General features: G+C 50.6%; 10 protein-coding genes and 1 pseudogene across 22 annotated transcripts; 2 read left to right on the top strand and 9 right to left on the bottom strand.

The window, feature by feature from the left end:
- Window positions 1-31,674: 31,674 nt before the first annotated feature.
- On the bottom strand, window positions 31,675-32,448 carry LOC101599715 (keratin-associated protein 10-9-like). The gene is made up of 2 exons (XM_045150920.1): window positions 32,418-32,448; window positions 31,675-32,381 (listed from the first exon to the last, which is right to left on the bottom strand). The coding sequence occupies exons 1-2, from the start codon at window positions 32,446-32,448 to the stop codon at window positions 31,675-31,677; spliced, it is 738 nt and encodes a 245-aa protein (XP_045006855.1).
- An 8,412-nt stretch (window positions 32,449-40,860) lies between these two features.
- On the bottom strand, window positions 40,861-44,655 carry LOC105944836 (keratin-associated protein 10-3-like). Its single transcript, XM_045149216.1, has 3 exons — window positions 44,567-44,655; window positions 41,360-41,707; window positions 40,861-41,173 (listed from the first exon to the last, which is right to left on the bottom strand). The coding sequence occupies exons 1-3, from the start codon at window positions 44,653-44,655 to the stop codon at window positions 40,861-40,863; spliced, it is 750 nt and encodes a 249-aa protein (XP_045005151.1).
- A 1,496-nt stretch (window positions 44,656-46,151) lies between these two features.
- LOC101599422 (keratin-associated protein 12-1-like) lies at window positions 46,152-49,122 on the top strand. 3 transcript variants are annotated; one of them, XM_045150929.1, is made up of 2 exons: window positions 46,152-46,236; window positions 48,833-49,122. In XM_045150929.1, exons 1-2 carry the CDS (start codon window positions 46,152-46,154, stop codon window positions 49,120-49,122), a joined length of 375 nt encoding a protein of 124 aa, XP_045006864.1. The 3 variants fall into 3 exon arrangements, with proteins under 3 accessions (XP_045006864.1, XP_045006865.1, XP_012806875.2); XM_045150930.1 differs by lacking the exon at window positions 48,833-49,122 and adding an exon at window positions 46,359-46,514 and having other exon boundaries at window positions 46,152-46,307; XM_012951421.2 differs by lacking the exon at window positions 48,833-49,122 and adding an exon at window positions 46,329-46,514 and having other exon boundaries at window positions 46,152-46,274.
- A 5,333-nt stretch (window positions 49,123-54,455) lies between these two features.
- LOC105944838 (keratin-associated protein 12-3-like) lies at window positions 54,456-54,767 on the top strand. The gene has a single exon (XM_012951420.2). The coding sequence runs from the start codon at window positions 54,456-54,458 to the stop codon at window positions 54,765-54,767; it is 312 nt and encodes a 103-aa protein (XP_012806874.2).
- A 9,400-nt stretch (window positions 54,768-64,167) lies between these two features.
- LOC123460869 lies at window positions 64,168-64,403 on the bottom strand (annotated as a pseudogene).
- Window positions 64,404-65,439: 1,036 nt separating this feature from the next.
- LOC101599127 (keratin-associated protein 12-1-like) lies at window positions 65,440-65,751 on the bottom strand. Its single transcript, XM_012951418.2, has one exon. It carries the CDS (start codon window positions 65,749-65,751, stop codon window positions 65,440-65,442), a length of 312 nt encoding a protein of 103 aa, XP_012806872.2.
- Window positions 65,752-71,560: 5,809 nt separating this feature from the next.
- On the bottom strand, window positions 71,561-72,427 carry LOC123460864 (keratin-associated protein 10-12-like). 3 transcript variants are annotated; one of them, XM_045150902.1, is made up of 2 exons: window positions 72,010-72,427; window positions 71,561-71,901 (listed from the first exon to the last, which is right to left on the bottom strand). In XM_045150902.1, the coding sequence occupies exons 1-2, from the start codon at window positions 72,425-72,427 to the stop codon at window positions 71,561-71,563; spliced, it is 759 nt and encodes a 252-aa protein (XP_045006837.1). The 3 variants fall into 3 exon arrangements, with proteins under 3 accessions (XP_045006837.1, XP_045006835.1, XP_045006836.1); XM_045150900.1 differs by having other exon boundaries at window positions 71,561-71,878; window positions 71,960-72,427; XM_045150901.1 differs by having other exon boundaries at window positions 71,561-71,665; window positions 71,768-72,427.
- Window positions 72,428-80,475: 8,048 nt separating this feature from the next.
- Window positions 80,476-81,297, bottom strand: LOC123460865 (keratin-associated protein 10-3-like). 5 transcript variants are annotated; one of them, XM_045150906.1, is made up of 2 exons: window positions 81,151-81,297; window positions 80,476-81,066 (listed from the first exon to the last, which is right to left on the bottom strand). In XM_045150906.1, exons 1-2 carry the CDS (start codon window positions 81,295-81,297, stop codon window positions 80,476-80,478), a joined length of 738 nt encoding a protein of 245 aa, XP_045006841.1. The 5 variants fall into 5 exon arrangements, with proteins under 5 accessions (XP_045006841.1, XP_045006845.1, XP_045006844.1 ...); XM_045150910.1 differs by having other exon boundaries at window positions 80,476-80,793; window positions 80,965-81,297; XM_045150909.1 differs by having other exon boundaries at window positions 80,476-80,782; window positions 80,888-81,297.
- An 8,661-nt stretch (window positions 81,298-89,958) lies between these two features.
- LOC123460720 (keratin-associated protein 10-1-like) lies at window positions 89,959-97,218 on the bottom strand. Its single transcript, XM_045149217.1, has 2 exons — window positions 96,432-97,218; window positions 89,959-90,692 (listed from the first exon to the last, which is right to left on the bottom strand). Exons 1-2 carry the CDS (start codon window positions 97,216-97,218, stop codon window positions 89,959-89,961), a joined length of 1,521 nt encoding a protein of 506 aa, XP_045005152.1.
- Window positions 97,219-102,447: 5,229 nt separating this feature from the next.
- On the bottom strand, window positions 102,448-109,130 carry LOC123460721 (keratin-associated protein 10-2-like). The gene is made up of 2 exons (XM_045149218.1): window positions 108,415-109,130; window positions 102,448-103,186 (listed from the first exon to the last, which is right to left on the bottom strand). The coding sequence occupies exons 1-2, from the start codon at window positions 109,128-109,130 to the stop codon at window positions 102,448-102,450; spliced, it is 1,455 nt and encodes a 484-aa protein (XP_045005153.1).
- A 6,069-nt stretch (window positions 109,131-115,199) lies between these two features.
- Window positions 115,200-121,538, bottom strand: LOC123460863 (keratin-associated protein 10-3-like). 5 transcript variants are annotated; one of them, XM_045150894.1, is made up of 3 exons: window positions 120,985-121,538; window positions 115,689-115,827; window positions 115,200-115,580 (listed from the first exon to the last, which is right to left on the bottom strand). In XM_045150894.1, the coding sequence occupies exons 1-3, from the start codon at window positions 121,536-121,538 to the stop codon at window positions 115,200-115,202; spliced, it is 1,074 nt and encodes a 357-aa protein (XP_045006829.1). The 5 variants fall into 5 exon arrangements, with proteins under 5 accessions (XP_045006829.1, XP_045006831.1, XP_045006834.1 ...); XM_045150896.1 differs by lacking the exon at window positions 120,985-121,538 and having other exon boundaries at window positions 115,200-115,610; window positions 115,707-115,991; XM_045150899.1 differs by lacking the exon at window positions 120,985-121,538 and having other exon boundaries at window positions 115,200-115,532; window positions 115,689-115,991.
- Window positions 121,539-121,896: the final 358 nt, after the last annotated feature.

A 121,896-nucleotide genomic window follows, 5' to 3' on the forward strand; every position in this document is an offset into this window, starting at 1 on the left:
TCACCTGCCGGCTCTCAGCAGAGGCACCGCCTGGGGCCTGAGGCTGACTCAGGTGCAGCTGGCGCAGCTGAGACCCGCCAGGCCCCACTGAACCAGACGTCTCTGTCTCTGCCGGCCCCGGGCAGGGATGGGAGCCCAGAGGCAGCTAGCTGTAGGGATGGGGCCTCCCCCTAGAGCCTTGCACAATATTAGAGATTTCTCTCTGAGACGGCTGTTGTCACTGCTCATAATCTCAGAGACTGCACTAGAGATGTGAACTAACATTTAGAATAAAATTTAGTTTAGAATATTCTATACACATAGGCCCTCAATGTGAAATAATTTCATTTAAACTTCTTCCCCTAGATTTTTTCTTTAATACTTAAAAAAAGTTATTTATTTATTTGCAAACCGAAAGAGAGAGAAAGAGAGAGAGAGAGAAAGAAGGAGAGAGAGAATGGGTGCCCCAGGGCCTCCAGCCACTGCAAATGAACCTCAGATTCCACAGACCACTTTGTGCATCTGGCTTTAGATGAGTACTGGAGAACAGAACCCAGGTTGTTAGGCTTTGCAGGCAAGCACCTCTGGGCCATCTCTCCAGCTCTAAATTAATATTTTTTAATAGTTATATTTATTTATCTAGTTGCATGGGGCGTATGTGTGTACGTGCACATATGTGCAAGCGCCAGGGTCTCCTGACACTGCAAATGAACACCAGATGCTTGTGCCGTTTTTTTTTTGCATGTGCCTTGTATGGCTGGCTTGGGAATTGAATTCTGGCTGGTAGGCTTTGAAAGCAAGTGCTTTTAACTGCTGAGCCATCTTCTCAGCCCCTTAAGGTAATATTAAGAGAAAGATATATAACACTAGGTCTGATGTTACATGCCTATGATCCTAGCACTTGGGAGGTTGAGGCAGGAGGCTTGTAAGTTCTAGGCCAGCCTGGTCTACATGGCAAAAGCCTATATCAAACAAAATAAAACAAAACACAAATAAACTCACTTATAATTTTTTTTGAGAGGGGTTTTTGAGGTAGGGTCTCACTCTAGCCCAGGCTGACGTGGACTTTACTATGTAGTCTCAGGGCGGCCTTGAACTCATGGTGATCCTCCTACCTCTGCCTCCCGAATGCTGGGATTAAAGGTGTGCACCAGCACACCCAGCTCATGTATAAAATTTAATAAGATATTTAAGAATGCAGTAGGTAATTTATTGGGTCATGCAGTCTTGCTGAGGTGGGTGCTGGGTTTTCCATTGTCTGAGTATCTAAAGGGCAAGGTATCCCCCACCACCCTGACCACACAGCACTCACCAGGGGAGAGAGACGGGGCTCAGCGGGTAGAAAAGTACAGCGGTGATCATCACAGGCCATTTTGTGTCTGGAGGAGCACGTTGTCAGGAGACCTACCCTTCCTTTGGCTCTTACATTCTTTATACCACCTCTTCTACAATGGACTCTGAATCATGAAAGGTGGGATAGAGATATTTCAGAGCTGAGCACTCCTCTGTCACTTCTCAGCACCATGGTGCCTTCTGAGTCATCCCAAGGTCACTGCCATCTGAAAAAAGAAGATTCCCTAACCAAAAGTGAGAGTAGCATTAATGTATTGGCATGAACGTTAAGAGAAGTGCTTACTGGGCAGTTTGATGAGCATAGTATATACATTTAGCCAGACACCAGCAGATGTTATACCCCTAGGGCTCATGACTACCCCTGTTGTAGGTTTTCAGTATCAGGGATATATTCCCTCCCATGGAGTGGGCCTCCAGCCCAATTAGAGGGCGGTTGGTTTCCCCCCTAACAGATGTGCCACTATTGTACCCATTGGCTCATTTGGCTTGGCTGGCCAAACTTAAGGCTTGCAGTGTCCACTGTTGGGTATCTTCACTGGTGATTTCTTCTTCTCCCATTGAACTGCATGCAGAGTGGCTTCTTCCAGCTTTCTGTCAGCTGGTCTACATGGAGGAGGTTTTCAGCTCAGCTCCAGCAGGATTTCTCAGTGACCTTGCATCCCAAGTATGTGGAGTCTTCAGCAATAGAGTCTTACCATCTCTTCCTGGTGGGAAACCAAGGGCCTTGGCCTGTGATGTTTTGGCAAGTAAACTTTTTAGTGAAGTCCAGCTCATTAATTCATCCTTCCATTCTTCCTTCCTACTTTCTTTTTTTTCTTCCTCCCTTCCTTCCTTCTTACTTTCTTTCTTTTCTCTCCCTCCCTTCACCCCAAGATCATCCCAAGGTCACTGCCATCTGAAAAGAGAAGCTTCTCTAACCAAAAGTGAGAGTAAAGCCAGGTGTGGTGGCACACGCCTTTAATCCCAGCACTCGGGAGGCAGAAGTAGGAGGATCCCCATGAGTTCGAGGCCACCCTGAGACTGCATAGTGAATTCCAGGTCAGCCTGGGCCAGAGCAAGACCCTACCTTGAAAAACAAAAACAAAACAACAACAACAAAAAAGCAAGAGTAGCATTAATATAAGGGTACGAACATTAAGAGAAGTGCTTACTGGGTGGTTTGTGAGCATAGTATATACATTTAGCCAGACACCAGCAGACGTCATACTCCTGGGGCTCCTGAGCTTTTTGATGCTGGGGCCAGGGCCTCTCATCTCTCTCTCAAGGGAATTATTGGCCTGCCCAGCCTCATTCATCTCTACCCTGTCTATAGATGAGGAGCTAGTCATGGGGCCCAGACCATCAGAGGTGCAAGGTCAGCTTCCCAAATCTGAAAGGGGAGGGCTCAGAAACAAGGGTCTCTTCTGATTTGCTGTGGTTTGAGCAGGCCAGGGATCCTCTGGCCAGAGGTCAGCCTTGGGAACTGCAAGCCCACTCAGACTTGAGCCCTGACTTGTGCATTTAAAACTGAGTGGAGCTGGGTGTGGTGGTGCATGCCTTTAATCCCAGCACTCGGGAGGCAGAGGTAGAAGGATTGCTGTGAGTTCAAGACCACCCTGAGACTCAAGAGGTTTCCAGGTCAGCCTGAGCCAGGGTGAGACCCTACCTCGAAAAACCAATAAAGAAAGAAAGAAACAGACAAACAAAAAAATACTGAGTGGAAGGCTGAAGGGATGCTCAGTGATTAAAGGCACTTGCTTGCAAAGCCTACCAGCCTGGATTTGATTCCCTGGTATCCACATAAAGCCAGATGCATGTGAGTTTGTTTGCAGTGGGCAGGAGGCCCTGGTGCACTCATACACTCATTCTCTGTCTCTCACTCTCTCTTAAGTAAATAAATAAAAATTAAAATTAAACTCAGTGAGCATTTTTTATAAAAAAATATATTTTTTAATTTATTTATGAGAGAGGGAGAGGGAGAGGCTTACGTGGGGACTGGAAATCAAACCTGGGACCTTAGGCTCCACAGCCAAGTGCCTTAACCACTAAGCCATCTCTCCAACCCCCAAGTGAGGGTTTTAAGTAAACAATGCAGGGATGTTGTTCCAAGCTGCCCCACCCACCACTTCAGACTGCTGCCTGGTCCCGCACCCTTACAGGATGGACAGTTCCTACAAGGTTGCCAGCTTCCGATGCATGCCATCTCCTCCTGGTGCTCTGTCTGGGTGCTGTGCTATGGGCCATTCAGTTCCCTGGCACTGACAGCAGCATCCCTTCTTGTCTTCTCTGCTGATAGCCGGTGTTTCCGTCTTCTGCTCTCCCACATGCCTCTGCCTCAGTGTCCCTTCCACAGTGCTTGTGCTTGTGCCACACAGTGGATCAGTGCTGAGAGGCATCCACAGACAAGCTGTGTGAGTGACGCTCTCACCAGACTTGGGGAGCAATGCTGCCCATCCACTGATCCAGCAGATAGAGGGGCTGGCGCTGTCTCCCTACCAGTTGAGCTGGGTTCTCACAGCCCTTTAAGATAGGGTCTTCCATCTCAGCTGGCTTCTTCTTTTTTGGTTTATTTTTGTTTATTTATTTGAGAGCCACAGACACACAGCAAGAGAGAGAGAGATTGAGAGAGAGAATGGACGCGCCAGGGCTCCAGCCACTGCTAATGAACTCCAGATGCGTGCGCCCTCTTGTGCAACTGGCTAACGTGGGTCCTGGGGAATCGAGCCTCAAACTGGAGTCCTTAGGCTTCACAGGCAAGCGCTTAACCACTAAGCTATCTCTCCAGCCCTTGTTTTGTTTTTTCTTTTTTTCTCAATTTTTATTAACATCTTCTGTGATTATAAAAAATATCCCATGGAAATAACCTTCCTCCCCCCCCCCTTTCCCCTTTGAAATTCCATTCTCTATCATATCCCCTCCTCATTTCAATCAGTCTCTCTTTTATTTTGATGTCATGATCTTTTCCTCCTCTTATGGTCTTTGTAGGTAGTGTCAGGCACTGTGAGGTCATGGATATCCAGGCCATTTTGTGTCTGGAGGGAGCATGTTGTAAGGAGTCCTGCCCTTCCTTTCAAATTGGTATTTATTTATTTGCATGTGTGTATGTATATATAAGGACAACCTTGAGGTGTCTGTGCTCTTCTTCTGCCTTTTTTTCCTCAATTTTTATTAATATTTTCCATGATTATAAAAAATATCCCATGGTAATACCCTCTCTCCCTCCCCCACTTTCTCCTTTGAAATTCCATTCTCCATCGTATTACCTCCCCATCTCAATCATTGTACTTACATATATACAATACCAACCCATTAAGTACCCTCCTCCCTTCCTTTCTCTTCCCTTTATATCTGCTTTTTAACTTACTGGCCTCTGCTACTGAGTTTTTTCCTTCTCACGCAGAAGCCCAATCATCTGTAGCTAGGATTGTTTTGTTTTTTCAAGGTAGGGTCTTACTTCAGCCCAAGCTGGCCTGGAATTCACTATGTAGTCTCAGGGTGGCCTCGAACTCACAGTGATCCTCCTACCTCTGCCTCCCGAGTGCTGGGATTAAAGACGTGTGCCACCATACCAGGCTCAGCTGGCTTCTTATGTCTCTGATGAGGTGGCTCAGCTCCTTTAAGATTATGACAATCTCTCCTTTCTGGATGATCCCACCCTGCTGGCAAGCTCTCCTCACAGAAATGCCCATTCCTTCTTTCCCCACCGTAAGCCTGTCACCTTCAAGTCCCATACATGCCCCTCTCTTCCAGGAAGCTGCCCCAGTTTCTCCACTCTGAGTTCCTCCCTTTATATTTGTGCTCAGAGCCCACTGCTCATTGGCTGCTCAGCAGAATTGGGCTGCCTCTGCCTCACAGAGGGCTGTGAAATAGTTCAAGGACATCATTTACTTCCCTGTTCAATTAGAAATATCATCCTTTATTGTTCAAAGTACTTTGTGTGGAATTTGATTCCCTTTAAACTCATTTTTCTCTAAATCATTACTCATGCTGCAAGTTTTTAAAAATGATTTATTTATTTATTTGACAGAGAGAGAGAGACAGAGGCAGAGAATGGGCGCACCAGGGCCTCCAGCCACTGCAAATGAACTCCAGATGCATGCGCCCCCTTGTGCATTTGGCTAACGTGGGTCCTGGGGAATTGAACCTGGGTCCTTTGGCTTTGCAGACGAATGCCTTAACTGCTAAGCCAGCCCTCCAGCCCCATGTGCAAGTTTTGACCCACAAATGAAAATCCCAGAGTCTGGGGCTGGAAACCTGCCCCTAGCTTTGGTCTTATCCGCCGTGGGCCTGTGCAGCAGTGCGCGGGCCGCCCGCCCTCCTCCTCCCCAACCACCCGCCCCTTTGCAGCTCTGACCGCCCAGCCTGGGAAACGGGCCTCCTTAAGTCATCCCCGGGCTCCGGCAGCCCCGCTCTGCCTGGTGAGTGGCCTTTGCTATAGCAGTCCCAGCTGACAAGACTGTCGCTGAGAAACTAACGGATACGTGGCTGCTTGCTTAGCACGGGGTGTCAGCCAGACAGACCGGACACATTCGCTGATGGAGCTCCGCCCTGTAGGCTGCAGTGACGCTGAAGGGCTTAGGAGTTGTGCAGACGACCTGTGGGCACATGGCCCGATTCCTGGATCCTCTGTCCCGTCTTCTCCCCGAGGACTCGGCGCGGCTTGACCGTGTCCCCACCATGACCAGAAAGCTCTGCTCTCTTTCTGCCACGTGTGGCTGACAAAGGCCACAGGGCTGTCTCAGAAGGGCCCCTGAGCACTCGGTGGGAAGTCACAAGGCAGGAGGAGGCCCCAGTGGAACTAGAGGGACAGGCGAGCAGGGCTGAAGTGCCCTCATAGCCCCAGCCCGGGTGTGGTGTGGACGGCATCTGGCTGGGGCCACAGCCCCTAGTAACCTGTGGATATCCCCTGGGTCAGGGCAGGAAGCACCCGTGGGACTCTCTGACCTCAGTGAGGGAGGGGGATGCTAGGGAGCCCAGGCTGGGCCTAGCCAGCCTCCTGGTGAGCTCATTGAGACCTGCTGAGAGCTCAGGGCCTCCCCTCCCCAGATCTCCTTAGGAGAGGAGGGGGGCGGCATGGCTTGTCCCAGAGCCGCCGGGTAGTGACGCAGGTGCTTACAGCAGCGGTGAGCAAGAGACCACACAGACGGAAAGCCGTCCGCCCGTACTTTATGTCCAGAGCTGCATGCGCAGGTGAGATGTGTTCGTAAGGATTCTTGCTGTGGTGTGCCCAGATGCTAGGTGGCCACCTCTGATGGTGGGCTCAGGGTTGGTGTTCATTTCCTTCTTTTTGTCATCGGTGTGAGATGAGGCTTCCACAGTGAGCCTATTATTACTTGTGCAGTAAGAAAAATAAAGTTACTTTTAAAAGCCAGTGCATGTATCAGCGACTGAGGTCACGTATTTGCTAGACAGAACAGCCGGAACCGTCACAGACCACTGCGAAGGCTCCCCGCTGGCGGCACGCCCCCCCGCCTGTCAGCGCGCGTCACCGCAGGCACTCACTGGCCTGTCACGTGACTTCGACAAATGACGCAGGAGTAAGGCAGGAGCACACCTGCGTCCAGTGACACTGAAGTGGGTCCTGGTGGCTGGGAGCCGACTGGGCCGCAAACTTGCCGAGTTTCAGAATTCCACCAGAAAACGGCGATTGCTCAAGTGACAATTTGACTAACATCTTTTTTATTTTATTTTTTTTCGAGGTAGGGTCTCACTCCAGCCCAGGCAGACCTGAAATTCACTCTGTAGCCTCAGGCTGGCCTCAAACTCATGGGTATCCTCCTACCTCAGCCTCCCGAGTGCTGGGATTAAAGGTGTATTTTACCACACCCGGCCACTAATTTATTTTTTACAACCACTAATTTATTTTTATTGATAAATTTCTCTACTATATTTTAATTGAGAATTTTAATACATATACTGTAATTTGATCATATTCCTCTTTAGAGCCGGGCGTGGTGGTGCACGCCTTTAATCCCAGCACTCGGGAGGCAGAGGTAGGAGGATCAACGTGAGTTCGAGGCCACCCTGAGACTAGATAGTGAATTCCAGGTCAGCCTGGGCTACAGTGAGGCACTACCTCAAAAAAACCAAAAAAATAAATATATATAAATATTCCCCTTTCATTACCCTCTTTTTTCTCCCATCCCTACCTCCATTCTGCTGAATACCCTTCTCTTTCCAAGTAGTCCTTAATTTTTATTCATTTATTTGAGAGAGGGAAGAAGGGAGAGAGAGGAAGAGGCAGATAGAGAGAAAGAATGTGCACATCAGGGCCTCCAGCCACTCACTGCAAATGAACTCCAGATGCATGCACCACCTTGTGCATCTGGCTTTACATGGGTCCTGGGGAATTGAACCTGGGTCCTTAGAACACAAATGAGGTCACTTTAAAAGGCCCTCTTGGGGCTGGAGAGAGCTTAATGGTTAAGGTACTTGCCTGCAAAGCCAAAGGACCCAGGTTCAATTCCCCAGGACCCACGTAAAGCCAGATGCACAAGATGGTGCATGTGTCTGGAGTTCATTTACAGCAGCCGGAGACCTTGGCATGACTATTCTCTCTCTCTCTCAAATAAATAAATAATTTTTTTTAAGAGGCCCTGTTGTTCAAGACCAAGGTCAAATGAGAAAGCAACACCAGCCCCTGTTGCTAGGGAAACCCAAGGCCACTTGAATCCTATCCTGTCCAATGCCTCTCTAACTCCCAGTATGTAGGCTGGGTTATGTGGTAGGGAACTTTTCATCTCCCCTGAAAACCTGTCAAAGAAGCAGCTCCCTTGTATTCTTGGGAAACTGAAACCACGCTCTCTCGGTCACTGGCTCTATGACGTTCTGTTTGGGCTGGAGAGAAAGAGAGAGAGAGAATGAAAATGGGTGTGACATGGTCTCTTGCCCCTGCAAATGTACCCCAGATGTATGTGCCTCTTTATCTGGCTTTATGTGGGTGCTGAGGAAGGAACCTGGATCATTAGGCTTTTCAAGCATATGCCTTTAACGACCGAGCCATCTCTCCAGCCTAAGGCACTCTTTCTCTTGTTTCAGGTTTTTTTTTTTTTTTTCCCCTGTTCAAGAGGATCTCACTCTAGCCCAGGCTGACTTGGAACTCATTCTATAGTTCCAGGTTGGCCTTGAACTCACAGCGATCCTCCTATCTCTGCCTCCCGAATGCTGGGGTTAAAGGCATGTGCCACCATGCCCAGCTCCAAGATACTTTTAAAAATAACTTATCTGATTAAAAAAAAAATACATAGGCCAGTAGCAGTGCACAAATGTAATCCCAGGGCTAGGGAGACAGAGGCAGGAGGATAGCAAGTTTCCGAACAGCCTGGTCTATAGAGTGAGGCTGGCTCAGTAAGATAGAAAGAGCTAGAGAGATGGCTCAGTGGTTAAAAGCTCTTGCTTGCACAGTCTGACAGCCAGTTCAGTTCCCCAGCTCTCATGTAAAGCTAGATGCACAAAGTGGCAGAAAAAAAAAAAGTCATGCCCATCTCCAAATCCATTTAAACATTATGCCCCCCCCCCATTTTTTTACTTACATATTCTGCTCTCCGTCATCCCGGATGACTCATCTGAACATCAAACCCCATCCCGCACCGCGCGGGATCATTCCAAAAGCAGGCTGTCTGTGGGAGGTCACTCAAAGAGCACAGCATCAGGGGGTCCTGTGTGCCGTGAGCCAGGCCGGGTCCCCCCAGCCCCGCAGTCGCTGGCTGTGCGTTTGGAACCTGCACGCGCTCATGCACTTAGTTCACCCCAGTTTTGCTCGCCAGGTATGGAATGCGGCTGCGACAGCCTCGGGCACCCTACTGACTGCTTGTGGGGCAGACATGGGTGGGCCCTCCTGGCATGACTGAGGCCCGGCCGGGGAGACGGAGCTCCCGCCACGCACATGCCTGCAGGGAGCTCGCTGGACACATGGCCACCAGCGTGGCCACCGGTGCAGGTGCAGAGGGCCACCGGGCTGTGCCCTCCCCCGGGGTCCCCAAGCCCGTCAATTCCGGCTTGCCAGGGCACCAGCTCCCCCTCCATGCCAAGCCTTTAACCAGCCGTCGCCGCAGCCGGCGAGCACGTCCTGAGACTTCTCCCCAGATTAACCGGCATTAGCGCAAAGCCCGCTGAAAAGCTCCCGCGCGCTCGCAGGCCGCGCGCTGGTTTCCCCCGGCAGCCGGGAGCCGGGAGCCGAGCGGCGGCTGCAGCTGCGGCGGGAAGCGGCAATTAGGGCGCGGGCCGCGGGGCGGCTGCAGCCGCTTCAAAGGCCCGGGCGGCGGCCGCGGCTGTAATTAGCGGCCCCGCGGGCGGCGGGCGGCGGGCGGGCGGCCACGGGCCTGCTCGCTGCTCAGCCCCGGGAACAAAGGGCCGGGGGTTCGCCGCGGGTCACGTGGGGCGCAGGGGGACCTGGCCCGAGGCCCGATCGACCTCCCGTTCCCCCCACACACCGCACCCCTCGCTCGGGGTCAGCGCGCAAGGACCACGGCCCCCCCGAGCGTCTGCACCCCAAGCGCCCCGGGAGACGGAGGGAGGGCTCTTTCAGGTTGGGGTGGGGAGCCTGGGGAAGCTTCCAGAAGGACCCGTTCACTTGCAGGAAGGGGAGTGGAGCCGAACTCCCTCCAGAACACAGCGTTTGGGACTCCTGCTTCTAGGTCGTGACTTGGGTATTGTTTAACGATATTATTTAAAATATATATATATATATATAATTTTTTATTTATTAGAGGCACAGAGAGAGAGAGGGAGAAAGAGAGTGAGAATGGGCACGCCAGGGCCTCCAGCCACTGCAAACAAACTCCAGATGCATGGGCCACCATGCACATCTGGCTTACATGGGACCTGGGGAATTGAACCTGGGTCCTTAGGCTTCACAGGCAAACATCCTGACTACTAAGCCATCTCTTCTGCCCTGTAACGATATTATTTGTGTGTGGTTGCTGGGGGGGGGGAGGGGGCTCCCTTTTTTCTTGCTATTTAAAAAGATCATTATGAGAAACTGCAGACATAGCTTAGCAGCTCAAGGTGCTTGCTTGCAAAGCTTGACAGCTCAGGTTCAGTTCCTTAGTGCCTGTGTAAAGCCAGATACACAAAATGATGCACGTGCCTGGAGTTCATTTGCAGTGGTGGGAGGCCCTGCACACCCATTCTCTGTCTGCCTCTTTCTCTCTCTGTTGCTCTCAAATAAAAAAAATTAAAATTAAAGAAAACATAACTGTGGAAGGTGAGGATTATGTTAAATTTATTTGGTTATTATAAGCACTTTACTATATGTCTGTCTATATACGTTAAAAACAAGTTGCAAGTCTTAAATGTACATAACCAAAATAAATAAAAGAAGTGTCATAAGCGTACCTTCCTGCACACTCTCCCTGGTGATCGTAAGCGGCCCTCTCGGATGGCAGTCCTCGGCCCAAGCCAAGTCTGCTGCACTCAGACACTGAGCGCACTGGCGGAGTCGGGGTACCACAGGAACCCCCCAGGCTCTCAGCGAATGCCGACTGTGACGTACTTCACTGCATCCTGGGAAGGGTTACCTGGGCGGAGGCCGTACTGAAGAGTCCCATAGAAATTTATGGGGTGTTATTACAGGTCTGAATACTGTGGGGACACAAGTCAGTGCACAGTGGGTGTCCCACCAGCCTGGGGCCCAGGGAGAATCGTGACCAGACCTCACTGTCTGTGTCCGTGCCATTGGTCATGTGGAGGTTCCTCACAGAGGCCCTTTCTTCCCCCTTCCCTCCCTCCCTCCCTCCTTCCTTTCTTTTTAGTTTTTTTAAAATTATTTTTATTTATTTGACAGATAAAGAGGGAGAGTGGGAGAATGGGCATGCCAGGTGCCCCAGCCACTGCCCACGCAGCTACAGCAGCAGGGGCGACTCAGGCATCCCTGCCAGTCCAGGTGGGTGAGCCCAGGATCTCTGCTCAGTACCAACCTCCCTCGTGCATCCCTCTGTCTGGGAACAAGCCAGGGGAGGGTTAGGGACAGGCGCCACTGACAGAGGTCCTCATTTATTTATTATTTATTTGACAGAGAAAGGGGGAGAGAGAGAGAGAGAGAATGGGTGCACCAGGGCCTCCAGCCGCTGCAAATGAACTCCAGATCCGTGTGCCCCCTTATGTATCTGGCTAACGTGGGTTCTGGGCAATCAAACCTCGGTCCTTTGGCTTTGCAGGCAAATGCCTTAACCACTAAGCCATCCCTCCAGCTCTAGTTATTTTTTATTTAAATATTTTTATTTATTTATTGGAGAGATAGAAAGGGGGGAGAGAGAGAGTGAATGGGTGCTCCAGGGCCTCCAGCCACTGCCAACTCCAGATGCACACGCCACCTTGTACATCTGGCTTACATGGGTCTTGGGGAATCGAACCAAGGTCCTTGGCTTTGCAGGCAAACGCCTTAGCTGCTAAGCCATTTCTGTAGCCTTCCTTTTGGTTTTGCTGAATGAAAATTGAAGTTCAGGGAAAGGTTTCGGTATGGATTTTGCACGGACATTAAGAGTGGGGAGAGACATGTACGAACACACCCTGGAGGGCCCGTGGACTCCGTAGGAAAGAGGGCTGTCCAAAATGGGGCTTTCTAAGTTTTCAAAATTCAACATGGGACAGTAGCAATCTGGCTTGAAGAGAAATAAAAACGCAGCATGACTGCTGCAGAGGGGTCAGCTTCAGGGGCCTCACTCCCTCTTCCTCTCCTTCCTCTCTCCTCCTCCCCCCTTCTTTCTCAACTCTGTGAGGTGTGCCTTGGAAGAGAGTTTAGGGAGCCTGTCTCCAGCTGTGGTTTGTGATCATCTGGGCTCTTTAGAGCAGACGTGTGTGTGTGTGTGTGTGTGTGTGTGTGTGTGTGTGTGTGTGTGGAGACAGATGCAGAAGCAAACTCACACCCATGTGCAGATAGACACTCCTCCCTCTGCACAGAGCTGTGTTCACTTTATGAACTGGCTCATGTGACGACGGAGCTGGTTGAGTTCAGATTGCAGACTGGAGACCCAGGGTCGAGCTGGCCTTGCAGCAGGGGTCTGAAGACTCGTTCTTGTTGGGGGAGCTCCGTCTTTTACTTATGGACTTCAGCTGACTGGATGGGGTCCCCCCCACTGTGAAGGGTCACTTGCTATACTCTCATCTAAACAGGACCTTGACAGCAACAACCAGGCAGGTTTGGCCACGTATCTGGGTATTACAACATAGCCGGACAGATGCAGAATTGACCACCACAGTAGCAACTTTCAGAAAACCGTGTGTTCTCCAAACCAGTGTGCTTTCTCCCAGGCTTTGAGCAGTCAGTCTGGACCCTGGAAGCCTGGGCACCTTTCCTGAGAGCGTGAGGCTTCCATTTCCTGTCTGCTGAGTTGGTTATCGGGACTGGTATTTTATGGTCTCACCCCTCCACATCAGTGCTAAATTGCTTCTTAAAAGAAAGTTACCAGGGCTGGAGAGATGGCTTAGCGGTTAAGCGCTTGCCTGTGAAGCCTAAGGACCCTGGTTCGAGGCTCGGTACCACAGGTCCCACGTTAGCCAGATGCACAAGGGGGCGCACGTGTCTGGAGTTCGTTTGCAGTGGCTGGAGGCCCTGGAGCGCTCATTCTCTCTCTCTCCCTCTATCTGTCTTTCTCTCTGTGTCTGTCGCTCTCAAATAAATTAAAAAAAAAAAAAAAAAAGAAAAGAAAGTTACCAGACGTGGTGGTGCATGCCCTTAATCCCAGCACTCAGGAGGCAAAGGTAGGAGAATCGCTGTGAGTTTGAGGCCAATCCAGGACTACAGAGTGAGTTCCAGGTCAGCCTGAGCTACAGTGAGACTTTACCTCAAAAAACCAAAAAGAAAGGTCTGGGTATGGTGGCGTACGCCTTTAATCCCAGCACTTGGAAGGCAGAGGTAGGAGGATCTCTGAGAGTTCAAGGCCACACTGAGACTACATAGTGAATTCCAGGTTAGCTTGGGTTAGAGCAAGACCCTACCTTGAGAAACAAAAACAAAAACAAACAAACAGAGGTAAGAAGACAAGCTTGTAGTAGAACATTAGAGCCCCCATGTCCAGACCAGTGCAGGGGCTGTTTGGCGCTGAATTCGTCCTTAGACCCTGAGGTCCTCACGGCGTTCACCGTTCACGTGTTCCAGTCCCTTTCTTCTCCAGTCTCCCAAGCCAGACACTCTTGCGGGTCTTCTGATCTTTGTGCTATGAGGTGGGAATCCATAGGCTGATGGCTGGTGTGTACCCCAGAGGCAAGAGGCAAGGACAACAGACTCCATGGGTATTTGGGGAACAAGTCTGGGAGAGCTTCAGGGGTAATATCACAGACCAATCAAGAGAAGGGAAACCAGGAGTACGTGATGTTCACAAGCACTTCATACCTCATACCTGAGCATGCAGACACGTGACAGATGGGCAGAGCCATGCAGGACACGGGGCAGAAACCAGAACTCAAAGACACACAAACTGGGCTGGGGAGATGGCTTAACGGTTAAGGTGCTTGCCTGTGAAGCCTAAGGACCCAGATTCCATTCCCCAGTACCCAGCTAAGCCAGATGCACAAGGTGGTACGTGCATCTGGAATCTGTTTGTGGGGGCTAGAAGCCCTTGTTTACCCATTCTCTCTCTATCTGACTCTCTCTTTTTCCCTCCCTCTTTTTTTATGTCTACCTCCATCTTTTTCTGTCTCTCAGATAAACAAATAAATAAATAAAATATTTTAAAAACACAAACTGGGGCTAGAGAGATGGCTTAGCGGTTAAGGCACTTGCCTGTGAAGCCTAAGAACCTAGGTTTGATTCCCCAGAACCCATGTAAGGCAGATGCACAAGGTGCTACAAGTGTCTGGAGTTCGTTTGCAGTGGCTACAGGGCCTGCCATGCCCATTCTTTCTTCCTCTCTCAAATAAATAAATTAATTGATGTATATATATATTTTTGTTGTTGTTTTCTAAAATTTTAAAATTTTTATTATTTTTTTAAAATTTTTTATTTATTTGTTTGAGAACGACAGACACAGAGAGAAAGACAGATAGAGGGAGAGAGAGAGGATGGGCACGCCAGGGCTTCCAGCCTCTGCAAATGAACTCCAGACGCGTGTGCCCCCTTGTGCAGCTGGCTAACGTGGGACCTGGGGAACCAAGCCTCGAACTGGGGTCCTTAGGCTTCACAGGCAAGCGCTTAACCACTAAGCCATCTCTCCAGCCCAAATTTTATTATTTTTATTAACAACTTCCATGATTGTAAACAATATCCCATGGTAATTCCACCCCTCCCCCCCACTTTCCCCTTGAAACTCCACTCTCCATCACATCCCCTCCTCCTCCCCATCAGTCTCTCTTTTATTTTGATGTCATGATCTTTTCCTCCTGTTATTCACTATGTCAAACTCATGGTGATCCTCCTACCTCAGACTCCTGAGCGCTGGGATTAAAGGCGTATGCCACCACGCCCGGCTCTGATAAAATATTTTTAAAAACACACAAACTGGGGCTGGAGAGATAGCTGGAGAGAGAGACTTGTTTGCAAAGCCTAATGACTGGGTTCAGTTCCCCAGTACCCATGTAGAGCCAGGTGCACAAAGCGGCGCAGGCGTCTGGAGTGTGTGACAAGAAGCTCTGGGGTCTCTCTCTCTCATTCTTCATCGCCTTTTGCTTGAGGCAGGGTCTCCCTGTCGCCCAGGCTGACCTGGAACTCACTCTGTAGTCTCAGGGCGGCCTTGAACTCATGGGGCGATCCTTCTACCTCCGCCTCCCGAGTGCTGGGATTAAAGGCGTGCACCACCACGCTGGCTTCTCTCTCTCATTCTTATTCTTTCCCTGTCTCTCTGTTTGCAAATAGACAAATAAAAATATCTTAAAAAAACACACAAACTGTAGGAGAATGGGTTTTATAATTCCTTTAATATTATTATTTTGTTTTTATTTTATCACAATTATTTATTATAGTGTTGTTCTACCATGAGAGAATGGGTGTGCTAGAGCTTCCCACCTCTGTAAACAAACTCCAGATGCGTGCGCCTCCTTGTGCATCTGGCTAACGTGAGTCCTGGGGAATTGAGCCTCGAACCAGGTCCTTAGGCTTCACAGGCAAGCGCTTAACCATTAAGCCATCTCTCCAGCCCCTGCCATGATTTTTTATTAAGTATATATTTGTATGGACACATCATGTGTTGGTACTGTTTCCCTCCTCCCTGTCCCCATTCTGCTGAGAGCCCTCCTCGGTGGGGTTGCTGGTGTTCTCTCTGGGGTTGCGGGTTACGAGTTGTGAGAACAGCAGTCACGGGTGGGGGCCAGTGCCTCTGGACATTCCCTTCCAATCTGTGGCTCTTCAATCGTTCCACCCCCTCTTCCACAAAATTCCCTGAGCCACAATGGATTGTTCTGTAGATAATGTTGGTAAAACTGTGCTATGTGGAGGAATGAAGCAAGACCTGTGTCTTTATCCTTGAAATAAACATACATTTAAAAACTGGCAAAAGCCATAAAGTTAGTAAAATTTCAGGTTCAGGGCGCTTGGAAAAACCCAATCTTCCTAAAGAATTTTAATATACATTCTGGGGAAAGCTTAGGTATTTGCAAAATCCAGTAAATCAGATGAACACTAGGGGTTGGGGAGATATTTAATAGGTAAAGTGCTTACCTTGCAAGTATTAGGACCTGAGTTTCATTCCCAGTACCCGCATCCATACACACACACACACGCACACACACACGCACACGCACACGCACACGCACAAAATGCTGGAGCGGGGCGTGGCGGCGCACGCCTTTAATCCCAGCACTTGGGAGGCAGAGGTAAGAGGATCACTGTGAGTTCGAGGCCAGCCTGTGCATAGGGAATTCTAGGTCAGCCTGGGGTAGAGTGAGACCCTATCTCAAAACACCAGAAAAACACCAAAAGAAAAAAAAAAAGTGCTGGCCGTGGAGGTGCACATCTGCTAACCCAGCGCTTGGGAGGCAGAAACGGGCTTTTGCTGGAGCTCCCTGGTCAGGCAGTCTAGCGCAGTTGGTGAGCTCCTGGCCAATGAGAGACCCTGTGTCAAAAAGTAGTGGACAGGGCTGGAGGGACGGCCTAGTGGTTAAGGCGTTTGCCTGCAAAGCCAAAGGTCCTTGGTTCGATGCCCCGGGACCCACGTCAGCCAGCTGCCCAAGGGGGCACACACGTCTGGAGTTCGTTTGCAGAGGCTGGAGGCCTTGGAGCATCTACACCCATTCTCTCACTCTCTCTCTCTTTCTCTGCCAAATAAATAAATGAAAATAAAATATTTTTAAAAAAGTGGTGGACAGTGTTCCTTAGGATAACAGCCAAGGTTCTCCTCTGGCCTCCACATATGTGTGCCACAAACATGCATGCACACATGTGTAACACATACAAATAAAGAAACATTGAAGGGCCGGGCGTGGGGGCGCACGCCTTTAATCCCAGCACTCGGGAGGCAGAGGTTGGAGGATCGCCGTGAGTTCGAGGCCTCCCTGAGACTACATAGTGAATTCCAGGTCAGCCTGGGCTAGAGTGAGACCCTACCTAGAAAAAAAATAAATAAAAAGAAACATTAAAGGGAAACATAATATACTTTCAGATGTAGAAGAGATTGGGTTCATTTAGAAAAATATATTTATTCTTTGGCAATACATTTGACAATTTAGAAGTGTGAGATTTTTTTTCTGGCAAAGTATAAGACTTCAATATTGCCTGGCACAGGAAAGAGTAGAAAGCTGGCAATTTGGAGGCTGAGGGTGTGGCTCAGTGGTAGAGCATTTGTCTGGTGTGCATGCGACTCTGGGTTCTCTCTCCAGCAACACACACACACACACATCACAGAGCTGGGTGTGGTGGTTGGTGTACGCCTTTGATCCCAGCACTGAGGAGGCAGTGGTAGAATTGCCATAAGTTTGAAGCCAGGTTGAGGCTACAGAGTGAGTTCCAGGTCAGCCTAGGCTAGAGTGAGATCCTACCTCAAAAAAACCAAAACCTAGCTCTCAGCTTCTGCATTTCTGCTCGACTCCAGAAACTCTCACGGTCACCTGTGCCATTACCAGTCATCCCGCTTCTGTCACTAGCTCCCCTTTAATCTTTTTTTTTTTAAAATATTTATTTATTTATTTGAGAGAGACAGACACAGAGAGAAAGACAGATAGAGGGAGAGATAGAGAATGGGCGCGCCAGGGCTTCCAGCCTCTGCAAACGAACTCCAGACGCGTGCGCCCCCTTGTGCATCTGGCTAACATGGGTCCTGGGGAACCGAGCCTCGAACCGGGGTCCGTAGGCTTCACAGGCAAGCGCTTAACCGCTAAGCCATCTCTCCAGCCCCCCGTTAATCTTGATACTTGTCATTGTAAACAAAAGTCACTTTTTTTTTTTTTTTTTTGGTTTTTCATGACAGGCAGCTCAGGCTGACCTGGAATTTACTATGTAGTCTCAGGGTGGTCTCGAGCTCACGGCGATCCTCCTACCTCTGCCTCCCGAGTGCTGGGATTAAAGGCATGTGCCATCACGCCCAGCAAAAGTCACTATTTTTGAAAAAAATTTTTAAAAAAGAAAAAGAAATTAAGATCACATAGCACGTTTAATATACAAAAAGTACACATGATAATTGCACAAAAATGACCCTATTTTCTGTATCCTAGCAGGAACCAAATGCAAATGGAAATGGGGAATTATGTTTGCAAGAATGATGACATCATAAGTAAATTTGTAGAGTATTTACAGGAAAGCTTCAAAGAAAAAAATGCATTATCTTTTAATGATTTGAGTGAGAGAGAGAGAGAGACTGAGAGAGACTATGGACTGGAAAGTCTTCTTGTCTTAAGCATGTTCATAAGTCCCAAATTAATCTCAGAATTTATTGCTGCTTCAGTAGGAATTCCAATAGGATGTTTTCCTTACTGATTTAATGTTGGTTTGGGAGGTGAAGAGGGGAATCAAATTATTTTTATATATTATTTATTTTGAGACAGTCTGACTATGTTGCACAGGCTAACCCTGAACTCCTGGGTCCAGGTGATCCTCCTGCCTCAGCCTCCTCAGTAGATGGGATTACAAATGCATGCTGCCACACTCAGCTGTGGGAACCCGTGTAGATATGTGAGAATTAATAATTCATTAAATTTTTTTTGTTTTGGTTTTTTGAGTTAGGGTCTTGCTGTAGTTCAGACTGACCTGGAATTCACTATGTTGTGAGGGTGGCCTTGAACTCACAGTGTTCCTACCTCAGCCTCCCAAGTGCTGGGATTAAAGGTATGTGCCACCATATCCAGAAGAGAGAGAGAATGGGCGAGTCAAGGCCTCTTGCTCCTGCAAATGAACTCCAGACACATATGCCACCTTGTGCGTCTGGCTTGGTACTGGGGAATCAAACTCAGGTCCTTAGGCTTTGCAAGCAATCACCTTAGCTGCTGAGCCATCTCTCCAGCCATATGTTTTTTAAAACATAATTTTATCTATTTATTTGACAGAAACAAAGAGGGACAATGGGACCACTAGAGCCTCTTGCCTGTGTAAGCAAACTCCAGACACAGACACCACTTTATGCACCTGGCTTTATGTGGGTACTGGGGAATCGAACTTGGGCTCTCCAGCTTTGTGAGCAAACATCTTTAATCACAGAGCCATCCCTCCAGCCCCAGGAATTGCTAATACATTTTGGTTTCTGCTTTTGAGACAGGGTCTCTCTGTATCTCAGGCTAGCCTGAAACTTGTTATGTAATCCAGGCTGGCCTCAAATGCATGATTCTCCTACCTTAGCCTCCCGAGGGCTGAGATTACAAATACTTGTCACCATGCCTGAAGAGGGGAATCAAATTATTTTTATATATTATTTATTTTGAGACAGCCTTGCTTTATTGCCTAGGCTAACCTTGAACTGTAATACGGTTTTTTTAATTAATTTATTTATTTGAGAGAGAGAGAGAGGGAGATTGAGGATGGGTGCACAAGGGCCTCCAGCCACTGTAAATGAACTCCAGACACATGTGCCACCTTGTGCATCTGGCTTACTTGGGTCCTGGGGAGTCGAACTTGGGTCCTTTGGTTTTACGGGCAAGCGCCTTAACTGCCAAGCCATCTCTCCAGCCCTGTGATACAGTTTTGAAAGGGGAAAGTAGTGCGTGTGTCTTTTATCTACAGTATGAACACTCGTGATGAGCTGGATCACATGATGCCGGTAGAGCAAACAGAGACGGAGCTGCACGGAATGGACCGAGTGCACGGAGGAGCCTCACGTGCCGTGGGTGTGGTGTGGTGTGGTGTGGGTGTGGGATCAGACCATGGGAGGGAAGGAGAAGCGCTGCCCAGCGGCAGACTCCCCGCTTGTTAGAGGAAGAGCCAACACCCCGGCAGATGTGTGGGATCACAGTGAAGGCATCTCAAAATTTGAAATCTGTATGTCCTAAAATATGCGGCTAAGTAAGTAAAAATATGAAATGCCTGGCAAAATGACCATTTAAACCACATGGGAGTGGGGGTGGGGGGAGGCATCAACAAGGGAAGAAAGCTGGGTGTGGCAACCACACCTCTAAACCTGGCACATGGAGGTGAGACGGGGAGATTAGGAGTTAAGGGGCAGCTGGAGGTATACCAGCTCCTGTCACACACACACACACACACACACACACACACACACACTCTCTCTCTCTCTCTCTCTCTCTCTCTCTCTCTAGTGGCCTCTAGCCACTGCAGATGAACTCCAGATGCATATGCCACCTTGTGCCTCTGGCTTTACGTGGGTCCTGGGGAATAAAACCCAGGTTGTTAGGTTTTGCAGGCAAGTGCATTAACTGCTGAGCCATCTGTCTAGCCCTAACCCTTTAAAATTTTTTCTTATCTCTTCCTTAAGTCAAAGTCCTTTGTTCCCCCTCCTTCCTTCTCTCTCTCTTCCCTTCCCTTCCTTCATCTGAGACAGGGTCTCCTTGAGTTGTTCAGGTTGGCTTTGAACTCACTCTGTAGCCCTTGGACTTGTGATCCTCCTAGCTCAGCCTCCTGAATAGCCAGGACTGTAAGTCTGAACCACCAGGTCCGGCTGAACATCTTCATTGTCTTGTTTTGGTTTGCAGTTGGCAAAACAACTTTTAGGCATCATTCTGACATTTTCAAATACAATTTGTGTTAGTGGATTCTTCTATCCCCTCCTCAGCCTAATCCCTCCCCTCCTATTTCCCCTTTTGCTTCTCCGTCACATGTGTCCTTTCATCCTCCCCATCACATTCCTTGCCATCTCTCTCTCTCTCTTAAAGACTTATTTGTATTTATTTATTAGAGACAGACAGAGAGAGAGAGAGAGAGAGAATGGGCACACCAGAGCCTCTAGATGCTGCAAATGACACATGCGCCACCTTGTGCATCTGGCTTACGTGGGACCTAGAGAATCAAGCCTGTATCCTTAGGATTCACAGGCAAGAACCTTACGCTAAGCCATCTCTCCAGCCCTGGATTTTTTCTAATTGATTTTATTTTTTTATTGACAACTTCCATAATTTGTAAACAACATCCTATGGTAATTCCCAGCCTTTCCCCCACTTTCCCCTTTGAAACTCCACTTTCCATAATATCCTCCCCCCAATCAGTCTCTCTTTTATTTTGATGTCATCATCTTTTCCTCCTTTTATGATGGTCTTGTGTAGCTAGTGTCGGGCACTGTGAGGTCATAGATATCCAGGCCATTTTGTTTCTGGAGCAGCACATTTTAAAGAGCCCTACACTTCCTTTGACTCTTACATTCATTCTTCCACCTCTTCCACAATGAACCCCAAGCCTTGGAAGGTATAATAGAGATATTTCAGTGCTGAGCACTCCTCTGTCACTTTTTCTCAGCACATGGTGCCTTTTGAGTCATCCCAAGGTCATTGCTGTCGGAGAAGAGAAGCTTCTCTAACCAAAAGTTAGAGTAGCTTTAATATATGGGTATGAACATTAAGAGAAGTGCTTGCTGGGCAATTTGGTAAGCATAGTATATACACTTAGCCAGACACCAGCAGACATTACAACCCTAGGGCTCATGTCTACCCCTGTTGTAGGTTTTCAGTATCAGGGATGTATTTCTTCCCATGGAGCAGACCTCCAGTCCCATTAGAGGGTGGTTGGTTTCCCCCATAACAGATGTGCCACTATTGCACCTGTTGGCTCATTTGGCCTGGCTGGCCAAATTTAAGGCTTGCAGCATCCACTGTTGGGTATCTTCACTGGTGATATCTCTCTCTCCCATTGAACTGCATGCAGTGTGGCTTTTTCCAGCTTTCTGTCAGCTACACGGAGGTTTTCAGCTCAGCCCCAGCAGGATTTCTCAGTGATCTTGCATCCCAAGTATGTGGAGTCTTCAGCAATAGGGTCTTACCATCTATTCCTGGTGGGAAACCAAGGGTCTCAGCAATGGCCTGTAATGTTTTGGGGGTATCAGGGACCTCCCTAGCCATCCCATCCCTTCCTTGCCATCTCTTTATACCTGTTCTTGGTTGCTTCTTGGTTCTAGCTATTTATTTATTTATTTGTTTGTTTGTTTGTTTATTATTTGAAAGAGAGAAAGAGAAAGAGAGAGAGAGAGAGAGAGAGAGGATGGGCATGTCAGGGCCTCTAGCCATTGCAAATGAATTCCAGATGCATGTGCCACTTTGTGAATCTGGCTTATATGGGTCCTGGGGACTTGAACCTGGGTCCTTTGGCTTTGCAGGCAAGCACCTTAACTGCTAAGCCATCTCTCCAGCCCCCTTGGTTCTAGCTTTTCAGGTTAGTCTTTAAATGATTAGAAACCAGCAGGGGAGGTGGGTCAGCTGCTAAGAGCACTTGCTGCTCAAGCCTGAGGGCCCGAGCTCCATCCTAGTGCCCATTATAATAAGCCGGGTGAGGCCGCGCATGCCTGTGACCCCAGCCCTGAGGGCTTGGAGACAAGAGGATCACTGGGGCTCACTGGTCAGCCAGTCTATTGGGAAAACAGGGAAGCCAGGTTCCGTGAGAGACTGTCTCAGGGAATCCAGGTGGAGGAGCGCGCCTATGTCTTCCTCTGGCCGCTAACACGCGCGCATGGGGCAGCCACATCTGATGCGTGTGCACACACGCAGAGAACAAAAACTAGCAACAGCAAAAAGCTAAAGCCGCTAGGGTTTTCAGCCTTCGTAAGTGTTGAGACAGGTGAAGAGCTAGTTGGATGGCAGCCTCTGAGTCTTGTGACCTCAAGTGACATTTCCAAATTGGCTTCTCGTATCTCTTTCTAAGCATTCCCTTGTTGGGAGGGTTCAATGGCTCCTGAGGCAAGTCGCCGTCAGGCCAGCGTTTCGGGTCATTACGGCGGCTCAGTGAAGCGGGGCTCTGTCTTTGCTGCCTGTGGGTCCGGGGTGACCCCGTGATACCTCGACTGGACTAGTGCCCCGCTGCGTTGTTTCCACACAGTGTGGCAAAAGTGATCTCTGTGACAAAATCAGCTCGGGGGAAAACTGGAATAGGAACTCTTATTTTCCCCTAATGGCAGCCTCTGAGCTCTATGTAGGAAGAGGCCTGGAGTCCTTTTTGGCGCACCTGGCCCCACTGGTTTACAGAGGGCACATCTGTGTTTGCCTTATTGGATGGCCTTTCTGTGTTGGACATACAATTTCTAGAGGAACAGGGTGATGACATGGTCTGTCTGGGGATCGGAAACCTGTGCTGTCATCTACATAGGTGAGACGTCATGGAGAGATTGTTCTAGTGGTTAACTCCTGCCTGTCACCGAAAGTGTCATTGGTGTGACTGGCTCAAGTGTAACATAAGGGCAGTTTTTTTTTTTTTTTTTTTTTTTTTTTTGGTTTTTGGAGGTTAGGGTCTCTATCTTAGTCGGACCTGGAATTCACTATGTAGTCTCAGAGTGGCCTTGAACTCACGGCAATCCTCCTATCTTTGCCTCCCGAGTGCCAGGATTAAAGGTGTGTGTCCCCAGGCCCGGCTCATAAGGACAGTTTTTTAACCCCAAGGAAACATAATGTTGACTCTTTAAATTGACTTATTAAAAACATGACAGGAAAGCCTGGTGTGGTGGCACATGCCTTAAATCCCGGCACTTGGGAGGCAGAGGTAGGAGGATCACCGTGAGTTCGAGGCCACCCTGAGACTACATAGTGAATTCCAAGTCAGCCTGGGCCAGAGTGAGACCCTACCTCAAAAAAACCAAAAAAAAAAAAAAAAAAAAAAAAAAAGACAGGGTTTCATCTCATCAGCCATGAGGGTCAGAGGCTAGGCAGTCCTGTGACCAGTTCGGCAGTCATGAAGGCCTCCTTGGATATTTGGCCATGCACAGGTGCCACCTGCTTGTCCTGCAGGACATCACCTCCCCACCCTACCCAGGGTGCAGTCCCAGAGGTCACCACCACTCATGGCAGCTGTCTGGACAAAGTGCTCCTCAGCTGGGAATGAAACCTCTTGTGACAGCCAACTCTTACCTACAGACCAGGCCATGGGTCCTCTTGGGGTCATGTGGCATGGACTGTGTGTGTGTGAGTGCTCGTACATGCTCAGATCCATGGAGGGAGTAGTCTTGGGAAGTTCTGTCCCTGCTCTGGGACAAGAGGAAGGAAGGCTTTGGCTCTGTGGGCTCCCCAGGGCCCAGGGAAGGGAACTTGTGTGTAATAAGACACGCTTCAAGGGTTTCTTCATAAAACATGGCTTACGCAAGCCTATCACCCTCGTAACTAGGACATGAACTGTGAATTAGGATGGACGGGAGCAGGGGAAGGAGACAGAAGCGAGACAGACAAGAGGGGGGTGACTGAATGTTCTCACACGCAAGGAAGGCTTTGTCCAAAGACCCCACAAGGCTCTCAACAGCGCACTGTCCCACGGTCTCTGTCCCGGCCATGCTCTTCCCCCCTCTTCCCACTCTCCCTGTCTCTATTCTCTTTCTCTCCCTCTGTTTCTGTTTCTCTCCCTAATCACAGGGTCTTGAGCTTGCAAACACCCACAGAGTCGGGCTCTGCCAAGGCCCCCGAGCTGGGGCTTTCCTTCTGTAACCGTGAACCCTGCATTTTAGGGGCTTGTGAAGAGGGGTCCGGAAGCTTCTGACTTGCTCCAGCAGCGAGCTGTGCGTGCAGGTGACACGCCCTCCCCGGAGCAACTCTCACCCCCTCCTCCTGAGTGGTTCCCTTTAAGGACGACTTCCCCCCACAGGGAAATTCCTGAAGCCGACAGTTGACAAACCCACACACCCTCTGAGGGCTGGGCACCAGATAAAAAGCCCTTCTCGCAGCCAGCCTTCCTGGGGACCTGTGCCGTGCCGACCAGCAGGGCTCAGAGAGACCTGTCACGGGGGCTGCCTCTGGAGCCCAGGGAGCTGACCCCGGCAGGGTATGGCCCTATAGCCTGTCACGCACCAGGACTGGAGGGCTGCTGGGACCTCTGGCCACGGGCTGGAATCTCTCTTGGGATCCCCAGGAAAGCATGAGGACCTACTATTGGAGCAGACCCTCAGAGCACGCCTGCCCACCCCTCTGACCCCCTCCAGGCCTGACTGGCGAGGTCACCCACACCGCAGTCCTGCAAGACAGCAAGCTGGAGTGGGCACCCAAGGAAAACTGGTTTTCTAAGTTTTTCTGGTTTGTTCCCAGCGCTCCACTGAAGTATCTATTTCTGTCTTTTCCTTCGGGAGAATACCCTTTGCCAATGACTAATCCCAGCCTCGAAGACTGATATCCACTGTCACCTGCACACAGGACCCGAGCCCAGCAGGGAAGTAGGGAGATAACCCCTTGACAGAAGCTCCAGCCTGCCAGGGCCACCTGCCTCCCTGCCGCAGAGCAACTAAGGGGCTGTTGCTGCTGCCAGGGCCACCTCTGTCGTCCAGCAGGCGCTGGCATGAGGCCACTGGTTGGTGTGACCACCAGTAGGATGGGCTCAGGTGTTTGAGAAGCAGATGCCTCTTTGCAGGCGAGTGGCGCCCCTGGATGGAGCTTGAGACCCGAGCTGCTCATGTCTGCCCTGCTGATGTGCGTGGCACTCCTGGCCCTGGCCACCCCCCGCCTCAGTGCCCAGCACTGGGAGCCCTGCACAGGTAAGGTGGGAACTCGAGGACATGGTGGGGAACCTTGACTGCACCTGGAGAGGTGGGGTGGGAACTGTTACCGCTCGGTACCCACCTGGTAGCTGTGTGTTGGAGGACCCTGGCGCCCTGGGGAGCCAGGTTGGGAAGCTGGGTGGGGGGTGGCTGGGCAGGCAGTCACAATAGCAACATGCTCTTTAAGCTGCCAGGGGGCAGGAGGAGTTTCAAAGAGCTCACAGCAGCCATCGAGGCTCCCGCATGTACTTACCTGCTTGGCCTCCCGGGGAAGGCCGCTCACCTGCTTTAGGAATGAAGCCCCGGCAGCCCCTCGGGCTCCTGGCATGGAGAAAAGCCACCCCAACCTGCACTTAGCAGGGCGCAGGGCCGCCACAGGCCTCTGTCCCCACCCAAAAGAGATGCACGGGCTCAGCCCTAAACATACCCACAGCCCACAGTGGGTTCAAGCAGGAGCTCCGTGGGCTCAGCCTGCCCACAGGAGCATGCTGGGCTCGCGTGGCTTCTCTCCCTTCTAGAAAGGCAACATGGACTTGGTAGTGACCGTGACATCTGTTCTAGATGCTGTTCTAGAGTTTCCAGCCCCCCCCCAAAAGAAACAAGTTATTTCTCAACCCAAAATTTATGGAACAAAGAAATGGAACAATTGGACCTAGTGACTAGAACCCATGTAGGGGACTGTAAGCGGCTAGGACCCCAGGGGACATGAAGTGCTGCTGTGATATGTGTGTGACAGTTTCACTGGTCCCGATTGCCTGGAGCAGTTGAAGGCTCCCCCACGCGTCCAGCTGCCCCTCTCTGCGGTGAGGGTGCTTGTCTTCCTGAGATTGCCCACGATCCAAGTTTGGAGTGCTGATCCATGTGGGTGGTGACAGTGGCTGTAATGCCCCACAACACAGGAGCAGCGAGATGAGACTGGATGACAGTGGGCAGGTCATAGGCTGGGGCCCTGATAGAGTCACTGCCCATGGGACTCAGAGACAGGATAGAAGCCCCCTGACTCCCCTGGCACCTCCCCACCCCCAAGCAGCTGCACCTGCCTACCGTGACTACCTCAACCAGGGAGCTCTGCTGGCAACTGTCACCACTCGAAATGCCCTGGCTCCAGGCAGTGGGAGTCCTGTGTGAGCCTTGCCCCCACCGTACAGGGTCAGTGGCAATGAACGGGTGAGCCGCAGAAGGACCCAGAACAGCTCCTGGCCGGGAGTGGTGAGCGCGGCCGTCCTGCCGGGCGGCGATGAGTCACGAACATGTACTCTCATGTCCCATTCAGCTCAGAGAAGAGAAGCGACCCGCAGAATAATAATAATAAAGGTTATTTATAAAGCCCGCCCCCTCTGCCCTGAAGGTACATTTGAATAGTTAAAAGATGACCCAGTTACAGATACCGCAAACCAGGGAGGAAAGATGAAAGCCAGGTAAATAATACCGAAGGAACCGGGGACGTTCGGCTCCCAGGAGGCTGGCACCGTGGCCAGCAAGAGTTTCAATTTCATCACTCTCGTTTGGGTCCGCGTTTAGGTGTGCGCTCCTTTCCGCCTTCCTCTGGCACGGGCAGCTGGAAGGGGCATAGTGTGTTCCCAAGCGTCGACCTCCGCCCCCCATGTCTGTGAGCACAGGGGACACGCGGTGGAGCTGTGACTGGCGGCTGATGGGTGGGGTCGGCTCCTGGGTGTGCATCCACAGGCCACCCGCACTTTTGCTGTGCAGGGGGTGGAGGGAAGAGTTGTGACTTCTGGAGAGCCCAGCTCCCTCCTCCCTGTGCTCCTGCCAGAGGCCTCTTGTTGCTTGGTGATAAAGGTGGCGGTGGTGTGAGCAATCTGTGGCTAACATTTACAGATGTCCCCAGCAGATGAGGGGGGAGCTCTTCTCCTGCACCGTATGGGGTGCTGTCAGGAGGACCAGAGGCCAGGAGTTAGCATCAGAGGGCACACTGCGTTCTACCTGAGTCAGGGTGGAACAGCCGTGCAGGGGGCCAGCCCATGAGGCCCAGGGGCACATTGCTGGAACATGAAATGGCACTTCTGCCACGATTTGGGTGTGGGGCCTGGGAAGAGAGTAGCGGACAGAGGCCCTGGGTATGCATATGGAAGGGCAGGCACACTGATGGCCAGTCACCATGGAGAAGTACACTGATGGGCAGTGACCATGGATTAGCACGCTGAGGTTAGCTCACTGCTGTTCCCACAGGCTCAGGACTCAGGCCCCTTCTACCAGGCTCTGTGACCAGTTGGCTGGTAGGGAAGCTGACCTTCTATGCCTGGGCTGCGTCTGGGGTTAAGGGTGGGCTGGGGGCTGCCCTTGTGCATGGGCACATGTTGGTGAGCTCAGGGTCATCTTAGAGGGAGGTGGCAGGGACATGCCATCAGTCGGGTGAGGGGTTGGGGACAACCTCAGAGCTGGGGAGCACGGAGGGATGGGGTTGTATCGGGACTATGGGGGTGGCAGTGGGCTCCCCTCGGTCAAGGTGACTACCCAGAATCTAGCTGCTAGCTTACTGAGCCATGGCGCAGCTGAGCGCTCATGGTGAATAGTCACAGCCTAACACCAGGCACCAGCTGGAGTCTTCCAGTCTTTTTTCTGGCCCAGGTGTTTAGGGTCACAGGCTGAAGGTGAGCGCCAAGGTCTTGCCACCATCCCTGAGGTACCCGGAAACCTGTGCTGTGGGTATGGTGGGGAGATGCCACGGTTAGAAGGTCGGGGAGGGGCTGGCATAGTGTGCTGTCCACCTTGGCTTAGCTGTGGGGGTCCCAAAGTTAGCATCTTTCTGCTCTGGACGTCCGCACTGTGTCTCTCTTGTACTTCTACCCCACAGGAGAGTCTGCGTGGGGACACTCAAAGGTGGGCATTTACTAAGACATGCTGGCGAGGCTCAGCCCACCCCTCACAACAAGCCCAGCATGTGTGCGGAAGGTGTTGGTTCTTCCCACAGGAAGACTCTGGAAACATGAGACCCCCAGGCATTGCCCTTCCCCCGCGCAGGGGCAGATCTCCCACGCGGGGCAGGGGTACAGCCGTGCAGAGAGGTAGTGGCGGAGGCCCCCAGGAGTGCCGTCAGAGCAGGGTGCAGGGGAGAGGAGAGGCTAGACCTGGGGTCCGGGGCAAGTGACACCTGACAGCTCCGGTGCCTGCCGGGATGGCGCCGAGGAAGTGACAGAATGCAGGATTGTATTTTCAAAGATCGCTGGGCTCCTGGAAACACCCGAGGCACTGGGCATGTGGTGGCACCACCCTCAGAGCAGTTGTGGGGGAGGGGACCTTCCAGCCCACCTGGGAAGCACCCAGGAAGGCTTCAGGCCACTTTTGTCCTTGAGATCGGTGAATAGGAAGGTGCACGCCGGTGTGGAGTGTGCGTCCTGGGGAGTCCTGGAACCTGGTGACGCAGGTCCCCGAGGCGGGATCCCCAGGACGCTGTGCCAAGGGTGCCCCCTCTTGGCTGTGCGCACTGTGGGCGATTCAAGCCCTTCAGTCCTTGGCAGCCCGGTGTCACCTACTTGCCCCCGCGTCGCCTCCCGAGTCGGGCAGAGTGCACAGTCCCCTCTGTGCTGCGGCCAGGGCAGGGTTGGATCAGCCTGTAGGGGTCATCCAGCCCCAGGTTCCCCTGAACTGTCTGCATGAGGCCATGTGTTCCGGGGGACGGGCAGCCCAGTAGAGGTGCACCCACCCCTTCCCGGCAGCCCTCAGCTCTGAGCTGACGTGGGTGGGTGGGGACGCTGTCTTCGCTCCCCAGCCTGACCTAGACTGACAAGTCTTAGAGCGTTGCTGTGGCTCTTCCACCTGGGCTGCACCCCTAACTCTGGAGAGTCATCAGGCTGGGATGGAGCTCCTTTCCTGGAACCTGTGTGCACCCCAGGCTTGTGGCTGGAGGAAGGCCTTTTCCACAGAGAGGCTGTTGGGGCGACGTGTCTCCTCAAGGCTTACTTTGTCCTACGCCATGATAGATCTGGCCGGTGAACCCCATTGCTGGACTTTCCATCACTGTCAAGGACCCTGATCCTCACCACCACGCCATGTGGAAGAGAAGGGCTCGCACGAGGGAACACCAGCCCCTCTCAGAGGTGGCCCCGGGTTGATGGCTGTGGGTCTCTCCTTTGGCTTTTTGGCTTGAGCCTTGATGTAGGCTCCTCCTCTGTGAAATGGGTCTGTCTGTGGGCTGCACCAAGGGAACTGACTGGTGAGTGGGTGTGTCATCATGCTCAGTGTTTATGTGCGTGGACATGCATGTGTGCAAGCTGAGGAAACCCTGGCATGGCTACCCTGGCAGCGGGATTCATCTCTGTTCTTCCTTTGCCCATGCAGCTACAGCAGCAGGTGGGATTCAGGCATCCCTGCCAGCCCAGGTGGGTGAGCCCAGGATCTCTGCTCAGTACCAACCTCCCTCATGCATCCCTTTGTCTGGGAACAAGCCAGGGGAGAGTTAGGACAGGCACCACTGACAGAAGTCCTCATTTATTTATTGGCATATGTATATTTATTTGACAGAGAAAGAGGGAGAGAAAGAGAATGGGCACGCCAGGGCCTCCAGCAACTGCAAACAAACTCTAGACGCGTGCGCCCCCTTGTGCATCTGGCTAACATGGGTCCTGGGGAATCGAACCTGGATCCTTTGGTTTTGCAGGCAAACACCTTAACCACTAAGCCATCCCTCCAGCCCTGCTGGCTTTAAAAAAAATTATTGACACCTTGCATAATTATAGACAATAAACCATGATAATCCACCCCCCCCCACTTTCCACTTTCACAGCTCCACTCTCCGTCATACCTGCTCAACCAGTCTCTCTTTTATTTGACATCATCATTTTGTTCCTCCTATTATGAGGGTCTTGAGTAGGTAGTGCCAGGCACTGTGAGGTCATGGATATCCAGGCCATTCTGTGTGGAACACTCCTACCCTTCCTTTGGCTCTTACATTCTTTCTGCCACCTTTTCTGAGATGGGCCCTGATCCTTGGAAGGTGTGATAGAGATGTTTCAGTGCTGAGCACTCCTCTGTCACTTCTCAGCTCTATGGTGCCTTTTGAGTCACCCAGCAGCAAGAAGGTTCCCTGGTCACTGATTAGAGAAACGGCTCCATGTGGCCTGGGGAGGTGCTGAGTCACAGAGGAGGAAAGTTCCAGTCACTGCCTAGACTTTGCTCCTAGAGGGAACAAAGAACTGCCATCCTTCACCACGATTTCATAGGAGGGTCCCTAGGAGAGTGGAGAGGGAAGAAGTGGGGCCACCTCTCTCTATACCCCAGAAGACAGTAAGCCCAGCATGTGGCAGAGTGATTGTGGGGCCAGTTGTTAGCAGCAGGCCAGACCCACTGAGGGTCAGGGGTCTACAGGGTGGGCTCCAAGGATCTCAGGTTTCTTGACCTTCCCATGATCCTGTTCACTCCTACCCTGCTCCCTTCTGTCATGGACAAAGTGGGGCCCAGAGCTGGGAGGGCCCTGGTGTCGAGGGTGGAGGGGGGCAGCAGGCCAGGAGGCGGCTCTTCTGTGTGCGTAGGGTGGGGAGGGGTTGCTGGGCACAGCATGTTTGGGACGCTGGAAATGTGGGGGCCACCTAGACTGGCCTGAGGGTCGAGTGACTTAGGGGAACAGACCCCAGAGGGCACACCCTGAAATCCTTGCCCTTTGCTCTCTTTCTTTTTGACTTATCCCCTGGGATAGACCTGAACCTTCATGGGGACACAGTCATTCAGGTCTAGACAGCTGAATAGAACTCGGGTCAGTGGGATATAAAGGGATCTGCTCAGGAGGTGCTGCGTTTCCGTTGTGCCCAGGCACACCTGTGACCCTTCTTGACCCAGAGTGTCCTCAGACTGACTGGGGAATGGTGAGACTTGAGTCCTTTTCCTGAGGGCTGCTCTAGCTGGTAGCCACTGACCACATGTGTCCCCATGGACATCACCTCATGTGCTAGACTGAAGGACAGCAGCAGAGGTGGCGGAGGCTTCAGCTCTGGCCTGCGATGACCAGTATCCTTGGAGCTACGTAGGAATGCTCCTGGGACAGGCTGGCCCAGGACATGGCTGTGTGGTCCTAGCTGAAAGAAGGATGGGTCTTGTCCAGGTAGGGCAGGCACACACTCAGAGTCCCGAAAGGCAGGTTTATTAATTTCAGGGCAAGACACACATTGGACAAGGCAGGGAGACAGGGAAGTTGGGAATGCCTCGGGGGAGGGCTGTCACATTTCAGTGGCAATCTGGGCATCCCATACAGGGACAGTGTGGGCTGCCCCTCTGGGCCTGTGTGAAGGTAGCAGATGAGAAAGCCCTGGCTAGGAGATGTGACATCATCATTGAACTGTCAGAGACAGGCACTAAAACTTATGATGCAGTTAGATCCTGCAGGCAACTGTACTGCCAGCAGAGGGAGAGGTGAGGTGGGGCCCTGAGCTGGAGGACCCAGGGGACAGGTCCATCAGCAGCTGGACTTCTGGCCCGAGGAGAGGCCACAGCAGGCCTGGCGGGAGCAGGCGGGGCGGCAGAGCAGGGACACACAGGAGGACGGGCGGCAGCAGCTGGGCTGGCAGGAGGAGGCGCAGCAGGAGGAGGTGGGCACACAGCAGGCGGGTCTGCACACGGGGCGGCAGAGCAGGGACACGCTGGAGCAGGGCTTGCAGCAGACGGGCACACAGCAGGACGGCTGGCAGCATGAGGACTGGCAGCAAGAGGAGGACCCAGAGCAGACGGGGGTACAGCAGACGGGCTTGCAGCAGAGGGTCACACCGCAGGACGGCTGGCAGGGGGAGGACTGGCAGCAAGAGGGCGCACAGCTAGACTGCTGGCAGCAAGAGGGCTGGCAGCATGAGGAAGCCCCACAGCAGACGGGCACACAGCAGACGGGCTTGCAGCAGACGGGCACACCGCAGGACGGCTGGCAGGGGGAGGAGGTGCAGCAGGCCGGCTGGCAGCAAGACTGCTGGCAGCACGAGGGCGTGCAGGAGCTGGTGCAGGTGGGTTGGCAGCAGGGGCTGGACACACAGCTGACCGGGGTGCAGACCAGGGTCAGGCAGGGGGCACAGCAGCTGGGCTGGCAGCAGCTGGGGGCGCAGCAGGAGGGCTCGCAGCAGCTCTCTGGACAGTCGTCCACCTGCCAGGAGGAGTCGGTGCAGGAGTCACAGGAGCCTGGCAGGCAGACCCGGCTGTCATAGCTCAAGTCACTGGAGCAGACAGACATGGTAGAGGCGGCCATGGTGGGGCTGGGCTGGGAGGTGTGGGCGTGCAGGTGTGAGTGTGTGAGTGTGAAGTGCTGGGCTGTCAGCTTTTATACCTCTTGCCATGGTTGTCGGGCCAAGTCTTTCCTTGTTGGTGTTTGGAGCTGGTTTCTGGAGAGCCCTCATTAGGCTTGGTTTATTTTTCCAGAAGATTCCTTTCAGCTCGTAAATGTCCTAGCTTCGTGTTGGGCCAGGCTGTCCACCCTGGCCAGAGCCATGAATAGGGCCAGCCCTGGTGAGTAGCGGGGCTCTGGCTCCCTTTTTGGAGGTGTTGGATCTGTTTCCCAAAAGTCCCCATCCCCTATGTTGGGCATGTCCCCTTTCTTTGGAATTTGTCCCCATGTCCCTGTCGGTGAGGGAGGTGGAGACTCCAGGCTGCTTCTGCCTGGGCTGCGGCAGCTGTCTAGCCCTGGGCCTTGGCCTGGGTGGGCATCCTGCAGCCGTGGACCCAGTGGCTGGTGGGCTGTTCCCTCTGCTCACTGCTGCTGTGTGCCAGTGATGAGATCAGTTACGACAGTGCCAAGTGGGCCTGTGTCTGGTGGCGCGGCACCGCCTGGCCGAGGCTCGGGTCCTGTCAGCAGCGCTCCCGTGCTCTGGCACTAAAGGAGGCCACCACGTCACGACCAGCTGGGGTACGACCAGGTGTGCGTGGCCACTTATTTCCCATCAGGCGAAGATGGAAGATCACTGCCTGGCTGCCTTTGAACTTGGTAAAGAGGAAGGTAGAGCCACTTCTGCCTCTCCTCTGCCCGTAAAGATGCCCCACAGCCACTGAGTGTTTCCTTAGCTTGAGCCCAGAGCTGGGTCCATAGGCCCAGGGAGGGGGTCACAAGTGGAACAGGCAGGACATGGTGGCCACAAGGTCTGTGGAAGGAATGTTCTAGCATTCACTTTCAGGAGGTGCCACCTCCTTTGGGGTGAGAGGTAGTTAGTATCGGAGTCCCCCTGATAGGCCTACCACAGGGAACACACAGTGTCAGGGAATTGCCTGACAGTGCATATTCGGGGAGGCAAAAAGAATTGAGCTATTCAAAGGAAAAGCAAATTGGATGATGGGTGTCACTGGGCAATAACCTCAAGAGGTGGGTGGGGGTCTTTGTATGAGGTGATGGGCACCTCTGTGTTAGGTGGGCGGGGGGTCCCTGTGTGAGGTGGTGAGAGTCTCTGAGTGAGGTGGTATGATCTTTGTGTGAGGTGGTAGGGGTCTCTCAGTGAGGCAGTGAGGCCTCTGTGAGGTGGTGGTGGGTTCTTTAGGTGAAGTAGTCTGGTCTTGTGAGGCAGTAGGGGGGTCTCCCTGTGAGGCAGTGAGGTCTCTGTGTGAGGTGGGAGGGATCTTTGTGAGGTGGTGGAGACTTGTGTGTGAGGTGGTGGAGGTCTTGTGTGAGGCAGAGGTGTGCAAGATGGTAGAGGCCTTTGTGTGAGGTGGTGGGGTCTACGTGAGGTCTTTGCGTGAGGTGATTGAGGAGAGCTTAAAATTTAAACAAGCTTTAAAAAATTTTAAGTAAAATATATGAGCTGGTTAATTGTCTTATCGAATTTCATTTTGCAAATGAAATTGTAAGGTGGTTTTATGATGAACACTGTTTAGATTTAGGGATAGAGGAAGGCTAATATGGTCACAAACATTCTGGCCCCCAGTAAACATGGTTTATTTGTTGTTTTTAGCATTCTTGTATCATATGTCTCTAGAAAAACAATTACCTCTGTATACAATTTTGGCTTTAACAGTTGTGTTGGAGGCTCTTGATAAGATAGTAAACTAGAACCCAGGGAGACTGGCTTCTTTCCTCTCTCTATTTTCTGCCTCAAGCCAAAATAATTCCTTCCCCACTTTAAGTTGTTTCCACAGGTATTTGTTTGAACAATAGCCTCCAGACTGTATTTAGCTATTCTTGGCTACAATTCGACAACTCCATCCTATTATGAAAACACTCTTAATTGGCTCAAACTGCCTGGACTTGAGGGGAAAGGGTGAAAAGTCACACCAAGGAGGCCAGATCCATGCTGGGGCACTCAACTCACTCTATCGTGATCCTGTCTGGGGCAGTCAGCTCCTCCCTGGGCAGTCAGCTCTTCCCTGAGCAGTCAGCTCCCCCCACCCCCGACAGTCAGCTCTTCCCTGGGGTAGTCAGCTCTTCCCTGGGGTAGTCAGGTCCTTCCTGGGGTGGTCAGCTCCTCCCTGGGACAGTCAGCTCTTCTCTGGGGCAGTCAGCTCCTCCCTGGGACATTCAGCTCCTCCCTGGGACAGTCAGCTCTTCCCTGCCGTAGTCAGGTCCTCCCTGGGACATTTAGCTCCTCCCTGGGGCGGTCAGCTCCTCCCTGGGGCGGTCAAGACTACCATAGGATTGTCCGGGTAGCTCCCACTATAGTGCTGGGCGAGGCAGTAGGGTGCTGACAACTATGTTAACAACTCCGCGGATGTGTGACGGCCCATATGAGGGTTCAGCTGATCAGAGTCTGGAATTGTGAGCTCCTGTGCTCCAGAGGCAGGAGGTGCTGACCCCTCACAAGGGTGGGGTTATTTTATTATTGCTGTTTTGTGTCATCTCAGAGTCATCTTAGTGACATCCTAGGAATCACAGAAGCAAAACAAAGCTGGCTTCCTTTGGTAGCTATCACGCCGGTACACAAAGCAGAGGCGTGTTCCCAACTTCTGGGAAGGCGCGTGGGGAAAGCAAGTTGCTGCGTTGACGTGGCTACACTGCCATCCAGGGGGCCCAGGCCCTGATGCCTGTCTTCTCCTGAAGGGGGGCTCCTTGGCCTGTGCCATAACGCCAGCCTCCATCTCTGGTCACATCGCGTCCTTCATGTGAGATCTCTCTGCCTTCCTCCCGAGGATGTGCTTGCAGGCAGGTAATGACCCAGGCTCATGTGGGAAATCTCCCGCCGCAGGATCCTTCCATCACTCTGGAGGCGGCCTGTCAAATCCCTGTCTCCTCTGAGTCACTTTTCCTGGTCCCAGAGGTCAGATGGCATGTGGACTTCTCCATAGTCAGGCTGCCTGCTGTCTCCAGACTCCAGCGTCTCTTATCCGTCTGCATGTGGGCCCTCACTCTGCCCTTCAGGCTTTTGCACCCCTTGGGGTGAGGTCATGGCACCTCTACCTCATGGTGCTGTTTGAGGGTCATGTGGCTTGAAAGATGCCAGGTGTTTCCAGAGGGACAGCCAATCCTACTCCTGTTGATGTTGGCCCCGTGGCAGGATTATAGTTTTTGAATTTGATTTTTAAAATACAGTTTTATTTCTTTATTTGAGAAGGAGAAAGAAGCAGCGGGGGGGGGGGTGGTGGAGAAAATGGGCATGCCAGGGCCTCCGGCCACTATAAATGAACTCCAGATGCATGCATCCCCCTGTGCATGTGGCTTACATGGGTCCTGGAGAGTGGAACCGGGATCCTCTGGCTTTGCAGGCAGACACCTTAACTGCTAAGTCATCTTTTCAGTCCCTTATTTAATTTTTTTATATTTTAATTTAATTATAGACAGAAAAACCATGGTAATTCCCTCCCCCTCCACATTCCCCTTCACAACTCCACTTTCCATCATACTCCCTCCCCCTCTCAATCAGTCTCTCTTTTATTTTACTATTTATTTTTGGTTTTCTGAGGTAGGGTCTCACTCTAGGCCAGGCTGGCCTGGAATTCACTATGTAGTCTCAGGGTGGCCTCGAACTCTCGGCAATCCTCCTACTTCTGCCTCCCGAGTGCTGGGATTCAAGGTGTGCGCCACCATACCTGGCATCTCTTTTATTTTTGATGTCGTCATCACCTCCTCCTATTAGGCTTTGTGTAGGCAGTGCCGGGCTCCGCGAGGTCATGGATATCCATGGAAGTGTTATACTTTGAATCTGAAATGTGCCCCACAGGCTTGTGTTTTGAGTGCTCAGTCCCTAGCCGGGGGTGCTGCTTTGGGAAGTGTTGGAGACCGCGCGTTGGGGCCTGGATGATAGAAACAGGTTCCTAAGGGCAGGCTTTGAAGGTCATACCTGGCCCCTGGTTTCTCTCTTGTCCTCTGTCACCTGGTCTGCTGCCACATGAATGGCCTCCACCACACACTCCTGTGCCGCCAACTGAGCTGCTTTATGGATGGATGAAACCTCTGACATCATGAGCCACGCAAACCCCCTCCCCTTGTGACAGGGAACTTGGGGTCCAAGAAAGTCTTTGAACCCCAAGCCCTAGTTTCGTTTCTAATTTTCATCAAAGAATTGAATACAAAACGACTGAGAAGGACAATTATTAAATTATTACATTTATTGAGGGAAGTGCAGAGTCAAGGAAAGATGCCCATGTGGCTAGAGGTCCCGTGTGGAGCACCTGGGAAAGCCGTGGAGAGGAGAGAAAGGAAAGCTCAAGGAGCTCCTGCCATGGGGCGAGCTAGGGGGTCAAGGAGCCCATGTGGAGAGTAAGGGCTTGGGGGCCTCCCCTCACGTAACCTGGCTGGGCCACAGCCGGAAGTTCCCAAGTGGCCAGAAAGCCTGCCCTCCCCTTGCAAAGGTTTATTTATTTATTTATTTTTAAATAATTTTTTTCCTTTTTTAAAATTTTTTTGTTTATTTTTATTTATTTGAGAGCAACAGAGAGAGAGAGAAAGAGAGAGAGAGAGAGAGAGAAAAAATGGGCACGCCAGGGCATCCAGCCAATGCAAACGAACTCCAGATGCATGTGCTCCCTTGTGCAACTGGCTTACGTGGGTCTTGGGGAATCGAGTCTCGAATGGGTGTCCTTAGGCTTCACAGGGAATCGCTTAACTGCTAAGCCATCTCTCCAGCCCCTTTTTCTTTTTCTTAAAGATTTATTTTATTAATTTATTAGAGACAGAAGAGAGAGAGAGGAAATGGGTGTGCCAGGGCCTCTAGCCACTGCAAACAAACTCCAGAGGCATGTGCCACCATATGCATCTGGCTTATGTGAGACTTGGAGAATCAAACCTGGGACCTTAGACTTCACAGGCAAGTGTATAAACTATATTTTTTGTAACAGCTCAGGTGAACCAGAGGGACAGCTGGTTGGTGAACTAGGGGCTGTCTCAGGAAGAGGCTAGCCCTGACACCAAGTTCCAGGATCTGAACTTGACCAATCACAATGTTTAAATCTTATGAAAGAACTCCCTCCCAGGAGGGGTCCACGTCGTTTGTGGAAAAACAGGTCTAGGGAACTAGGCAAGAGACAAAAAGTCAGATTATCTTTGATTTCTAGCCAGTGCAGCCTTTGCTGCCTTTTTTTTTTTTTTTTTTTTTTTTTTTTTTACCTCCAGGGGTCCAGTCTCCCCGGCTGTACTCCCTCTCACCCTTATGTTGTCTGGGTCAGGTATTTTGGTCACAGTGACCCAAAGTAAACAATACAGGTGGCATCATTTTGGGAGGTGAAATAGTCTCCCACTAAGCCCTTGGAGATTTCATTGAGCCGGAGTCGCTGGGTTCTCCTGTGCTCTTCCAGGTTTTGCCTAGTGGATGAGACACACTCCCCCAAAAACAAATCCTATGGGAGGATCTCCATGTTTCCCCTGAACCTCCAAGCCCTGGCCTCTCTCCTAGGATGGACGTGTCCACTGGGCTTACTGCAGCTCTGCAGACATTGGAAGTGGACACTCAGTCTCTCAGACTGGGGACATGATGGTGGGAAGGGGCGGGGGCAGCCGCAGGGGGACCACACAGCTAGGTGCTGGGCTAGCAGGATTTGGGGTGGACACTGAGGGTTTGGGTCCTAGGGGTACATTGTGCCAGGAATAGATGGACACACCTGTGACTTTTCACCGTGTCAGAATCTACTGAATAGCAGTGACTTCACAAGACACATTGGTTTCATTGGGCCACATTTTGCCAAGTAGTCTTGTTTTCCCTTGACAGATGGCCAAGGCAAACACAGGTTCTTTTATTCCAATCTTACTATAAATATTAACTCTCAGATCACACATTGTATCTATATCTGTATGTGTGATGGGTGGGGGTTATAGAATGATTGTAAACAGGTTAAGGAGGCCCTAGCGGAGTTCAGAGAGTTCAGAGAGGCCTGTGTGGGGCTGGAGGCAGTCACCGCTGGTGCTAACCCAGGTAGAGAGCTGCGGGGGCCGGTGCCCATCTGTGGGGCTGCAGGCTTGAGTTGAGGTGCAGAGGTGGGCTAAGGGGCAGTGGAGGTGAGGCGCAGGAAAGGGTTTTCATGGATGGATGGATGGTAATTCGAGTAGCAATGCGGACTGAGTCTGTCAGCCATCAATGCACACATTGGGTGACCCAGTGCCAGGTCAACGGGGGCTGTTGCCATTGTAACATTAGGCACACCCTTCTCCATCTAGTGCACTTGATAAGTTCTTGGGCGTTTGTCCTGTATGACTTTTTTTTAAAAAAATTTTTCTTGGTAACTTTTTATTTATTTAATAGTGACAGACAGAGAAAGAGGCAGAGAAAGAGAGAGAGAGAATGGGTGCGCCAGGGCCTCCAGCCATTGCAACCGAACTCCAGACACGTGCACCCCCTTGTGCATCTGGCTAACGTGGGTCCTGGGGAATTGAGCCTTGGGGTCCTTAGGCTTCACAGGCAAGTGCTTAACCACTACGCCATCTCTCCAGCCCCCCCCCCTTTTTTTGAGGCAGGGTCTCACTGTAGCCCAAGCTGACCTAGAATTCACTATGTAATCTCAGGGTGGCCTCGAACTTACGGCGATCCTCCTACCTCTGCCTCCTGAGTGCTGGGATTAAAGGCGTGTGCCACCATGCCTGGCTTTCAAACTTGAACTTTTGATACTCCTGTGTCTACCTCCTAGAGCTAAGATTACAGGAATGCACCACCACGCACTGTTGATGTGGTGGTGGTGGTGGTGGTGGTGGTGGTGGTGTGTGTGTGTGTGTGTGTGTGTGTGTGCATGTATGCAGAGCCACCTGCCTTGTGTGCATGCGTGTGGAGAAGAGCGTCAGGTCTCCCCCTTCACTCCTCTCCTGCTTCCTTTCGTTGGGATGGCATCTCTCACTGAAGCTGGAGTTGCTGTGTTTTGGTCACATGGGCCACTCTTCTGTCTCTGCCCCGCACTGGGGTCACAGGCACAACCACTCCCAGGGTTGTGTTTTTTTTTTTTTTTTTTTGAGGTGGGGTCTCACTGTAGCCCAGGCTGACCTGGAATTCACTATGTAGCCTCAGGGTGGCCTCGAACTCACGGCCGTCTCCTCAGCCCTGCTATGGTTTAATACATCCACTGCTCATACGGCCCTCATCTACTTTGACGAGCTTTTAGGGGTCAGTTATTTGTCATCTGTACCTCATGGCTCCAGCTAAACGGGTGGTAGTGTCTGGGTGCCCAACAGGAAGCACTTGCACTCAAAATGGAGCCGAATGCTGCCATCACGTGGAGCCGCAGGCACCGCTTGGCATAGTACAGAGTCACAGAGCAGCACAGCCTGATCTCCACAGGGGACCAGCTGGGTGCCCATCTCTGACCCCGGCGATACAGGCCAGGAGGCAGGCTTGGCTTCAAGGGCCCCAGCCGAGGAGCTAGGAGCTGGAGGAGCGCAGGGGTGGCCACCGCGAGGCGTGCAAAGCTCGGAGAGCAGTCGGAGCGGAGGAGAGACGGGTGGGAGGGGTGCACCCTGGAGGCCTGTGGCAGAGCCGGCCAGCCGACAGGGAAGAGAAAGGCCAAGGGTGGTGGGCAGCTCTGGAGAAAGGACAGGTGGGTTTTGCTGACTCTCACTGTTGAAAAGCCTGTGGGGGTCTTTATGGACTGAGCAGGAGCGGCGGCCTTCGGGAGAATGTGGGGACAGGAGGACCAGCCCTGGGCTTTGAGCTCCAGCGCCCTCCAGCTCAGGCCGCGTCGGGCGCGGGCGCAGAGCCGCGCTCTTCTCGGTGCTGGGCCCCTCCTCCCACCCGCGGTGCGCGTGGGCCTCTCCAGGGAGTGCCAAGCTGGTACCAACCTGGGCTCAGAGCAGGGTATGCTGCCACCCTGTCCCGGGGCTCTGCCTGTCCTTGCCGGGTTGATGCTGGGAGAGGAGCCCTCCAGAGCAGTTGCTCCACAGAGAAGGGGGACGTCTGGGGACAACCGACTTGTACAGCTTCTTGGCATCATGTCAGGACAGGACGCGATTCAACTAAGGATTGCTGGAAGAAGCATGTCAGGATGGGGTCACGTGGAGAGGGTTTATTGGGGTTCCAAGGTGGCTTTCAGCCAGAACAAGGCTGGTAGCTCCCAGCAGGAGAGTCCACTGAGGCCTGGAGAGCGGAGTGGGAATTCCAGGCTGGTGACAGGGACCCCAGGAGGTATGGGAGCCAAGGGCAAGGCAGGGCCCTCTGCAGCTTCGTGGGAGACCTTCAGGCTAAGAGGAGAGGCTGGGCTTGTACTTGAAGGAGCTCTAGGGCCACCGAGTAGAGAGGTGAGAGAGCCTGCTGGCCCAAGTGCGCTATGTCTATCAGCAGCTGGACTTCAGGCCCGAGCAGAGGCCACAGCAGGCCTGGCGGGAGCAGGCGGGGCGGCAGAGCAGGGACACGCAGGAGGACGGGCGGCAGCAGCTGGGCTGGCAGGAGGAGGCGCAGCAGGTGGAGGTGGGCACACAGCAGGCGGGTCTGCACACGGGGCGGCAGAGCAGGGACACGCTGGAGCAGGGCTTGCAGCAGACGGGCACACAGCAGGACGGCTGGCAGCATGAGGACTGGCAGCAAGGGGAGGACCCAGAGCAGACGGGGGTACAGCAGACGGGCTTGCAGCAGACGGGCACACAGCAGGATGGCTGGCAGCATGAGGACTGGCAGCAAGGAGAGGACCCAGAGCAGACGGGGGTACAGCAGACGGGCTTGCAGCAGACGGGCACACTGCAGGACGGCTGGCAGGGGGAGGACTGGCAGCAAGAGGGCGCACAGCTAGACTGCTGGCAGCAAGAGGGCTGGCAGCATGAGGAAGCCCCACAGCAGATGGGCACACAGCAGACGGGCTTGCAGCAGACGGGCACACCGCAGGACGGCTGGCAGGGGGAGGAGGAGCAGCAGGCTGGCTGGCAGCAAGACTGCTGGCAGCACGAGGGCGTGCAGGAGCTGGTGCAGGTGGGTTGGCAGCAGGGGCTGGACACACAGCTGACCGGGGTGCAGACCAGGGTCAGGCAGGGGGCACAGCAGCTGGGCTGGCAGCAGCTGGGGGCGCAGCAGGAGGGCTCGCAGCAGCTCTCTGGACAGTCGTCCACCTGCCAGGAGGATTCGGTGTGGGCATTGGAGCAGACGGACATGGTGGAGGCGGCCGTGGTGGGCAGTAAGGCAGGAAGTGAGCTGGGAAGGTGTGCAGCTTATATCTCTTCCAGGGCGTGTGCGTTTGCGTGTTGTCCCAGCCACAGCTCCTTGCTGGTGTGGGCACTTCCGAGGAGGCTCCTCTGGCTTCGTGACCTGCTGCCTTGCGAACCTCCCACCAGCTGTGGCTGCAGCCCACCCTGTGTGCGAGCCATGGGAAGGGCGTTCGCACCTCTTGTCTCCCCTGTCATATACTGGGGCCCCTCATTCTGGCTTCTCTCACCTCAGTCCTTGGATGAATCCTAAGCATATTTTAACCTTATTTTACATTCCTTTTTATTTTGAGAACCCAGTGATGGCCTGAGAGCTGTTTTCTTTAAAAATATTTTATTTATTTATTTGCATGCTGAGTGAGAGAGAAGAAAAAGAGAGAGAATGGGCATGCCAGGACCTATAACCACTGAAAATGAATTCCAGGTGTATGAGCCACTTTGTGCATCTGGCTTTAATGTGGGTACTGGGGAATCAAACCTGGGTAGTTAGGCTTTGCAAGCAAGCACCTTAACTGCTGAGCCACCTATCCAGTCCTGTTTGTTCATTTGTTTGTTTAAATCAACAATACTTAGATAATAATGGGTCTTTCTCTGAGCCAGGAACTATTGTGAGCAAGTTTGTAAATATTAACTCATTAACCCACATAACCTTGTGAGGGAAATGCTCTTGTTATTCCCAGAGCGGGAAACTGAGGCACAATTAAAAATGTGTAAGAGATAGCCAGGCGTGGGGGCACATGCCTTTAATCCCAGCACTTGGGAGGCAGAAGCAGGAGGATCACCATGAGTTTGAGGCCATCCTGAGACTACATAGTGAATTCCAGGTCAGCGAGCTAGAGTGAGACCCTACCTCAAAAAAACAAAAACAACAACAAAAATTATGTGTAAAAGAGCCCACTAACCCCCTTAGTGCTGAGAAGAAGTGACCAGAGTGCTCAGCACTGCAATGTCTCCATCACACCTTCCAGGGCTCAGGGTCCATTGCAGAAGAGGTGGCAGAAACATTGTAAGAGCCAAAGGAAGGGTAGGACTGCTTACAATGCCATCCTCCAGACAAAATGGCCTGGACATCCATGACCTCACATGCCTGGTACTACCTACACGGGACCATCATAATAAGAGGAAAAGATCATGACGTCAAAATAAAAGAGAGATTGACTGAGGGGGGAGGGGATATGATGGAGAATGGGGTTCCAAAGGAGAAAGTGGGGGAGAGGAGGGAATTATCATGGCTTATTGTCTATAATTGTGGAAGCTGTCAATAAAAAAAAAAATACAGGGGCTGGAGAGATGGCTTAGTGGTTAAGTGCTTGCCTGTGAAGCCTAAGGATCCCGGTTCAAGGCTCGATTCCCCAGTACCCACGTAAGCCAGATGCACAAGGGGGCACATACATCTGGAATTCATTTGCAGTAGCTGGAGGCCCTGATGTGCCTGATCTCCCTCTCTCTCTGCCTCTTTCTCTTTCTGTCACTCTCAAATAAATAAAAATAAATAAAAAAATTAAAAAATACAAAGCCAGGCGTGGTGGTGCACGCCTTTAATTCCAGCACTTGGGAGGCAGAGGTAGGAGGATCGCCATGAGTTAGAGGCCACCCTGAGACTACATAGTGAAGTCCAGGTCAGCCTGGAGTAGAGTGAGACCCTACTTCAAAACAAGCAAAAGTGCGAAAAAAGGGCCCACTAGCAAGTAGGGGTTCTTAGATGGTAACCCTGGTGGCTTGTGTTCCTAACCATCAAACTGCTGTCCCCAAGAGGAGAGAGAAAGTCAGCCTGCAGAGCTGGCTTCCCGATGAGAGCTGACTGATTGGTCCAAGCTGGAGCAGCGCTGGGAATTAGGGATGGGGGGAGGCAAAGACAGTATGACAGGGCTCAGGGGCCCTTGTTCTGAAAAAGGGCCAGTTCTATCCAAAGTGAGAGGGTCCAGGCTGATGGACAGGCAGGGAGTGGAAGGAGGTGGTTAGGAAAGGAGGTAGGAGGCTGCCTGCTGGGCACTGAGCTGCGTTTTACATTATCTCGCTGGACGGCCTTCTTGGTTGGGACCTGAGACTCTGATGATCGATCCAGGAAGGGACTGGGATGAAGGGAAAGTTCTTGGCTTTACCTAAGAACTTCGAGGCCGAGAGCCCACAGACAGTATGCTGGTGGGTTAGTGGTATGGTTTTGTCAGTTCATTTTTATTTATTTATTTGCAAGGGGAGGGGGAGAGAATGGGTATGCCAGGACCTCCAGCTGCTGCAAGCAAACTCCAGATGAATGTGGCACTTTGTGCATCTGACCTGGGGAATCAAACCCAGGTTACTAGGCTTTACAGCTAGGTGCCTTAATCAACCACTGAACCATCTCTCCAGCCGGCCTTGGTGTTATGGTTTGAATCTGAAATGTCCCATACCAGGCTGATGGTTTAACTCTTAGCCTCTAGCTGATGTGCCATTTTGGAAAAGTTGTGGGACCTTTTCAACATGAGATCTAGCTGGCAGATCTGGAACAGCAGCCATCGAGGCAGGGCTTGAGGGTTCTAGGCTGCCTTTGCTGCCAGCTGAGTTCTGTCTGTTTCTGGCCTGCCATGATGGACTGTATGCCCTGAAACCACGAGACAATACACCTCTCCTCCATTAAGTTGCTTCTGCCAGGGATTGAACATGGGCATAAGGAATCAGGGGCAGAATGTTATAGTCTGGCTGTGACACATCCCCAACAGGCTCACAGGTTCAAGTGTCTCAACACTGGCTCCTCAGCTGGCAATGCTGTTTTGGGATGCTATGGAACCTTCTAGACATGAACCTAGCTGTCAGACATAGAGCCGAATGGGGCGGGGGAGAGGGCTCGAGGGCTCTAGCTTGGCTCCACCTCCAGCTGAGCTTGCCCTGCGTGCTGATCCCCTGAGATGTGCGAGCCGCGCTCCTGGCTCCCATCTGGACAGAGGCTCGGCTGCCCATGCCTTCCCTGCCACGATGGACTTGCCCTTCTCCAACTGAGAGCCAGGATATTTTCAGTATTTATTTATATATTAGTATATTTATATTTGAGATATTTTATCTTTGGTCTTTAAGTTGCTTCTGTCAGGTGTTTGGTTACAGTGATGAGAAAAGTACTCCCTCCCTGCCCCTGAAATGAAAAGCTACAGTGTAGTGTTTGCCAGTGGTCGTGGGGCAAGAAATCTGCCCCAGAGAGACAGGCTGCCTGCCGTCTGCCGTGTGCCACGTCTGCGTGTCTGTGGTATGCATGCTCCCCCCCAGCCAAATTCAAGCTATGAAGGGGTCATACCTGCTTGCAAAAGCTCTACTTAAAGTTGGTTCTTGGGCTGGAGAGGTGGCTTAGCAGTTAAGGCACTTGTCTGTGAAGCCTAAGGACTCATGTTCAACTCTCCAGGTCCCACGTGAGCCAGACACACAATGTGATGCAAACACACAAGGTTGCACATGCTCACAAGATGGCGCATGTGTCTGGAGTTTGATTACAGTGGCTGGAGGCCCTGGTGTGCCAATTCTCTCCCTCTCTCTCATAAAAAAAGTTAAAGTTGGCTCTCCTACTGTGTAACAGTGTCTCATGAAGGCCTGGAGACTTTGGGAAAATGCTAAGGGAAAAGGATCCAGGGGTAGATTCTGAACAGTCTCTGGAGTGACGATGTCATCTCCTGTGCGCTCTGTGTCCTTCCTGTGCCTTCCTGTCACTGCTATTTCAACCAATTCAGTTGAAAATCAGACAAGAGCTTTGGGACACTGAGGCCAGTTGTCCTGTCCTGGGCTGGGGAGGCACGTGCAGACCAGAGAGGAGGGTACTGTGTACAGTCCCCAGGAGCAGGGCCAGGGGAGGGGCCAGGCAAGTGAACCCCAGAAGCCAGGAGTGGAGAGGTGGCTCTAGGAGCTGGAAGGATGCCTCTCTCTCCCACATATTTGTATGATAGTGATTTCAGAAGACCAGAGGATTTGGGAACATCTAGAGAAGAACTTGAAGCGTGACATACAAGACATGGACCAGGGGAATGAAGGCTCCATCAAGGGAAGAAAGGGAGGGGGTAAGGGGTACATGAGCCCCATGGGACTCCTGCCAGAGTGGTCAGGGACAGGGTATGGGGACATGGGATTAAGGATCTGTATGATCAGGCAGAGGGCCAAGAAGGAAGGTTGAGAATGGTGGCATCTGATACCAGAGTGGCCCAGGGTTCCCTGGAGTTTGGTAATGGGAGAGGGCGGAACAGGAGCTCAGATGAGGCAGGAGCTTGTAGAAGGTGTGATTAGTCATAAAGCTTAGGGCCATGGAGAAACAGGAACACAGACAAAAGCGAAACCGTCATGGGGAGAGGATACAGGAAGCAAACGAGGAAGACCAGCTGTGCTCTGGTTGTCAGGACACAGGGCTGGGTATAAAAGCTGCCCCAGGAGGGAGCTCAGCCATTCTCACCCTCCTCCAGCACCAGTCACCCTCTGCCACCATGTGCAACACCAGCTGCCCCTCGGGCTGCCAGCCAACCTGCTGCGTGTCCAGCCCCTGCCAGGCGTCCTGCTGCGTGCCCGTGAGCTGCAGGCCCACACTGTGCGTTCCCGTGAGATACCAGGTGGCCTATTGTGTGCCCGTGAGCTGCCGGCCCGTGTGTGGGTCCTCCTGCCAGTCTTCTGTGTGTGTGCCCGTGAGCTGCCAGCCCGTGTGTGGGTCCTCCTGCCAGTCCTCTGTGTGTGTGCCCGTGAGCTGCCGGCCCGTGTGTGGGTCCTCCTGCCAGTCCTCCGGGTGCTGCCAGCCCTCCTGCCCCACCCTGGTCTGCAGACCTGTCACCTGCAGCACCCCCACCTGCTGTTGACCAGCATCTCCAACCAGCTGTCCTCAGTGTGGACAGGACGCTCCTGTCTCCTCCCAGCGCTTCCTCTCTGGCAGTGCGCTCACACTGAAACTGGAAAGAGGATGTCGAAGAGTGATGTGGATCTGCCCTACCTTTGTCTTGCCCTGGGGATGGCCTGGTTCCTAGCATCTTTTAACCTCCGGGAGTGAAATAAACCACTATCTCCGATGTAGCTGCATTAGTGTCTTTTCTGGTTACTGTGACCAAATACCTGACAGAAGCAATTTAAGGAAGGGAAGATTTATTTCCATCATGGTGGGGAAGGTGTGGCAGCTGGACAGCGCAGCTTGGTCCGTGGCAGGGAGAACTTGCGGATGGCTTGTTCTCACCTTGTCAGGTAAGGAACCGGAGAACAGAACTGGAGGCGGACTGCAACCCCTAAAGCCTCCCCTCTGTGACCGACTGCCACTAGCCCTGGCTCTGGTCTCAAAGGCTGCACAGCTTTCTCAAGAGTGTTCTGGAAGGACCTATGACCAGGTGTCCATACATGGAGGCTTGTGGGGGACACTTCACATTCAACCCACACCGGTGGCCCTGCTTTTCTGTCCTTTGTCCAATGACTGCTTCCTGGATTTTCTTGTGATTGGAAAAGATTTAAAGGTCAACTCCTCTTTTTTTGTTGTTGTTGATTTTTCGACGTAGGGTCTCACTCTAGTCCAGGCTGACCTGGAATTCACTATGGAGTCTTAGGGTGGCCTCGAACTCTCTGCGATCCTCCTACCTCTTCTTCCTGAGTGCTGGGATTAAAGGTGTGTGCTACCACACCTGGCTTCAACTCTTTTTTTTTTTTTAATGATGGTGGAAGCACTATGCAGCACCATGCCTGGCTTATTAGTTAATTTCTTGTTGCTGTCACCAAATACCTGGCCCAAAACAACGTAAGGGACAAAGGGTTTATTTTGGCTCACAATTTGAAATTACAGTCGATCATGGAGGAAGGTGCAGTGGCAAGAGCCTGAGGCAGCTGGTCACATTCAGGCCGCGCTGAGGAAGCAGAGTGGTGAAGGCCGGCGCTTTATCCAGCCCTCTCATTTTCCTTCAGTTCATTGGGTGGTGCTGTCCACAGTTAGTGAAGGTTTTCCCACTTCACTTAACCTAATTTAGAAACTCTCACAGACACGTCCAAATATATGTTTCCATGGTAATTCTAAATCCTGTCACATTGACAACCAGAGACGAGCCCCTACACAGTAGCTTCGCCCCTCTCCCCTGTAGTTCTGTAGTGCGAATTTCAAGGTAAGGTTCTTGAGGACAGGTAGGCCTTGGTTCCCATCCCTCCTGATGCCAGCTGCCTTGGGTTCCAACCTTTTCAGTTCTTCTCTGTGGGCTGGTGGTGAGACATGAGTTGCAAAGTGATTTATTTTATTTTTTTATTCATTTGAGAAAGAGAGAGAATGAGAGAAAGAGGCATGTATGTGAAAAAAAGAAATATATATATATATATAGAAAGAGAGAGAGAATGGGAGTGCCAGGGTCTCCAGCCACTGCCAATGACCTCCAGACACATGCACCACCTGGTGCATACTTGGGTCCTGGAGAATCAAACCTGGGTCCTTTGGCTTTACAGGCAAGTGCTTTAATCACTAAGCCATCTCTCCAGCCCCAGCTTGCTTTTCTTGAAACTGCAACTCATGCAGGGGGTGTGGTGGGGTCTCATCCTGGGTCTTCAGGCATGGCTCTCTACAGACAGCTTTCTAAGCTCACAGCCAGGAAATAGTCTCGATGTTTTACGTGGTGGATCCATCCTAACTTACAGGCAGGAAGTCTCTTCAGCCTTCCTCCTGCCTGTTGGCTCTCTGACTCCTGCTCTGGGCTCCAGAGTGCCCCATGAGGAAGGACTCTTGGATTTGGCCTTCTGCATTCTGACCACAGGAGAAGCATAGTCTTTGTGGTTCTGTGAGTACTCTCATCCCATAGGGAGGGACACCTGAAGTCCTGGATCTTCCAGAATGTCGTGTGAGGAGCTCAGGAACTGATGAACGTGGTAGAATTCGGATGGATCCAGGAGAGGATGGGTTAGGAGCTCAGGGGAGACAGGAGCTTACAAAAGGTACAATTAAGCATGAAGCTTGGGGTCAAACAAACACAGAAACACAGACAACAGCAAAGCCAGCGTGGAGGCAGGACAAAGGAAGCAAACGAGGAAGACCAGCTGTGGTCCGGTTGTCAGGACAGAGGGCTGGGTATAAAAGCTGCCCCGGGAGGGAGCTCAGCCATTCTCACCCTCCTCCAGAATCAGCCAACCTCTGCCACCATGTGCAACACCAGCTGCTCCTCAGGCTGCCAGCCAACCTGCTGCATGTCCAGCCCCTGCCAGGCATCTTGCTGTGTGCCCGTGAGCTGCAGACCTGCTGTGTGTGTCCCTGTGAGATGCCAAGTGGCCTGCTGCATGCCTATAAGCTGCAGGCCCACTGTGTGTGTGGCTCCCTCCTGCCAGTCCTGTGTGTGTGTGCCCGTGAGCTGCCGGCCTGCATGTGTGTCCTCCTGCCAATCCTCTGGGTGCTGCCAGCCTTCTTGCCCCACCTTGGTCTGCAGACCTGTCACCTGTGGCACCCCTACCTGCTGCTGAGCAACGTCTCCATGCCAGCTCTCACTGTGGATGGGATATTCCTGTCCCCTTTACCCCCACAGCATCCGTCCTGTCTGCTGTGGTTCAGTACATGAGTCTGTGGGAAGGAAGGCCAGCCCATCCTGGCACCAGGGTGAGAAACAGGAGAATGACCCGCATCCCCCAACCCCTGCACCTCCCTGAAGGAGGTCCTGGCCGTGGGGTCCTTCTCTAACCCTGTGTGCCAAATAAAGCCACTTTGCTGGTGCAGCTCTGTGTGTCTGTCCTATTTCATGTCTGTTTCTTCTTTTAATTTTTATTTGTATATTTATTTGAGAGAGGGAGAGAGAGCGAGCAAGCAAGCAAGTGCCAGGTTCTTTGGCCACTGCATACGAACTCCAGATGCATGCGGCACCTTGTGCATCTGGCTTACATTGGGAATTGAATCTGGGTCTTTGGCTTTGCAGGCAAGTGGCCCAACCACTGAGCCATCTCTCCAGCCCCCACCACTATGTCTGTTCCTTAGCTGCTCTGGTGATCAGAAAGGCTGAAAGTGTTTTCTTTTCTTTTTTCTTTTTCAGTTTTTGGTTTTTCTAAGTAGGGTTTCTTTCTAGCCCAGGCTGACTTAGAATTCACGATGTAGTCTCAGTGATCCTCCTACCTCTGCCTCCGGAGTGCTGGAATTAAAGGTGTGCTCTGCCACGACTGGCTTGGGACAGTGTTTTCTATGACCCAGCTTTTCTTTTTTTTTTTTTTTTAAATTTTTATTTGAGAGCAACAGACACAGAGAGAAAGACAGATAGAGGGAGAGAGAGATAATGGGCGCGCCAGGGCTTCCAGCCTCTGCAAACGAACTCCAGACGCGTGCACCCCCTTGTGCATCTGGCTAACGTGGGACCTGGGGAACCGAGCCTTGAACCGGGGTCCTTAGGCTTCACAGGCAAGCGCTTAACCGCTAAGCCATCTCTCCAGCCCATGACCCAGCTTTTCTGTGGCTCCTCAGAAGGTGGGGTAACATGGGTGGGGAGGCGGCCTGATGAAGGGAAGGCATGGCCAGATCCCTGGCATCCCTGTAGCCCCTGTCAGGGACTCACTGTCCTTTGTAGCTCTGGCCTGCTTTTCACTGGCTCTCCTTCCCCAGGGTGCCTGCAGCAGGGGCTGCATGGGTGGCCAGTGCTCAGAATGGCTAAGAGAGGGTTCCCATCTCCTCTGGGGACATCCTGGATCTTGAGTCATGGCGACTTCCTTCCTATGGGGACAGCTCTGAATGTTGGGGTCGTAGTCATGTGAACTGGATTAGCTCTGTAACACCTTCCTGTCACTGCTCCACAAATGCCATCTTTTGGCTGCCTGGCGATCAGTTATGATGGGATGGATGCATGCCTGTTCACTTTCCCACAAAGATAGTAGAACAGACAACATTCATGGACTGCTAGCTTCTTGGGGCAGCTACTGCTGGAGTCATGTGCTCATTGACCTCTGTCTATCAAGGAATAAGGTTGAATCGTACTTCTGTGTGCGCCTCAACGTGTACTATCAAGTTTAAGTCATTTCAATCATATTGCTTTCTGGGGTAGCCTTTCCTTGGTGTAGTATTGGTGATAGTCTCACATTATCGGTGGGTAGCTTCAGTCCTGGGCTTCTGTTATCTCTTGTGCCCCTTATATGTGGAGGTTTCCAGGTTGGGCAGACCTGTGGTTCCTGAGCTCTGCTGGGATCCTGGCCACTATGCTGGGCTTGTGTCTCTGCAGAGCAATTGCTGCTGCCTCCCCTGGGCTCCAGAGCTTTCTCTTTATGCCCACTGGCTCATGATGAGATGTGAGTTGCAAAAGTGGCTTGATAGCCCAGTAGCCAAGGTGATCAGAGACCCAGTGTGTGGCCCATAAAGCAGCCAGAGATGGAGCATTCATCTTGGACCTGTGATTCTATACATGCACACACATCCTATGCACCCACTTAGTGTATATACACATGTCACATGCTCACTGTTCACTCTTTAAAAAAATTATTTATGAGACACACACCACACACACCACACACACACACACACACACACACACACACACACACACAGAGAGAGAGAGAGAGAGAGAGAGAGAGAGAGAGAGAGGGAGGGAGAGAATGGGTACTCTAGGACCTCTAGCCACTGCAAACAAACTCCAGATGCATGTGCCACCATGTGTATCTGGCTTATGTGGGTTCTGGGGAATCGAACCTGTGTCCCTAGGCTTTGCAGGCAAGCACCCTAACCACGAAGCTGTCACTCCAGCCTTCACAGTTCACTCTTGGACCCCCACCCTCATACAAATAAAGGGACACACATGGAAATACACTTATACACATATGCTCTTTCATACAAATACATTCAGACACTCATACTCAAGCTTAAACACATGTTCACACCAGCTCATATGTGTACAAATTAAGCATATACACCCATGAATATTTGTGTACCTTGTATACACATGCATGAGTCCTGGTCTTTCTGTTCAGGAGGTGAAACTGAATTGAAAACCAGAGATGGGGAGGGTTTCCAAGAACCTCTTGCTATTGCTTAAAATCAAGAGCAGAGGCTCTGAAATCCCTTCTATATTAATAAATGTTCACACTGCTGATACCTGACAAAATAACCTGAAGAGGAAAGAGTTTTATTTTGGCTCATGGTTTACTTCTGGAGCCTGTGGGATCTGCCCAGTTCCTATGGTCCTAATGCGTGTGACGGCGTCTCACCTTGTCCACAGCATTTCCGTCGTTCTCCCTCGCTCTCTCTGGCCATGGCGTGTGGTCTGCATGTTCTTTTGCTCTGTCTCTAGCTTCTGTCTCTCACTGTGAATCTGGCTGAAAGCAGCCAGCCATGTCCATGCCACTGCCTGAATACTTCGCTGTCTTGAAATTTTCTCCATGGAAGTAGCTTATCCATCCCTTGAAACTCAGCTCTGCACAATGTTTCTGGGCGCAGATAAAAAGTAGGCAAATTCTTTACCAGAATACAACACAAATGACCTTTAGTCTAATTCCAAAGGGTGTCCTGGTTCCTATCTGAGACCTCGTGGTGCAGTCTTGATACCTGAATGTCCACTGTTACCCTGGTCTTCTGAGCCCCCACCAGGATCTGGCATTAAGCTTGGCTTATATTGGTCTAGGGCTTGTCTAGCCCACAGCCCCTCAGGTTCAAGTTCCAAAGGCCCAAGAACCACATGGTCAGGGTTAGCCGCAGCACCGTCCAGCTTCTATAGTACTAATTTCCTGTATTAGTTACTCTTCCGCTGCTGCGTAACATGCCTGACAAAACAATGTAAGGAAGGAGAGGTTCACTACGGCTCTTTGTTTCAAAGGCTTCCCTCCTTTGTGGTAGAGCCGAGCAGCTCATGTCATGGTGGGTCAGGAAGTAGAGAAGCACACTTAACTGACTTAACGTTTTCACCTTTACTTGGGGCTGTGAGAAGGTGGCACACGTGCAAGGAAGGTCTTCCATCTGGATCCTCCCTGGACGCGCTCTCACAGATGTGCCTCCGTCTCCCAGGTGACCCTAAATCCAGTCAAGTCCACAACGAAGATGAAACAACACAGCGCTCCACCCCAGCAGGGGTCCTCGGGCCTCCCCCAGCCTCCTTCTGTGTTACTGGTTTTCCAGATCCAGAAGTTCTAAGAAGCAGGTTCAAAACAGAAGAAAGCAGACAGGAGATGTTCATTTAGAGGGGGCTGTCCAATTTTCCTTAAAGCTATGAAGAAAGGAAGGTGGTAATGAGAAACAGGTGTTTTGGTGGCACCTCTGCCCCACCAGGAGGAAGTTCGGAAAGATGAGGTCCTTCTAGCTATGCCTGACCACGATGGACAGTCAGCCAGAAGGGACAGCTGTCACCTGGGCTTATGAATATGTGACCTGAGCAGCAAGTGCAATATTTGAGGGACTAGAGAGGAGGGACCATTGGCCACCATAAGGGAGGGGGCTGCTGGGCAGGGTGAAGCAGGAGGACGGGCAGAACCCACAGCACACAGCACGGGGGCTGGGTACGTAGTAGGTCACCCTGTGGTGGCCGAGTTTGCAGGAGACAGGCAGTGGGGTCTGAGTGGCAGTAGTGAGTCCCCTGCCCCCAGGGAGAGCAGCCTGAAGTAGGAAAACAGCACAGAGAAATGGGGCAGGTTAGTGTTCAGTTCAAGGCGCTGTTCATGTGGCACCTGCTGGCTGGGGTTTGGTGGGGCTCGGGTGGAGGAAGTGGCAGGTCTGTAGAAAGCTTTCCTGAGTGGTTACACGTGGTAATACAGTCATATGTACGCCTGTATATCTACATACACATTTAGACTCAGACATATGCCCGCTTATGGGTCCCTGGATCCTCAGGGTTATGGTTCACTGAAGGCGTCCAGGCAACCGTGGAGAGCAGGGTCTTGAGCGGCTGTGAGCACAAAGGAATGCACGCCTGGGAGAGGACTTCAGAGAGCAGTTCCGTTTATTCAATAGGGAAATGGGTTTATATGCAGTTGAGAGCGGGAAGAGGGTCCTAGGTGTTGATGGATTCAAAGGCTGCTAGCCGATGCCTAGGGACGTTCATTCCAGCATGTAGGGAAAAATCAGGTGATCTCCATAGTGGTGGGAAGAGGGTCGCAGGGGGATGGGCAACTGGCCAAAGGTCACAGGGCAAAGCCTAAGTTCAGTTGTGCCAGGCTTGCAGAGGGAGTGGCCTCCTGTAGCCCTGGGGTCCTTAGCAGTGCCTGGCAGCTCAGGCCCATCTCCTTAAGGATCTAGCCTGTGCCTAGCAGTGCCTGACACCCTCTTACACAAACTCTGAGCCCCATGCACATTTAAGCACGCATGCATGTCCCATTCTCTCACATGCAAGCATGCTCATGCACATGGTCATGCTATTCTTTCTGCCTTCTCTCCGACCTAAGCTCTGGCATGTGCCATGTTCTACAGGGAAGGGACTCCTGTGTTCAGCCTCCCATGTTCTGCTGACCCTTCATGACCACTGGAGAAGTGTAAACTTGTAGCTGTGTGAGGACCATCATCCTACAGACAGGAATGCCTGGAGTCCTGGATCTCTGGGAGGTCATGTGAGGAGCTCAGGAGCGGCCAAGCCTGGTAGAATCCAACTGGAGCCAGGAAAGGATGGGTCAGGAGTCCAGGTGAGGCAGGAGCTTGCAGAATGTGCAATTAACTGTGAAGCTGAGGGGGAAATAACAACAGGAACAGGGACAACAGCAAAGCCAGCGTGGGGAGAGGATACAGGAAGCAAACGAGGAAGACCAGCTATGCTCCGGGTTGTTGGGACACAGGGCTGGGTATAAAAGCTGCCCCGGGAGGGAGCTCAGCCATTCTCACCCTCCTCCAGAATCAGCCAACCTCTGCCACCATGTGCAACACCAGCTGCTCCTCAGGCTGCCAGCCAACCTGCTGCGTGTCCAGCCCCTGCCAGGCATCCTGCTGCGTGCCCGTGAGCTGCAGACCTGCTGTGTGTGTCCCTGTGAGATACCAGGTGGCCTATTGTGTGCCCATGAGCTGCCGGCCCGTGTGTGTGGCCCCCTCCTGCCAGTCCTCTGTGTGTGTGCCCGTGAGCTGCCGGCCCGTGTGTGGGTCCTCCTTCCAGTCCTCCGGGTGCTGCCAGCCCTCCTGCCCCACCATGGTCTGCAGACCTGTCACCTGCAGCACCTCCACCTGCTGCTGACTAACCAGCCGTCCCCGGTGTGGATGGGACACTCCTGCCCCCTGTGGCTGTGGATTCAGCAGGTAAAGCAGATGGAGAACATGCCCACCTCATGCTGGGACTTGGCAGAGATTTCAGGAGAGTCTTCCGGATGTCTCTGCTCCAGCAATGTCCTGGCCCCCAGCATCCTTCTTTAACCCAATGAGCCAAATAAATTGCATCCCTGGTGCAACGCGTCTTTCTCTCTTATCTCCATATATTTTGGGAGTTCTTTCCTTGAACATTCATAACTGGATTAAAGCCACTCCTCTGAGAACCCTTTTCCCACTGGCTGGGCTGAAGAAAAGGGGTTTTAATATCCTTGACCTGTAGGGTGACCTGAAGCGAGCAGTCCCTTTACCCACCGCCTGAGACTTCTGCTATGAAAGAGGAAAAAATGTCCCCACCCTGAGACATACTAAGAAACAAACCCATGCATTGCCTCAAAGGTTTGCTGCAGCCAAGAGGTCCAGAAACTCTGCTTGTCACAGCTGCCCCGTTAATACACACAGAGCGTGGCTGTCCAGAGGGAGTAGGAGGTCTGAGAAGGTACAGTGGCCTGAGACCCAAAGGCATAGTCCCTCCTCCTTTCCACCTTCATCTCAGTGAGCAAGTCAGGCTCCCTGGGAAGGCAGGAGCTCAGGGCAGTGGCTCTGTGGCTGGCATGCAGGGCACCCAGAATCCTTGAGCGTGGCAAAAATCCACCAGCCTCCCTAGCTACCTTCAGCTCAAGACACTGGCAGCCCTCCAGGGAGAGATCTGAATCTTTGGAACAAGGAAATGACAATACCCAGGCAAAGGTCCATGGCAGACCAGATCCCCACTCACAAGAGGACAGTCCAGGGGAAGAGATGCATCTGTATCCAGAGGGAAATAGTGCTGCGTTAGTTTCAGATGTGTAATAAGTGATATCTGATTGCCAATCAAAAATTAGGAGAGGGCTGGAGAGATGGCTTACCAGAAGGAGCTTGCCTGTGCAGCCAAAGGACCCAGGTTCAATTCTCCAGGTCCCACATAAGTCAGATGCACACGGTGGCACATGCATCTGGAGATTTTGCTGTGGCTAGAGGCCCTGGTACACCCATTTTCTCTCTCTCTCTCTCTCTCTCTCTCTCTCTCTCTCTCTCTCTCTTTCCCTATCTCTATCTCTGTCTCTAATAAATAGATACAAAAATAAAATAAATAAAATAAAAATTAGATGACATGTAAAATGTAAGAAAACCCCAATTTAGTGTCAAAAACCAAAGCAATCTTCAAAAATTACACACTAATTTTAAAATGTCTATTATCGGTGTGTTGAAGGACGACTTGTGTATGAACAGATGAGGATTTGAAACTATGAGAAAGAGCCAAGAGAACCCAGTCAGAGCCAAAATACAGCATCAAAGAGGAGTTCCTTCAGTGGACTCAGAGATATGCTTGATGCAGCCAAGTGTGGAGCCACTGAATGGGAAGACGGGTAAACAGAAATGAAAGAGAAAGATGGTAGAAGGGGAGAAATAGGAACAAAATACGAAGGAGCTGGGGGTGTCGAATCATCATTCGGAAGTGGAGTCCCAGAAAGTGAGAAATACATGGCAAGGAAGGCACTGGGAAGCACTCCCCAGAATGAAATAGATAAAACCACAGATAACCCCTGTTGCGTGTCTTTTCCTGGGGAGATGTGAACAAGTATACATTCACCACAAATAAGGCATGGATAATAGACCAAAGAAACTGTTCTACCTAAGTCCAGCTTGGTGAACCAGTGAGTTTCTCGGAGTTATTTAGGGGAACAGGGGTGAAGAGTTACCCCCAGGAGTACAATAAGCTTATAGACAGCTACACTGCGGAATAATATTCTTCTCCCATCAACTGTTAACTGTTTATACACCTTCAGGGGGGAAGGAGCCTTGCCTGCTGCCTTGTGAGCCCTCCCTGTCTTCCTTGAGATGTTAAAGGCCTAATCTGATGGGAGTCTAATGCAGCAGACACAGCTACTGTGATATCAAGACTGCAACCACCATGTCATGTCATGTCTGGAGGGCAGCCTTCCTCTTCAACCCCAACAGGCGCCTAGACATGCTATATTCAACCTGTGACTGTCAAAACCAAAGGTGAAGAGAAAATTAAGAAAGGACACAGATTATCACAGATAACACACATGCCAAAACCATAAAAATGTTAAGAATCACATCATATTTCTGATGAGAAAAAATGCAACCTAAATGACTAAATGAGAAACTACCCACCCTGTGAAACTGAAAGCACCTTTCAAAAATGAAGATGGAAGGCTGGAGAGATGGCTCAGCGTTTCAGGCACTTGCCTGCAGAGCCTAATGACCAGGGTTTGATTCCCTCAATACCCACGTAAAGCCAGATGCACACAGCAAGTGCCAGATGCTTCTGGAGTTGTTTTTTTTTTTTCAGTGACTGAAATAGTGATGGTTCCTCTTCATTCTCAACATGTCTAGATTTAGACTCACCATGGAAACACACCTCTGGGTGTGTCTGCGAGGGTATTCCAGAGAGGTTTCACAGAGTCGGGGAAACCCACTATGACCAAAGGAAAAAGGAGGAAGTGGGGGGCTTCAGCATTCATCTCTCTCTGCCTCCTGACTATGGAATCAATGTGGCGAGCCACTCTGTTCTGCTGCCACCATGTCTTGGGCTGTGCCTTCAAACTCCGGTCCAGAATATACCCTTAAGTTGCTTTTGTCAGGTCTCTTATTATGGCGATGGGAAAAGTAACACACATAGAAAAGTAGTCCTTAGGAGTGTGGGGGAGGGGCGGGAGCTGTGATAAAACTGATCATGTGGTTCTTAGGCCTTTGGAACTGGTTTGCTGGAGAATGTGCAGGAGTTTGGGGCTAAAGTCTAAAGAACCCTAGAATGCTGCAAATGGAGCTTAATGGGCTGCACTGGTTAGAATTCAAAAGACTAGAATGCAGGGCTGGAGAGATGGCTTAGTGGTTGAGGCATTTGCCTGAAAAGTCAAAGGACCTTGGTTTGATTCCCCAGGACCCACGTAAGCCACATGCACAAGGTGGTACATGCGTCTAGAGTTTGTTTGGCAGTGGCTGGAGGCCCTGGTGTGCTCATTCTCTCTCTCTCTCTCTCTCTCTCTCTCTCTCTATATATATATATATATATATATACATATATAATATGTTATAAAAGACATAAGATTGAAGAAGTCATGGAGTCTAGCTCCAAGGTTCCAGAAAGCTGCTGAGACAATATTAGTCAGTGTTGAATTCTCTGCTAGGAAATCCTGGGAGGCCACTGCATGAGGCTAGGAATGTGAACTGTAAGTTGTAGCGGGAGACCCCAGGATGCTGGAGATGCCAGGACTGTGTGCAAAGGAAAGCTGCAGGCACAGAAAGGAGAAAGGAGATAAGCTAAGGCCACGTGTGCTGCAGGTGGCAGGCTTGGAGGAGCAGGGCTGCCCAGGGATGTAGAAAACACAAGCCCAAGTGCGGGATGGAGCTACAGGGTGTGGCAACGGCTCTGCTGGGTTTTGGTCTTGCTTGGATCTAGTCTTGCACTGCCGTTCTTTCCTCCCAGAATGGGAATGTTTATTGTCTGTCATTGCATATTGAAAGCAGCTTTTGTTTTATAGAGGCTCACAACTAAGGGTTTGTGTTGAGTCCCAGAAGAGACTTTAGATGTTTTAACGTGTTGAGACTGTTAAAGATTGGGCACATTTACAGAGGGAGTAAATGCACACAGCATCCTGAGATGAAGGTGAGCCTTTAGGGACCAGGGATAGAAGACTATAATTTAGAGTGACGCGTTTGGGTGCCGAGCTGACAAAGGGTAAATTCGTGATGATTGATCTTCACTGTCATGCTGGGTTTAGAATCACCCAGGGAACAGGCCTCTGGGCCTTCCTGGAAGGGTGCTTCTAGACAAGTTGAACTGAAGACCCACCTTAGTGCGGGCAGTGCCGTTCTGGGGGATGGGGTCTGTCACGAGCACTCTCAAAGATGATTGGTTGAGAGGATTCGGCCGGCAAAGGCCAATGATACTCAGACACTGGTATACTTGCAAAGGAGTTTACTGGGATGAAAGTCACGCACAAGCAAGTCCAAACTATCACAAATAATATTATAGCTAATATAATATATAACCAAGGTATATTCATCGCTACATTACTAACACAAGAATATTTCTAACGAGTCTAACATGTATACGACCTGACAACGCGAGATTTGAGTTGCGACGTTTTATGATGTTTTACGACCTGACCAACACGGGGTTCGAGCTGCGACGTTGTTTACTTTCGGTTTGCTGCGCTTCAAGCCGAGTCTTGGTCCGCTGGCGTAAGCTAGTGCTCTGGCTTACGGATGATCACTCGGACAGAGTGTCAGGCTGATGAATTCAGATCGGTGACGTGTCTTGCGGGGGTCTCAGGACTGCTGAGTAACCTTTCAGTCAGTCATAGTGTCGGGGAGACTGAGACAATGGTTGCTGAGCAGCTGGGGTTTTTATACCTTCCAATACTTATCTAAAAGTTTCACACACACATCTGCTAATCTCTACTACTGCACACAGTTAGTCTTAGTTTTGCTTACAAGCTTTGACTTTGCATTTTTTACTCTCACAACAAACTTGTTTATCCTAACCTGGCCCTGGACCATATGCTGGTCCTTACACGCTCATAACAGGGTCCTGACAAGAACAGCACCAGGACTCAGCTCCTTGCTGCCCGGCCTCCCACGCGACACGACCAGCCTCCTCGTGCTTTCACGGCCACAGCTGGGCCCACGTGGACGGCTACGTCTGCCTCTCCACGATGGCTCAACCCCCAAGCCACGAGCCAAAATAAACCCTTCTTGCCTTAGGTTGTTTTGGTCCAGGATTTTGTCACAGCAGTAAGTCACAGATACCAAGTGTCGGGTGAGCAGTCGGGATTCTCGCGCCCTGCAGCCAGGAGCATGTGTTGGCGGGAATACTTTAAGAACACCCATTTAAAATGACGTCTCTACCATGCGGAGCATGCATGTCACCTGGCACCCAGAGGCTCTGCTCCCGGATTCAGCACACGGCATTGGTACTAGACATGTGCAGGCACCGCAACACCGTCCTGACCACCAGCCACATGCAGGCAGCTGCTCAGAGCCCCCTGCGGGATGCCTGGCCATGGTACACCCTTACAACAGAACACCAAAGAAATAAAAATGTGTGACACAGCCACACCCAAATATTGACAGAGAGGAAACAGGTGCAAAGATAGACCCAGACTCCCTCCACCGCCACGGCCGCCGCCACCACCGCTGTGCACGCTACAGCTCATTTCTATGAGGTCAGAAGTGGCGGCTTCACGCAGGAGCCTGGGGATCTGTGGTACAAGGGCTACAAACATAGGCCCAGGGCACTGGTCCGGGTCACTTTGTGTTTCTCGCCCTGAGCTAACACTCCCATGTCTTCGTCCACCTTGTAATCACCAGGCAGCATGTTTGCGACACGTATCCTTCTCCATGTGCATGTTTCCATAAATGCTTTCAAAAGCCCTGAGGTTCCTCGGAACCTTGAACCATACACCAGCCTGGCCATCAGCAAAGTGAAAGGTGGCTCCTGGCTGGAATGAGTAGACAGTGCAGACGGTAGTGAGCCCAGGGAGACGAGAAGGCCTGTCTTGTGTAGCTATTTCCTCTGGATTGAAACACGTCACTGTGGAGGGGAGGGGGGAGGGGGCTCTTAACACTCGCAAGAAAGTTACAAGGCTTCTCAGGCCAATGCAAGGTTATATAAGCTGTAAACAGTCGCCAAGGAGAGGAAACTCTAGTAACATGGCTTCCTACGAGTTTCCCAGGGGACTCCCGTGATGCAGCCGCCTGAGTCACCCACATGCCTGTAAAGGGTTCCCCCATCCATGCACCCATAATTTAGCTTAATAAACAGATGGTCTCACAAGCTAGACTTGGCTGCAGCCATTTTTAAATTAAATTTATTTATTTATTTCATAGAGAAAGAGAGAGAATGGGCATGCCAGGGCCTTCAGCCACTGCAAACAAATTCCAAACACATGAGCCACTTTGTGTGTTTGGTTTATGTGGGCCCTGGAGAATCGAACCTGGGTCCTTTGGCTTTGCAGGAAAGTGCCTTAGCTTCTAAGCCACCTCTCCAGCTCATGTAGCCACTTTTTTCTTTTTCTTTTTTCTCTGCTACTGAGGTGAATAGCCATTTGTCCTCATCTCCCTAAGAAAAAGCACACAACACCTTGCTTTCCAAGACATCCTCAATGACCAGAAATAAGCAAACCAGGAGAGGGGGACAGCTCAGGGTCTAGGAAAGGACTGATCCCCACAGGGGATAAAGTGACGCCAAACCAACTAGCCAGAGGACTCCTGGAAACTGCTTGTCTTGGAGAGAAGCCAACATTCTGGATGGCACCTCACCTGTGACCAGCCCTAGAGGAAGTGGGAAGTTGTTCTCCACAAACACTAAGCCTGGGGCCGCCGCCAGTGGCTGCCAGTCCTGTGGTGGCTGACGCTAGGAGCCCAGAGTGGCCCGGGCACACGGAAGGAAACCCTGTCTGCCATCCACTCGTGGCTCCGGCCAGGCCCGTGTGTGCAGAAACCCCTGCCTGCCCACAGCACGTGGCTCGCAGCCACACCGGGGAGCTCGGAGGCTCCTCAAGCCTTGAGTTCTGTGACTGAAGTCAAGGAGACAGCAGATAAAGGGAGCCCACACAGTGGAGTCACCCAGAGTGCTCAGGGGACCCCACTTAGCCTTTTGTTTTGTTTCCTATTTATTTATTTGAGAGCAACAGACAGACAGAGAAAGAAAGAGGCAGAAAGAGAGAATGGGCACACCAGGGCCTCCAGCCACTGCAAACAGGCCTTTTCATATAGCTAGAGAAACCCATAATGTATTTGTTTAGCATCTTCTAATCCCGACCCAGTGAGACTCGGTTTCCCCTCCTCTGGAGTGCGGGGTGTGGCTGGTGGTCCCTGGTTGACAGTGTTTCCCCCGCTGCACTGGGAGCTCATGCCAGGTGTCATGGCCGTTTGATGCTGGTGACAAGAACACAGGGAGGAGACTTCCGGGTAAGATGGCAGCGTAGTTACCACGCCAAAGCAGCCTAGGGGGGAAAAGACCAAAAAACCCGAGCAAAATACACACTTTTACTAAAAAGTGAGGTGTATAGGAAATTGAAACGGCAGCGGAGAAGTAGGAGAGTTCCAGAGCATCCAGAGCCTGCGCAGGCCGGCAAAAGTGGCCCCGGCAGCTCCGCCAACCGCGGCGGCGGCGGGGCGCACCAGAAAGCCGCCAGGCTCAACTCCAGCCACAGGACAAGTCAGGTGCGGGAGCTTCCCCTCACACCGGCTTCACAACTCAGGAAACGTGAAGGGAGAGCGGCAGTGAGCAGCGGTGGAGCAGACCGCGAGGTAGAACGTGTGGAGCAGTGAGACAACCAGAGCAGCCGCGGCTCCCTCCCCTCCCCCACCGCCTGAGCCCAGCTCCAGGGAACAGAGCAGCGGCCCGGGACCTGGCCACGCCAACTTGAGCCGACAGCGGGACCCAAGCAGGAGCAGAGCCCGGCAGCAACATCAGCGGCTCCGGCACCAGCAATAGAGGCCCCAGCAGTGGCGGATCCAGCAGCAGCAGCTTCAGAGGCAGCAGTGGCAGAACCAGCAGCGGCAGCAACAGATACAGCGGCAGCAGCTTCAGCAGCAGCAGTGGCGGTTCCAGCAGTGGGGTTGCCGATCTAAAAGGCCACAGTTGCCAGCCTCGGTTTGCCCCGCAGGAAAAGCCAGTGCCCAGCTGCAGAAATCAGGACAGCAGCCCAGCGACCCAGCCAGCAACTTGACTGAGACCAAAATCATCCAAAAAGGTAACTGAGATTGATTGTACCAGGGAAGGGTCTCACTTGGTCACAAGCTGACTTGGATCCCTCAACAGACCAGAAATCTTAACCTCTTTGTTGATAGAGGATCTGGTTGTTATAATAACTACTCTTGCATAAATATTTGGTGCTGATTTTGATTGAATGTGTACAGTGTTTAGTTCAATTTTAGAATCTACCTGTATTTTATTCCACTCAGCCTACTTGAATACTCCCATAGCAGGGAAACTCAACCCCTAGGAACACCTTTGTAGATACTCTGAGAGCCTTAAGAGCCACACCTAACACCTTAAGCTCCTATCCTGAAGATATATAGCATCAAATCAATTGATATAGCTAAGAATACCTAGCTAGCTAGAAAATCCAAGCATTAACTTAATTCAAGATGCAAAAATATATACATTATAACACAAGAAACACTAAAAAGCAAGACAATATAAATCCACCTAACAGTATTAATGCATCAGAAATGACCTCCAGTGAGAACGAGTTAGAGGAAATGCCTGAGAAAGATTTCAAAAGAATGATTGTAAATATGTTCAAAGAAGTCAGAGAACAAATCAAAGGAGTCAAAGAATAACTCAAAGAAGAAATTAAAGGAATCAAAGCCGGGCGTGGTGGTGCACGCCTTTAATCCCAGCACTCGGGAGGCAGAGGTAGGAGGATCGCCGTGAGTTCGAGGCCACCCTGAGACTACATAGTGAATTCCAGGTCAGCCTGAGCCAGAGTGAGACCCTGCCTTGAAAAAAAAAAAAAAAGAAATTAAAGGAATCAAAGAAGATGCAGGACACCAATTTCATGAAATAAAGAAGGCAATACAAGACATAAATAAGGAAATAGAAATAATAAAGAAAAACCAGTCAGAATTACTAGCAATGAAGAACACAGTTAATGAAATAAAAAACTGTAGAAAATCTCACCAGTAGAATGGATGAAGGAGAGACAGAATATCTAAGCTAGAAGACCAGGTGGCAGATCTAATACAGGCCAAAAAAGAGAAAGACAAACATAGAAAAGTATGAGTGGGAATTTCAAGATACTCGGGACACTATGAAAAGATCAAATATAAGAATTCAGGGCATAGTAGAAGGAGAAGAATTCCACTCCAAAGGCATAGTAGGCATCTTCAACAAAATCATAGAAGAAAACTTCCCCCAAATTGGGAAAGAGGTGCCAATGCAGATACAGGAAGCCTTTAGAACACCAGCCAGACAAAACCTGGAAAGAACCTCTCCTCGCCATATTATAATCAAACTACCAAACACACAAACCGAAGAAAAAATACTGAAAGCAGTTAGAGAGAAAAATCAAGTTACCTACAAAGGCAAGCCCATCAGGATTACAGCAGATTATTCAACACAAACATCCTTCAGAGAGGGGTGGTGGCCAGGAGTCCAGAACATTCTTTTGTGATCGCTCCTCATTCTGGGGTGGGCTGGGCGTGCTTCCCACCTGCCTCGCGAGATGAACCTATGGTCAGGAGGAAGGTCCTGGGAGGAGACCGGAACATCCCGTCCACACTGAGGACAGCTGGTTTGGAGACGCAGGTCAGCAGCAGGTGGAGGTGCTACAGGTGACAGGTCTGCAGACCAGGGTGGGGCAGGAGGGCTGGCAGGAGGAGGACCCACACACGGGCCGGCAGCTCAAGGGCACACAACAGGCCACCTGGTATCTAACAGGAACACACCTGATGGGCCTGCAGCTCATGGGCACAGAGCAGGATACCTGGCAGGGGCTGGACACGCAGCAGGCTGGCAGCCCGAGCTGCCACTGGTGTGACACATGGTGACAGAAGCTGAGCGGTGCTGGAGGAAGACGGGGGGAAGATGGGGTGTCTGTAGCTCCTTCCTGGAGCAACCTATGTACCCAGCCCTGGGTCCCAACAAGCCAGAACACAGCTGGCTCTTCCTTGTTTGCTTCCTCTGTCCTGTCTCCTTCTGGATTTACCGGTATCCATGTTTCTCCTTTTGTTTGGCCCTTGGCTTCGTGGATAATTGCACCTTCTGCAAGCTCCTGCCTCACCTGGGCTCCCACGCCATCCTCTCCTGGCTCCTTACACCATCAAAGAGTTTCCCTTTGTACTGTGACATTAGCCATAGCCCACAGGCTCCAAGACAAAACCATGAACCAAAATAATCCTTTCCTCTTTTATTTTTTTAATATGTATTTATTTGCAAGCAGCAAAAGAGAGAAGAGAGACAGATAAAATGGGCACAACGGGACCTCTTGCCACTGTAAACGAACTCCACTTTGTATATCTGGCTTTACGTGGGTACTGGAGAATTGAACCTGGGTCCTTAGCCCTTTCAGGCAAGCGCCTTAACAGCTAAGCACCATCCATTCAGCCCCTGCTCCAAGCATGTGCTGGGAAAGAAGAATTGGACAGAAGCAGACTGAGCTACGAGAGACAGTGAAGGGGCCACATGGTCCTCAGCCCACAGGACAGGTGGAACCCTGACCACACACGATGCATCAGGCCAAGTCCTCCCCCAGTAGTCCACCTTCTGAGGAACCACAGTGAAGCTGGATCGTAGAGAGCATTGGCTTTTCAACCTTTCTGATCACCAGAGCAGCTAGGAAACCGACATGCAACAGGACAGACACAGAGCTTCTCTGGAGGAATGGCTTTATTCAGCACATGGGGTTAGAGAAGGACCCTGAGGCCAGGGCATCTTTTGGAGAAGTACAGAGGCTGGGAGATCCAGGTCATTCTCTCCTCAGTTCCAGATGGCTGGGGATTGCTCGCCATTGGCCTCATGTGCTCACCGCTGATGATCATGATGGGATGACACACTGGGAACAGCTGGTTGGAGATGCTGGTCAACAGCAGGTGGGGGTGCTGCAGGTGACAGGTCTGCAGACCAGGGTGGGGCAGGAGGGCTGGCAGCACCCGGAGGACTGGCAGGAGGACCCACACACGGGCCGGCAGCTCACGGGCACACACACAGAGGACTGGCAGGAGGGGGCCACACACACGGGCCGGCAGCTCACGGGCACACAATAGGCCACCTGGTATCTCACGGGAACGCACACTGTGGGTCTGCAGCTCATGGGCACGCAGCAGGACGCCTGGCAGGGGCTGGACACGCAGCAGGTTGGCTGGCAGCCTGAGGAGCAGCTGGTGTTGCACATGGTGGCAGAGGTTGGCTGATTCTGGAGGAGGACGAGAATGGCTGAGCTCCTTCGTAGAGCGGCCTTTATACCCAACCCTGTGTCCCAGCGACTCAGAATGCAGCTCATTTCCGTGTGGGGTTGCCATCATTCTCTCCACAGCACCTCATTATCCTGGGGTGCACCTTCCTGAGTTGTGCTCCTCCATAAACAGCTTTGAATTTGAGGCCAGTGTCTTCTCCTGTAAACAAGTTATCCAGGTGTGACCTAGATGGGGTTTGTCTTGCTGGTTTTCAGAACTTTATTGGTGACCATAGCTCCACTGTTGTGAAGTACTGCATCCTCTTCTTAATATCTCGTGTTATCTATCCAGACAGACTTTGAGGTGCTAATGGATTTCGTTATCATTTTTATTATTTATTTTGGCCTTTCAGTGTACATAGAAAAAAGAAAACTTAAGTGCAGACATTTGCAAATTAGAGTCTGGGAGCTAAATTTGGCCCACTGTTTGTTTTGTGAGTAAAATTTTATTGGAACACAACATGTCTGTTTGTGTTGCTACTGGCTGCGTTTATCCTGCATTGGCAAAGCTGAGTAGTTACAAAAGAGGCTGTGCAACTTGCAAAGTTTAAAACATTTGCTGTCCTCCATTAGCACAAAATTGGCTAACCCTGCTGCGGAGTATTTGATACAGCAATTCTTTTGCTGTTTGTGTGTGTGTGTGTGTGTGTGTGTGTGCCTCTGATAGAGATGCCTTGGCTTCATGCGCCTTCCAGCAGCGCTCAATGAGTGGCCAAGAAGTGAAGAAATAAGCTCCCGAGACTATTGCAGAGAGGGCAGCTCCTACAAAGAGTAATGGGTCCCGCAGAGAGGATGACAGGTACTGGTGGGGTGTCCTGGGGGCCTCGGCAGGGGCACAGCGCTGGAGGGCAAGGCTACCGCTGCAGTGTAGGAGCAAGCAGATGGACTCAGACTACGCGGGCCCCAGGGCCAGGCGTCATGACCCACGGCCTGGGGTAGGGAGTTAGGAGCCAACTGATGGGAAAAGACGCAGGAATGTGAGGATTCAGTAATAGGAATTATTCAATCTGAAGACGAGGGAGAAAGAATTAAGAAAAAATGAAAGAGGGCTGGAGACATGGCTTAATGGTTAAGATGTTTGCCTTCAAAGCCTAACAACACAAGTTCAATTCCCCAGTACACGTGTAAAGCCAGAGGCACAAAGTGGCACATGTGTCTGGAGTCAGTTTGCAGTGGCTAGAGGCCCTGGAGTCCTTTTCTGTATTCTCTCTCTCTCTCTCTGCTTACAAATAAATAACTAAAGGTATTATAATTTTTTAAAAAGGAAAGAGCATATGAAACAATATCAAAGAATCCAATGCACTAGTATGTGTCTGTCCTCCAGGGGAGAGAACAACGCTGACCCAATAGCCACATTCTGAGGAAACTGTAGACAAAATTCCATGATCTTATTTTCTTTAAGTACCAAATTGTAGACTCAAGAGTATCATAAGACCCCGGCCATGATAAATATAAAGAAAATCACATGGGGTGGAGAGATGGTGTTTCAGTCAGGTTCACATTGATGGTAGAAATCACCCAACCAAGAGCAATTTCTGGGAAAATGATGTTTATTTTGGCTTACTGGCTCGAGGGGAAGCTCCACAATGGCAGGGTAGAATGATGGCATGAGCAGAGGGTGGACATCACCCCCTGGCCAACATCAGGTGGACAATAGCAACAGGAGAGTGTGCCAAACACTGGCAAGGGGAAACTGGCTATAAAGCCCATAAGCCCTCCCCCAACAATACACTCCCTCCAGGAGGCATTAATTCCCAAATATCCATCAGCTGGGAACCTAGCATTCAGAACATCCAAGTTTATGGGGGACACCTGAATCAAACCACCACAGATGGTTTAGCAGTTAAGGCGCTTGCCTGCAAAGCCCAAGAATCTCCAGGTTCCAGGAACAGCCAGAAGCAAGTGATGCAAGCATGCAGTGTTACAATGCACACAAGGGGGTGCACCCGTCTGGCGTTGGTTCACAGTGGCTGAAAAACCCTGGTGTTCCTGTTCTCTCTCTCTCTGCCTCTTTCTCCCTCTCTTTCTTGCAGAAATAAAATTAAAAAAAAAAAAGAACGAAAGAAAAACAAAAAATAAAGAGATCTTGAAGATCTTCACATACAAAGAAGCAAGGGCAAGATGATCACAGACTCAGTGGGAACAGTGGGGGATGAAGGACAATGGGACATCTTCAAGCCAGGGAAGATAGAAGCTCACAGTGCAGAGAACTGTCTGGGTGGCCGTGGACTCAGGGACAGGGTCAGTCGTGACAGGGGCTAGAGGCCTGGCAACTGGGGCTCTGTCCAGGTGGGGATTTGTTGCAGCATGGCTTGTTATATCTTAGCAGATGAGAGAGAACATACCTGAAAATAGACCTGCCCTTTGGCTTTGTGTCTTCCGGCGAGGCCCATGTCCAGAAAGTTCTGCAACATCCCAAAACAGAATCATCACCTGAGCACCACTATTCAAACATATCACCTGCTGGGGATGTTTCACACCCAAACCATAACGTTTCGTCCCTGGCCTCCAATAGCTCATGGTCATCTTACAATTCAAAATGCAATCAGGGGCTGTAGGGATGGATTGCTTAGTGGTTAAGGTGCTTGCCTGCAAAGTCAAAGGACCCAGGTTCTATTCCCCAGGACCCACGTAAGCCAGATGCACAAGGTGGGCACATGTGTCTGGAATTTGTTTGCAATGGCTGGAGGCCCTGGTGCACCCATGCTCTCCCTCCCTCTCTCTCCTTTTTCTCAAAACAAAAACAAAAACAAAAAAACCAAAAACAAAAACAAAAAATAAATTCAAAATGCAATCGATCCATCTCCAAGGATGTCCACGGCTTTAACAATACCAACATTGTTCAAAAGCCCAAGTTAGGTCTCCTGTGAGACTCAAGACAGCTCTTAGCTATGAAATCCTATAACGATAATAAAAGCAAGTAAGATAATAACAACAAGTTGCATACTTCCCACATACAATGGCATAGAGTAAACAGACCCATTCCAAAATGAAGAAAGGGGAGACCAGACTGAAGCAGGACAGGCTTCCTCAGCAGGGTAAACATGAGACACTGTAGGATGGGCTTCCAGCAGGATAAAAACTAAAGCTTCTTGTCAGGTATCTGGGGCACGTGGTGTCGCTCCAATGGACTTGGACAACCCTACCCCTGTGGTCCTGCTGTTTGCGGCCCATCTGGTCACTCTCTTGGGCTGGCTCCCACTCATGGCCCATCCTTGGAGGATGTTTCATATACATTCCTGGCATCTTCAACTACCTGGAGTTCCCCTTGCATCCTTGACTTTATGCTCACAGCTTTACATATCACGTGCTCAGGGGCTGCCGGGAGAGATCCTGACCCTCACGTACCCTCTGCCTTCCAAGGCTTTCCTCTGAACTGGGTGGAAGCCTCCACAACACCCTAACTCCTGTCCTCAGCACGGCTGCAAAACCAGCATCAGGTCAGTCTGGGCTAGAACGCGACCCTACCTCGAAAAACAAACAAACAAATAAAACAGAAAACAATCTTTCCTCCTTGCATGCTGCTTTTCACAGGTGTTTTGTGACATTCCAGAAAGCTAACAAATATAATCTGTAAGGCCTTGTCCTTGTGCCTAAGGGACAGCCATGTTCTTCTGAATGTTCGAGTCAATAATTAACACTCAAGATGGGATCACATCCAGCAAGCGGAGGTGTGCAGTTTCCAACTTGGCCATGTGTGCACAGTCCCCTTGGTGGTCTTCCCACCCCTCTTCCTGGGATGAACTCAGTTGGGGTGTAATGTGGCTTGCAGTCTGCTACCCCAGAGGAGGTGCCCCTTCTCCTGGCTCCATATTTCCTGCTGTACTGTCCTTCTGGCTCTGGCCTTACCCAGTCAGTTCTTTCTTCTTCTTCTTCTTTTTTTTTTTAAAACAGCTTTCCTAAGTATAGACAATAAATCATGATAATTTCCTCCCCTACTCCCATTTACCCCTCTCAAATCCACCCTCTGTTGAATCCCTTCTTTTCTTCCTTTTTTTAAAAAAAATATTTTGGTTTTTCAAGGTAGGGTCTCACGCTTGTCCAGGCTAACCTGGAATTCACTATGTAGTCTCAGGGTGGCCTCGAACTCATGGTGATCCTCCTACTTCTGCCTCCCGAGGGCTTGGATTAAAGGCATGAGTCACCACACCCATCTTGAATCCCTTCTTTTCAATAGTCTCTCTTCTATTTTGATGTCACCATCTTTTCCTCCTATTAGGAAGGTCTTGTGTAGGTGGTGTCAGACACTGTGAGTCATGGACATCCAGGCCATTTTGTGTCTGGTAGCTTTCAGTGTAAACAGTCCAACCCTTCCTTTGGCTCTTACATCCTTTCTGCACCATCTTCGACAATGGACCTTGCGTCTTGAAGGGCATGATAGAGATGTCTCGTTCACTGCTGAACACTCCACTGTCACTTCTCAGGGCTAGTCACCCCAGTGGCTACCACTGTCTGAAAAAGAAGCTTCTCTAACCAGAAGTAAGAGTAGCATTAATATATGGGTATAAACAAAAAAAAGTGTTTAGAGGGCAATTTGGTGAGCATAACATATTAATTTAGCCAGACAACATCAGGCATTACTCCCCTGGAGCTCATGACTGCCCCCCACCATAGGCTTTTGAATAGGATTTCAGCACCAGCCATGCATTCCCTCCTGTGGAGCAGACCTTGAGTCTAATTAGAGAGTGGCTGGTTTCCACCATAACAGACATGCCACTATTGCACCTGTTGACACATTTGGCCGGGCTGGCCACTCTTAAGGCTTGTAGGGTCCACTGCTGTTTAACACTATTGATGACTTCTGTCCCCCAAAAGGCTGCATGCTGCAGAGATCTTCCTAGCATCCTGACGGCTCGTCAATGAGGAGGAGGTTTTCAGCTCCATCCACTTGACTGCTCGGTGTTGCTCAGTTCTCAGCACACAGGCGAGGAGAAGGTGCTGCTGTCCTGGCTGGTCTCACCAGCGCTCTCCTGGCTCTCCAGGGCTAGCTGTCCTCTGGGTGCCCAAGCATGTCCTGTACCATCCTGAAGCCTTGTTCCTCCGTATCCAGACCTTAAGCTCTGACAGGGAGAGTGATGGTTGGTCCTTCTGGGACCATGGACAAAACTGAGCCAAAGGCAACCTGCTGGTGCTTCCCAGCAGAGGTGGTCCTTGTGCTCTTGTAGCTGACCAGGAGGTCAGCCTCCCTGGTTAGTACCTCTCTCTATGGCATCCTGAATTGTGCATGCTCACAAGATGCTAACCTATTGACTTTCTGTCCGCCCCGGCCCCCGGTTGCATGTATGGAGTTGGATAACTGCCAGGCAGCCACACCAACTTTGGGATTTGTTGCCAGGCATTTGAGAATATTTCTGTGTGCTTCACAAGAAAATGTCCCCATTGCCCATTTTGGACTGGTCTTGGGGACACCGGACAAGCCAGAAAAATGCACATTAGCCCATATTTCTAGACATCAACACTTTATTGATCACAGCAACTGACCTGTCACATGTCTTGCAAGTGACCCATCCTGAAGATGGTCTTCCCAGGGCTGCTACCCAGGTCATGAAAGAACGTGTGAATCACCTCTTCCCAGAAAGGGAGAGGGGCAGAGTGGCACATTGAAACTTCTTTAGGCAGCCATTGTGTGGCCACCAATCCAGAGTGGGACGATTCTGGTGACCCATAGGTGGCCTGCAGGAGCTCCGAAGAGTAGAGACCTTGTTCTGGAGCAAAGACCCAGCCTGCAAGGGCTGGAGACACCAGTTGATCAGCAGCTGGACTTCAGGCCCGAGGAGAGGCCACAGCAGGCCTGGCGGGAGCAGGCGGGGCGGCAGAGCAGGGACACGCAGGAGGACGGGCGGCAGCAGCTGGGCTGGCAGGAGGAGGCGCAGCAGGAGGAGGTGGGCACACAGCAGGCGGGTCTGCACACGGGGCGGCAGAGCAGGGACACGCTGGAGCAGGGCTTGCAGCAGACGGGCACACAGCAGGACGGCTGGCAGCATGAGGACTGGCAGCAAGGGGAGGACCCAGAGCAGACGGGGGTACAGCAGACGGGCTTGCAGCAGACGGGCACACAGCAGGATGGCTGGCAGCATGAGGACTGGCAGCAAGGGGAGGACCCAGAGCAGACGGGGGTACAGCAGACGGGCTTGCAGCAGAGGGTCACACCGCAGGACGGCTGGCAGGGGGAGGACTGGCAGCAAGAGGGCGCACAGCTAGACTGCTGGCAGCAAGAGGGCTGGCAGCATGAGGAACCCCCACAGCAGACGGGCACACAGCAGACGGGCTTGCAGCAGACGGGCACACCGCAGGACGGCTGGCAGGGGGAGGAGGTGCAGCAGGCCGGCTGGCAGCAAGACTGCTGGCAGCACGAGGGCGTGCAGGAGCTGGTGCAGGTGGGTTGGCAGCAGGGGCTGGACACACAGCTGACCGGGGTGCAGACCAGGGTCAGGCAGGGGGCACAGCAGCTGGGCTGGCAGCAGCTGGGGGCGCAGCAGGAGGGCTCGCAGCAGCTCTCTGGACAGTCGTCCACCTGCCAGGAGGCGCTGGTGCAGGAGTCACAGGAGCCTGGCAGGCAGACCCGGCTGTCGTAGCTCAAGTCGCTGGAGCTAAGGGACATAATGGAGGCGGCCATGGTGGGGCTGGCTGGGAGGAGGTGCGAGTGTGCAGGTAGGTGTGTGAGTGTGTGCGTGAGACTGTTTCTGGGTGAGAGAGGTGCTGGGCTGTCTGCTTTTATACCCATGTGTGTGTTGTGACCAGAGGCCTTGCCAGCCTCCCCTTCCTGCTGACGCGCTGGCTGCTGGGGGCCCCTCGTTAATGCGGGTTCTATTGGCAGTGTGGGTACCTCACCCCTCTGTGTTTGTTTTTGTTTTGGCTCTGGTGAAAGCTTGGGAAACATTTGAAGACAGCTTCTGCTGTGTGAAGTCTTAGACGTGAACATGTCTCCATGGCAAGGCCTGCTAACGCCTCAACACTCTGCTTGGATGATTAGGCTTTTAAAGAGTTGTATGCTAGTTATTATTGTTGTTGTTTTAAGCATTTAGACATGTTAGCGTGAAGTAAAACACTTCTCTTCTGCAATACAGCTCGCTGAGGCTGACGTGACCCGCCGTGCCCTCCTCTCGCCTCTCACGACTGCACATGCTTTTCCAGAGAGAAGTTAAAGATTCACACTCTGGTAGAATGGTGCCTCACCCCGTGTCCTGATCCTCTTCAGACACACCCAGGGTCTCTCTGTTACATTTTGCACTTTGCTCAACCCTCCTTTGGCCATGGTGCAAGGCTGGAAACTTTTCCACGTACGTTAGTGGGTACATCTTAAGTTTCCTTGAATGTCTGAAAATGTGTCTGTGCTGTCTGCTGGCAAATGGGATATTTTGGCTAGGTAGAGAATTTTGGGCTTGAGCAATGGTCTCTTCAAGCAACGATGACCCTCTATTTTGGGGATGAGGAAAATTGATTATTTCTTTAGGGTCTTCCTCTGTTTTCCAATATTTTGGGGGAACCTTTAGTTTTCTTTCTTCATTCTTGTTCTAGAATGTTCTGTATTGGTTTCCAGGCTGTGTGTCATTTTAATTTCTGTGGTTGGAACCCTTGAGACTTCCAATATGAAGACTGACCTCAGGAAATGTTTCTGATTTATTTACTTTTTTTTTTTTTTTTGAGGCAAGCCCAACAGACTGGTCTTTTTTATGAGAGAGAGTGAGAGAGCAAGTGAACGTGAGAGAAAGAGAGAGAATTGATGTGTCGGGGTCTCCAGCCACTGAAATCAAACTCCGGACATGTGTGCTATCTTGTACACTTGTGCAACCTTGCACATGCATCACCTTGTGCCTCTGGCTTACATGGGATCTGGGGAGTCAAGCATGGGTCCTTAAGTTTTGCAGACAAGTATCTTATTTTCCAAGCCTTCTCTCCAGCCCCTGACTGAGACCGAAATTAGCGTCTTCCCTAGCTTCTCCTTTTGCGACTCTATATCTCGATTCTTCTGGCATTGGCTTTGGTGTAACTTAATTCTCTCATTTTCCAGAAGTTTATCATTAGTGTTTTTCTTCGGGAGATGAGCTTGATTTTATTTTTCAGACCATGTTCTGGTCTTTACCATTTCTGGCCTATTATTTGACTCTTCAGTTGACAGCCTGGGTCTGAGGGCATGGGGGGTGCCAGTTGTGGCCGAGGGGCTCCTGGCTGGAGCTTTGCCCTTCGCCCTCCCGTGGCGCAGTCTGCTGTCGCTGCCAACCCTGAGTCGGGTATGACTTAGAACCCTGTTGTTCTCCTGTTGGCAAGGGAGCCATGAAGTTTGTTAGCACCTCGCTCATTTCACTTTGTGTAATGTCTGTCAGGCTCACCTGTTGGCACCAATGCCAGGGATTTCTCTCTCTATTTTCGCTTCCTCCCTCCCTCCCTCTCTCTCTTTCTCTTTGCTTTTTTTTTGAGGTAGGGTTTTGCTCTAGCCCAGGCTGACCTGAAACTTACTCTGTAGTTCCAGGCTGGCTTTGAACTCACACTGATCCTCTTACCTTTGCCTCTCAAGTGCTGAAATCAAAGGTATGCGCTACTATATCTGTTGGCTTTTTTTTTTTAATTAAAAAAATAGTATTCTGGGGGAGGGATTACCTGGAGAAATGGCTTAGCAGTTAAGGCACTTGCCTGCAAAGCCAAAGGACCCTGGTTCAATTCCCCAGGACCCACATAAGCCCAATGCATAAGGTGGCACATGCATCTGGAGTTCTTTTGCAGTGACTAGAGGCCCTGGCATGCCCGTTTCTCCGTCTCTCTCTATCTGTCTGTCTGTCTCTTTCTCTCTATCGAATTTATTTATTTTTTAATTTTTATTAGCATTTTCCATGATTATAAAAAATTATTCCATGGTAATTCCCTCCCTAAAATAGTTTTGAAAATAGTATTCTGGCCGGGCGTGGTGGCACACACCTTTAATCCCAGCACTCGGGAGGCAGAGGTAGGAGGATTACTGTGAGTTTGAGGCCACCCTGAGGCTCCATAGTGAGTCCCAGGTCAGCCTGAGCTTGAGTGAGACACTACCTCAAAAAACCAAAAAAATAAAAAATAAAAATAGTATTCTGTGTTTATATACCACAGTTTTGCTCTCCACTGTCATCACAGATGCTCAGGTGGCCACGGGCTCCAGATCATGTCCATCGTGACTAGTGCCCTGAGGCCTAGGGAACACTCACAGCTGGACTGCTGGGCTGTGAGTGCTCTCAAGTTTTTAAGGGCCATCCACGTTGTTTTCATCATGGCTGCACATAATTGGATAAGCTAACATTGTACTTGGAATTGCTTCATATTTTAGCCTTTAACTTTATATTTTATTGCATTTGGAATCTCTTTGTAGTTCAGCCTTTCCACCCCACCAGCTTAACCACCAGGGCTCACTGGTCTGAGTAGGTAAATCCAGAGGACACATGACTTGTCCTCAGCTCTGGACTGTCTTAAACATCACAGGAAAGGCCTGTATGTTAAAGGCTCCACGCCAGGCAATCCTGTGTCTTTGAAGAGTATGGGCAAAATTTCATAGTCTTAGTCAGTTAATGTACATTTTTAGAACACAGCAGAATTCATTTATATTTCTCAGTTGTAGAATAAAAATACCCACGTTGTCTTATTGTACTTAAAAACAAACCTTTGAATCTATGCACTTTACTTTCATTCCCATTTTAATGTGTTTATTAGATTTGCTTTTAAAATTTGTTGATTCCTCAGTCGGGTGTGGTGGCGCATGCCTTTAATCCCAACACTCGGAAGGTAGAGGTAGGAGGATCACTGTGAGTTTGAGGCCACCCTGAGACTAAATTCCAGGTCAGCCTGGGCTAGAGCAAAACTCTACTTCGAAAAACTAAAAAAAAGAAAAAAAACACATTGATTCCTGGGGCTGTTCCAGAAGATGGTTGAGTAGTTAGACACTTGCACATAAAGCCTAACAGCCTGGGCTCAATTCCCAGACACCCTTGTAAGCCAGATACAAAAAGTGGAGTAAGTGTCTAGTGTTCATTTGTAGCAGCAAGAGGCCTTGGGGTATTCATAAGCTCTTTTTCTCTCTCTCTCTCACACACACATACACACACACAATAAATAAATATGTTTGAAGAATAAAAAATAAGTTTATTGATTTGTTTATTATTTATAGGATCAGTTACATATTTATTGGTATTTATTTATTATTATTTTTTCTATTTTATTTGATTTATTTGAGAGAGAGATAGAAAGAAGGAGAGAGAGAGAGAATGGGCACACCAGGGCCTTTAGCCACTGCAAACAAACTCCAGATGCATGTGCCACTTTGTGCATCTGGCTTACATGGGTCTTGGGGAATTGAACCTGGGTCCTTTGGCTTTCCAGGCAAATGCCTTAACCACTAAGCCATCTCTCCGGCCCTTGTTCATTATTTTTGTGTTGTTCTGTTTTATGACAAGGGCTCATCACACTCCTGCCTCTCCTTCCTGTGTAGAGTTCCTCCCTCCTACTCCTTTAAACTTATTTTAAAGTATTTTTCTAGCTTATTGAGTTGAATGCTTAAATTTTGCTATCTATCCCATGCAGCTGAGGATGTAAATTTCTGTCAGCAAAATATTTCCATATCTCAGTTTGTCTGTTTTTCTTTGAGACAAGAGTCTTATGTAGCCCAGGCTGGCCTCACCAGAGGTGGCCAAAGATGACCTTGAACATCTGATCCTCTTGCCTCAGGGCTGGGATTACGGGTGTGTGCCATCATGCCTAGGGTGGGTTTGTGATTTAGTTGTTCTTTTGGTGACCTCATCTCTTTCTAGAACCGTCTACCACTACTCCTGTTTCCAGCTCCCCAATACCGTGATGCTTTCCTTCCTTGGTCTACTCTGGTCTCACACCACCTCTCCTGTCTTCCTTCATCTCACCAGTCTCTCCTGACCATGCCCAGGTCTGGGAGCTCTCTCCTCCCGCAGGACTTTGGGTATGATGGTGCCGTAGTCAGAGTCACATTGCTAGGATGAACTTCCAAACCAGGGATGGTTTATGGGAGGAACAGGATTTGTTGAAGCTTACGGATCCAGGGGATGTTCCACAATGGAGGGAGAAGCTGGCCCCCTTTACAGGCCCACGCAGAGAGAAACTCCAGCAGCAGCACCATAAGCAAGAACACTCCAGGCGTCCAGGCAGACCTCAAGCACTTTGCACACCTGCAGGCCGGAATTCCAGATCCATTCCCAGTAGCCCCTTAGGGATGGACCATAGGAGCCGCCCACAGACACACCTCCTTCAGCCAGGCAGCTGGAAATCCAAGAAGCTTCACTAAAACTGAATTTACTGGGGGACATCCACTCAAACTTGTCACACGCACACATGCACATGCACACACATTCTCTCTCTCTCTGTCTTCCTTCTCCTCTCCCTCCTCCTCCTTTTGTGATAGCATCCTGTCCTGTTTTTCTGAGATACAGCCAGCCCCCATCTCCTTGTCTGCTGTTTTTTATTTTCTGCAGTTCACTTACCTGCAGGCAACTGAGTTCAGAAATATGAAATGGAAATTTCCAGAAATAAACAACTCTGACATTTTTGTTCGTTTTGTTTTGTTTTTATTTTTTGAGGTAGGATCTCACTCTAGACCAGGCTGACCTGGAATTCACTCTGTATTCTCAGGGTGGCTTCAAACTCATGGCAATCCTCCACCCTCTGCCTCCCGAGTGCTGGGATTAAAGGTGTGCACCACCACACCTGGCTAATTCTGACATTTTAAATATTTTTATTATGGTATATTGCTATAATTGTTCTTATTTATTTAAGAGAGAGAGGGGGAGAGAGAGATGGAGAGAATGGGCTCACCAAGGCCTTCAGCCACTGTAAATGAACTCCAGACGCATGCGCCACCTTGTGCATCTGGCTTACATGGGTCCTGGGGAATTGAACCTGGTTCCTTTGGCTTTGGGGTCAAGCGCCTTAACTGCTAACCCATCCCACCAGCCTGCTATAATTGTTCTAATTGGCTTTTGTGGTTCATCTCTTTCTAAGCCTAGCTGATAAACGGAGTTTGGCATACACGTGTATGTGGAGGGAGAAAACTTCAGGTAGGGCCTGGTCCTATCCATACCCATTGGTGCCTGTGGATGTGGGCACACCATCACTGCCCTGTGTCTTCCTGGACCCCTTGTGATCCTCTGCTTGGCAGTGCCTCTCCCTCATGCTGACTCCCTCACCCAGACTCTCTTGGCTGACAGTCATGCTTACAGGCGGGGAAGGGGCGGGGTCCAGATGACTGCTACCCCAAGTTCCACGGCTGTACTCCTCTGAGCCCCGAAAACCCTGACATTGGGTGCGGCTGGCTTTATTGGCCCATTTCTATCAGTTTCAGGGTTGACCTGAAAAGCCCTAAGGATCTGCATCCACCAGGCTCCCATGGCTCTCAGCACCTTTGCTCAGGTGAAGGGACAGAGCTGGGGCTCCTGCTGGGATCGTTACCAAGATGTGCTTGGCAAGCCACAGACTTCCCACATTGCAGGCATAGCCAAGAGTCTCAGAACTTCCTCTCAGAGCTTGACCTTCACTAGACTGTGACCCTAGGGCACCCTCAGACCCTGTGACCCTTAGTCTTCTCTCTGTGCTCTTCCCCCCGCACTGATGCCCAGTGTTGTGGATAGGATACAGAAGGTCCCCCTGTAGGCTCACATGTTGGATGCCTGTTCCCCAGTTATTTTGTTATTTTGGAAATGGAGGAAGCTTTGGTGGGTGCATCCTTGCTGGAGGAAGTGGGTCACTGGAGGGCCTTTAGGCGTCATTCCTGGTCCCTCTTCTCGGCTTCCTCTCTGTGATGAGCTAAGTGGCCTCTGTGCTATGTCTTGCCCCCTGCCATGCTGTTCTACCTCAGTACAAGCCCAGAATCAGCAGAGCCAAGGACTGTGGGCTGAACCCTCCGAAACCATGAGCCGAGCGGAACCATTTCTCCTTTTGTGTCTCTGTATTAGGAGGGGTATATTGTTAGGCCACAGCAATGAAGAGGCTAACACATCTATGGGCAGCTGTCCATCTCTGGGTGCCCTGTCCTTATGTTCCACCTGTGGCCTTTGTCCTGGCTTCTTTCACCGGGCTGACAGTTCCGGGGTGTACTCGGGCCTTGGTGTGTCGGCTTTGCCCTTTCCCTGGGGAGGGACCACATGTGTCTGTCCACCCTCATGCTGGTGGAGATTTGGGTCGTCCCCCCTGTTTGCTGTCGCCAGTGGTCTGCACCTGAGTGGACCTGGCTTTGCATACTGGATGTTTTCACTTCTCCTGGACTGATGTCTGCGGCTGGGCTGGCAGGGTCACAGGGCCACCCTGTGATTGACATTTTTAGGATCTATTTTCCAGGACAGAGGTTCTGACAAGACAGGAGACAATATCTTGTAGGTACCAGGGCTATTGCATCCCCAAGAAGAGCGCACCCACGGACAGCAGGGTGGCTGAGGTCCTGTCTGTGACTTGGATGTCAGCATGTGGAGGTGACAGTGACAATGTCATGGTGAGCCTAGCCTTCTGCCCGGCTTCTGACCAAACCTTGTGGCCATTAGAAGGCACAGAGGAGGGTCCCAAGCCCTGAGGAAGTCAAGCCAAGGACGGAGCCTGAGCTGTTGCCTGTTGGCCTCTTAAGAATCACAGCAGGATACAGCTCAATCGACCCTTTGGGTCTGCGCTGTGTCCTTGGTGGGGACCTGCATTTGCCGAGAATTGGGCACAGTACCTCGGGGACCCTCTGCTGACTGTCCCGGGTGGTCTGCTAGGGAAGGCGAGGCAGGCAGGCCCGTAAGCGTGGCAGCACCTCATGAGGGCCAGGCCTGGCCGCAGAGCGCTGTCCCCCAGCCTGCGTCTCTGAGATCCACGTGCTAGGAAGGTGGCGCCCTGGCTCTGGAGCAGGTGCAGCCACCAGGCTGTAAGGTGGCAGGGGGCATCTCTATGCCACTGTGACTGCTGTGGGACACCAGGGCCACAGCAGGATAAGTTTGGGGTCAGAATCCAGAAAGGAAAGATCAGGAGAAGGCTGCTTGCAGGGGAAGCTGGTATTTCAGACTCCAGGCTGCTGGCGTCAGGGCAAGGAGCCCCGGCTGGAGTGAAGTCCTCGTGGGTGAGGTGGGGTTCCTGTGTCTGACTGGAGGGGGGGTGGGAAAAGCTGGGGGAAAGGCCACCTCGCTGGTAGTGGGGATGAGAACTGCCATCCAGGACTTGTCTGTCGGGGACTCTGCAGATGCAGCGTCAGGCTCAGGTGAGCTGCAGTCCCAGAGAGCAGTCTGGGAATGGAAAATGCAGCTGTGGTTTAGGGGCCCAGGTCCACCAGAGTGCCAGCCTCAGATCTGAAGTGGCAGCCCTAAGAAGTGTCTGAGACCAGCATTTCACATGCCCTAAGAGACCTGGCCAGTTGGGCTCACAAGCCTCCTACATGCCCACACCACACCATGCCACACACAAGACAGGGGTTGGCATGAGACACAGTAGCTTTATTAGAACACAGGTAGTGTCATAGCTCAGGTGTGGCCACAGCTACCAGAGTGAGCTTCAGCCTGGGACACAGGCAGTCAGAGCAGCAAAACCAACAACAGGTGGGCTCTTAGTAGGACATGAAAATAATCCACACTTGTGAGAGGAGGGGTCAGTCATCCAATGTGGTCAAGGTGAGAGTAGGTACAGAAGTGGGGAAGCAGCCTCATGAGCATGAGAACCAGGTCAGCAGCTGGACTTCAGGCCCGAGGAGAGGCCACAGCAGGCCTGGCGGGAGCAGGCGGGGCGGCAGAGCAGGGACACGCAGGAGGACGGGCGGCAGCAGCTGGGCTGGCAGGAGGAGGCGCAGCAGGAGGAGGTGGGCACACAGCAGGTGGGTCTGCACACGGGGCGGCAGAGCAGGGACACGCTGGAGCAGGGCTTGCAGCAGACGGGCACACAGCAGGACGGCTGGCAGCATGAGGACTGGCAGCAAGGGGAGGACCCAGAGCAGACGGGGGTACAGCAGACGGGCTTGCAGCAGAGGGTCACACTGCAGGACGGCTGGCAGCATGAGGACTGGCAGCAAGGGGAGGACCCAGAGCAGACGGGGGTACAGCAGACGGGCTTGCAGCAGAGGGTCACACCGCAGGATGGCTGGCAGGGGGAGGACTGGCAGCAAGAGGGCGCACAGCTAGACTGCTGGCAGCAAGAGGGCTGGCAGCATGAGGAAGCCCCACAGCAGACGGGCACACAGCAGACGGGCTTGCAGCAGACGGGCACACCGCAGGACGGCTGGCAGGGGGAGGAGGAGCAGCAGGCCGGCTGGCAGCAAGACTGCTGGCAGCACGAGGGCGTGCAGGAGCTGGTGCAGGCGGGTTGGCAGCAGGGGCTGGACACACAGCTGACCGGGGTGCAGACCAGGGTCAGGCAGGGGGCACAGCAGCTGGGCTGGCAGCAGCTGGGGGCGCAGCAGGAGGGCTCGCAGCAGCTCTCTGGACAGTCGTTCACCTGCCAGGAGGCGCTGGTGCAGGCGTCAGAGCAGACGGACATGGTGGAGGCGGCCATGGCGGGCTGGGCTGTGAGTGGGAGGTGAGAGAGTGAGGAGAGGTGGATGAGGCGTGTGTGTGAGGTGCTCTGGGCTCTGGGCTTTTATCCCCCCGATGTGTTTACTGTTGTGCAGCAGGAGGTTCCTCAGCACCCTTCCCCTTCCTGGTGTGTCAGCCTCAGGGACAGACAAGGAGCACCCTTCAGGGATGAGACCTCACACTGCTGCTGTGCTGGGCAGGACGCTGGAGGGAGGGAATGGCTCTGGTCCAGGATCTGTGTCAGAGGGGCTCCTGTGTTCCCCAGCCTGTGTCCTCAGTGGGGTCACCTGGACTATGACTGGTTGAAAGGAGATGGGACTTGCTGGTTTGGGAAAGACAGTGAGGATGCCCCTTCTGAGCGTCTGGAGCTCTCCATAGCCCAATACTGGGCCTGCAGAGGGCAGTGAGCCAAGGACTTCTCTCACCTGGGAAGGACAGGCTCCTTGCAGCCCAGTCATCGTACTGGGCCACTGTCATGTTAGAATACTCAGCTTGGGGACAACTCCAAGTCTGACTTTTCATTCTTAACTCAGTGTCTTCTTAGGATCACTAGCCCTGGGAGAGGCAGGTCCTGGGTCAGGATCTAAGTCTTGGGAGGGAACGCGGGCTGCAGGAAGTGGGTGTGGACTAGGATATGTGGAAGCCCTGGACATGTGATTGCTTCCAGGCCAGCCTTGCTGGGGAGGTCTGGTGGGCAGAGCCATTCCTGATCCCAGATTAGCATGAGCCTCATAGGCACTCTCTACCGCATCCCCAGCCCATAGCGGCAGATGTTCGCACACAAAACACTCCTTCTCTGAACCTCTTGACACTGGCTGGTATCTGGAATAGTGGGCCCCACCTTGGAATTAATAAGATAATTTATAGAGAGCTTGGATGATGTTCATAATTCTTTCATAAATGTTTAGTGTCTGTCAACACAAATCTTTCTGGTCTTGGGCTATTCCTACATAGTTGTTTATTATGTGTGTGTGTTTGTGTGTTTTTGTGTGTGTGTAGTGAGCGTGTATGCGTCTTCATATGTGTCTGGGTACATGTGTGTATGGGTACGCACGCATATGTGTGTGTATGTGCATGTGGAGGTGCAAGCTGGCATTGGGGGGTCTTCCACACTCACTCTGCACCTTATTTATGGAGGCAAGGTCTCTCACCTGAACCCAGAGCTCTCTATTTGGCTTGTCTAGCTAGTCAGCCGGCCTGGGGGGGGGTCCTTGTCTCAGCTTCCTGAGAGCTGAGACTGGGCCATCCCCCAACCCCTTTAGTGATTTCTGACTAATGATTTAAAGCCTTTGCATAGTCCAGATTTGTCCCAATTGCCCATTTCTTTTTTTTAATTTTTAAAGTTTTATATTTTATCAAAATAGGGTTTCACTCTAGCCCAGGCTGTCCTGGAATTCATTATGTAGTCTCAGGGTTGCCTTGAACTCAACAATCCTCCTACCTCTGCCTCTCAAGTGCTGAGATTAAAGATGTGCACCATCATGCCTGCCTCTGTTTCTTTAAAATTATTATTATTTATTTTATTTATTTGAGACAGAGACAAAGTGGCAGATAGAAAGGGGAACTGGGCATGCCAGGGCCTTCAGCTTCTCCAAATGGACTGCAGATGCATGTGACACCTTGTGCATCTGCCTTCTGTAGGTCCTGGAGAATTGAACCTTGTTCTTTAGCTTTGCAGGCAAGTGCCTTAACTGTTAAGCCATTTCTCCACTTTTCCCACTTGCCCATTTCTTCTAGAGTCAGTTCATACATTTCAGATCCTGAGACACAGAAAAATGGGAATGAAAGGATGAGGCAAAATTTTGTGCCAAAAGTGAACCAAGAAATCTGAGTGGGAATTATAAAATCAGACAAAATGTACTTTGTCAAAAATTGTTATGATACCGATGATGACATGAAATGCTGATACAAAGTTGGGCACCTAAAATTCCAGGTACAATCCCAGTTCTTGGGAGGATGAGGTAGTAAGGTCACTTTGAGATGGATGCTACAGAGTGAATTGACACTAGAATGAAATCCTTCTTCAAAAATATTGATACAGAGTATAACTGATCAATCAGAAATGGCAATTATTAACATTTATGTACCTAACACTGGACTTCTGCAATATATATCAGAGAAATGGAAAGGATTGAAAAGGAGAGATAAAAATCTGTTTCAATAGCACATGGAGGCTTCCACAAGCTTCTATGAGTGAAATACTGAAAAGGAAGTAACAGGGTCTGGGGAGATGGCTCCTTCAGTAAAGTGCTTTCTGTGCAAGTGGGAGCACCTGCGTTTGATCCCCAGCACCATGTAAAAATCCAGGTGGAGTGATGTGTGTCTGACACCCCAGCATTGGAGAGGCAAAGACAGGTGAATCCCTGGAGCTTGCCTAAAATCAAAACAGAAGGAAAACTGGAAAACTCACCAATATGTGGAAATGAAACAACACCCAACAACAAATGAGTCAGCAAAGAAATAAAAAAGAGAAGGTAGGACATACAGGAGATGACTGAAAATAAATACACAGCAACAAACTAACACTGGGGTGTGGCCAAAACAGAACCTGGAGGGAAATTCATAGCCACAAGAGCCCATGTTGAAAAATAAGGAAGAGCTGAAGACAACAATCTAAATTTATTCCTCAAGGAATGAGAATAAGGAAGAGGGAGCTAAACTTAAAGGTATCATAATGGAGGAAATCAAGATAAAAGCATGGGGTGGGGGATGAAAGAGAATAGGGAAAAAAAATAGCTAGAATCCATGCAACTGAATGTGAGCTCTTTAAAAAGGAAATACTAAGGTTAGAGAGATGACCTAGCAGTTATGGGGCTTGCCAATGAAGCCTAAGGGCTTTGACTCTCTTGGTCCCTCATGAGCCTGGCTCACAAGGTGATGCAAATGTGCGAGGGTGCACATGTGCACATGGGGGCATGCTAGTCTGGGGTTCCATTGCAGTGTCTGAGGGTCCCTGGCACATGAATCCTCTTTATTACTCTCACTCTCACTCTCTTGCATAAAACAAAAGTCTAGAGTGTTTGGATTGTCACACACACACACACACACACACACACACACACACACAAACCCAGAAACAATAAATTTGACAATTAAAAAATTATTTATTTATTTTAATTAACAACTTCCATGATTGTAAACAATATCCTATTGTAATACCCTCCCTTCCCCCACTTTCCCCTTTGAAACTACATTCTCCATCATATCACCTCCCCCTGTCAATCAGTCTTGATGTCATGATCTTTTCCTCCTCTTATGATGGTCTTATGTAGGTAGTGTCAGGCACTGTGAGGTCATGGATATCCAGGCCATTTTGTGTCTGGAGGAGCACATTGTCAGGAGTCCTACCCTTCCTTTGGCTCTTACATTATTTCTGCCACCACTTCCACAATGGACCCGGAGTCTTGAAAGTTGTGATAGAGATATTGCAATGTTGAGTACTCCTCTGTCACTTCTCAGCACCATGATACCTTCTGAGTCATCTCAAGATCATTGGCCTCTGAAAAGAGAAGTTTCTCTAATTAAAAGTGAGAGTAGCATTAATACACAGTATGAACATTAAGAGAAGTGCTTACTGGGCAGTTTGATAAGCATAGTGTATACATTTACCCAGACAGCAGCAGACGTTACACCCCTAGGGCTCACCACTACCCCCTGTTTTTGTTTTTCAGTATCAGGGATGTATTCCCTTCCATGGAGAAGACCGCCTGTCCAATTAGAGGGCAGTTGGTTTCCACTATGACAGACGTGCCACTATTGCACCCATTGGCTCATTTGGCCTGGCTAGCAAAATATAAGGCTTGCAGTATCCACTGCTGAGTATCTTCAATGGTGATTTATCTCTTGACCATTGAACTGCAAGCAGAATGACTTCTTCCAGCTTTCTGAAATCTGACAATTTTTTGATGACTGATAAAAGAGAAGATGTAAATTACACAAACCATAAATGGAAATTGAGACATCTCTGCTTTCCTTAAGGAAAAAGTATTTTAAGGAAATACTGAATAATTGTTATCAACAAATTAGATAACTTAGGCAAAATGGAAATATCCCCACAAACACACAAAGTACCAGAAGACACTATACTGATGTGTGTGTGTGTGTGTGTGTGTGCTCATGCCTACACAGGTGTTTGCAGGGGCAGATGCAGGTGTGAGCCAGATTACAACTCCAGGCATCTTCCTCAGACACATCATCAACCTTTCATTTAAAATGGGATGTCTCATTGGCCTGCAGTTTCCCACCTAGGACAGACTAAATGGCCATGAGCCTCAGGACTCCACCTGTCTCCACCTCCCAGCACTGGGATTACAAGAGCATACCACAATTCCCAGAATTTTAAAACTGTTAAAAAAAATAATTATGAGGGAGAGAGAGGGAGAATGGGGGCACCAGGGTCTCCAGCCCCTGCAAACAACTACCAGATGCGTGGACCACGTGTGCATCTTGCTCACTTGGGTCGTCGGGAATAGAATGTGGGTTGTTGGGCTTTGCAGGCACGTGCCTTAACCTCTAAGCCATGTCTGCAGGCTCAGAACTGGGAACAGTCTGGTGTGTGGAATGTCACTGAAACCTCTGTGTCCCACTGGTGTTTTATGACTTCAATGTCCCTTGTTGTGAGTATTTTCTAAAGTGAGATAAACTTGATTCTGCAAGTGTTTTAGTTTCTGAGGCAGGTGTATCTGTTCTGGGTATTGACATTTTGTCGGATGAATATCTGGCAAAGATTTCATTCTTTTCCCCATTAGCTGCTTTTGGTCAGATGTGATGTCCCAGCAAAAAGCAGGTAACTACAATGCTTTTTTTTGGGGGGGGCGTGCTGGCCATACATTGTGACGTAAAGGTTTTGCCTATTTCAGATTAGTTCCTCTTTCCCATTTCTCCTTGTATCAATACATAGATTCCAGATCCTCAGACAAAAAGAAGACTGAAGTGAAAGGAGGAGGAGATATTTTATGCAAACAGTGATCTGAGATATCTGAGTAGAAATTATAAAATCAAACAAAATGTACTTTGTCAAAAATGTTATGAGACCAATGTCAGCAAGAAATATTGATATAAAGCTGGGCACCTAAAATCTGAATTATAATCTCAGCACTTGGGAGGCTTAGGTGGTAAGATCGCTTGAGTTGGGTGGTACTGGGTGAGTTCAGACTAGAGTGACACCTTGCCTCAAAAACTATTGATACACAGTATAGTCAATCAACTAGATACAGCAATTATGAACATTTATGTACCTAAAACTAAACTTCTAAATCGATGTCTCAGGGATTTAGAGAAATGAATAGGAAAGATAAATGTCTGTTTCAATAGCACATGAAGTCTTCCAAATGCTTCTATGATTGAAATACTGAAAAGGAAGTAATAGGGGCTGGGGAGATGGCTCCTTCAGTAACGTGCTTTCTGTGCAAATGGGAGGACCTACGTTTTATTCCCAGCGCCATATAAAAATCCAGGTGCAGTGCTGTGTGTCTGACATACCAGCATTGGAGAGGCAGAGACAGGTGAATCCTTGGCGTTTGCCTGAAGTCCAAAGAGAATGAAAGCTGGAAAAATCACCAATATGTGGAAATTAAACAACATCCAACAACAATGAAATAAAAACAAAAGCTAGAGCATACAGGAGATGACTGAAAATAAAACATAGCAACAAACTAACACTGGGGTGTGGCCAAAACAGAACCTGGAGGGAAATTCATAGCCACAAGAACCCATGTTGAAAAATAAGGAAGAGCTGAAGTAAATTATATTATTTTTTCAGGAACCAGGATAAAGAAGAGGAAACTAAACTCAAAGCTATCATAAGGAAGGAAGTCAGGATGCAAGCATGCTGGAAGAAAGAGAATAGGGCAAAAAATGGCTAGAATCCATGCAACTGAATGGTAGCTCTTAAAAAAAAGTTAGAGAGATGGCTTAGCAGTTAAGGTTCTTGCCAAAGAAGCCTAAGGACTTTGACTCTCTAGATCCCACATAAGCCACTCACACCAGCTGATGCAAGTGTGCAAAGGGCACAAGTCTGGAGTTCAATTGCAGTGCCTAGGTTCTAAGGCATGCTAATCCTTTCTTTTAAATTTTTTTTTGTTTTTTATTTATTTGAGGGCGACAGAGAGGAAGAGAAAGAGGCAGATAGATAAATAGATAGAGAATGGGCATGCCAGGGACTCAGCCACTGTCAAGGAACTGCAGACATTTGCGCCTCCTGTGCATCTGGCTAATGTGGGTCCTGGGGAATCGTGCCTTGAACCAGGGTACTTAGGCCTGACAGGCAAGCGCTTAACCGCTAAGCCATCTCTCCAGCCCGTGCTAATCCTGTCTATTACTCTCACTCTCTCACTCTTACTGTCTTGGGTAAAAGGCCAGACTCTTGTGCTTGTCTCACAACAAACAAAACAAAATAAAAACTCCAAAGACAGTAAAGTTTACAATTTAAAATTTTATTTATTAACAACTTCCATGAATGTAAAAAATATTCCAAGGAAATAGCCCCCTCTCCCTCCACTTACTTCTTTGAAACTCCATTCTCCATCATATCCCCTCCCCCTCTTAATCAGCCTCTTTAATTTTGATGTCATGATCTTTTCCTTCTATCATGATGGTCTTATGTAGGTAGTATCAGGCACTGTGAGGTGAAGGATATCCAGGCTATTTTGTGTCTGGAGGAGCATGTTGTAAGGAGTCCTTCTTTTCCTTTGGCTCTTAAATTCCTTCTGCCACCTCTTTCGCAATGGACCTGGAGCCTAGTGAGATGTGATACTGATATTTCAGTGCTGAGCACTCCTCTGTCACATCTTCTCAGCACTGTGGTGCCTTCTGAGTCATCCCAAGGTCACTGCCATCTGAAAAGAGAAGTTTCTCTAACCCAAAGTGAGAGTAGCATTAATATATGGTATGAACCTTAAGAGAAGTGCTTACTGGGCAGTTTGATGAGCATAGTGTATACATTTAGCCAGAGAGCAGCAGACGTTGTACCCCTAGGGCTCATGACTTCCCCTGTATTAGTTTTTCAGTATCAGGGGAGTATTCCCTCCCATGGAGTGGGCCTTCAGTCCAAGTAGAGGACATTTGGTTTCCACCATGACAGACGTGCCACTATTGTACCCATTGACTCATTTGGCCTAGCTGGCAAAATATAAGGCTTGCAGTGTTCATTGTTGAGTATCTTCACTGGTGATTTCTCTTTCTCCAATTGAATTGCATGCAGAATGGCTTCTTCCAGCTTTCTGAAATTTGACAATTGTTTAATGACTGTATAAAAGAGATTTAAATTAAAGAAATATAAGTGAAAACTGAGACATTTCTGCTCTCTTTAATTAAAAGTGTTTTAAGGAAATACTGAACAATTGTTATCAACAAATTAGATAACTTAGGCAAAATGGAAAAATCCCCACATGTACACAAAGTACCAGAAAGACACTATACTGATGTGTGTGTGTGTATATGCTCATGCCTACACAGGTGTTTGCAGGGGCAGATGCAGGTGTGAGCCAGATTACAACTCCAGGCATCTTTCTCAGACACATCATCAACCTTTCATTTAAAATGGGATGTCTCATTGGCCTGTAGTTTCCCACCTAGGACAGACTAAATGGCCATGAGCCTCAGGACTCCACCTGTCTCCACCTCCCAGCACTGGGATTACAAGAGCATACCACCATTCCCAGATGTTTAGAACTGTTTTTTAAATTTATTTATGAAGGAGAGAGAGTGACAATGGGGCACCAAGGTCTCCAGCCCCTGCAAACAACTACCAGATGCGTGGACCACGTGTGCATCTTGCTCACTTGGGTCGTTGGGAATAGAATGTGGGTTGTTGGGCTTTGCAGGCACGTGCCTTAACCTCTAAGCCATGTCTGCAGGCTCAGAACTGGGAACAGTCTGGTGTGTGGAATGTCACTGAAACCTCTGTGTCCCGCTGGTGTGTTATTACTTCAATGTCCCTTGTTGTGAGTATTTTCTAGAGTGAGATAAACTTGATTCTGCAAGTGTTTCAGTTTTCTGAGGCAGGTGTACCCTGTAGTCTAAAGTCTGTTCTGGGTATTGACATTTTGTTGGATGAATATCTGGCAAAGATTTCATTCTTTTCTATATCAGCTGCTTTTGGTCAGATGTGATGTCCCAGCAAAAAGCAGGTAACTACAAGGCTTTTTTTTTTTTTTTTTGGTGCTGGTCATACATTGTGGATGGGGGCTCTGGGAAGGGCAAGAGTGGTGGCCTGTGATGACAGCAGGGCGCTGCGGCCATGCTGCCCATGGCACTCAGTGAGTGTTTGGCAGCAGAGAACAGAGTGAGGGCACAAGAACTCCAGGTCATGAGCAGTGAACTCCAAGTCCAGCCCTGGCCTATAGAGAGAGGGGGAGGGGCCCTGCCGCCCCAATGTGACAGTCAACTTGGAGACAGGCTAGAGAAGCGGAGGTTTTATTGGTGCTCAGAGGCCAATAGTGACCCAGCTGCTATCAGGATCAGAACCAGACAGATGGGGAAGGAGAAGGCCAGGGCCAGAGGGGGTCCAGCAGCCAGCACTGCAGAGGCCAAGGGTGACCTGGTGGAAAAGGGGCAGGCTGGTCCTTCTTCGCATTTGAACTGTGCTGTGTGGGTGACATCTGGAGGAATCTGGGTCCTGTTGGACCACAGGGAATGGAAATCAGCAGCTGGACTTCAGGCCCGAGGAGAGGCCACAGCAGGCCTGGCGGGAGCAGGCGGGGCGGCAGAGCAGGGACACGCAGGAGGACGGGCGGCAGCAGCTGGGCTGGCAGGAGGAGGCGCAGCAGGAGGAGGTGGGCACACAGCAGGCGGGTCTGCACACGGGGCGGCAGAGCAGGGACACGCTGGAGCAGGGCTTGCAGCAGACGGGCACACAGCAGGACGGCTGGCAGCATGAGGACTGGCAGCAAGGGGGGGACCCAGAGCAGACGGGGGTACAGCAGACGGGCTTGCAGCAGAGGGTCACACCGCAGGATGGCTGGCAGGGGGAGGACTGGCAGCAAGAGGGCGCACAGCTAGACTGCTGGCAGCAAGAGGGCTGGCAGCATGAGGAAGCCCCACAGCAGACGGGCACACAGCAGACGGGCTTGCAGCAGACGGGCACACCGCAGGACGGCTGGCAGGGGGAGGAGGTGCAGCAGGCCGGCTGGCAGCAAGACTGCTGGCAGCACGAGGGCGTGCAGGAGCTGGTGCAGGTGGGTTGGCAGCAGGGGCTGGACACACAGCTGACCGGGGTGCAGACCAGGGTCAGGCAGGGGGCACAGCAGCTGGGCTGGCAGCAGCTGGGGGCGCAGCAGGAGGGCTCGCAGCAGCTCTCTGGACAGTCGTCCACCTGCCAGGAGGCGCTGGTGCAGGCGTCAGAGCAGACGGACATGGTGGAGGCGGCCATGTGGGCTGGGCGGTGAGTGGGAGGTGAGAGAGTGAGGAGAGGTGGATGAGGCGTGTGTGTGAGGTGCTCTGGGCTCTGGGCTTTTATCCCCCAGATGTGTTTACTGCTGTGCAGCAGGAGGTTCCTCAGCGCCCTTCCCCTTCCTGGTGTGTCAGCCTCAGGGACAGACAAGGAGCACCCTTCAGGCGTGAGACCTCACACTGCTGCTGTGCTGGGCAGAACGCTGGAGGGAGGGAATGGCTCTGGTCCAGCATCTGTGTCAGAGGGGCTCCTGTGTTCCCCAGCCTCTGTCCTCTGGGGTCCCCTGACCTGTGACTGGGTGAAAGGGTGAGTCTGCCTGGCCTGGGGAAAGGCAGTGAGGATGCCCCTTCTGAGCCTCTGGGGGTCTCCATGGTCCATTGCTGGGTCTGCAGTGGCAGTGAGCCAAGGAATTCTCTCACTTGGGAAGGAGAGGCTTCTTGTAGCCCGGCCATCTCCTTGGGCCATTGCCATCTTAGAATAGTCAAACTTGGTGGCAGCACAACTTCTGACTTTCCAGTCCTAACTCAGTGTCTCTTCAGGATCACTAGTCCTGGGAGAGGCAGGTCTTGGATCAGGAACTGAGGGTTGGGAGGGACGTGGGCTGCAGGAGAAGGGTGTGGACTAGGATATGTGGAAGCCCTGAACATGGATTGCTGTCCAGGCCAGGCTGTGTTGGGGTCATCTGATCAGAGCCATCCCTGACCCCAGAACAGCACGGGCATCACAGGTGCACCTCTACTACATCCTGAGCCCAGCATACTGGGCAGACGTTCACACACAAAAGCGCTACTTCTCAGCATCCTCTTGACATTGGTTGATATCTGTCCCCAGTGGGACCTCCTTGGCCACAATGAGTTAATTTATCAAGAAATTTATGGAGAGCTTTGCAGAAGTTCTTAATTCTTTCATAAAAATTTACTGTTGCTCACTGGCCCTGGGATATTCATTCATGGTTGTTTCTTTTTCCTGCATGTGTGTGTATTTTGCATGCATGTGTGTGGGGATGTTTGTGTGTGGATATGCATGCATGCCTGTGTACATGTGTGGGGGCATGGTTGTGTGTGGGTACACATGCATGCCTGTGTACATGTGTGGGGTGGCCCAATGTCACCACCTATTTTCTTCCACAATTACACTCCTCCTTATTTATGGCGACAAGGTCTCTCCCCTGAACCCAGAACTCTCTAGTTTGGCTTTTCTAGCTAGTCAGCTGCTAATGGGGCCATTGTCTCAGCTTAGTGAGAGCTGAGATTATGGGCAGGACACAGTGACCACCTGGCATTTATATGGGTAGTGGGGATGCTTTTACGGGCACTGTATTTACTGAGCCAGCCCCCTTGGGTGGTTTCTGACTAGTGATGTAAAGGTTTTGCTGATTTCGGATTAGTTCCTCTTTCCCATTTCTCCTTGTATCAATACATAGATTCCAGATCCTCAGACACAAAGAAGATTGAAGTGAAAGGAGGAGGAGATATTTTATGCAAACAGTGATCTGAGAGATCTGAGCAGGAATTATAAAATCAAACACAATGTACCTTGTCAAAAATGTTATGAGACCAATGTCATCAAGAAATATTGATGTAAAGCTGGGCACCTAAAATCTGAATTATAATCTCAGCACTTGGGAGGCTGAGGTAGTAAGATCACTTGAGTTGGGTGGTACAGAGTAGTTTAGACTAGCGTGACACCTTGCCTCAAAAACTATTGATACACAGTATAGTCAATCAACTAGATACAGCAATTAGGAACATTTATGTACCTAAAACTAAACTTCTAAACTCGATGTCTCAGGGATTTAAAGAAATGTGTAGGAAAGATAAATGTTTCAATAGCACATGGAGGCTTCCAAATGCTTCTATGTGTGAAATACTGAAAAGGAAATAATATGGGCTGGGGACATGGCTCCTTCAGTAACGTGCTTTCTGTGCAAGTGGGAGGACCTGCGTTTTATTCCCAGCACCTTATAAAAATCCAGGTGCAGTGCTGTGTGTGACATACCAGAATTGGTGAGGCAGAGACTGGTGAATCCTTGGCGTTTGCCTGAAGTCCAAAGAGAAGGAAAGCTGGAAAAATCACCAATATGTGGAAATTAAACAACATCCAACAACAAAGAAATAAAAACAGAAGCTAGAACATACAGGAGATGACTGACAATAAAAACATAGCAACAAACTAACACTGGGGTGTGGCCAAAACAGAACCTAGAGGGAAATTCATAGCCCAAGAGCCCATGTTGAAAAATAAGGAAGAGCTGAAGTCAATTATATTATTTTTTCAGGAACCAGGATAAAGAAGAGGAAACTAAACTCAAAGCTATCATAAGGAAGGTAGTCAGGATGCGAGCATGCTGGAAGAAAGAGAATAGGGCAAAAAATGGCTAGAATCCATGCAACTGAAAGGGAGCTCTTTAAAAACAGTTAGAGAGATGGCTTAGCAGATACGGTTCTTGCCAACGAAGCCTAAGGACTTTGACTCTCTAGATCCCACATAAGCCACTCACAGAAGGTGATGCATGTGTGCAAAGGGCACAAGTCTGGAGTTCAATTGCAATGCCTACGTTCTCTGGCATGCTAATCCTTTCTTTTTAAATTATTTTTGTTTCTTATTTATTTATTTGAGGGCGACAGACAGGAAGAGAAAGAGGCACGTAGATATAGATAGAGAATGGGCATGCCAGGGCCTCCAGCCACTGACAAGGAACTGCAGACACTTGCATCCTTGTGCATCTGGCTATGTGGGTCCTGGGGAATCAAGCCTCGAACGGAGGTCCTTAGGCTTCACAGGCAAGCGCTTAACCGCTACGCCATCTCTCCAGCCCATGCTAATCCTTTCTATTACTCTCACTCTCTCACTCTTACTCTCTTGTGTAAAATAAAAGGCCAGACTCTTGTGCTTGTCTCACAACAAACAAAACAAAACAAAAACTCCAAAGACAGCAAAATTGACAATTTAAAAATTTATTTATTAACAACTTCTATGAATGTAAACAATATTCCATGGTAAGTCCCTCCCTCCCTCGACTTTCCACTTTGAAACTCCATTTTCCTTCATATACCCTCCCCCTCTTATTCAGCCTCTCTTATTTTTAGTATTTTTTTTTAATTTTTTAAAATTTATTTATTTGAGAGCGACAGACACAGAGAGAAAGACAGATAGAGGGAGAGAGAGAGAATGGGCGCACCAGGGCCTCCAGCCTCTGCAAACGAACTCCAGACGCGTGCGCCCCCTTGTGCATCTGGCTGACTTGGGACCTGGGGAATCGAGCCTCGAACTGGGGTCCTTAGGCTTCACAGGCAAGCGCTTAACCGCTAAGCCATCTCTCCAGCCCTAGCCTCTTTTATTTTGATGTCATGATCATTTCTTCCTATTATGGTGGTCTTATGTAGGTAGTATCAGGCACTGTGAGGTTAAGGCTATCCAGGCTATTTTGTGTCTGGAGGAGCATGTTGTAAGGAGTCCTACTTTTCCTTTGGCTCTTACATTCCTTCTGCCACCTCTTTCGCAATGGACCTGGAACCTAGTGAGATGTGATACTGATATTTCAGTGCTGAGCACTCCTCTGTCACATCTTCTCAGCACTGTGGTGCCTTCTGAGTCATCCCAAGGTCACTGCCATCTGAAAAGAGAAGTTTCTCTAACCCAAAGTGAGAGTAGCATTAATATATGGTATGAACCTTAAGAGAAGTGCTTACTGGGCAGTTTGATGAGCATAGTGTATATATTTAGCCAGAGATCAGCAGACGTTGTAGCCCTAGGGCTCATGACTACCCCTGTATTAGTTTTTCAGCATCAGGGGTGTATTCCCTCCCAGGGAGTGGGCCTTCAGTCCAAGTAGAGGGCATTTGGTTTCCACCATGATAGACATGCCACTATTGTATCCATTGACTCGTTTGGCCTAGCTGGCAAAATATAAGGCTTGCAGTGTTCATTGTTGAGTATCTTCACTGGTGATTTCTCTTTCTCCAATTGAATTGCATGCAGAATGGCTTCTTCAGCTTTCTGAAATTTGACAATTGTTTAACAACTGAAAAAAAGAGATTTAAATTAAAGAAATATAAGTGAAAACTGAGACATCTCTGCTGTCTTTAAGTAAAAAGTGTTTTAAGGAAATACTGAACTATTGTTATCAACAAATTAGATAACTTGGGCAAAATGGAAAAATCCCTACAAGTACACAAAGTACCAGAAAGACACTATACTGGGGTGTGTGTGTGTGTGTGTGTGTGTGTGTGTGTGTGCTAATGCCTACACAGGTGTTTGCAGGTGCAGATGCAGGTGTGAGCCAGATTACAACCCCAGGCATCTTCCTCAGACACATCATCAACCTTTCATTTAAAGTGGGATCTCTCTGGGCTGGAGAGATGGCTTAGCGGTTAAGCGCTCGCCTGTGAAGCCTATGGACCCCGGTTTGAGGCTCGGTTCCCCAGGTCCCACGTTAGCCAGATGCACAAGGGGGCGCACGCGTCTGGAGTTCAGTTGCAGAGGCTGGAAGCCCTGGCGCGCCCATTCTCTCTCTCTCCCTCTATCTGTCTTTCTCTCTGTGTCTGTTGCTCTCAAAAAAAAAAAAAAAAAAAATTAAAAAAAAAATAAAGTGGGATCTCTCATTGGCCTGCAGTTTACTACCTAGGACAGACTAATTAGCCATGAGCCTCAGGACTCCACCTGTCTCCACCTCCCCAGCACTGGGATTACAAGAGCATACCACCATTCCCAGATTTTTAAAACTTAAAAAAAATTTATTTATGAGGGAGAGAGAGGGAGAATGGGGGCACCAGGGTCTCCAGCCCCTGCAAACAACTACCAGATGCGTGGACCACGTGTGCATCTTGCTCACTTGGGTCGTTGGGAATAGAATGTGGGTTGTTGGGCTTTGCAGGCACGTGCCTTAACCTCTAAGCCATGTCTGCAGGCTCAGAACTGGGAACAGTCTGGTGTGTGGAATGTCACTGAAACCTCTGTGTCCCGCTGGTGTGTTATTACTTCAATGTCCCTTGTTGTGAGTATTTTCTAGAGCGAGATAAACTTGATTCTGCAAGTGTTTCAGTTTTCTGAGGCAGGTGTACCCTGTAGTCTAAAGTCTGTTCAGGGTATTGACATTTTATTGGATGAATATCTGGCAAAGATTTCATTCTTTTCTATATCAGCTGCTTTTGGTCAGATGTGATGTCACAGCAAAAAGCAGGTAACTGCAAGGCTTTTTTTTTTTTGTGCTGGTCATACATTGTGGGAAGGGGGCTCTGGGAAGAGCAAGAGTGGTGGCCTGTGATGACAGCAGGGCGCTGCGGCCATGCTGCCCATGGCACCAAGAGAGTGTTTGGCAGCAGAGAACAGAGTGAGGGGACAAGAACTCCAGGTCATGAGCAGTGAACTCCAAGTCCAGCCCTGGCCTATAGAGAGAGGGGGAGGGGCCCTGTCGCCCCAATGTGACAGTCAACTTGGAGACAGACTAGAGAAGTGGAGGTTTTATTGGTGCTCAGAGGCCAAGTGTGTCATAGCTGCTATAGGGATCAGAACCAGACAGATGGGGAAGGAGAAGGCCAGGGCCAGAGGGGGTCCAGCAGCCAGCACTGCAGAGGCCAAGGGTGACCTGGTGGAGAAGGGGCAGGCTGGTCCTTCTTCGCATTTGAACTGTGCTGTGTGGTGACATCTGGAGGAATCTGGGTCCTGTTGGACCACAGGGAATGGAAATCAGCAGCTGGACTTCAGGCCCGAGGAGAGGCCACAGCAGGCCTGGCGGGAGCAGGCGGGGCGGCAGAGCAGGGACACGCAGGAGGACGGGCGGCAGCAGCTGGGCTGGCAGGAGGAGGCGCAGCAGGAGGAGGTGGGCACACAGCAGGCGGGTCTGCACACGGGGCGGCAGAGCAGGGACACGCTGGAGCAGGGCTTGCAGCAGACGGGCACACAGCAGGACGGCTGGCAGCATGAGGACTGGCAGCAAGAGGAGGACCCAGAGCAGACGGGGGTACAGCAGACGGGCTTGCAGCAGACGGGCACACAGCAGGACGGCTGGCAGCATGAGGACTGGCAGCAAGGGGAGGACCCAGAGCAGACGGGGGTACAGCAGACGGGCTTGCAGCAGAGGGTCACACCGCAGGACGGCTGGCAGGGGGAGGACTGGCAGCAAGAGGGCGCACAGCTAGACTGCTGGCAGCAAGAGGGCTGGCAGCATGAGGAAGCCCCACAGCAGACGGGCACACAGCAGACGGGCTTGCAGCAGACGGGCACACCGCAGGATGGCTGGCAGGGGGAGGAGGTGCAGCAGGCCGGCTGGCAGCAAGACTGCTGGCAGCACGAGGGCGTGCAGGAGCTGGTGCAGGTGGGTTGGCAGCAGGGGCTGGACACACAGCTGACCGGGGTGCAGACCAGGGTCAGGCAGGGGGCACAGCAGCTGGGCTGGCAGCAGCTGGGGGCGCAGCAGGAGGGCTCGCAGCAGCTCTCTGGACAGTCGTCCACCTGCCAGGAGGCGCTGGTGCAGGCGTCAGAGCAGACGGACATGGTGGAGGCGGCCATGTGGGCTGGGCTGTGAGTGGGAGGTGAGAGAGTGAGGAGAGGTGGATGAGGCGTGTGTGAGGTGCTCTGGGCTCTGGGCTTTTATCCCCCAGATGTGTTTACTGTTGTGCAGCAGGTGGTTCCTCAGCGCCCTTCCCCTTCCTGGTGTGTCAGCCTCAGGGACAGACAAGGAGCACCCTTCCGGGGTGAGACCTCACACTGCTGCTGTGCTGGTCGGGACACTGGAGGGAGGGAATGGCTCTGGTCCAGGATCTGCGTCAGAGGGGCTCTTGTGTTCCCCAGCCTCTGTCCTCAGTGGGGTCACCTGGACTGTGATTGGTTGAAAGGAGATGGGGCTGCCTGGTTTGGGAAAGGCAGTGAGGATGCCCCTTCTTTGTGTTTGGAGCTCTCCACAGTCCAACTCTGGGCCTGCAGAGTGCAGTGTAACAATGACTTCTCTCACCTGAGAAGGACAGCCTCCTTGTAGCCCAGTCATAGTACTGGGCCACTGTCATGTTAGAATACTCAGCTTGGGGACAACTCCAAGGCTGACTTTCCATTCTAGACTCAGTGTCCCCAATTCAGTAGCCCTGGGAGAGGCGGGTCCTGGGTCAGGATCTAAGTCCTGGGTAGGAACATTGGCTGAGGAGGTGGGTGTGGACTAGGATCTGTGGAAGCCCTGGACATGTGATTGCTTCCAGGCTAGCCTGTGCTGAGGAGGTCTGGTGGGCAGAGCCATTCTCGATCCCAGATTAGCATGGGCATCACAGGCACACCTGTATCACATCCTGAGCCCTTAGTGGGCAGTGAGCACTACTTCTCTGCATCCTCTTGGTACTGGCTGATATCTGGGCTCTTTGGGCACGTCTTTGGAAATAATAAGATAATTTATAGATAGCTTTGATGATGTTCATAATTCTTTCATAAATGTCTAGTGTCTGTCAACACAAAAGCTTTCTGGTCCTGGGCTATCACTACATAGTTTTGTGTGTGTGTGTGTGTGTGTGTGTGTGTGTGTGTGTGTGTGTGTAGTGTGCATGTATGGGTCTTCATATGTGACTGGGTACATGTGTGTATGGGTACGCATGCATGTGTGTGTGTATGTGCATGTGGAGGTGCAAGCTGGCATTGGGGGGTCTTCCACACTCACTTTGCACCTTATTTATGGAGGCAAGGTCTCTCACCTGAACCCAGAGCTCTCTATTTGGCTTGTCTAGCTAGTCAGCCTGCCTGGGGGGAGGGTCCTTGTCTCAGCCTCCTGAGAGCTGAGACTACAGGCAGGCCACAACACCCACTTGCCATATATGGGTGGGGGGATGCCTGGAAGGCAGATGCTTTATTCCCAGGGCCATCCCCCAGCCCACTTCAGTGATTTCTGACTAGTGATTTGATGTCTTTGCATATTTCAGATTGGTCCCACTTGCCCATTTCTTTTTTTTAAATTTTTAATGTTTTATATTTTATCAAAATAGGGTCTCACTCTAGCCCAGGCTGTCCTGGAATTCACTATGTAGTCTCAGGGTGGCCTTGATCTCACCACAATCCTCCTACCTCTGCCTCTCAAGTGCTGGGATTAGAGACATGCACCATCATGCCCGACACTATTTTTTTTTAATTATTATTATTTATTTTATTTATTTGAGACAGAGACAAAGTGGCAGATAGAAAGGGGAATTGGGCATGCCAGGGCCTTCAGCTTCTCCAAATGGACTGCAGATGCATGTGACACCTTGTGCATCTGCCTTCTGTAGGTCCTGGAGAATTGAACCTTGTTCTTTAGCTTTGCAGGCAAGTGCCTTAACTGTTAAGCCATTTCTCCACTTTTCCCACTTGCCCATTTCTTCTAGAGTCAGTTCATATATTTTTGATCCTGAGACATAGAAAAAAATTGGGAATGAAAGGATGAGGCGAATTTTTTTGCCAAAAGTGAACCAAGTGATCTGAGTAGGAATCATAAAATCAGACAAAATGTACTTTGTCAAAAATTGTTATGATACCAATGATGACATGAAATGCTGATACAAAGCTGGGCACCTAAAATTCCAAGTACAATTCCAGTCCTTGGGAGGATGAGGTAGTAAGGTCACTTTGAGATGGATTCTACAGAGTGAATTGACACTAGAATGAAATCCTTCTTCAAAAATATTGATACAGAGTATAACTGATCAATCAGAAATGGCAATTATTAACATATATGTACCTAACACTAGGCTTTTACAACATATGTCACAGAAATGGAAGGAATTTAAAAGGAGAGATAAAAATCTGTTTCAATAGCACATGGAGGCTTCCACAAGCTTCTATGAGTGAAATACTGAAAAGGAAGTAACAGGGGCTGGGGACATGGCTCCTTCACTAACGTGCTTTCTGTGCAAGTGTGAGCACCTGCATTTGATCCCTAGCATCATGTAAAAATCCAGGTGCAGTGCTGTGTGTCTGAGATCTCGGCATTGGAGAGGCAGAGAGAGGTGAATCCCTGGAGCTTGCCTGAAATGCAAACAGAAGGAAAACTGGAAAAATCACCAATATGTGGAAATGAAACAACACCCAACAACAAATGAGTCATCAAAGAAATAAAAAGAGAAGCTAGAGCATACAGGAGATGACTGAAAATAAATACACAGCGACAAGCTAAAGCTGGGGTGTGGCCAAAACAGAACCTGGAGGGAAATTCATAGCCACAAGAGCCCATGTTGAAAAATAAGGAAGAGTGAAGTCAATGATATTACTTTTAAGGAACAAGGATGAAGAAGAGCAAACTAAACTCAAAGCCATCATAGGACAGAGGTTAAGATGAACATTGATAGAAGAAAGAGAAAAGGGCAAAAAAGAGCTAGAATCCATGCAACTGAAAGTGAGCTCTTTAAAAAAGAAATACTAAGGTTAGAGAGATGGCCTAGTATTAAGGCACTTGCCAATGCAGCCTGTGGGCTTCGACTCTCTAGGTCCGACGTAAGCTTGGCACCCAAGGTGCGAGGGGCACATGTCTGGAGATGGTTTCAGTGTCTGGGCCCCTGGCATGCTAATCCTTCCTATGACTCTCACTCCCTCACTCACTCTCTCATGTAAAATAAAAGACCAGACTGTTGGGTTTGTCGCACAAAAATAACCCAGAAACAATAAAATTGACAATTTAAAAAATTAACTTATTTATTTTAATTCACAACTTCCATGATTGTAAACAACATCCCATGTAATGCCCTCCCTCCTTCCACTTTCCACCTTGAAACTCCATTCTGTGTGTGTGTGCGCGCACGCTCGTGCCCACAAAGTATTTACAGGTGCAGGTGCGGGTGGGAGGCAGGTTACAACCCCAGGCGTCTTCCTCAGAAGCACCAGCAACCTTTCATTTAAGAGCGCATCGTTCACTGGCCTGCAGTTTGCCTCCTAGGACGGACTGACTGGCCATGAGCCTCAGGCCTCCACCTGTCACCACGTTCCCAGCACTGGGATTAAAAGGGCATAGCACCATTCTCAGACTTTGAAAACTTTTAAAAATTTATTTATGAGGGAAAGAGAGAGAGGGAGCCATTTTTCCTATGGCTTCAACCTACTATTTGTGACCTTTTTCAACCTGAGTAAACGTTTATGATAGAGCAGGTCTAGTAGTAATGAATTCTCTTATCTTTATCTCCCCTGAAGTGTTTTGACTTCTCTGTCACTTTTTATCTTTTGTGGTCTTGGGGATTGAACCCAGGGTTCTGCACAAGCCAGGTGTTCTACCAGCTGCAGTGCAGCCCTTTTCACTCTTTCTCTCATGTAAGGAAGGATCTCACTATGTTGCCCAGGCTGACCTCAAACCTTCCTCTGGGCACAGGCCCTGCTCCCCGCTCCTTGGCACACTTCACTGTTCTGTTGAGAACTGGTCACTTTGAACATCACGCAGTGCAGATTGGGAGTGGCAGGTCTCCCTCTGCCTGTAGTCTGTTGTAGGTTCTGGGGTTTCTTGTTTTCTCTCAGTGACTTTTCTGAGTGGTGTGGAAATGGTCTGCGGTGCTCACTTCCCATTGGAGATTTGACACGGTTCCTGACACACCTGTGGTAGTGTTTATCCACAGCGGATGGGCTCTGTTTGCGCGTGTGTGTGTGTCTCACACTTCCACTTCCTGTTTGCAGAGAGCTTCTGGAGCATTCTGGACTCTGCAGTTTGTGTGGAAACTTCCAAGCCCACGGGATCTTTGCAAAGTCCTCACGCGCCCCGCGCCTCGTCCCCAGGTTCTCCCACGCTCACCCCGTGGCCTCCGTCCACAGGCCCTGCGGTCATTGCGCTGACGCCTGACCGGTACCTTCCCTGCAGCTGCTGCTCGGCCTCAGGCAAGCTCTGTGTGGAGCAGTCCAGGCAGGTGTCCTCCAGCAACACCAGAGAGGCGTGAATAGATGACCTTCACTGGCAATGGAGCCCCTCTGCTCCCAGACACTCGCCCCACCCCGAGATGCCCCCCCCATGCTCAAAACTGAGAACAGTCTGGTGGCTGGAATGTCATTGAAACCTGTGTTCCGCTGCTGTTTTCTTACTTCAATGACCCTTGTGAGAATTTTCTGGAGGGAGATAGAGTTGATTGTGCCAGGGTCTTAGGTTTCTGAGGGAGGCCTGCCCAGTAAACTAAAGTCTATTCTGATATTGACATTGTGTCGGTTGAGTACCTGGCAACGATTTCATTCTTTTTTTTCTGCATCAGCTGCTTTTGGTAAGGTGCTTTGTCCCAGCAACGAGAAGGTAACTACAATGATTGTCCATACGTGAATTTTTGTGGTGGCCATAGGCTGTGGGATGCGGCTTTGAGCCGAGCAAGGGTGGAGGCCAGGGAGGGCAGCAGGGTGCTGGCGATCTGCCGCCCATGGCACCAAGTGAGTGTCTGGCAGCAGAGGACAGAGCGCGGGGACCAGAACTCCAGGTCTTGAGCAGTGATCTCCCAGCCCCACCGCTGCCCATAGAGAGAGGGGGAGGGGCACAGGCCCCAGAGCCAGGCCCTGTCGCCCCAATGTGACAGTCAACTTGGAGACAGGCTAGAGAAACGGAGGTTTTATTGGTGCTCAGAGGCCAATAGTGACCCAGCTGCTATCAGGATCAGAACCAGACAGATGGGGAAGGAGAAGGCCAGGGCCAGAGGGGGTCCAGCAGCCAGCACTGCACAGGCCAAGGGTGACCTGGTGGAGAAGGGGCAGGCTGGTCCTTCTTCGCATTTGAACTGTGCTGTGTGGGTGACATCTGGAGGAATCTGGGTCCTGTTGGACCACAGGGAATGGAAATCAGCAGCTGGACTTCAGGCCCGAGGAGAGGCCACAGCAGGCCTGGCGGGAGCAGGCGGGGCGGCAGAGCAGGGACACGCAGGAGGACGGGCGGCAGCAGCTGGGCTGGCAGGAGGAGGCGCAGCAGGAGGAGGTGGGCACACAGCAGGCGGGTCTGCACACGGGGCGGCAGAGCAGGGACACGCTGGAGCAGGGCTTGCAGCAGACGGGCACACAGCAGGACGGCTGGCATGGGGAGGACTGGCAGCAAGGAGAGGACCCAGAGCAGATGGGGGTACAGCAGACGGGCTTGCAGCAGAGGGTCACACCGCAGGACGGCTGGCAGGGGGAAGACTGGCAGCAAGAGGGCGCACAGCTAGACTGTTGGCAGCAAGAGGGCTGGCAGCATGAGGAAGCCCCACAGCAGACGGGCACACAGCAGACGGGCTTGCAGCAGAGGGTCACACCGCAGGATGGCTGGCAGGGGAAGGAGGTGCAGCAGGCCGGCTGGCAGCAAGACTGCTGGCAGCACGAGGGCGTGCAGGAGCTGGTGCAGGTGGGTTGGCAGCAGGGGCTGGACACACAGCTGACCGGGGTGCAGACCAGGGTCAGGCAGGGGGCACAGCAGCTGGGCTGGCAGCAGCTGGGGGCGCAGCAGGAGGGCTCGCAGCAGCTCTCTGGACAGTCGTCCACCTGCCAGGAGGCGCTGGTGCAGGCGTCAGAGCAGACGGACATGGTGGAGGCGGCCATGTGGGCTGGGCTGTGAGTGGGAGGTGAGAGAGTGAGGAGAGGTGGATGAGGCGTGTGTGTGAGGTGCTCAGGGCTCTGGGCTTTTATCCCCCAGATGTGTTTACTGTTGTGCAGCAGTAGGTCCCTCAGCGCCCTTCCCCTTCCTGGTGTGTCAGCCTCAGGGACAGACAAGGAGCACCCTTCAGGCGTGAGACCTCACACTGCTGCTGTGCTGGTCGGGACACTGGAGGGAGGGAATGGTTCTGGTCCAGCATCTGTGTCAGAGGGGCTCTTGTGTTCCCCAGCCTCTGTCCTCTGGGGTCCCCTGACCTGTGACTGGGTGAAAGGGTGAGTCTGCCTGGCCTGGGGAAAGGCAGTGAGGATGCCCCTTCTGAGTCTCTGGGGGTCTCCGTGGTCCAATGCTGGGTCTGCAGTGGCAGTGAGCCAAGGAATTCTCTCACTTGGGAAGAAGAGGCTTCTTGTAGCCCGGCCATCTCCCTGGGCCATTGCCATCTTAGAATAGTCAAACTTGGTGGCAGCATGAATTCTGACGTTCCAGTCCTAACTCAGTGTCTCTTCAGGATCACTAGTCCTGGGAGAGGCAGGTCTTGGATAAGGAACTGAGGGTTGGGAGGGACGTGGGCTGCAGGAGAAGGGTGTGGACTAGGATATGTGGAAGCCCTGAACATGGATTGCTGTCCAGGCCAGGCTGTGTTGCGGAGGTCAGCTGATCAGAGCCATCCCTGACCCCAGAACAGCACGGGCATCACAGGTGCACCTCTACTACATTCTGAGCCCAGCATACTGGGCAGACGTTCACACACAAAAGCGCTACTTCTCAGCATCCTCTTGACATTGGCTAATATCTGTCCCCAGTGGGACCTCCTTGGCCATAATGAGTTAATTTATCAAGAAATTTATGGAGAGCTTTGCAGAAGTTCTTAATTCTTTCATAAAAATTTACTGTCGCTCACTGGCCATGGGATATTCATTCATGGTTGTTTCTTTTTCCTGCATGTGTGTGTATTTTGCATGCATGTGTGCGGGGATGTTTGTGTGTGGATACGCATGCATGCCTGTGTACATGTGTGTGGGCATGTTTGTGTGTGGATATGCATGCATGCCTGTGTACATGTGTGGGGTGGCCCAATGTTACCACTGATTTTCTTCCACAATTGCTCTCCTCCTTATTTATGGCGACAAGGTCTCTCCCCTGAACCCAGAACTCTCTAGTTTGGCTTTTCTACCTAGTCAGCTGATAACGGGCCCATAGCCTCAGTTTCGTGAGAGCTGAGATTATGGGCAGGACACAGTGACCACCTGGTATTTAAATGGGCAGTTAGGATGCTTTCAAGGGCACTGTATTTACTGAGCCAGCCCCCTTGGGTGGTTTCTAACTAGTGATGTAAAGGTTTTGCCGATTTCAGATTAGTTCCTCTTTCCCATTTCTCCTTGTATCAATCCATAGATTCCAGATCCTCAGACACAAAGAAGACTGAAGTGAAAGGAGGAGGAGATATTTTATGCAAACAGTGATCTGAGAGATCTGAGCAGGAATTATAAAATCAAACACAATGTACCTTGTCAAAAATGTTATGAGACCAATGTCAGCAAGAAATATTGATATAGAGCTGGGCACCTAAAATCTGAATTATAATCTCAGCACTTGGGAGGCTGAGGTAGTAAGATCACTTGAGTTGGGTGGTACAGGGTGAGTTCAGACTAGAGTGACACCTTGCCTCAAAAACTATTGATACACAGTATAGTCAATCAACTAGATACAGCAATTACGAACATTTATGTACCTAAAACTAAACTTCTAAACTCGATGTCTCAGGGATTTAAAGAAATGAATAGGAAAGATAAATGTTTCAATAGCACGTGGAGGCTTCCAAATGCTTCTATGTGTGAAATACTGAAAAGGAGGTAATATGGGCTGGGGACATGGCTTCTTCAGTAACGTGCTTTCTGTGCAAGTGGGAGGACCTGCGTTTTATTCCCAGCACCATATAAAAATCCAGGTGCAGTGCTGTGTCTGACATACCAGCATTGGAGAGGCAGAGACAGGTGAATCCTTGGCGTTTGCCTGAAGTCCAAAGAGAAGGAAAGCTGGAAAAATCACCAATATGTGGAAATTAAACAACATCCAACAACAATGAAATAAAAACAGAAGCTAGAACATACAGGAGATGACTTAAAATAAAAACATAGCAACAAACTAACACTGGGGTGTGGCCAAAACAGAACCTAGAGGGAAATTCATAGCCCAAGAGCCCATGTTGAAAAATAAGGAAGAGCTGAAGTCAATGATATTATTTTTTAAGGAGCAGGGATAAAGAAGAGGAAACTAAACTCAAACTATCATAAGGAAGGAAGTCAGGATGCGAGCATGCTGGAAGAAAGAGAATAGGGCAAAAAATGGCTAGAATCCATGCAACTGAATGGTAGCTCTTAAAAAAAAAAATTAGAGAGATGGCTTAGCAGTTAAGGTTTTTGCCAAAGAAGCCTAAGGACTTTGACTCTCTAGATCCCACATAAGCCACTCAAACAAGATGATGCAAGTGTGCAAAGGGCACAAGTCTGGAGTTCGATTGCAGTTCCTCGGTTCTCTGGCATGCTAATCCTTTCTTTTAAAATTTTTTTTTTGTTTTTTATTTATTTGAGGGCAACAGACAGGAAGAGAAAGAGGCAGATAGTTATATAGATAGAGAATGGGCATGCCAGGGACTCCAGCCACTGACAAGGAACTGCAGACATTTGCGCCTCTTGTGCATCTGGCTAATGTGGGTCCTGGGGAATTGTGCCTCGAACCAGGGTTCTTAGGCCTGACAGGCAAGCGCTTAACCGCTAAGCCATCTCTCCAGCCTGTGCTAAGCCTGTCTGTTACTCTCACTCTCTCACTCTTACTCTCTTGTGTAAAAGGCCAGACTCTTGTGCTTGTCTCACAACAAACAAAACAAAATAAAAACTCCAAAGACAGTAAAGTTTACAATTTAAAATTTTATTTATTAACAACTTCCATGAATGTAAACAATATTCCATGATAATGCCCTCCCTCCCTCCACTTTCCACTTTGAAACTCCATTCTCCATCATATTCCCTCCCCCTCTTAATTAGCCTCTTTTATTTTGATGTTATGATCTTTTCTTCCTATCATGATGGTCTTATGTAGGTAGTATCAGGCACTGTGAGGTTAAGGCTATCCAGGCTATTTTGTGTCTGGAGGAGCATGTTGTAAGGAGTCCTTCTTTTCCTTTTGCTCTTACATTCCTTCTGCCACCTCTTCTGCAAAGGACCCGGAGCCTAGGAAGATGTGATACTGATATTTCAGTGCTGAGCACTCCTCTGTCACATCTTCTCAGCACTGTGGTGCCTTCTGAATCATCCCAAGGTCACTGCCATCTGAAAAGAGAAGTTTCTCTAACCAAAAGTAAGAGTAGCATTAATATATGGTATGAACCTTAAGAGAAGTGCTTACTGGGCAGTTTGACGAGCATAGTGTATACATTTAGTCAGAGATCAGCAGACGTTGTACCCCTAGGGCTCATGACTTCCCCTGGATTAGATTTTCAGTATCAGGGATGTATACCCTCCCATGGAGTGGGCCTTCAGTCCAAGTAGAGGACATTTGGTTTCCACCATGACAGATGTGCCACTATTGTACCCATTGACTCATTTGGCCTAGCTGGCAAAATATAAGGCTTGCAGTGTTCACAGTATCTTCACTGGTCATTTCTCTTTCTCCCATTGAATTGCATGCAGAATGGCTTCTTCCAGCTTTCTGAAATTTGACAATTTTTTAATGACTAAAAAAAGAGAAGATTTAAATTAAACAAATATAAGTGAAAACTGAGACATCTCTGCTGTCTTTAAGAAAAAACTATTTTAAGGAAATACTGAACAATTGTTATCAACAAATTAGATAACTTAGGCAAAATGGAAAAAGCCCCACAAGTACACAAAGTACCAGAAAGACACTGTGCTGATCTCTCTTTCTGTGTGTGTGTGTGTGTGTGTGTGTGTGTGTGTGTGTGCATGGGCACACGCGCACATGCCCACACAGATGTTTACAGGTGCAGATGCAGGTGTGAGCCAGATTACAACTCCAGGCATCTTCCTCAGAAGCACCATCAACCTTTCATTTAAAATGGGATCTCTCATTGGCCTGCAGTTTCTCACCTAGGACAGACTAAATGGCCATGAGCCTCAGGACTCCACCTGTCTCCACCTCCCAGCACTGGGATTACAAGAGCATACCACCATTCCCAGATGTTTAGAACTGTTTTTTAAATTTATTTATGAAGGAGAGAGAGTGACAATGGGGCACCAAGGTCTCCAGCCCCTGCAAATAACTACCAGATGCGTGGACCACGTGTGCATCTTGCTCACTTGGGTCGTTGGGAATAGAATGTGGGTTGTTGGGCTTTGCAGGCACGTGCCTTAACCTCTAAGCCATGTCTGCAGGCTCAGAACTGGGAACAGTCTGGTGTGTGGAATGTCACTGAAACCTCTGTCCCGCTGGTGTGTTATTACTTCAATGTCCATTCTTGTGAGTATTTTCTACAGCGAGATAAACTTGATTCTGCAAGTGTTTTAGTTTCTGAGGCAGGTGTACCCTGTAGTCTAAAGTCTGTTCTGGGTATTGACATTTTGTTGGATGAATACCTAGCAAAGATTTTATTCTTTTCTCCATCAGCTGCTTTTGGTCAGATGTGATATCCCAGCAAAAAGCAGGTAACTGCAAGGCTTTTTTTTTTTTTTTTTGTGCTGGACATGCATTGTGGGATGGGGGCTCTCTGAAGGGCCAGTGTGGTGGCCTGTGATGACAGCAGGGCGCTGCGGCCATGCTGCCCATGGCACCCAGTGAGTGTTTGGCAGCAGAGAACAGAGTGAGGGGACAAGAACTCCAGGTCATGAGCAGTGAACTCCAAGTCCAGCCCTGGCCTATAGAGAGAGGGGGAGGGGCCCTGCCGCCCCAGTGAGACAGTCAACTTGGAGACAGGCTAGAGAAGCGGAGGTTTTATTGGTGCTCAGAGGCCAATAGTGACCCAGCTGCTATCAGGATCAGAACCAGACAGATGGGGAAGGAGAAGGCCAGGGCCAGAGGGGGTCCAGCAGCCAGCACTGCACAGGCCAAGGGTGACCTGGTGGAGAAGGGGCAGGCTAGTCCTTCTTCGCATTTGAACTGTGCTGTGTGGGTGACATCTGGAGGAATCTGGGTCCTGTTGGACCACAGGGAATGGAAATCAGCAGCTGGACTTCAGGCCCGAGGAGAGGCCACAGCAGGCCTGGCGGGAGCAGGCGGGGCGGCAGAGCAGGGACACGCAGGAGGACGGGCGGCAGCAGCTGGGCTGGCAGGAGGAGGCGCAGCAGGAGGAGGTGGGCACACAGCAGGCGGGTCTGCACACGGGGCGGCAGAGCAGGGACACGCTGGAGCAGGGCTTGCAGCAGACGGGCACACAGCAGGACGGCTGGCAGCATGAGGACTGGCAGCAAGGGGAGGACCCAGAGCAGACGGGGGTACAGCAGACGGGCTTGCAGCAGAGGGTCACACCGCAGGACGGCTGGCAGGGGGAGGACTGGCAGCAAGAGGGCGCACAGCTAGACTGCTGGCAGCAAGAGGGCTGGCAGCATGAGGAAGCCCCACAGCAGACGGGCACACAGCAGACGGGCTTGCAGCAGACGGGCACACCGCAGGACGGCTGGCAGGGGGAGGAGGTGCAGCAGGCCGGCTGGCAGCAAGACTGCTGGCAGCACGAGGGCGTGCAGGAGCTGGTGCAGGCGGGTTGGCAGCAGGGGCTGGACACACAGCTGACCGGGGTGCAGACCAGGGTCAGGCAGGGGGCACAGCAGCTGGGCTGGCAGCAGCTGGGGGCGCAGCAGGAGGGCTCGCAGCAGCTCTCTGGACAGTCGTCCACCTGCCAGGAGGCGCTGGTGCAGGCGTCAGAGCAGACGGACATGGTGGAGGCGGCCATGTGGGCTGGGCTGTGAGTGGGAGGTGAGAGAGTGAGGAGAGGTGGATGAGGCGTGTGTGTGAGGTGCTCTGGACTCTGGGCTTTTATCCCCCCGATGTGTTTACTGCTGTGCAGCAGGAGGTTCCTCAGCGCCCTTCCCCTTCCTGGTGTGTCAGCCTCAGGGACAGACAAGGAGCACCCTTCAGGCGTGAGACCTCACACTGCTGCTGTGCTGGTCTGGACACTGGAGGGAGGGAATGGTTCTGGTCCAGGATCTGTGTCAGAGGGGCTCTTGTGTTCCCCAGCCTCTGTCCTCAGTGGGGTCCCCTGGACTGTGACTGGTTGAAAGGAGATGGGACTGCCTGGTTTGGGAAAGGCAGTGTGGATGCCCCTTCTGAGCTCCTGGGGGTCTCCGAGGTCTAATGCTGGGCATGCGTGGGACAGTGAGCCAAGGACTTCGCTCATCTGGGAAGGAGAGGCTCCTCACAACCCAGCCATTGCACTGGGCCATTTCCATTTAGAATAAACAAATTTGGGGACAGCACCAAGTCTGACTTTCGATTCCTAACTCAGTGTGCACCATAATCACTCGTCCTGGGAGAGGCAGGTCCTGGCTCACGATCTGAGGCTTGGGAGGGGATGTGGACTACAGGAGGAGGGTGTGGACTAGGATATGTGGAAGCCCCAGACATCACTGGTTTTTGCCCAGTCATCGGTACTGTTGAGGTCAGTTGGACGCATCCAGAACAGCACAGGCATCATACGCACGCTTCTGCTACATCCCGAGTCCAGTGTAGCTGCAGAACTTCACCCCTGAATACACTGCTTGTCAGCATCCCGTTGACCTTGGCTGATATCTGGGCTCAGTGGGCATCTCCTTGGAAATAAAGTGATCATTTATCAAGAAGTTTATGTAAAGTTTTGAAGATGTTCATAATTCTTTTATTAATGTATCATTCACTCACCACCAAAGCCATCTGGTCTAGCCCTATTCTCTCATGGCTGCTTTTTCTTCTCTCTCTCTCTCTCTCTGTGTGTGTGTGTGCATGTGTGTCTGGCTATATGTGTGTGTGGATATGCTTGCATATGTGTGTACACGTGCCTGTGGAGGCCCAAGCTGGCATTCGGTGTCTTCCGCAATCACTCCGCATCTTATTTACGGAGGCCAAGGTCTCTCACCTGAGCTCACAGCTCTCTGGTGTGGCTTGTCCAGCTAGTTAGGCTGCCCTGGGGGTCTCTGGTCTCAGCCTCTTGAGAGCTGAGATTGCAGGCAGGTCACAACGCCCACTTTGCTCTTATGTGGGTGGTGGGATGCTTGGAAGGCAGGTGCTTTATTTGCTGGGCCATCCCCCAGCTCACTCTAGTGGTCCTGACTAGTGATTTAAAGTCTTCGCTGCTTTCAGAGTTCCCGAAACACCTTGAATGGAAGACCGCTTCTCCACGGTCGGCTGGCTCTGTTCTCGTTGGCGTGTGTTGGGGGGTGGGGGGCGGCATTTCTTCACTCCTAGGCCAGCAGCCCACACCTGCTTCCCCTTTACTTCCTGCCCACACCTTCACCTTCTGTTAGCTGGGAACTTCTGGGGCATTCTGAGCATGTGCCCTCTGCGGTTTGTGTGGGACCTTCTAGACACCCAAGACCTTTGCGAAGTCTTCATTCCCCACAGCACCTTGTCTCCAGTGTTCTCCACCCTGTCATCCAGGTGGTCTCCTTTCCATGTGACAGAGGAGGGTCCACTCCCTCTAGATGGCTGATGAGCACCTCCCCTGAGGCTGCTGCTCCTGCCGTTCTTAGTTTCCTAGTTGAGGCGCGGGCAGGCCCCTCTGTTGCTCCTTCAGAGACCCCAGATAGGCAGGAACATCATTGGTAAAAGGGACCCCTCTGTGCCCGGACACCAGCACCATCCAGAGATGACCCTGCATGCTCGGTACTGGACCCAGTCTGGTGGGTGGAATATCACAGAGTCCTCCAGGGCCCACTGGTGGTTTCTTGCCTGAATGTCCCTTGTTGATGTGAGTATTCTCCAGAGTGAGATCAAGTTGACTTTGCCCATTGTTTTAGTGTTTCTGAGGCAGGCCTGTCCTGTATACTAAAGTGTGTCCTGAGTAATGACCTTTCGCTGGACGAATACCTGGCAAAGGTTTCGTTTCATTCTGGAGTCTATCTCTTCTTCCAGCAGCTGCTTTTGGTCAGGTGCTTTGTCCCAGCATTGAGAAGTTAACTGCAACAAGGCATGTCTATACATGATTTGTTCTGGGATTTTATCATTAAGGCATATTTATTTTCTGTTTTGTTTTGTTTCATTTCTGGTATTCAAGGTAGGGTCTCACTCTAGCCCAGGCTGACCTGGAATTCACTATGGAGTCTCAGGGTGGCCTCGAACTCACAGCGATCCTCCTACCTCTGCCTCCCGAGTGCTGGGATTAAAGGCGTGCGCCACTACACCCTGCTAAGCATGTTGACTTTCATAAAATGCTTTGATGTTGTGATTTTTACCCTTCATTTTGTTTAGACCCTTCTCTTAACTTTTGTTCACTTGCCTATCTTGAGTCATCCTTGCATCCCTCAATGAGAAATTTCTGGTGTGATGTTGTCATTTTGATTTGTTAGTATTTTCCTGAGGACTTTTGTATCTGTGTTCATTAGGAACATTGGCCTATAGTTTTCTCTTTATTGTTGTGTGCTTGTCAGGCTTTTGTATCTGAGTAATTCTGGCCTTTAGAATGAGTTTGGAAGGTTCTCCCCATTCAGTTCTATGGGATAATTTGAGAAGCATTGATGTTGGTTCTTCTTTCAAAGTGTGATAACAAAAATCAGCAATAAAATCACATAGTCCTGTACTTTTCTTGGTGAGAATGTTTTTATTATTGATTTAGTGTTGTTTGTTTTGGTCTGTTCATTTTTTTGTTGTTGTTGTTTTTGTTTTTCTAGGTAGGGTCTCGCTCTAGGCCAGGCTGACCTGGAATTCACTGTGTAGTCTCAGGGTGGCCTTGAACTCAAGGTGATCCTCCTATCTCTGCCTCCTGAGTGCTGGGATTAAAGGTGTGTGCCACCACGCCCTGTCTGTTCATGGTTTTTATACCCTCTTGGTTAAATTTTTGGTAGGTCACACATCTCCAGAGAGCTGTCAAATTTTAAAATATTTTCTAATTTGTTAGACTATTATTTCTTCACAATGATCTATTTCAAATTATTTATTTATTTGCAAGCAGGGAGAAATACAGCAAAGAGAGACAGATGGAATGGGTACACCAGGGCCTCCAACCACTGCAAATGAACTCCAGATGCAGGTACCACTTTGTGCATCTGTCTTTACCTGGGTACTGGGGAATAGAACCCAGTTCCTTAAGTTCTGCAACCACTGAGCCATTGCTCCACCCCCAAAATGATCTTTTAATATCTATGTATCAGTTGTAAACCTACCACTTTTCTCATTTGGTATTCTAGGTAAAGGGTTGTCAATTTTGTTTATCTTTTCTTTTTTTAAATTTTTTTGTTTTATTTATTTATTTGAGAGTGACAGACAGAGAGAAAGAGGCAGATAGAGAGAGAGAGAGAGAGAATGGGCATGTCAGGGCCTCCAGCCACTGCAAAAGAACTCCAGACACATGTGCCCCCTTGTGCATCTGGCTAACGTGGGTCCTGGAGAATTGAGCCTCGAACCAGAGTTGTTAGGCTTCACAGGCAAGTGCTTAACTGCTAAGCCATCTCTCCAGCCCTTGGTTATCTTTTCAAAGAGCAAACCTTGTGTTTGATACCTTTCTGCCTCTTCTTAGTGCATTTATCTTTAAGCTCTGTTTTATCAGATACGAGCAGAGCTATTTGTGCTTGTTTTCAGATTCTATTCACTTGGAATACCACTTTCCATCTCTTCATTTCAGGATCTCTCTATGTCCTCACGAGTGTTTTGAATTTCATGCAGGTAGCTTGTTATTGTATATTGTTTTTCAATCCCTTCAGCTTATCTGTGTCTTTTAATTGGTGAAGTTACATTCAGAGTTTTTTTGTTTGTTTTTCGAGGTAAGGTCTCACTCTAGCTCAGGCTGAACTGGAATTCACTACGTAGTCTCAGGGTGGCCTCGAACTCATGGCGATCCTCCTACCTCTGCCTTCCGAGTGCTGGGATTAAAGGCCTGTGCCAGCATACCTGGTTCACATTCAGAGTTATTAATGCATGTGTGGCCTTATGTTTGCCAGTTTGCAGATTTCCTTCTGGTTGTTTTGAGTGATCTTTGTTTCTTTTCTTTCTCACTCACCTTTGTGGGTTTGATAATGTTGGATTCATTTCGACTTTACTTCCATGTGTTCCTCTTTGCAGCTTACACCTTCCCACGCAATCATAGGGCTGGGGATGTGGCTCAGTGATAGAGCAACTGCCTCGCATGAGCAAAGCCTGGCTTTGACAGCCAGCACCACAGCAAATGAAAACAATGTAAGCCATATGCGATTGCATAGGGACGTATCTTTCTTCCATTGCTGGCTATCAGATACTCTTAAACATAGTCCATACGGTGGCTCTAGCGGTCATGAAATCCATGAAGCTTTATTTATCTATCTTGGGAGATCCTATTTTCTTCTTTCATTCTGAAGCATAGCTTTGCTGGGTATCATAATCTTGCTTGGCATTTATTTTCTTTCAGGACTTGAAATACACTCTCCCATGCTTCAGTGACCTCTGGGGTGTTTCCTGAGAAATAATCTAATAGGGTTGTCAATAAATATAACTTGGTGCATTTATCTTACAGATTTGTTTTAATTTATTTACTTCTTTTCTTTTTTTAATTTACTTATTTTCATGAGTGTGTATATGGCTAAGCCAAGTCCTCTTGCTATTTCAGACAAATGCCAGGTGATTTCATCACTTTTTGTGACTGGCTTACATGGATAGCTTGTGAATTGAACCTGCACTGGTAGGCTTTGTAAGCAAGTGTGTTTAACTGCTGAGCCATCTTCCCAGGCCTCAGACTGAAGCTTTATTTTTATTTACTTACTTAAGAGAGAGAGAATAAGAGAGAGAAAAGAAGAGGGAGAGAGAGAGAGAAAGAATGGGTGGGCCGGGGCCCCTAGCCACTACAAACAAACTCTAGACACATGCACCACCTGGAGCATTTGGCTTATGTGGGTCCTGGGGAATCAAACCTGGGGACTTTGGCTTTGCAGGCAAATGCCTTAATTACTAACCCACCTCTCCATCCCCAGACTGAATTTTTAATCCTGTTTGGTTTTTGATAGTTTCACTCTGATATATAGCTTCTCCCCTAGGGCTTATGACTTCCTCAGCCATAGGCTTTTGCCTAGCTTTTCAGTACTAGGCATGAAGGTACTTGGTTTCCCCCAAAACAGATGTGCCAGATTACGTTTCCTTGCTGGGGACTCCCAGTGCTCCCAGCAGCTCCCTCCATGTGGAGGTGTGGAGGGGCAGTTGGGTACTTGGGGTCTCTGTCCAGCATCATGCCAGTCCTATCTTTCTGCTCTACATCCTGGCATTGCCTCTGCCACCCGGCACATACATGTCAGCAGAGGCCTAGGACACTCAGCTTTTTCCCAGTGGACACTCTGAGGCCAGAGACCCCTCATCCCACTTCCCACACAGTGGTGGCCATAGGCTGTGGGATGGGGCTTTGGGCAGAGCAAGGGTGGTGTCCTGGAAGGGCAGCAGGGTGCTGGCGATCTGCCGCCCATGGCACCGAGAGAGTGTCTGGTAGCAGAGGACAGAGCGCGGGGACCAGAACTCCAGGTCTTGAGCACTGATCTCCCAGCCCCACCGCTGCCCATAGAGAGAGGGGGAGGGGCACAGGCCCCAGAGCCAGGCCCTGTCGCCCCAGTGTGATAGTCAACTTGGAGACAGGCTAGAGAAGCGGAGGTTTTATTGGTGCTCAGAGGCCAAGTGTGTCATAGCTGCTATAGGGATCAGAACCAGACAGATGGGGAAGGAGAAGGCCAGGGCCAGAGGGGGTCTAGCAGCCAGCACTGCAGAGGCCAAGGGTGACCTGGTGGAGAAGGGGCAGGCTGGTCCTTCTTCGCATTTGAACTGTGCTGTGTGGGTGACATCTGGAGGAATCTGTGTCCTGATGGTCCACAGGGAATGGAAATCAGCAGCTGGACTTCAGGCCCGAGGAGAGGCCACAGCAGGCCTGGCGGGAGCAGGCGGGGCGGCAGAGCAGGGACACGCAGGAGGACGGGCGGCAGCAGCTGGGCTGGCAGGAGGAGGCGCAGCAGGAGGAGGTGGGCACACAGCAGGCGGGTCTGCACACGGGGCGGCAGAGCAGGGACACGCTGGAGCAGGGCTTGCAGCAGACGGGCACACAGCAGGACGGCTGGCAGCATGAGGACTGGCAGCAAGGAGAGGACCCAGAGCAGACGGGGGTACAGCAGACGGGCTTGCAGCAGACGGGCACACAGCAGGACGGCTGGCAGCATGAGGACTGGCAGCAAGGGGAGGACCCAGAGCAGACGGGGGTACAGCAGACGGGCTTGCAGCAGAGGGTCACACCGCAGGACGGCTGGCAGGGGGAGGACTGGCAGCAAGAGGGCGCACAGCTAGACTGCTGGCAGCAAGAGGGCTGGCAGCATGAGGAAGCCCCACAGCAGACGGGCACACAGCAGGACGGCTGGCAGGGGGAGGAGGTGCAGCAGGCCGGCTGGCAGCAAGACTGCTGGCAGCACGAGGGCGTGCAGGAGCTGGTGCAGGTGGGTTGGCAGCAGGGGCTGGACACACAGCTGACCGGGGTGCAGACCAGGGTCAGGCAGGGGGCACAGCAGCTGGGCTGGCAGCAGCTGGGGGCGCAGCAGGAGGGCTCGCAGCAGCTCTCTGGACAGTCGTCCACCTGCCAGGAGGCGCTGGTGCAGGCGTCAGAGCAGACGGACATGGTGGAGGCGGCCATGGCGGGCTGGGCTGTGAGCGGGAGGTGAGAGAGTGAGGAGAGGTGGATGAGGCGTGTGTGAGGTGCTCTGGGCTCTGGGCTTTTATCCCCCCGATGTGTTTACTGCTGTGCAGCAGGAGGTTCCTCAGCGCCCTTCCCCTTCCTGGTGTGTCAGCCTCAGGGACAGACAAGGAGCACCCTTCAGGCGTGAGACCTCACACTGCTGCTGTGCTGGTCGGGACACTGGAGGGAGGGAATGGCTCTGGTCCAGGATCTGTGTCAGAGGGGCTCTTGTGTTCCCCAGCCTCTGTCCTCAGTGGGGTCCCCTGGCCTGTGACTGGGTGAAATGGTGAGTCTGCCTGGCCTGGGCAAAGGCAGTGAGGATGCCCCTTCTGAGCTTTTGGAGGTCTCCGCAGTCCAATACTGGGCCTGTGGAGGGCAGTGAGCCAAGGACTTCTCTCACCTGGGAAGGAGAGGCTTCTTGTAATCCTGCCATCTCCCTGGGCCACTGTCATGTTAGAATAGTCAAACATGGCAACAGCACCAAGTCTGACTTTTCAGCCCTAACTCAGTGTCTCTTCAGGATCACTAGTCCCAGGAGAGGCAGGTCCTGGGTCAGAATCTGAGGCTTGGCTACAGGAGGTGGGTGTGGACTAGGATATGTGGAAGCCCTGGACGTGTGATTGTTGTCCAGGCCAGCCTGTGCTGGTGAGAGCCATCCCTGACCCCAGATCAGCATGGGCATCACTTGCACCCCTGCATACCGAGCCCAGCATAGTGGGGAGATACACACAAAAACACTTCTTCTCCGCATTCTCTTGCTACTGGCTGATATCTGGGCTTAGTGGGCATCTCCTTGGAAATAATGAGGTAATTTATCGAGAGCTTTCATGATGTTCATAATTCATTCATAAGTGTTCAGTGTCTGTCAACATAAAAGCCATCTGGTCCTGGGCTATTCCTACGTGATTTTGTGTGTGTGTGTGTGCGTGTGTGTTTGTGTTGTGTGCATGTGTGGGTTCTCATATGTATCTGGTTATATATACACGTGTGTACGCATGCATATGTGTGTATGTGCATGTGGAGGCCCATGTTGGCATTGCGTGTCTTCCGCAATCATTCTGCACCTTATTTATGGAGGCAAGGTCTCTCACCTGAGCCCACAGCTCTCTGTTTTGGCTTGTCTAGATGGTCAGCCTGCCTTGGGGGTCCTTGTCTCAGCCTCCTGAGAGCTGAGATTACAGGCAGGCCACAATGCCCACTTGGCATACGTGGGTGGTGGGATGCTTGGAAGGCAGGTGCTTTATTTACTGTGCCATCCCCTAGCCCACTTTAGTGATTTCTGACTAGTGATTTAACTTCTTTGCATATTTCAAATTTGTCCCAATTGTCCATTTCTTTATTATTACTATTTATTTTATTTATTTTAGAGAGAGAGTGAAAGAGGCAGATAGAGAGGAAGAATGGGCACACCAGGGTCTTCAGCCTCTGCAAACAAACTTAGATGCATGTGCCACCTTGTGCCCTTTCCTTTCCCGGGTCCTGGAGAATTGAACCTAGGTCGTTAGCTTTGCATACAAGTGCCTTAACCACTAAGCCATCTCTCCAGCCCTCTTCCTTGCCCATCTCTTCCAGGGTCAATTCATAGCTTCCAGATTCTGAGACACAAAGACGATTAGAAATGAAAGGTGAGGAGATATTTTATGCAAAAAGTGAGCAGAGATCTGAGTGGGAAATTATACAATCAGACAAAATGTACCTTGTCAAAAATTGTTATGAAACCACCAATGACATGAAATATTGATACAAATCTGGGCACCTAAAATTCCCCCTATAATCCTGGCCCTTGGGAGGCTGGGGTAGTAAGGTCATTTGAATTGGATGCTATGGAATGAATTCACACTAGAATGAGATCCTCCCTTGAAAAACATTGATACAAAGTACAACTGATCACTTAGACACAACAATTATAAACATTTATGTACCTACCACTAGACTTCTAACCTCTATGTCACAGAAATGGCCATGGAAATGGAGGCTTCCACAAGCTTCTATGAGTGAAATACTGAAAAGACAGTAATAGGGGCTGGGGGGATGGTTCCTTCACTAACGTGCTTTCTGTGCAAGTGTGAGCACCTGCGTTTGATCCCCAGCACCATGTAAAAATCCAGGTGCAGTGCTGTGTGTCTGACACCCCAGCTTTGGAGAGGCAGAGACAGGTGAATCCCTGGAGCTTGCCTAAAATCAAAACAGAAAGAAAACTGCAAAAATCACCAATATGTGGAAATGAAACAACACCCAACAACAAATGAGTCAGCAAAGAAATAAAAAGAGAAGCTAGAGCATACAGGAGATGACTGAAAATAAATACACAGCAACAAACTAACACTGGGGTGTGGCCAAAACAGAACCTGGAGGGAAATTCATAGCCACAAGAGCCCAAGTTGAAAAATAAGGAAGAGCTGAAGTCAACTATCTAAATTTATTCCTCAAGGAATGAGAATAAGGAAGAGCAAACTTAAGTCAAAGCTATCATAATGAAGGAAGTCAAGATGAGAGCATGGGGGGGGGAAAGAGAATAGGAAAAAAATAGATTAGAATCAGCACAACTGAAGTGAGTTTTATAAAAAAGAAACATAGGGCTGGAGAGATGGCATAACACTTAAGACACTTGCCAGCAAAGCCTAAGGACCCATGTTCAAACCTCCAGGTCCCACGTAAACCAGCCGCATAAGGTGATATTTACGCAGGTTGCACATGTGCACTGGGGGCGTAGGTTTCTGGAGTTCGATTACACTGGCTGTGGGCCCTGACATGCTGATCATCTCACTCACTCTCTCTCTCACTCGCTTACATAAAAAAGGCTAGTCTGTTGGGCTTGCCTCAAATAAATAAATAAATAAATAAATGAAGAAATAAAATTGATAATTTTTTAGCAACTGTAAAAAGAGATTTAATTTCACAAACCATGAATGAAAATGGTGACATATCTGCTCACTTTAAGTGAAAAATATTTTAAGGAAATACTGAACAATTATTACCAACAAATTAGATGACCTAGGCGTAATGGAAAAACTCCCACAAACACTGATACTATACTGATGTGTTTGTGTTTGTGTGTGTGTGTGTATGTGTGTATACATGTGTGTTTGCACACCCACCCATGTGTGTGTATGTGTGGGTGGGAGCCACAGTAAAGCAAGAATCTTCCTCAGAAGCACTATCTACCTTTTATTTTAGACGGACTCTCTTATTGGCTTGTGGTTTACCACCTAGGTTAGGCTGATTGGCCATGAGCTGGAGGTATACACTGCTCTCCACTTACCCAGCACTGGGATTACAAGCGCATACCACCATACCCACCTTTTAAAAAATATTTTTATTTATTTCTTTATGTGTGTGTGTTGCGGGGGGAGAGGGAGAATGGGGGCACCAGAGGCTCCAGCCCCTGCTAACAATTCCCGATTCATGGGCCCCCTTGTGCATCTGGCTTACCTGGGTCCTGGGGAATAGCGTCTGAGTTGTTGGGCTTTGCAGGCAAGTGCCTTAACACTAGGAAATCTAGGCAGCTGGTTTTCTTTTCTTTTTTTCTTAACATGGTTTTGGGGATCGAACTCAAGTCCTTGGTACTTTATTGGCTGCCCCACCTCTCCAGCCCTTAGTGATGTTATTTTTTTCCTATGGCTTTACAGTACTATTTGTGACCTTTTTCAACCTGAGTAAACATTTATGGTAGAGCAGGCCGACTGGTAAGGGAATCTCTTATCTTTTATCCTTCCCGAAGTGTTTTGATTTCTCTGTCACTTTTTATCTTTTGTGGTCTTGGGGATTGAACCCAGGGTTCTGCACAAGCCAGGTGTTCTACCAGCTGCAGTGCAGCCCTTTTCACTCTTTCTCTCATGTAAGGAAGGATCTCACTATGTTGCCCAGGCTGACCTCAAACCTTCCCCTGGGCACAGGCCCTGCTCCCCGCTCCTTGGCACACCTCACTGCTTTTTGAGTACTGGTCACTCAGAATGTTCTGCAGCGGAGATTGGGGGTGGCAGGTCTCCTTCTGCCTATAGTCTGTTGTGGGTTCTGGGGTTTCTTGTTTTCTCTCAGTGACTTTTCTGAGTGGTGTGGTAACGGTCCTTTGTGCTCACTTTCCATTAGAGATTTGACAAGATTCCTGACACACCTGGAATAGTATTTCTCCACGGTGGATGGGCTCTGTTTGCGTGTGTGTGTGTGTGTGTGTGTGTGTGTGTGTGCGCGCGCGCGCGCAACTTCCTCATTCCCAGGCAGGCAGCCTGCACCTGCCTCTCCTTCACTTGCTGTTCACACTTACACTTCCTGTTTGATGCAAGGTTCTGGAGCATTCTGAACGTGCTCCCTCTGCAGTTTGTGTGGAAACTTCCAAACCCACATGATCTTTTCAAAGTCCTCACTCCCCACTGCACCAGGGTGCTGGCGATCTGCTGCCCATGGCACCGAGAGAGTGTCTGGCAGCAGAGGACAGAGCGCGGGGACCAGAACTCCAGGTCTTGAGCAGTGATCTCCCAGCCCCACCGCTGCCCATAGAGAGAGGGGGAGGGGCCCTGTCGCCCCAGTGAGACAGTCAACTTGGAGACAGGCTAGAGAAGTGGAGGTTTTATTGGTGCTCAGAGGCCAATAGTGACCCAGCTGCTATCAGGATCAGAACCAGACAGATGGGGAAGGAGAAGGCCAGGACCAGAGGGGTCTAGCAGCCAGCACTGCAGAGGCCAAGGGTGACCTGGTGGAGAAGGGGCAGGCTGGTCCTTCTTCGCATTTGAACTGTGCTGTGTGGTGACATCTGGAGGAATCTGGGTCCTGTTGGACCACAGGGAATGCAAATCAGCAGCTGGACTTCAGGCCCGAGGAGAGGCCACAGCAGGCCTGGCGGGAGCAGGCGGGGCGGCAGAGCAGGGACACGCAGGAGGACGGGCGGCAGCAGCTGGGCTGGCAGGAGGAGGCGCAGCAGGAGGAGGTGGGCACACAGCAGGCGGGTCTGCACACGGGGCGGCAGAGCAGGGACACGCTGGAGCAGGGCTTGCAGCAGACAGGCACACAGCAGGACGGCTGGCAGCATGAGGACTGGCAGCAAGGGGAGGACCCAGAGCAGACGGGGGTACAGCAGACGGGCTTGCAGCAGAGGGTCACACCGCAGGACCGCTGGCAGGGGGAGGACTGGCAGCAAGAGGGCACACAGCTAGACTGCTGGCAGCAAGAGGGCTGGCAGCATGAGGAAGCCCCACAGCAGACGGGCACACCGCAGGACAGCTGGCAGGGGGAGGAGGTGCAGCAGGCCGGCTGGCAGCAAGACTGCTGGCAGCACGAGGGCGTGCAGGAGCTGGTGCAGGCGGGTTGGCAGCAGGGGCTGGACACACAGCTGACCGGGGTGCAGACCAGGGTCAGGCAGGGGGCACAGCAGCTGGGCTGGCAGCAGCTGGGCTGGCAGCAGCTGGGGGCGCAGCAGGAGGGCTCGCAGCAGCTCTCTGGACAGTCGTCCACCTGCCAGGAGGAGCTGGTGCAGGCGTCAGAGCAGACGGACATGGTGGAGGCGGCCATGTGGGCTGGGCGGTGCGTGGGGAGGTGAGAGAGTGTGCGTGAGTGAGTGAGTGTGACTGTGGGTGAGGCCCTGGGCCATGGGGCTTTTATCCTGCCTCTGTCTTGTGTTTTCCCAGAGGGAGACGCACTCGCCTTCCTTTTCTTGTGTACCAGGGCATGACTAAGGGAAGAGCTTCCTCCCAGGGCTGCCCTGGGGCTGTAGTCCTGGTGTGGCTCGTGACTTGGGGTGAAAGGCAGACAGGCAACCTACAGAAGGTGTCTGTGCTGGGGAGGTGGTGGCATTGGCCAGGCCATTCTTGTACTTGCTATGGGCAGTACCTGAGTCCCCTGGCAGCCCTCGCCAACGAGAGTCAGCCAT

This window comes from Jaculus jaculus, chromosome 5 (assembly GCF_020740685.1).
Source record: "Jaculus jaculus isolate mJacJac1 chromosome 5, mJacJac1.mat.Y.cur, whole genome shotgun sequence".
NCBI lineage: Eukaryota > Metazoa > Chordata > Mammalia > Rodentia > Dipodidae > Jaculus > Jaculus jaculus.

Bases quoted from the DNA above. Each gene is read 5' to 3' on its own strand.
- LOC123460863 (XM_045150894.1), bottom strand. From the start codon at position 121,538: ATGGCCGCCTCCACCATGTCCGTCTGCTCTGACGCCTGCACCAGCTCC. The intron at 115,828-120,984 runs GTGCAGACCCGC...CACCCCGGTCAG, and splicing joins TCCCTGCTCTGCCGCCCCGT to CTGTGTGTCCAGCCCCTGCT. The intron at 115,581-115,688 runs GCTTCCTCATGC...CTCTGCTGCAAG, and splicing joins GTGTGCCCGTCTGCTGTGGG to CCCGTCTGCTGTACCCCCGT.
- LOC105944836 (XM_045149216.1), bottom strand. From the start codon at position 44,655: ATGGGCAGCCGAGCCTCTGTCCAGATGGGAGCCAGGAGCGCGGCTCGC. The intron at 41,708-44,566 runs GTGGAGCCAAGC...ACACCTTCCCAG, and splicing joins CAGGGCAAGCTCAGCTGGAG to CTCACTTCCTGCCTTACTGC. The intron at 41,174-41,359 runs CTGCTGTGGGGC...CTGCCAGCCATC, and splicing joins CCCGTCTGCTGTGTGCCCAT to CTGCTGTGTGCCCGTCTGCT.
- LOC123460720 (XM_045149217.1), bottom strand. From the start codon at position 97,218: ATGGCCGCCTCCACCATGTCCGTCTGCTCTGACGCCTGCACCAGCGCC. The intron at 90,693-96,431 runs GTGGCCTCTCCT...CTCACCGCCCAG, and splicing joins CTGCTCCCGCCAGGCCTGCT to CCCACATGGCCGCCTCCACC.
- LOC123460721 (XM_045149218.1), bottom strand. From the start codon at position 109,130: ATGGCCGCCTCCACCATGTCCGTCTGCTCTGACGCCTGCACCAGCGCC. The intron at 103,187-108,414 runs GTCCAGCTGCTG...TCCCACTCACAG, and splicing joins GGCCTCTCCTCGGGCCTGAA to CCCAGCCCACATGGCCGCCT.
- LOC101599127 (XM_012951418.2), bottom strand. From the start codon at position 65,751: ATGTGCAACACCAGCTGCTCCTCAGGCTGCCAGCCAACCTGCTGCGTG.
- LOC101599422 (XM_045150929.1), top strand. From the start codon at position 46,152: ATGTGCAACACCAGCTGCCCCTCGGGCTGCCAGCCAACCTGCTGCGTG. The intron at 46,237-48,832 runs GCTGCAGGCCCA...GCTGCTCCTCAG, and splicing joins GTCCTGCTGCGTGCCCGTGA to GCTGCCAGCCAACCTGCTGC.
- LOC123460864 (XM_045150900.1), bottom strand. From the start codon at position 72,427: ATGGCCGCCTCCATTATGTCCCTTAGCTCCAGCGACTTGAGCTACGAC. The intron at 71,879-71,959 runs GTGACCCTCTGC...TCATGCTGCCAG, and splicing joins CCTGCCAGCCGTCCTGCGGT to CCATCCTGCTGTGTGCCCGT.
- LOC101599715 (XM_045150920.1), bottom strand. From the start codon at position 32,448: ATGGCCGCCTCTACCATGTCTGTCTGCTCCA. The intron at 32,382-32,417 runs GTGACTTGAGCT...TCTGCCTGCCAG, and splicing joins TACCATGTCTGTCTGCTCCA to GCTCCTGTGACTCCTGCACC.
- LOC123460865 (XM_045150906.1), bottom strand. From the start codon at position 81,297: ATGGCCGCCTCCACCATGTCCGTCTGCTCTGACGCCTGCACCAGCGCC. The intron at 81,067-81,150 runs GTCTGCACCCCG...TGCTGCCAGCAG, and splicing joins GTGCCCCCTGCCTGACCCTG to TCTTGCTGCCAGCCGGCCTG.
- LOC105944838 (XM_012951420.2), top strand. From the start codon at position 54,456: ATGTGCAACACCAGCTGCTCCTCAGGCTGCCAGCCAACCTGCTGCGTG.